General features: G+C 36.5%; 11 protein-coding genes and 1 long non-coding RNA gene across 12 annotated transcripts; 6 read left to right on the top strand and 6 right to left on the bottom strand.

The window, feature by feature from the left end:
- Positions 1 to 8,547: 8,547 nt before the first annotated feature.
- Positions 8,548 to 9,991, bottom strand: LOC128211120 (natterin-4-like). Its single transcript, XM_052915541.1, has 2 exons — positions 9,844 to 9,991; positions 8,548 to 9,701 (listed from the first exon to the last, which is right to left on the bottom strand). The coding sequence occupies exon 2, from the start codon at positions 9,698 to 9,700 to the stop codon at positions 9,266 to 9,268; it is 435 nt and encodes a 144-aa protein (XP_052771501.1). The 5' UTR covers position 9,701; positions 9,844 to 9,991; the 3' UTR covers positions 8,548 to 9,265.
- An 8,145-nt stretch (positions 9,992 to 18,136) lies between these two features.
- LOC128211394 (alpha-(1,3)-fucosyltransferase C-like) lies at positions 18,137 to 19,243 on the top strand. Its single transcript, XM_052916134.1, has 2 exons — positions 18,137 to 18,237; positions 18,549 to 19,243. The coding sequence occupies exons 1-2, from the start codon at positions 18,191 to 18,193 to the stop codon at positions 18,907 to 18,909; spliced, it is 408 nt and encodes a 135-aa protein (XP_052772094.1). The 5' UTR covers positions 18,137 to 18,190; the 3' UTR covers positions 18,910 to 19,243.
- Positions 19,244 to 23,067: 3,824 nt separating this feature from the next.
- LOC128211391 (alpha-(1,3)-fucosyltransferase C-like) lies at positions 23,068 to 25,228 on the top strand. Its single transcript, XM_052916130.1, has one exon. It carries the CDS (start codon positions 23,450 to 23,452, stop codon positions 24,851 to 24,853), a length of 1,404 nt encoding a protein of 467 aa, XP_052772090.1. The 5' UTR covers positions 23,068 to 23,449; the 3' UTR covers positions 24,854 to 25,228.
- Positions 25,229 to 33,748: 8,520 nt separating this feature from the next.
- Positions 33,749 to 37,071, bottom strand: LOC128211393 (natterin-3-like). Its single transcript, XM_052916132.1, has 2 exons — positions 36,971 to 37,071; positions 33,749 to 34,526 (listed from the first exon to the last, which is right to left on the bottom strand). The coding sequence occupies exon 2, from the start codon at positions 34,523 to 34,525 to the stop codon at positions 34,091 to 34,093; it is 435 nt and encodes a 144-aa protein (XP_052772092.1). The 5' UTR covers position 34,526; positions 36,971 to 37,071; the 3' UTR covers positions 33,749 to 34,090.
- Positions 37,072 to 40,654: 3,583 nt separating this feature from the next.
- On the bottom strand, positions 40,655 to 42,049 carry LOC128211392 (uncharacterized). The gene is made up of 2 exons (XM_052916131.1): positions 41,925 to 42,049; positions 40,655 to 41,785 (listed from the first exon to the last, which is right to left on the bottom strand). Exon 2 carries the CDS (start codon positions 41,782 to 41,784, stop codon positions 41,350 to 41,352), a length of 435 nt encoding a protein of 144 aa, XP_052772091.1. The 5' UTR covers position 41,785; positions 41,925 to 42,049; the 3' UTR covers positions 40,655 to 41,349.
- A 1,166-nt stretch (positions 42,050 to 43,215) lies between these two features.
- Positions 43,216 to 50,860, top strand: LOC128211395 (uncharacterized). The gene is made up of 4 exons (XM_052916135.1): positions 43,216 to 43,297; positions 47,409 to 47,475; positions 48,389 to 48,569; positions 50,516 to 50,860. The coding sequence occupies exons 1-4, from the start codon at positions 43,295 to 43,297 to the stop codon at positions 50,619 to 50,621; spliced, it is 357 nt and encodes a 118-aa protein (XP_052772095.1). The 5' UTR covers positions 43,216 to 43,294; the 3' UTR covers positions 50,622 to 50,860.
- A 4,567-nt stretch (positions 50,861 to 55,427) lies between these two features.
- Positions 55,428 to 61,234, top strand: LOC128210452 (uncharacterized). Its single transcript, XM_052914800.1, has 2 exons — positions 55,428 to 60,785; positions 60,941 to 61,234. The coding sequence occupies exons 1-2, from the start codon at positions 55,428 to 55,430 to the stop codon at positions 61,232 to 61,234; spliced, it is 5,652 nt and encodes a 1,883-aa protein (XP_052770760.1).
- Positions 61,235 to 63,633: 2,399 nt separating this feature from the next.
- Positions 63,634 to 64,332, bottom strand: LOC128210451 (glycoprotein 3-alpha-L-fucosyltransferase A-like). The gene has a single exon (XM_052914799.1). The coding sequence runs from the start codon at positions 64,330 to 64,332 to the stop codon at positions 63,634 to 63,636; it is 699 nt and encodes a 232-aa protein (XP_052770759.1).
- Positions 64,333 to 66,633: 2,301 nt separating this feature from the next.
- LOC128212328 (alpha-(1,3)-fucosyltransferase fut-6-like) lies at positions 66,634 to 68,461 on the bottom strand. Its single transcript, XM_052917725.1, has one exon. It carries the CDS (start codon positions 68,062 to 68,064, stop codon positions 66,754 to 66,756), a length of 1,311 nt encoding a protein of 436 aa, XP_052773685.1. The 5' UTR covers positions 68,065 to 68,461; the 3' UTR covers positions 66,634 to 66,753.
- A 3,287-nt stretch (positions 68,462 to 71,748) lies between these two features.
- Positions 71,749 to 72,534, bottom strand: LOC128210449 (alpha-(1,3)-fucosyltransferase C-like). The gene has a single exon (XM_052914798.1). The coding sequence runs from the start codon at positions 72,532 to 72,534 to the stop codon at positions 71,749 to 71,751; it is 786 nt and encodes a 261-aa protein (XP_052770758.1).
- A 33,948-nt stretch (positions 72,535 to 106,482) lies between these two features.
- Positions 106,483 to 109,179, top strand: LOC128212366 (uncharacterized). The gene is made up of 3 exons (XR_008257440.1): positions 106,483 to 106,536; positions 106,747 to 106,827; positions 107,348 to 109,179. It is a non-coding gene; the product is annotated as an uncharacterized LOC128212366 (long non-coding RNA).
- A 232-nt stretch (positions 109,180 to 109,411) lies between these two features.
- On the top strand, positions 109,412 to 121,350 carry LOC128210410 (protein gustavus-like). Its single transcript, XM_052914756.1, has 8 exons — positions 109,412 to 109,647; positions 110,682 to 110,691; positions 111,884 to 112,008; positions 114,813 to 114,971; positions 115,968 to 116,196; positions 116,952 to 117,115; positions 117,390 to 117,485; positions 120,852 to 121,350. The coding sequence occupies exons 1-8, from the start codon at positions 109,602 to 109,604 to the stop codon at positions 120,890 to 120,892; spliced, it is 870 nt and encodes a 289-aa protein (XP_052770716.1). The 5' UTR covers positions 109,412 to 109,601; the 3' UTR covers positions 120,893 to 121,350.
- Positions 121,351 to 121,714: the final 364 nt, after the last annotated feature.

Raw genomic sequence — 121,714 nt, 5'->3', positions numbered from 1 at the left:
AAAGGTCACCCTCCTTTGTTACGCCCCTTCTTACGTCATAGCCTGTAGCCGCCCTTGGAAAACCATTTGCTCTTTTCGGAAAGAGTTCTTTAACAAGCCCTGTGTAACGCACTGACATTTTCGGGTCTTAGCAGTATCGAATACTCAAAGTTTCACATGCCTTACTATATTATGCGATGAACCTGGTTACAGAGCTACTGATTAACAATTTTAACGTATTTCGGTATTACGCGGTCCTGGTTTGTTCCTGGCACCCATCCAATCGGAACTCCTCGACCATTTTCCATCGAAAACAACATCGGATGTATGCCGGTACAGCAGTAGAAGTAGTCCGTAAAATTTGAAATAATAGTATTTATTAATATTAGTGTTTGAACGTGTATTTTGTATTACTAAGTTTAAATTGATTGCCAGTGAAGTGTAAAATAGCCTAAATAATTAAGAATCCCAAGAGTAAATTCAAGAAGTTTTACTGGTAAAGTTAAATTATTACGCGATCTACTTGCAGCGTTGTTAAAGTGTACAGATATCCGACATTGTAAACCGTCCATATACATCCGAGGTTGCTTTTGACGGAAAATGGCCGATGAGTTCCGAATGGGGACCTTCAATACTCTGTCACTGAGCTATCAGGATCAGGTCGTATACCGCTTTAAAGCTAAAATGCCCAAGTAATATATCTACGTGCCCAAAAGACTGCATGGTCTCAGTCATGCATGCGGCCCTTTACGCTCAACTTAGCTTTTACTATGTCAACGTGTGGTATTTATATAACATAAATAGAATTACATGTTTAGTGTTTCAGGTAATACTATTTTGTAACAGGCAAACATGAGAAGCCAAGAAAGAAGTTCATGTTTCGTTTCTGTGATTTTACTCTTTTCATATAACATATCAAACGGGCCATGGTGAAGTTCAAGTCCGTTCCTGAAGTGAAAAAGTCGTTGACTTCAAATTATGATACACATCACATACCAAACTGAAAGAGTCGTGATTATTAGCGATTCTCAGAACTAAAAACGTATCCTCTCAAGGCTATATATATTCTTTATTTCCTCCTATAAGAAGAGCATACATGTACATTATATGTAAATAGTGAGCAATAATTACAATCAAATATATCTAACTATATACAAATATATATACACATACTTAAATCGATTCTAATATACAGGCTATATAAAATAAAGTCTATATTGCAAATAGATTATAAACAGTACTGCAATTAATTAGAGTTACAAATCATGTACTCAATTAAATGTGTTTAGTAAGCATTCATCTTATACAGTGTTCGAAGTATATACTTGAAACAACATAGACGGACGTGATCATCTAAGTCAAAGACAACCAAACCATTGAACAACGAGATGACCTGATCTTCAGGTTCAAATGCACAAAACTGTGTGAATCGACAATTACCTAACACTTTTGCCAAATATAACCATAAACATGTGCGTATTTTTATATGACATTGGCAAAAAAGTATAACATGTAATGCAAATGATGAGTAGACAAGACCGCACCCCAAACATATCCTATCATAGCGTCGCTCGAAGTGTTTGCACATTAAGTTATAGGCTCTTGAGCAACTCCCATTATATGACGGATTTAGCGAGCTGAAATGCCAAAAGTTGCATATGTCGTATGTGTTATGTACTTGACTAAATAGAACCAAGTCTTTGTCTGTTGATAAACGCTTCTTCCATTCGTCCTCTATCGTAGTTTGTATGGCGACTTTAACAGTTCGTTTCCACGCATTCGCATTGGGGAAATGTCCGGATTGGATGTAAGTGTTTATAAGTTGTGTCAGGTTGTATTTGCCCAATATCGACAATATATCGGGTATGAAGCCTGTTGCTTTCATCGGGAACATTTTGCAGGAAAGCAGTCTGTTTACGAATATTTGTTTGACTGTGTATTTTTCATCGAGGCGGCATAATTGGCCAAGCAGTAGTAATTTGCGCTTATCAATGAGATTCATAATGGGGTACACTTTTAATGTGCTGAATACTACATCCGTTCTGGCGTGTTTAGGAGCCGACTGTATCATCTTTATACATTGACGATGAAGTGTCTCTAGGGGAAGTAACTGTGTCACGGTGACTTCTGACCAGAGTTCAGTCCCATAAAGTGCACGGGACAATACGACTGATTCATATATCCGTTTGTTAGTCAAAGGATTCAGTGTGTTTTGGCCTCGACATGCGACGGAGCTGTAAAACGTTTTACGAAGTTTATCGCAGCTGTCTGATATATTAGTATTTAATGATAGATGCTGTTCGCAAGGTATTCCAAGATGCGTATATATCTTATCTTCTTCAATGCAACTATTGCAGAGCTTCCACTGTCTGTTACGTTCATGTGGCTTATCATTGAAAACTACAACTTTACATTTGGAGTTATTGTAGTAATATTGCTCTTCACATGAGTTTATATAACACATTTCAATAAGTTTGTCAAGGCCGGATTTGGTATAAGAGAGGATCACCATGTCGTCTGCTGAAGTTGGACACCCACATTTTATGTTGTAAATACTAAAACAGTTTTCGCTTTTCTCTATTTTGTTCATAAGGTCATTGATGAATAGCAGATACATAATCGGGCTACTGCATTGGCCCTGGCGGGTCCCTTGTTGGATAGGGATCCACTTTGACGCATAGCCATTAGAAAGGACACGGCTGTAACAGTCTGTGTAAAACGATGACACTGCTTTAAAAAGCGTAATATCTATTCCCGTTCTATATAACTTCAAGAGGAGCAGTTCGATCCAGGCATGGTCGAAGGCCTGTTTGGCATCGAGAAAACAGGCATATAGGCGAGATCCTTGTTCTGCTGCAAACGAAATACACTCGCGAAGCATAAGTGACGTCATTACACAGTTAAAATTACGTTGAAAGCCTCCTTGTTCTGGATTTAGTTTTATACTGCCGTCAGTTTTTATCAGATCTAGTATGACCTTCTCGTATAATTTCAATATATTCGAGCACAATGAGATAGCCCTATAACTATTAGGGTCATGTTTCGGCTTATTTCCACCTTTATAAACTGTAATTATTAATCCACGTTTCATGTCTATAGGTGTGTGAGAGAGACGTAGCATGCCGTTAAATAACATCGTTAATACTTTGATGAGTTTGGCTCCGCCGTGCATTATATTTTCATAATATATTTTGTCAAAGCCGCACGCTTTTCGCTTCTTGCATGTTTTTAATGCTGTTTCTACATCCTTATCTTTGACAGTGTACACAATACCGGTCTTTGATTTGACTTTTTGTTCAACCGCGTTATAGTCGGATATAACTTCACGTTCATATGTTTCATCGAAATGTATGTTTTGACTTTTCGAGTATAGTTCCGTGAAATAATTTTCCCAACCATTAAATATGTCTACAGGGTCTGACACTGTTTTATCGCTAAATTTCATCTCAAAGCTTTTGTGTTCCGTGGTAGGTGTATGTCTGCGTTTAATAAGGCGCCAGAATTCGTTATTGTCTAATGCGGCTGCTCTGTCAATATTTGATTCTTGCTGTTTTAAAAACTCATCGACTGCTTCTCTGTGTGTACGTCTGAAATTAGCTTTAGAGATTTTGTAGTTCACATAATGCAGGTCACTTCCAGCGCGAGGTCGGCCCGCATTATCCCATATGTCTCGGTTGTGCCTTATGTCTTCGTGGAGTGATGTCAATTCATCATTCCAATACGGTTTGATAAATGGCTTATATTTCACACGAGGTATACACTGATCAGTTGCTAAATTCAAAATTAAAACAATAGCTTCATAGAGTAAATCTATATCTTGTGTGTCCTTTATGATAAAGTCCATGGCGAGATTTATGATTTCACTGCTCTCTAGGTACGCTGTATACTTTTCTAGATCCGTAGTCTTCACGTTCTGCCAGTTTATAATGACTTTATTTGTTGGGGGCGGCCTGTTATATGCTACGTTAAATTCTAAACAAAATACAATAGGACGGTGAGATGATACATTAACAAACTTTGTATCTTCAATTATTGCACAAGATTTAACATTGTCACAGCAATTAACAATAACATGATCGATAAGTGTTTCTCGACTAGAGTTATATGGTACATTGCTATACAGTTCACCACAGCATGATTTGGAAGTCACAATATTAAACAACGAATATTTTTCAATGCAGCGCATTAATATTTTACCACGTGAATCAAGATTGTGAAGGTAATTCATGCGATGAGAGGGTAACTCTGTATTAAAGTCCCCCATAAGTATTATCTGACCCTTATCAACATACATACATAAAATGTTTTCAATTTCATTTATACAATCTGTGTAGCGTGAGATCGAATGATTTTTACAGGGAATGTATAGTTGAAAGATATATACATAGTTATTTGGGCTTATCATGAACTGTATGCCCACAATATTGTCAGAATCAATGTCTAGGGTATTTATACAATAATTAAGCTCTCGCTTCCATAGGAGAGCAACACCACCCTTGCCGACCTTTCTATTACTCATAATGTTGAGATCAGAGTCCGTAATAATATGCGATAAATAATTTGTATTGACAGAGCTTATAAAATGTGCATTTCTAGGTAGCAGCCAGTGCTCAGATATGCCTACTATATCTATATTGTAGCTTAATAATAAATCATTCATACAGCTAGCACTGCTCATAATACCAGTACAGTTCCATGTACTAATTGTGAGGCCCTCCATTAGGGTTATTCAACATCATCCTCAAGGATTGCATAAGGGTTGTAATCCTCGATATGGGGGGATTCAGATCGCCTTGCATAGTTTGACCTTACATAGCGATCAAGTCGGGGTTCATCGGGATCTGACCGCTCTGAGAAGCGATTCTTATATGCATGGTTGGACAACCAGGGTCTACAGGTTATACCACTGGGCCAAAAGCCGGGATAATCGGTCAGCATGTCGGCACATTCATTGTCCTCGACATTTACTCTAACCGCGGTGGTTCGACGGTATCTAAATATAGATACCTTCGTTACAGAAGGGCCTTGGTCGCTAACAAACTTAGCTATTCTTGGTTCAGTAATAGAGGGTTTAAAGCCACCCACATAGAAGCGTTTTGTGCGCTTCCGTACAAATTGTGAAAAGTCAGTGCCGCTAAGGTCAGCGTCTACTGACATTGACTTGGATTTCGGATACCCATGAGAGCGGGAACTTACACGGCCGTGGGTAGGGGGATTGTTGGCAGAATCTTTGTTCCACTTATGGGTTTTCTGAGATACACTTGTATCTTTGTGCTTGGACGTAGGTGGCTTAGGTTTGGTAATCTTATCAGATTTCGAGCTACAAACAGTCCCACCGCGGGTGATACGTGTCGGAATTGGCATGAAATCACCTTTACCCGAGGATGGTACGGGAGGGTGATTCGGGGCATCAGGTGGGTTAGGGCATGTAACTGCACTATATAGGTTACTGCTCCCAGAGGTGGACGGGGGATCGGGCTTGGAACTTGGAGCCCTTGACGCAACGTTGTCCAACTCTGAGGAGCGAACCTCATTTACAGAAGAGCACGAATCAATTGTAGACTTAATATGTGCTAATTGGAACGAGACTGCAATCAAATTCTCCTGAATACCCAGTATGTGTTCCTGATTTGTTTTGCAGTATGTTCTTAACAACACACCATCTGTCGCTATCTTTTGCTTAACTGTTGATATGTCTCTATTTGTATCATCCATGACACTATGTAGACAAGTGTTTTTTAACACATGGTCATGCTTTATGTCTTGTATGTCTTTTTCAATTGTCCTGATCGACATCTGGTCCTCTTCCTGCGTACGTCTCACGGTGTTAAGCTCATCTTGTCGCTGGACTTCTGAAGCTGCGCTTTGTTGCTTCAAAAGTAGATTGTCAGACTGGAGCGTTGCAACCACTGCTTTAAGCTGAGTGATTTCCGCTTTACATTGGGAATGGTCGCCTAGCGGGGTTGCCGGAAGTGCTCGGATCGACTTCCGACGGCTAGTACGTTTCGGCACAGTCAACAAGTCCTTCAAGGTTGAAAAGTTTTCGCCCTCGAAAACACATACAATGGCGTATATATCATGTGCCAGTTTATTGCAAAGGGTGTCGCCAGTTCGCGTTTTAATGCGTCGTTTAGGCTCCGAATCTCGATCGAAGGGGAAACCGTCTAGTTCACGGGCAACACTTAACAGCATCTGTCGGACACTTTCCAACTTTTCCTCTGAATGGGAGTAGTCAGTTATGATATGATTAACAAACATATCAGAAGGGTAGTCGCGAGATAGCGCTTGCAATCGGTGCAGTTCCGAAATATCCTCAAATGCCCCTGTTGTTGCCAACAGGGAGTCGCAGTTGATTGGACCATTCTGACTAAGGGGAGATAACGGGCACACGTCCTGGCCGGGAGCAATCGACTGGGTCGTGACGTTACAATCCGCACCGTTATAATCCGAAATTCCAATAGGCACTTTGACCTCAGTGTTATCGCTTAAGGCCAAAGGTTTGAATTCCGTATTTTGATCTGACGAATCCATCTTATAATCCGTCATTTACCACCACCACATAACACAATTAAACACAGTGGTGAGCGATTGTCAGCAAAACAGGCTATTCCAGTTCTATTATATATATATTTACACAAAGGAAAAAATAAAAACGTTCAAAATCACAATATCCATATATGATTTTTCCACAAAAACAGGATTTTCTGTAAGGGACAATGTTCCTTATCAAATCCACAACGTTTTAATAAAATCCATATACGTTAAATGTCACAAAAATACATTATAATGATCCTCGATCTGAAACACGTCCGTTCAGTCGGGGCGTCTATGTCTTAAACATACTGGGGGTTAAGGTACAAAAAATCGGATTGGAAACATGTACAGTCGAGTTATAACCATGACGTTTGGAAAATAGGAATATATACATGAACAGTTATAACATGCACAGGTATGCCATATTTGCCGAGAAAATACGAAAAATTGTGGATTAAATCAACACGTTTATTTGTAAACATTGCCTCCTAAGCCACACTCTGTACAACAACTTTTTATCTTTAAAGTTATGATACCAAACTAAGACTTCGATCGAAGAATATGTTTTTCGCCACATACTGGACGCATACATTTTTCAAAATTGAAAGAAAAGGTCCACTTACCAGGCAGAAGTTGGTACCAGAATCGGTACTTTTCATTCTAAATCCCCCATTTTGTTTGCCATGAAACATTTTTCTCACTTAATGTTTGCATGAAACGAAAATTAGCCCCCCCCCCCCCCGGTTAATGCTGCATTGTATAGAGCTACATTACTCAGCCAGCGTAGCTGGTGAACATACCATTCCGATTGGCTGCCAGCAACGCCAGCACCAACAACCACTGTATAAGGCGATGCATTTTTTGCAATAGAGTCATATATTATATAAAGATTTACTCATCCCATAAGGTAGAAATACCGTGTTTTCTGCACCTTTCTTTCAAATTAAAGATGGTATCCTTCGACTTCTATTCATCCTTTTTGGTAAATTATTTAGTAGTAAGAGTGCATCTTTGATTACTTTCTGCGTGGTTTACGCGAATGGCTCTATATTATGGCAATCTGACGGGTTTTTTCCTCAGAGTATTTCTTGTTGAATAAATTAGCATTCTTTACAACTTCGCTCGTTTGGATTCAATCGAATTATTCAACCCAAATTAAAAGGAAATGCAAATCTGATTGATCATTGGCGACATCTAATGCTATCATGCATATCATATGCATAAATGGCATATACTTTAATGCAGAAAAACAAGGATGACGCAAGCCTTCTTCTTTTTCACCAAACTTACATACAGTTAATCATTCTGTTTTCCATCAAGTTAAAACCTGTTTTAGCAAAAAGTCCAGGTATGATTTTAATGTCAGAGGAAGAAAATATAGATTACATTTGACATATCCACAAAATGAAAGGTATTAATTTTGATGCATTATTATGTTTAACTCATTTGATACAAAAAACCCATATGATTTGTGTACAGATAATAGCTTCGTGACCACAACCTTCCCAGTTTGAAACATCGTCCAAATATCGCTGATAAGTTTGTTGTTTTTATTTCAAATCAAATACGTTTTTATCAATAAATTCAAAAGAATAACACATAATAATGCATCTATAGACAATTAATACGTTTCTTCTGTGCATCTATAAAGAGAAAAACTTTATCTGCCCCATAAAATCAAAATGAAATAGAACAAAATTAGAAAATAAAAAATACGAGCGAGCCTCTGCACAATGATATACATAACTTTGGATGTTTTATTAGATGCATATTATTTTGCTAAATAAAATTGTGGAAACAAGTTATGCCATGAATTTTATTGTCTTATCATTGTAGTTGAACACTGTCGAACCTTAATTTGCCGAATTTAAAAATGACGACCGTTGTTGATAACAAGCGAGTAAGAAATAGTATTTCATCAAATCATCGCGAAGGAAGTTGAACGTCTCTATTAAGCATCAAATATAAATCAGGACATGGTCGTTTCAGAATACCAAAGAAAGAATAAGAATCGAAGACGAGACGAAGACGGTACAATTTTGATGACATTTTAATTTCCATGCTTGCTCTAAATTTTGATTCGACAGCCTCGCCTTAATCACATACGTTTGACATTGTAATAATTTATCTGTTTGTGATATGCTAATACATTTGCAAATGTTTAAAGTATCAAAGGCATTCTGTTTATTTTATCATGTTTGCATTATGGTACATTGAAAAGGAATTTACCGTTATTTGGTCGTACATGGGTGTTTCATGAAAACATGAATTTTCTCATGGCCATAACTTTGAAGTTTGAACATCAAATCAGTGCAATCTGAAGTTATCATTCACGAGGTAAATCACATAATCACAAAAGGTCAGCCAATCGCCAGTCGTCCATGATTCAGCCTTTTCCAAGAGATAAAACAGAGTTTTTGTCACCGCCACTGATACATCATGCTGTAGATACCAACTCAAACGCGGTTATTAATGACAAAATATTTAAATAAACATTGATTTTGTTTGGTGAAATAGCTTTAATCAAGACAGAACAATCCATTTCAATGGTAATTGGATAAGCGAACGCTTGTTGTTTTTTTCTTTCACAAGGCAAATATTAATTTGAATATGTTATTATTCATCAAATTACAATTGTCGATAAAATAATGCAAAGAAATTCTTTCGCTAGTCTTTATCACTGTATATATGTCAAGCCCATGATTAAAGTTACAACACATACACACTGAGTTTAATATGATACACAAGAAAACTACTTAACGCGACAGAAAACCTCATAGTCTGGGCAGTTCCGTTCCTCTCCTCCGTAAGGGATGTAGGCGCAGCCGTGAGGCGTGTATACCTTACAGGGTACCAGGCCACCTTCGTGGGCGCACCGGCCAACGTACAATTCTGATTCCGTTGCCAACGCGCCATCAGGCACTTGACCACCGGAACACTTTCTCCATTCGTAATGTCCGACCGAGTCTGGTGGTTGGACGAGAATTTCGTAGTTTTCGACAATCACCTCCTTCCCACCCCAAGGGATGTGGGCGCCTGGAAGATTGGCACCCGTCTTGCCAGGCGTCATTTGTCCGTCTTCCATAACAGCCCGGGCAATAAACAGCGGCTGCCCGTTCTCCTCGAATCCGGCCCGCACGGCGTTCGCGGGTATATTCCCGCCAGACGTAGATTGCCAAACAGCCATTCTGCAAAAACAGACATGGTCGGTTAATTATAAATATTGTCAGTCTTTGGTATTAATTTAAACTTATTCTAAAAAAAGCATTGCTTTGAAAAATAAGTGCAATCGAATAAATAAGAACAAAGAATAGCATGTTAAGCACAAACCTTTCTGAAGGATGAAATTCAACTGCTTAAACACCCGTAAACAAGTAATCGGCTATATTGATGTTACCTCTCCGTTGGAGTTTATATTTATGATAGTCCGTATCATTTGTACCACGTGGTTACATCAAGCTTGCCTAATCAATATTTGAAGTACTAAACATGTTTGTTATGTTTGAACAAACTATTTATGATAAGATATACAAATTGTACATCATGGTTACATTAGGGAATACCTGTAATGGTTGTAATGTTTATATAAGGTGTTTCATTCGTTTGAATAATACATATGAATACGGCCACATGTCTGAAAAAATATCGTTCCTGCGTGGGAATGATAAAGTTAGTTAAATTCACTATAACAACAAAAGTTCATTCAGTCATTATAACTGTGTTGGAGAGAAAACCCGCGTTGAGTATAGCAACAATGGGACGAATGACCTTGAACTCATATAATAAAAAAAAACTTTCGCCTACCAAAACATCTACCACGGTCATCACTTTCCTTTTCGGCTTCGTCTTTCACCTAAATCAGTGAATTGGACCTAAAATCAGTGAATTGGACATCGTGAATTGGTCGAACTTGACAAACGTCATTTAATCAATCAACCAATCTATATATCCGTCAGGAGATAGTGTGCATGGGAGATTTTTAGAAATTATTTTATGTTTAAATTTGTGTAAAGAAGGATAACATGACAATGAAACAACCTACTAAAATGTCAATGCAATTAGTAATAATGCCATTCTCCAAAACAAGAGGATCAATATATCCGGTAAAAAAAAAGGAACCATATCATACTTGCAACTTACACGGTATAAAAGACAAGTGCGAACCCCAACGCAAAACTCGTTCTATACGATACGTTGGATTAACGTCATCACCGCTCAAATGATATCACTATCATGAACGCTATTATTATATTGAATCGTATGCTTCAATCCCATACATGTGAAGAATGAGCTGAAACAGATACAATAAGAAAACCCGTATAAACAAACCATCACTTTTACCTTCAGGTCATGTCGAATTTCCTTCACTATGTAATGCGGCGGGAAGGATAAAAAGGGCTGGAAATATGACATAGATGACCCAATAGACCCAGTAGAATATACACTAAGTGTACTCCCCATCGCTTGTCGGTAGGCTCGTTCTCTACTTCTGGGCCCTCGTTTAATTGATGACAAACCGTAATCAACTAGCACAAACTGTGTCACCATTCAAAACAAACACAACCAATAATTTTCATCGCGTTGCGTTACCTCTAAGATTAAACCGCGTTGGTTCGATACATGTTTGGAAATCATGATCGCGCTCGAGGAGAAAACATCCCTGTTGAAAATCTAACAAGTTGAATTGCATACATACTCCCTTAACATCAAGGAAACGGGCCATCAGAGCAATGATAGAAATCAAATAATGATTAAAATAAAATGCAAATAAATGCGTATATCACTTTTCTTCGTCTGAAAACCTTGTGCAATTTTGCGAATGTCTCATTTCGTTTCACAAAACATGAATTTCTTCAAATAAATGTAGTCATTGTTGAGCATCACACCTCTCACACTAAGTACCACTGTTGTATATTGTTCACTTTCTTCAATGTCTGGGAAAATGTTTATGTTCAAAGCAATAGTACTAACAATTGAATTCCTCAGTGCGCTTGGTTAATCTTACCTTTGTTACAACGATATTACAACATTATTTTAATCACTCTCGCTGGCACGATTTTAAGCGAAAGTGTGGTCTTGTGTTAAGGGGGGAACCTAATTACCCGGAGGAAACCCATTTGAAACCCGGCTTGGAGACCACAATCCAGACTCACTTGCGCCCAGGCCGTTTATCAAAGCTCAGGTGAATTTGGTTGTCCATTGAGCACAGTGGTTAGCGCAATCGATTCTCAGAGGCTAAGGTCTGCACACGTTGTCTTTAAGTAACAAACTATTGTCAAGTCCGGAATTTTCCGCATTAGCCAACACTGCTGATGGATTGATGGAAGTGTAAGACATTACACAAACAATACTGATGACAAGAAACTGTACAGTACTAAAACTAAATTCCAATGCTTCCTGTAGGTTAGCCTTAAAATCACAAAACAGTCATGCACGTGTTAATGAAAAAAGTCAACATAAAAAGAAATAAAAAACAACACCTAGTTTCGTGTTTTCATTTTTTTATCATTTTAAACAGATGTGTGTCAATAAAGGCATTAAGGTATATCATGCAAAGCTTTTGTCTGTTTCAACAACAAACAACTGAAATGTATCGTTTATTTGTAAAACGTTCACGGCTGTCATATGACTAATTTTGATCGATGAAATTTACTGTGCGGTTTATTTATGTAACGTTTTGAATGTCAACGTATTTACTAACTACGCTTCAACAACATCATTTTTCACGTAGATACAAACGTTAACGGAGTAAAGGAGTAAAGAAGTTAAGAAATTCAGCATGGTAAGTTTGTATTTTAAAATTTAAATTATATATTTGTTGAAAACATTTTTAGATTGTTTTTTCATAATTTAAGTCGTTTTCCTTATCCATTATTTAATAACACGTTACATAATTGTTTTTATGTAGTCAGCTTAGGAATGTGTATAACATTTAGTTGTGGCTGTTATTAACACAATTTATGTAACTTGTCGGGTTGCAGGAAAACTGTTTTAAGATGAGCTTTAATCTAGATTTCGACCAATAAATTGTGTATATCAAATGCATGCTCCCAAATAAAACGTTTCGATTGATAAATATTTTAATCGGAGATGCACCAATACTCAAACCAAACAGAAACATAATAAAGAGATTAAATTAAAAAAAAAATGTACCAAAGATTTAAAGGATTTCTTTAAATATTCTAGTTTTCAGTAATTTATAGTAGGAAGATACCCTTTACTCTTTTGCATACCCCTCTAGCAAAAATGGAGGTCCGTTCCGATATAGCATGAACATCGTATTTCACTTTCGGTTATTTCCGCGAAACTAGAATTTGATCATTAATGCCTGCCGGAATTAGCCAAGTTGCTATGATTTCCAAAACATAACTACGTCAGTACTTGAATTCCATTTTAGAAAAAAAAATACGAAATTCGATGCGAGACATCAAAGACGCGGCAATATAGGTGAATATTTATATTTGGTTTATCATAATACAATTTTATATCGGTGTCTCAACTATTCAATGACACCATTACAACATAGTTTACACATCAATCCATAAAGACGCAAAGGCCACGTCTCATAACCCTACCGATATATTCTTCAAGTATGTTTTCACATCGCGCTAAAATGTAGAATTGTTATAACCACATAATTCATAAATTAGTGAAATATTTATGTACAACAGCTTTGAAATAAATTTGAAGCAACCCGATAGTTATATAGTTCGGTATAAGTAAAGTATATATATATATATATATATATATATATATATATATATATATATATATATAGTATCAATCTTTATGCTAAACGTGATGATTTTAATTTTAAATGATTAATTACCCTTCTTTAGATGGAGATGTTCCTAGTTCACCATCACATGATGTTTTATTGCGAAATTGATAAGATAAGCTAAAATATATAAATATGTCAGAAATTAAGACGGAAAAACTTCTAAAACAGAGTTTCAGATATTATTAATTAAGGAAAACTTTCTCAAAATTTCTTAATGGTCATTATTATATTATATTAAAGTACAATTGCATATAGATGACTTAAATGGCTGATTGCTAATAGTATTGCTCATCCCGATTTTTATGGTGAGGTTTTAAAGAAATATTTCTTAAAATAAAAATGTTTCCAGAAGGCAGTTGGGCAGATAGACTCAATGAATTGCTTGGATTTTATTTAAGCCGTGGATATAAAGGCAATATTTTAAAGAGTACTTGCCGTCTAGTTTTTGAAGATGAATTCCTGAATCAAAATATACTTATATGGTTGAATGTAGCATCCTTACATAACTAAGCTTTCAGTCCTTTGATTTTATGAACATTTTGCAGATTCATGTTATCTTTAAAACCCTCTTTTGCTGGCTCGGAATGTTGCAGCATTTGACGTCATTTTCTTCAAATATTTTACATAGATGAAGAAAAGATTAGCTAATATATGTCGCTTTTATTTTTAATAATGTTTTCTTTATTTGTTCCCAGTTTTAGTACAATGATGCTTTTTATTATGAAACTCTTTGCTCACACAGTTTTTAACCTTTTATGTATGATGCTCATAGTTTCAAACAATGACTGCATCGTATATTTGAAAAGTTTTTGCATTATGTACTCTGCATTGTATTCCTTCGTCTGCAGACAGAGTTGGGATCTCTAATCACTGAAGTACATGGGGGTTACCTATTTGTTTATTATTATTATTTGTTTTATTATAAAGTTTCCTCAAGTTGATGCATACTTTGATAAGATTTACGTTTTTTGTTCTTTATTCAGGATTGTTGGGAAAAGAGTGAGGTTTGTGTGTGTAAACTGGTTTAAACCCCCAGTAAATTTGAATTTGACTGACCGTTCCAAGGCAGTATCTTACAATCCTTATAAACATACCTATTTTTTTATATAGTATATGTGCACTGTGCTGTTTGTGGAATTATGTGCTGTTGTTCCATGTTTCTTTATTGTGATTGTTTGTTTTTGTGTGCTATGTCATTGGCGTTTGCCCAATGCCATTAAACCGGGTTTATGGTTAAATTTTTGGCTACTGAGCTTGTTTCTGTAGTTTTTCACATAAGTACATAACTAGATTATTTGGTAACGAATTACGTCCGTATTGGGAAAATTATTAAATCAACATATTATACATAGTTCATTGAAATTTATTTTCAATTGGTCAACAAATACTTTCAATTGTTCAACAAATACACCTAAAAGGTTCACAAAAGCGGAATGGCCGCCTAGCTTTAATTTATCTGATTGCGGAGCCGCCTGAGGATTGTTTGTTTATTTTCTGGTCTACCCTGCGTTCCATTTATTGTCCTTGAAGGATCTGATGCGTACTGAAAATATTCCTGAGATGATCCGCAATAATCTGCGCATTTTGTGCCGGCGTATTCACCCTACCGTGAGACCGCCTGGGCTCGTCGTCAACTGAGCCGGTGACTTGCCAATTCTGCACTTGACTCGTTATATTGGACACATGTCTGCCAAAGAGGCGAACTACCTAAAAATAAAACATCAATTGAAAAGTATATTTTACACAAAATACACACTTTTTTCATACGATTTTAGTGACTGTGTTGAAACTGCATAGTTCGCGATTGAAATATTACAATATAAATAAACCACATTTGCATACGTGTCTGAGTGTATGGCCGGCCTGCAACATGTCAATTGCGCGACCACGATCTTGGAATTTCTCTCGATTCGAAACGTATTGGATTTAAATTTGCATTCTGTATTCACGGTTTGAATTAACTGCACGTAGAATAAAATAATGAAGATGAAATTCAATATTTGTCGCTCACTTACATTTTCTCTTGCAAAATGGGAAAATCGTACCAGTTCCTCGTGCAAAACTGACCAATCGTCACAGTTGAAAAGTTTTGTAATTTGCAAAACAGTTTAAGTTGCCAAACAATAATGTGTATAATTTAAAATAAACCCTTTGAACCATATTCGAGAAAAAGCGAATGATTTGAAGAAGAAGAAAGTTTATTCAAAGAAATATATCACACAATACATATTTGAAATAGGCCAACATGACCCGTGATCAAATCAATGTAATACAATGACTTATATATACATGTATGGCGGAACAGATTGATTGACTCTATTTATATATTCACAGATTTAACAACTATATTCATATAATTTAATATAATTGTCTTTATCGGTTATGAGTTATAACTTAAATACATATCTATCAACCGTATGACTTATGCACAACACTACAATGATACCATGAATTTTGATAAGCAATTCTCGTTACTACTGTACTCATTATCTACAAATAACTTCAATAATGTTTTGCTAGTTTGGACTAAGTTTTTAACAGAAAGATAGGCTATGGAATACAAAAATCAGGCTTGTACGTACAAATATGTATGGTTGTCATCGATACCGGTTAATGTGTGTCAACAAATTTCGAATAATTTATTAATCTGTTGAAGTGTAGCGTCACATACAACTTTTGTTATTCCTCTTTAATGTAATCGTGCATTTTGTGTCATTCAATCACCATTATACGAGAGTTGTTCGGACGGATCGAAGCGTTCCAGCATTTTTTCCGATGACATACTCATCTACGCCGTTTATTTTTGTTTAAAGATTGTTTTTGTCCTTTGCTAATGTGGTTATGCCTTTCATGGCGTTTTTATTAATCAAACATAATGTTAAATCTGAGTAATTATACACGTCTGCTCGTATTTAGTTTTTAAAGATTAAATAACTGGAACACCATGAAAGCCCTGCTAATGTTCTTCTGCCTTCCGTGAGGTTTTCATCAATCAAACATCATGTAAAATTAAATCTGTGTTATTATACACGACTGTTGGTATCAAGCTGTGTTAAAGCTGCAATAATTACACGGCCATTAAAACTGTAGCCCCCCTGATGTTTATTAAAGGCCTAGTTTAATCCTTCTATAAGTGCTCCCCCCCCCCCGAAATAAAAGTGTTTAGTAAACAACCTCTGTGTGTTGATCTTAATCTAATTGCCTAATTGTCTTATTAGATCTCTGATCTGAGTATCCTGCTGTGCAGTTTTAGAGGTTTAATAATAGAAATGGCCCTTGGCCAATAAACGAATACACAGGAAATTGGCTACTACTGTGACACCAGTGCAATAAGCAGGAGATGCACAGCAGGGGATTATCATGCCAAACATTCCTTAAACTAGGCCTTTAAGAACAACATGCTTATGGACCTGATTTGATTCTCGATTGGCCAGTTATTCTTAATACCCTGGTTTGCACCATTGCAACGGACGGGAGCGACGGAGTACAATAATTATGAGCGATTAAAAGTATGACCTGAATCCATAATTATGGTAAGAATTGTAGCATACTGACTACATTTTAATTTGAATAACACGTTCTTTTTCAGACTCACCGAGCCATATTCCTCGCTGTTTTAGCAACATTGACGGTGGTGCAGATTGGCAAAGCCCAGAGTAACTTTTTTCTTAAATAAACACATCGTAAAATATTTCATTTAGTAATCCACAAAAACACAAAACATTTTAACCTCTTTCATTTTCTACATTTTTTAAACAAAACAAAACTGTTGAATTCATCAGAGAAGTTTAAATTGACACGAAAGCAATATTGATGTTTTGATAAAACATTTTTTCCAACTATTTGAAGCATACGCAATGTATATTACAAAACATAACTCATATCAAATTGTAGTTCAACATTACGTTTGTCGGATATGCACCTTATCCATGTTTCTTAAGTCACACTTTCAAATCAATACATACACATGTCTTTAACTACTTACTAAATAATGCATGTATGAAAATATGAATTACTGATAACAAGATTGTCACTATGTATTTAATACCTAAAAACGCAAAACTATTAAATGATTGGTGAATGCTAAAGTTTTACTGTGATCTACTATCATTTCATAAGGTAAAAATACCGTGTTTTATGTTCCTTTCTTTTAAATTAAACTCGGTATTCTTCCTAAGAACAATTGTTTTCAACATGTATTCATATTTTTTTTGAATATTAAAACAATTGTATTAATTGTGGTTAATCTTATTTGGGAGTAAGAGACATCTGTGTAAATCTCCGAATTGGTTGTATTTCCTTTAGATGCAATCATATTTCGCAGACTATAAAACAATTACCGTTAGATGATTTAAAATATACACCTTAACATGATACCTCGCAGTTTCATGAGTTTCATGAAGAGCGGAGGTTTGGTTTTGATATGTGCAACTATACTCTTGGTATGGCTGGTGCCTCGCAAAAACAATTCTTTAATAATAACAGATGACAATAACACTAAAGTTAGCGGTGTTCACATACAAACTAAATCTTATGAAAACAAAAGTATTACAGTAAACATGAGTGGGCCAGTAACGAAGTGTTCGAAAAGGTCCTGCATAAACGATTTGCTTGATGTGAAAATAAGATACAATACGAGTGCACGTAGAGAAGAACGCAACTCGACAAAAAAGAGCATACTTTGGTATAAGGATCGAGCGACAAACATTATACACACCACACAGATGTTCACCAAATGTGAGTACAGTAACTGTGTCGCCACTGATGCGGTTTCTGAGGTGAACCATGTGGATGCAGTTATATTAACAGTCAGCTACTCAAAAATAGGACAAAAACCACCATTCAAACGGGGAAATCCAGACCAGGCATGGATATTCAAACTTGGAGAGAGTCCTTATGGGCGTGACTTTTCTGGGTACAGCTCGCCACACTGGCGAAATCAGGTAAATTGGTCTAGTTCTCTTAATTTGGATACAGATTTGCCTCATGGTGCTGGTTTCATAAAGACAAGGACAACAATTATTGAGAAAGACTATGACGCTATCTTTACTGCCAAAAACAAAACCGCTCTCTGGATTGTAAGCAATTGTAGAACACAAAGCAAACGAGAGCTCTATGTCAAGAAGTTACAAAACAGCGGACTCGATGTAGATATCTATGGCTCATGTGGTAAAGGAAAAATACAGCCTGATGTCCTGGCAAAATTAATTCCAAAATATAAGTTTTATCTTGCTTTTGAAAACTCTTTCTGCAGTGACTACATAACTGAGAAGTTTTTGATGAATTACAACCATGACTGGATATTAGTGGCAAGAGGCGGGGCAGACTACCGAAAAGTAATTCCTACACAAACTTACGTCAACAGTGCGGAGTTTGAATCGCCAGCCAAACTGGTGGGGTATCTAAATGACCTTGCTAATGACAAAGATCGGTATGTGAAGTTATTGAAAGAGAAAGACAAGTATGAAGCGCAGTATGGTGCTGGTTGGCCCTACTTCTTGTGTGAACTCTGTCATAGGTTAAACCATTTATCAGAATACAGACATTCATACCCGGATATAGCTGAACATCTACAAAAGGACAGATGTTTTAAACCAAGAGATAACAAAGACTAACATAATGGTAGTAAACTGCAAAATCCTGCACATTTTAATCTTATGGCATTAACACTATGAATCATTAATACCTCAACATGCATTAATAAAGATACTATTATGATGCATGTGTAATCCGTTCATGTTGTTTTGATCTTCGCTGATTGATCGGCTATTAGGCTTGTCCCTGTATTTGTATTATTACAATCATTTTATCATCCTTACTCCTTTGCTTGAAGACTTCCATTAAACAGTATAACTGTATTGTGTGTTTAGACAAAGAAAAGTTTACAATATAAATTACGTTAATTGTATTCTTAATTCCATTGCCATTGTTATATGAATAAACACACATATTCAATGTTTTTATCTTTATTTTATAATTTTTAAGATATAAAGATCGTGCCTGTAGATTTATTTTTAGTACTCAACGATAAGAAACGCAGCTAGATATCTGCAAATGAATGGTTTCAATCGAAGCAACAGTTTTGACTTCTGAAAGAACGATGCAGCCAATTACGCACATTCACGATACTGTTAATTTGCAAATTCTTTTTTGCAAAATTCAGGTGATGGTACTGGCAAAGTTTAGTTTGATTAGGAATGATAGGTGTTCAGCTTTGACTCATTTTTTTTGCAAACATTTCTTTGGAAAACGGGAATGTGATTCGATGCGTTTTGGCTTTTGGTTAACGTACTAAAGGAAATTCGACACGACATGCTATAGTACAAGGGGTGGTTTAGGCAGACATACTTATTGTATGCATTTCAGCTTTTTCTTTACATGTATGAATCAGACGAATGGAGCAACGTTTTATGTCACTCACGATAGTGAACATTTAATGTCACCGAATAGACTATGGACATCCCAGACGGTTTAATGAGGTGTTTAGCTCTGATGTGCTTTTCATGACTTTTTGGTCGCTCTTGCCTAAATGGTATTGTAATGAAAACTGGACGGTCTGAACATTGTCTATGTTATGTTTACACCAGCGACACATACATGAATATGTCTTGCCGCACCCTACTGAAGAGTATGACGAAATAGTTATGACGCCATCAAAAGGTGATGACCTTGTTATCACGAACTGCAACAGAAAAATGGTGTCGGGATTTGCCATCTTCTTTTATGCTATGTATGTTGCAGGGTATTTTATGGCGCTTTTCTTTTTTATTGGATTGAGTGCAAACCATATTGCAATTCAAATTAAACATTGTGAAATTTTTAACACTTTGTCTGTTGATTTAATACCAGATATTCATATTACCATAGTTTTGTTTCTTTGCTATCATGATTTGTTTACAATTACTTTCTTAAAACGTCCATGTGACACAGTGATGGCCGCATCTTAAGGGTCATCTCTGATTCCATCCACCCAAAAGAGAGGTCCTGCAAAATATCATTCAAATATGATATAAATCATATGCTAACTTGAAAATGCATACAAAAATTCAATATTTACATCATGAAATGCTACTAAAATGGGAAGGAACATTTTAAAGAACTACTTGAAGGGATACAACGACCTAGAAGCATATAATTGTGGTTCGACACCATCCGAGATAAATCCTTGGGTTTGGGAATCATAATTCTGGTAACAAAATAATTTGTTGTTGAATGTAATGTTTTCTTTGCAATATAACTATTTGAAAGTCGGCATGTTTGTCCAAGAAATTATAACTTCATGTGCGCAATTGTTGATTCAATAGAAACAACATTTAAAGCACACAATGCAAAAACAGATAATGTACCGCTTGGAAATGACTGCATGACTTCCACTCAAAATCGGTATGAGCGTTCAAACCGAATGATACCTCTAGAGCTTTGTAAGTTGCACACATAAGGTTCACAAATAACACCCATAACCTTGGAACGACCATTGTTCTGTATAAAGTGCTGGCAGAGAAAGAATTCAAACCACAGGGCATTATCTCACTGTTTACAATGAAGAGGTGTTTCCACTTAGCACATGCGACACCAAGGTGAGTATAGCATTATGTTACGTAAATTATACTATTCTCAAGTGACTTATATAGTGACAACTTCTCTTTTGTAAATGCGAAGAAAACATGCAGGACGGCAAAGAATCATCGTTCGTGCTTAAAGACATTTTTTCCATTAAAAAGGAGCAGGTGAAGGTGAATCAATTTAAATATAACAAATATAATTATTATTTAGAATGATAATCCTGAACAATTAGTACATCCCTCAGCCTCTAAACGCAAGTGCAAGGAAACCGTCCAACGAATTATGCATTGTATATACTAGTTTCGGTCTACCGGTATTAGTCAGGGTCAAAATACTTATCAATGAGCGTTTGTTTCGGACAAAAATATCAGACGTATCAAGTATAAAACAACTATATTAAATGTTATATTTAATAATACAGCGAAATAACAGAAATATATATATAGTTCAATGCAAACTAGCCAAGTAGTCAACTATTAAAGTTAATACCCTGAACGTTTAAAGGCACAATATTTGGGTCCAAAATACACAGAACGAAAGACACTTAACGTACAAACAACAAAAGTAAACACTACTTACATCAAAATGGCTTTATCAATTACTGTTGCCGTTACCATAACCCTTTTAACTATTGTTTTATTGATATAAGTATAGATAAAATGTTGTCACGGCCGTTCAAACACTAAGAGTATTCCACCTTGGGGTGGGCAACAGGATTTCGATTTTTCATCCTCGCACATGATCATATTTATGAATATTATACCTTACATGTATGTGTCCCTTCTTTATGTATATAAAGTTGATCGGTCCGTATATCAATGTATTTTAATATAAAAACCTCTTTTTATGACGGCAGCGATCCATAGCAGGTTTTGGCTGGTCCGAAAGTCGCCAAAAATATAATATGGACCGCTGACGTAATATAATATGGAACGCTGACGTCATAAAATTGGCGAGTGCTGCTTGCAATTCATAACATTTTTAGAGTTGTTCAATAAAACACATCAAAGGCGATTTAAAATTATTAAATGGTAAAAATGTGTTTGGTATAATATAAGAAATATAACACACCACTTCGGGCCATATGGCATAATACGGCCAGTCAGCTCCCGAAGGTGAATGGACCTCGGCTAAAACCTCGGTCCATATAAAACTTTGGGGATTGTCTGGCCGGTCTTTGTAATGTCATATGACCCTCAGTGGTGTGTAATTTTTATTAAATACAGACTATTGGTTATCTATAAGTCGCATCAGAACCAAATCACCCGGAATAGTCTTAAAACAGAACAAAATTATTATACAAGCAATATTCAACGGCAATGGTTGAATGTCAGGATACAAAACGGAAAAACAATATCTATAAGTGTTGTGTGGGGGGGGGCGGGGGGGGGGGGTATTGCGTTGGAACGGTCGACTAAACAGGAGTTCACTGGGAGTTAAACTAAGTTACGTGTACCAAACCCCACACTGGTCTCAACAAACAACATTGTTTCTAAACAAATACATACTATTATATGATGTGTGGATCAAGGATTTGACGTTAAAAGGGGCGTAAACGTGTGACATGAGCCCCTCCCTTAAAAACGAAATATATTTAGTTTAAAGTGTTGGCATGGGGGTTTGGGGTTTCTCCCCGAAGAAAAAATAGCAAATTCTAGAAATGGTGCATTTTGGGCGTTATTTATTACCTTTTTCTCCAAAACTGAAATGAAAAGTAAACTTGGACGATTTAAGATGGAGGGGCGCAGGGAGTTTCTTTGTCGAATTATTATTCATGATATGTAATACAATTCAGTTTATAGTAATATACGCAAAGTTCGGTCCACACGATGTACAGTTTCCTTCTTGGGGGTGCCTCGTTGTGAAAGTCATTTTGTATTATTACAAAGAATAAATCTTGAAATGTCAAATATTTGAAACAACATGTTTCATTTCTCGAGGGAGTTACGGAAATATATAATTCTGTTTGCGACCAATCACTTTATTTTGTTACTGCATCGGATATATTGAATTTATAAAACGGTTTTATCTTCATCCCATCATATACGCATTCTATTTTAATCCGTACAATCAAGGATCTACAGTTCGCAATATTTTTACCGGTGATATTTGAAACTGGATTTGTAACTTGACCCCGTTATTTCTTATTTGAACGAGTGAGTGTAAATATTTGCGCTTTCACCGTAGTCATAAAAATCATTCACAAAAAGGAAGCTTTTGTGTTATGTCGTTCTGATTGGATTGTAAACGGATAATATTGGGTTTGTGTATTGAGACATATCAGCGAATATATTGACAGTGCACATATTGTTAACACAATCGACGTGTTGTGTTCACCAATGGTTAAATAAGATATACACTATGAATACAAGTATACTTTAATGTTCGTGAACATTTTTAAAACGTGGGTATGAACAACCCGAAACACAAACCATCATGTACCTTCTGACGAACTGATTTCAAGAAGGACAGTATAAATTGTTTTTGAGAGAGAGAGAGAGATTCTTATCTTTCCGACGAATGGTCAAAGCAATGATAATTTGCAGATAATAAGACAATTTACGTCATAGTATTTAAAATATACGACGTAACATGATACCTCGCCTTTACATCAGATATATAAAGAGGGGAGGTTGTGTTATGATTTGTGTAAGTGTACTATTGGGATGGTTGGTGACCCACAAAAACAATGATTTGCATGTAGATGACCCTGTTACTACAGTACCAGTTGTCCATATAACAACTAGATTAGTGGTAAACAATAGTGTTACAGTAAATGACAGTGCAATAGTAAACAATAGTGCAGTAGTAAACAGTAATGGAATAGTAAACAGAAATGGAATAGTAAACAATAGTGGAATAGTAAACAGTAGTGGAAACACTACAGCTATTGTAAGGAAATGCTGGAATAGACAATGCTTGAACGATTTGATGGACGTGAAAATAAGATACAAAACTGGTGTAAGTTGGAGAAAGAGCAACTTGACAAAAAAGCGTATACTTTGGTATAAGGATCCAGGGACAAATATAACAGACACAACACAGATGTTCACCAATTGTGAGTACAGTAACTGTGTCGCCACTGATAAAGTTTCTGAGGTGAACCATGTGGATGCAGTTATATTTACAGTGAGCTCCTTACACATGGGACAACAACCACCATTCAAAAGGGAAAATCCAGACCAGGCATGGATATTCAAACTTGGAGAGAGTCCTTATGGGCGTGGCTTTTCTGAGTATAGCTCATCGCACTGGCGAAATCAGGTTAATTGGTCTAGTTCTCTTAATTTGGATACAGATATGCCTCATGGAGCTGGCTTTATAAAGACAAGGACTACAATTATTGAGAAAGACTATGACGCTATCTTTACTGGCAAAAACAAAACCGCTCTCTGGATTGTAAGCAATTGTAGAACGCAAAGCAAACGAGAGCTCTATGTAAGGAAGTTACAAAACAGCGGCCTCGATGTAGATATCTATGGTTCATGTGGTAAAGGAAAAATACAGCCTGATGATGTGCAAAGGTTGATTGGAAAATATAAGTATTATCTTGCTTTTGAAAACTCTTTCTGCAGTGACTATATAACTGAGAAGTTTTTGATGAATTACAACCATGACTGGATATTAGTGGCAAGAGGCGGGGCAGACTACCGGAAGGTAATTCCAACACAAACTTACGTTAACAGTGCGGAGTTTGAATCGCCAGCCAAACTGGCGGAGTATCTCAATAATTTAGCAAGTGACAAAGATCGGTATGTGAAGTTATTGAAAGAGAAAGACAAGTATGAAGCTCAGTATGGTGCCGGTTGGCCGTACTTCTTGTGTGAGCTGTGTCATAGATTAAACCATTTGTCAGAATACAGACATTCATATCCGGATATAGCTGAACATCTACAAAAGGACAGATGTTTCAAGCCAAGAGACAACTCAGGGCTGATGGTAGAAGGGTGCAGAATCATTCATATTTTAATGACGCTTTTTATCTTATGGCATTAACACTTAATAGTTACTTGTACACACAGGAACAAATCTAATCCACTGCATGTGTAGTCTTTCTATCTTGTTTGGGACGTGGTGTATCTCTTTTCTAATGTATGTATGATTTTTATCATGAGCATCTTAACGGGATCTCCTTTTATTGTTTGACTGCTAAGCGTAACCCTGTTGTTTGCATTGAACATGTATTATTAAATCATTTTAGCATCATTTAACATACGCATGAAAATTTTGTGTTGAGAAATGGATAAGTTCACATTGTTGTTATAAAACGTAAAATATATACTTAAGTAAACAACCATAGCTATATAAAGAAACAGACGTGTTTAATGCTGTTAATATCTCCATATTTTAACATTAACAAGAAATAAAGATCTTGCCTCAACATGTTTAGTTATCAAAGATAAGAAACACATTTGTCTACAAATGAATGATTTCGGACTGATCAAGTGTATTGAACCCTCAAATATCGATGCAGCAAAATAAACAGGAATCTATTTGACAAAGCGCATTGTAATAGTACATTTATGATAATGAAAAATACAGAGCTTAGCATTAATCTTCGTCAGAAATATCAATACATTTCATCACAAGTGTTTCCACCAGGATATATTTAAGGGATGTCGGACTGAACGGGGACGGGCAGGGAGTTGTGCCCTCCTCCATTTTATGAATCTTTAAGTATTTTACTGACTGACGGTGCAATTTGACGTACATTTCATAATCCATTAAGGTCAAAAAGTGTAAGTTAATCGAACTTAAAATGAGAAGAATACAAAATGAATACATAGTAAATAAAATTTAATGACTTCTTATAATAGTTTCATAGTTAAAAAATTCGTACATAATTCCGCTGGCTCGTCTTCACCGGCTTCAACGCCGAGAAGCAGCGTTCACAGTCTGCAGCAGAAGCTGGGATCAGAAGTCCGACGATAGCGATGACAGCAAGGGCCTCAAGCATTCTCGCCTTGAACAGACCAACGACCCGTTATAAACATCACAGTCAGCCTCCTCAAGATCTCGTAAAGCGAGAGTTGATTGAATTTACCATCTGAGGTGATGATTTACCAGGGAAAAGATCTGTCGCGAAACTTATTAAATCTACATGCGTTGATTTCAAACATATTGCTTTCTCAGGTTGCAGATATGATACGATATGTTTATTGCATGAAACAGTATACAATGTTCATAGCATGTAAACAAATAATTCAATGAATGAAAAAGTACTCAAACACATTTTTTCTGGAGTTAATGGTTAACAAGTTAAAACATCCTATCATAGTAAGTGTGCGTGTGTTAGTAAATGTATCAAAAAATCTGCATGATAATAGCAATAGTCATGTTTTCCCAGGCAGATATATATAATGCACCAGTCAGTTGTAACCACGCCCCCCCAGGTTCGGGGAATAGCGGGAACTTTGACTCCAGCCAAGCCCGGGCAAAGTCTCCGACCGGCGGAGACGAACTGCTCGTGAACCCCCCGCCAAATGTTCCCGCACCCAAGGGACTCTAGGTTAGGCTCATTCCCCGCAATATTCGGCCGGAAGACAAAACCACCACGTACAACCGGCACTGCGGGGCTACCTGGAAGGTAAAAACACGGCCCATTTCCCCGGCTATCCCCGGTTTACCCTCGGACCTTGGGGATATTAAAGGCAGATTAAAGATCAGTGTTATGGTTTATTGCATACTGTTTAATGTTTATGACATGTCGCTTGCCAGGATTAAGCATGTCGGACCAATAAAGGCATGTCGGGATAACAGCTCTGCCTGTAAGTCGTGTCGGTATGGTAAGGCCTTGGGGGGAATAATTCATGCATAATCTTCTCAATAAAGTTATTATCATAGGTGGCTCTTTTTATGAAACACTTACAGCACAGTGTTTATACAGCTTTTTTATCAGTTATATCGCCCATTTGCATTCATCAAAAAGCCATTTTGACTTATGTGGAATATTGTTGATATTGTTGTTCTAAAGCCAATGAATGTAGAAATACATTTATTAATAGCGTTAAATTATGAATCTGGATGTGAACAATTTGGATGAGGAGACATAAACATTTAGATTTTAAGTAGGCGACATTATAAGGCAAATCAGTACGGTTACGACATTGTGCAAGTATTATGTTTCTTAAACTGTCTTTAATGTATATACGGATCCACTAGATTTTTCAAATAGTGTAACACAATTTGTTAAAAATACCGCAAATGCTGAAACTTCCCTGTATGATTGTGTATTTAAAGCTCTCTAGTCAACTTTCGATTTTTATCATGCATACTTGACCCACTTTTTGAACAAAGGGAGATAGCAAGTTTTTCAAACATTTTGATGTGAAACCGGTTTATTCCCCCTTCTGAATAGCCTATACGTAATTCGGGCGTGGTCACTGATCGACTTAATCCGGAATGACAATGTTTGATTAATTTGAACAATACAGCGTGTTTTGTTCATCGAGGAAATGGAAGGAGTATTACCATGGAAAATTAAAGTGATGAAAGGTGTGTGTTTGTTTGGATTTGTTGCTCAGCACGTACTAGGCTGGCTCCGATTCGCCATCAATTACACAAGCGCTCAGCAGAAGAAACAGGGTCGGCCGCCCAGTGATACTGACTATACTTATGACGTATTCTACTGGATAATCTATGTCATATTTCCAGCCATCGGAGTGTTCTTTATACCCTTCCAACTGTTTTACTTAATAAAGGAAATTCGACAAGACCTGCTATGGTACAAGAGATGGTTCATTCGAGTATACTTATTGTATGTTTTTCAGCTCATTCTTTACATGTATGCGATCCAGGCTTATGAAGCAACGTTTTATCGCATTTATAAAAGTGATCATTTTCAAGTCACCCGATATATTATAGACATCTCAGACGGTTTAATAGGTTGTGTAGCTCTGATGTGTTTTATTATCATGCTTTTTCGGCCAATATTGCCACTATGCTGTTGTTATGAAAACTCGAGCGTAAACGTCGGCTACGTGACGTTTACATCAGCGAAACATAGAGATGTCATGCAACACCCTACTGCAGATGATGACGCAATAGTGACGACATCATCGAACGAAGATGACGTCGCACACACGTGCTGCAATAGGAAAGTGGCATTTGGATTTGCTCTTGTCTTTTATATTCTGTATGTTGCAAGTTATCTTTTTGTTCTTTACTACTTGTTTTACCGGATTGAATGTGAACCAAATTGCTATTATTAATATAAACATCCATAACATCGCTTTTTTGCAAGTATTGCATTTCAGTTTGATCATTAATTTACTTGCTGTCATATAATAAATACAAACCGATGTTAAGTTCAACCATTCTTTATTTCATAAAAATACGTCGTTAAAATTATTTTATAGAACATTGCATAAGGATTGAGGAGACAGTTGAAAACTAACATTAATATATCTCTCCTCTCCTGACATGTTACAAACAATAAATTAACAATACAAAAATATGTTCACCATGTTAATACTAGTTATTATATTACTTGGCATTCAAGAGAAAAGGTTATATTTGATATATATGTATATATCAACTCAATAAATCACTTCTTCATGAAATAAAGACACAATATTTCCTTGCGTCTGTGTTTTTATAGTTGCCCGGAACAGGAATATTAGTGTAAGGATGGCTATGAATGCGATGCAAACACGCACAATGCTCTCATAAGGCCTAAAATAAATCTGTGATTTAATATCTTGTTTTAAACGTTTAAAGCTTTGTTCAGAATATTACTTTAACACCTTTCCAAAAAGATGACAATTACGTCCATATATTAAACCTAATAAAAAAAATGAAAAATATAATCCTTCCGACCCTACCTGTTTTTGAAAAGATTGTTACCCTATTGCACCAGTCAATCAGTCAATTGTAACCACGCCCCCCCCCCCCCCCAGGTCCGGGGAATAGCGGGGACTTTGACTTTCGGTCCAGCCAACCCCGGGTAAATTCCCCGCCCTGCGGGGACGAAGTGATGGTAAAAATCCACGCCAAATGCCCCGTACCCAAGGGACCCTAGTAAGGCCCATTACCCGCTATATTTTGCACGAAGACAATGCCACAGCATTCTCCCGGCACTGCTGGGCCACTTGAAAGGTAAAAACACGGCCCATTTCCACGGACCAGGGAGGGGGGGCGTGGTTACAATTGACTGGTGCACAAACAAACCAGTTTTTGTTAACAGTTGCGTATGTGAAACAAAGATCTAAAGAAAAAGAACTTTAAAACTATTGTTTTAAATCTACATATACATGTTTTCTGTAAACAATAGCGGTACCTCACTGTCTATTCGCAATTGTCGTCTGCGCCGTTTTAAATCTGTGCAGAAAACGGAACATACTCAGTGCAGGATGAAGTCCGATACATGACGTCAAAACGGCAACAGTGACCTCATATGCCTCGTCATTAGATTTTCTTCGTTTCCACTGGAATTCTGTCAAACGTCTGAATTTTTCGTGCGTTCATAAAGAATTAACACTCGGTCGGGATTTTTCAAATCCATGAAGCGCGTCAGCATGAACGCACAAACATACGAACTAATCATGGCATTTACACTTTTTTCTGTTTGCTTTAATGGCTTATTATGTGAGAAATAAACCATTAATTGAACGATTATAAAAAAGAAGGGCGGATAATCCAAACCTCGTTTTCAACTAGTCAAATGACTTCGCGCTTGTCAAATTATAGTGCAGCAATGAAACGCACTACGATTTTATAACGCCGAACGGTTCATGCAACATGAATGACAATAGGGAAAAATAGGGCACATAAATTTTGTATTAAATATAATAAAAAGCATGCACTAGTCCGCTGTATTGTAAAGTGCCACTCTCTGAAAAAAGTCGGTCCGTTTCGTATTCCTATATACTTACTGTTGTTTTCGTCGGAAAAAGTTATTCCAGGTGTTACTATTGAAGAATTAAACATAGCTTCTGCAATTTTAAGGGTGCATTTCTGGAGCGGATCCAGGAATTGACGTGAGAGGGGGCGTAATTTAGGGGCGCAACCTATTGACATGCGTTTCTCAATCATAATCGAAACGTATGTGGCTTAAAATATTGGCAGGGGGTTTGTTGGTACTCCCCAAGAATTTTGTAACAGTTCAAGCGCGCATTTTATTACTTTTTATCTCCGATTTTGACATATTAAAAAGTAAACTTGGACGATTTTTGAGGGGGAGGGAGTGCGACCCCTCCTTGAACCGCTATTGCATTCCCCATTACTTTCCATCATGGCATACGTAAGTCCACGCTTCTTGATGTTTTCCTTATGTGATTGTCTGTTTAACCGATCAGTTGTCCGCAGAAACTATAGAGTAATTATTAGGCGGTTGTGACCCCCTCCCCCCATCCACCTGCACCCCAAATCCACTAGTGCATTCCTCATTACATTCCATCATGGCATACGTAAATCTACGCAACTTGATGTTTTTTCTTGCGATTGCCTGTTTATCCGATCAGCTATCCGCAGAAACTATAGAGTAATTATTAGGCGGCTGTGTTAGATAGATGTCTTTGGATATATTAACCATTTCTTCTATTGAGGTTTTAGTTGTGTGTTCCATCAATGATTTCATGAGTTACAGATGTCACTTCATCTGCTGGACTTAAGGTCGAAACATCTAAAATCTAATAGCATCACAGACAGCATACACTCTTTTTGTTTCTTTCTGCTGTGTGTTCATCTTAAAAACCGGCGTAGGCCACAACAAATTGATCATTTGTTCTACGGATTTTGCCCAAAAAAAGTAGGAGCGAGCGAGCGAAAAAAAAATTAAAATACTTTTTTTAAATTTAAGGCAATTCAGAGGCGAGCGCAAGGCAAAAAATAAAATAAAAATTAAAAACTTTATTTCTAAAATTTATCATGCAATATGTCAAGAAATGCTTTTTAATTGCAAACATAGGTTCTTAGTTTAAATATAAATGAAGTTTAAATATAAATGAAACGGTTTTGATTGTATCACATGAAAATCTGTCCCAATATATAACAAATGGCAATAAGATCCAGTGCTTTACTATTACTTAAGACACTGCCGATTAAATTGCGGGACAACACAATTGAAGCAGTACTAAACAAATCTGCAAATGTGGCACCGGTCATTATATTAGAGCAGGTGGTGGAATAAAGATGTTTCCCTTTCAAGACCTCACTTTTACCACGAACCAATGGTTTATAGGTCTGTGCCTTGAAAAAAAATATCATGACACCCTCCATAGCTTCAATGCCCGTAAGAAACAGGCCACTTTAATAACAGGCCACTTTACTACAAATCGATCAAAGAAAACAAATGGATAAGAACAAAGAATTGAGAAAATTAAAACAGTCATTTTACTTATAAAAGGTTTTATTTTCTGATTTTACTGATGTTATTTTTATACTGTACATGTACATGTATGTGTAATGCACTAGTCAATTGTAACCACGACCCCCATGGTCCGGGGAATAGCGGGGACTTTGACTTCCCGTCCAGCCAACCCCAGGTAAAACCAACGGCACTGCGGGGCCACCTGGAAGGTGAAAACACGGCCCATTTCATCGGCTATCTCCGGTATACCCCCGGTCCTGGGGGGAGGGGGCATGGTTACAATTGAATGGTGCATAAATACAGACTGTTTCTGAAACATTTACAAGTCCTTCTATTTTTATCAATTACGAGTATAAAACTGAGAAATGCATTTTAGAATTTAAAAAATAACTCACGAAAACATGTTCATTCGTTGTAAGTCGAGTGTCCGTGTATTTTAATATAAGTTTTGCACTCAAAATCTGATTTAGTTATTATTTAACACTAAATTTTGAGTACAAAACAATGAATTACTTAAAACACACATAAATAATTATTGCCTTCGACGCTGTGAAACTGTTGTTGTTTACTGAAGACTATAATCCATTGACTATGACACTGATTTTCAATTAAAAATGTGTATTTTACATTAACGAAAACTGAAAGTATCCTGCAAATTAATACCGGAAATAGATAACAACGGTGCGTCCTGCAAAATATTCCCGACAAAAAAGACTGTCAACAAATATCGGCTGTTTTGCGGTTACCCGGACCTGATTTTGTCCTGACACGAGGAAAGTTTGCTCGCGGAGAATGTAAAGCATGGAAATACCTTAAAAAAAATGCGAAGTCGACGTTGCAGGTTCAAATTTTAAGTAAAAAAACTTCAGAAAATAGAGGAAATTCAGAAGTAAAAAAATAAAATAATATGCGCGGCCAAATAGTAAGTGCGGGCGCAAAAAAAAAGTTTGTTTTTTTTCGTTTTTCGAATTTTAGGTGCGGCAAATCCGACGAACAAATGATCAATTTGTTGTGGCCTTAAGTCATTTTGTACTTAACTTTTGACAACGAACAAAAATAGGACACTAAGATAATTTCACTTCGCGACTAAGATCTTTAACAAATTGACACTCGTATTCATAATCAATATAACAAATATGGATTTTTGGTGATAATTTTTTAACGTCTTTCCGAATAATGCATTTATGGAAAATATTAATTATTAATAACACGATTGAAACCGTGTATTTAACAGATGAAAACGCACAAATGTTAAATGACTGGTTTACTTTAAGATTAACTCTGATCTACGATCATCTCATAAGGTATAAATACCGTGTTTTCTTTCAAATTATACACAGTATCCTTCAGTATAACCATTGTTTTCGATATTTATTCATCCTTTTTGGCAAATTAAAACAATCGTATTAATTATGATACATCTTATTTAGGAGTATGCGTGCACCTTTAAAACTGAACGGGAACTGCTGTTGCTTGCATGTGACGCACTGGTGTTAAAGCAGCACTCTCGCAGATTAACCGTTTTGACAGCTTTCTGATATTTTGTCTTGGAATGGGCAATTTTTTGCGAGAATATCTGCAAACCAATGATATCAGACTGCTGATAAAAGATCAGATCGCAGATGTTCATTTTTCCGTTTGAAAATTAATGTCTAGTGGCTAAAAGCGTTACTAACGGTTTAAGAAAAATGCATAAAACATCATTTTTTTTAATTTAAATATGAATATCTGCGATCTGATTTTTTGTCAGCAGTCTTATATGACTGATTTCCATGCATTTTCGCATAAATTGGCTCGTTCCAAAACAAATAAATACAAAAAAATGTTGTCAAAACGTTCACTCTGTGACAGTGCAACTTTAATGTTGAGATGATTTATTTGCAAGGCAAATACACATCTAGCATAGATGATCACGACGCATGACGCTAAACTGTATCTAAAAGTATTCCCATATTCATGGACCATAAACAGAGCTTGAAATGTTTGCTACGATTATTCAATGATTAACAAAAAATGCACAGCGTTTCGATGGTAACATGCAGATAATATATGTTTAGGCCTGATTTGTATGTATGAAAACAGGTTTAAATCTTTCAGGACAACCTTCGATCATTATCCTTTCTGGGATATCATTAATGTGATAACGACATCTACATGAATATTTGTATCAAAGACAGTTCAAAGGTGAATTGACAAGGATTGTTTTCTGATAATGTCGTACGATAATTATTACGTGAAAACATGGTTATCTACTCACGGTCATAATTATCAAAGTGACACTCTTATTCAAAATCAATGCATACACATGTATAAAAAACATATATTTTGAGTGATATACGTTTAAATACTTCCCAAATAATGCATTTATGGAAAAAATTAATTACTGATAACAAGATTGTAACCGTGTATTTTATAGCTGGAAACGCAAAAGTATTAAATGATCGGTGGATGCTGAATGATTTACTGTGATATACTATCGTCTCATTAGGTAGAAATATCGTATTTTCTGCAACTTTCTTTCAAATTAAACTCGGTATCCTTCACTTACTCATCCCTTTTGGTATATTTAAACATTTGTATTGATTGTAGTAAATCTTATTTAGGAGTAAGAGTGCACCTTTAACGCCAGACGCATGCAATATAAACATCCATGACCTTTATGGCTTTAAGCATTTAATCTCAAACATTGTCGTTACTGATACATCATTATGTACGTATTCAAAATCATTTCGTAGTAACATCGCTTTAATAAAAATACATTATCACATTCATTTTCGTCCAAGCTTGTATTTTTTCTAAGGTTTATATTTCAGTTAATTCATAACAAAATAATGTCGATGAAATGTCTAAAATATTTTCAAAAGAATAATCTGTATTCTAATTCACTGTATACACGTTTTTTTCTATTTATTACAACTTGATAATTATTTAATGCGGCAGAGAACCTGGTATTCCGGGAGCTCCTCTTCCTCTCCTCCGTAAGAAATGTAAGCGCAGCCGTGCGATGTGGATACCTTACCGGGAACCAGTCCACCCTCGTAGTGGCAACGGCCAATATAAATTCCGTCGCTTGTCTTAAACGCGTTTTCGGGCACATCGCCCCCGGAACAAGGTAGCCACTCGTAATATCCGACCGAGTTTGGAGAATGGACAAGGATTTCGTAATTTTCGACGACCACCTCCTTGTTGCCCCAGGGAATGTGTGCGCCCGAAAGCTTAGGACCCGCTTTGCCGGGCGTCTTAACGCCGTCTTCCATCTCAGCCCGGGCAATAAACAGCGGCTGGCCATTTTCCTCATATCCAGCCCGCACGGCGTTGTCTGGTATATCCCCGCCACTCGTGGACTGCCACTCCGCCATGCTACAATTGCACAACAGAGCGCTTGAAATGCATGATACTTTCTTTAAAGTGACACTATCATTCAAATCGATACATACACGTGTATAACATACATACATTTTGATTGTTAAACTTTCAACTACTTACTATATAATGCATTTAATGAAAATATTATTAACTGATAACAATATTATAAGCGTGTATTTAATAGCTACAAACGCAACAGTAATACATGATTGGTGAATGCTTAAAGATTTACTGTTGTCTACTCTAATATCATAAGGTAGAAATATCCTGTTTTATGCGCAAATTCAAATTCAACTCGGTATCTTTCATAAGAAACATTGTTTTCGACATTTATTTATCCTTGTTGGAATATTAAAACAATATTATTAATTGTGGTAAATCGTATTTGGGAGTAAGAGTGCATCTTTTATATTTTGTATCTCAGTATTGTAAAACAATGCTAACACATGCATTAATGACTTATGGGTCTTCCACAATGCGAAAGTTGGCGGGGAGGGCCTAAAATAGAAACGTTTCAAAAGTCAATATTTTATTTAGTTTTGAGGAACGATCGTTTTCGGGAGTAAAACATACATTCTTTGTGTCATGTTTTAAGTCTTCATTCGAAGCAAAATATTGCCTTCCGACCTAGCATTTATGACGTTATTCATCACGTGGTATACACACAGTGCTTAATAACCAGCATAATAAATACAAGTCATGGTTAAATGGAAATTAAGGGGTTATTTGAAAAAAAAAGAGTTATTTCAGTACAGACAAAGTCATTCTGGAAATGCTGCTCGAGATAACTATTTAAGTATTTGAGCATTGTTTTACGTTTGTATGATTCTGTATTGATCTGCATATTTAAAAGAAATCGAACTTATAATGGCAGACTTTCTCTTAAATTATCCCATAGACTATCTTTCAACTCCTCATTAAATATGATTGCTAAATATTTAGTTATTTAGGTGTGCGTTATAATGCAAAATTTATTGATACAACTTAAATAAAAACTAACACTATACATTCTGACTTCACGAATAAAAAATGCTTATATAACTATTAGTTTGTAAACCGCACTCTACTTTCAAACATAAACTAAAATGACCGTGTACTTTATCATCCTAAAATGTCCGTGTACTCTATCAATTTGGTTCGAGTTCATTTTTACCTTTGAAATAACTAAAAGTTAAACAATACACGCTGAAAAATTTAAAATACATAAAATTTGCTTAAATTAAGATTTGTGTATGAATTATTTACGGCTAACATGAAGTAAAGCGATAGATTTGTCAAAAGCCGTGTACTTTGCCTTAGATTTCAACTCTGAGAAATTAGTTGGTCAAGATTTTCAGGAAAACTTTAGGATATTAGGGAAAGTTCTTTATTACCGTGGATAGAGCTCTTAAATGCGGGGTTTATGGTCTTTATTTCACAAAAATTCTCCAAATATTAAGAAAGTTATCTTTAAAAACCTTACCTGAATCGAGACTTGTTGACATTTGTTGCCGTGCACTTTACCAAATAAGTCACGTGGGTTCTCCACCGTGACATTGTATGCAGTATGATAACAGCAATTTAATGATGCTATAGCGTAAAGTAGTTAATGGCGTTGATGTTATCCGTTATGCATGATGTCTCTTTCAATTAATTTCATTATTTTTTTTACACATAAACAGAAAGACTTCTATAAACATAACCATTTTCGGATTTAACCAATGCAACACACGAGTACACACGCACCTCGATTAAGTTGACTGTAACGACATGTTTATAGCGTTGTATAATTGTTCTGTGAATTTCAAATTATTTAAAGTGTATTTTAAGTGACACTCTTATTCTAAATCAATACATATATAAAACACATACATTTTGAGTGACACACCTTCAACTTTTAACTAAATAATGCATTTATGGAAAATATTAATTACTGATAACAAGTTTATAACCGTGTATTTAAAAGCAGAAAGCGCGAACAATATTAAATGATTGGTGAATGCTAAAAGATTTACTGTGGTCTACTCTCGTCTCATAAGGTAGAAATATCGTGTTTTATGCTCCTTTATTTGAAATTGGCATCCTTCATAAGAAATATTGTTTTCAACATCTATTCGTCCATTTTAAAACAATATTATTAATTGTGGTAAGTCTTATTTGGGAGTAAGAGTGCATCTTTAAAGATTGTTAAGTTATTGAGCTCGCGATCATACACCGTCCAAAATGTCTCGAGTGTTCCATTTGATACGTAATTGTTGATTATTCGTGTGTGTTTTTATATTCTTATAACCGTTCTAGATACAATAAATATATCTACATGTCGACGAGAAAGTTATAAATGTTATACTTATTATCGAAATAATCTTAGATATATGCATAGTAACATTGATATTGAATTACTTAAAAATAATACAAATACATAATAAGAAACAAAATTAAAACGCTTCAAATGTTCTTACCTTTGTAAAATCCTGAAAACAAGAGACTTGCTGAAATGTTCAAGTTATGTTGTCTCCCTAAGTCTTGCTCGAAGGTTGTGATGAACTCAAGCATTCGAGCTGTTTCTAAAAATCATTACCCATGGCGATATCTATTAAATTATAAAGTGGTGACTTACCCAAGCATAATATAAGTGTATTCAATGAGTAATATTATGTTAAAATATATCAAATTGGGTTTAATGTTTATAATCATGTGGTATACTTGTGTTAATACGAGTTTTACAGTCTTCGACCACGAGATCTACTGCAGAATCTTTACCATTGTTCAGAATTTCATCAAGATTGCGAAACGCTTCAGAATATCTGAAGTGTCCCCATCTCCCTTTGTTGTGTACCCAGCTTTCCTTTCTCCCTCCTGTATCTCCTGTTTATCTCCCTTGACAACCTTTTATATCTTTTCAAAAAATGATCGACCAATCTCTCAGTCTGAATATGATACCTAGCATTAAAATATTTTCATCAATAAATATTGTTAACATATTACTTGCTCATACATAAATCATCTTCCAATGTGTTCATTGTACTGCTTATTAGTGTCAGTAAATATATCCGGAGAGAAACATAATAAGCTCTGCTTTCGTTTTAATCCGATTCAATATATAATGTATTTAATGACATACACTGTTGCAGTATATGATATTTATGTTGAAAAACATATGTTTAAACTATTAGAGTTTTATGATGGATTGCCCATACCCGTTGGCTGCATTATGGCTTTAATCTGCCGTTATGACATGATAAAGAAGTAGGTGAAATTTTCAGGGCGCAAGCCAAAAGGTCACCCTCCTTTGTTACGCCCCTTCTTACGTCATAGCCTGTAGCCGCCCTTGGAAAACCATTTGCTCTTTTCGAAAAGAGTTCTTTAACAAGCCCTGTGTAACGCACTGACATTTTCGGGTCTTAGCGGTATCGAATACTCAAAGTTTCACATGCCTTACTATATTATGCGATGAACCTGGTTACAGAGCTACTGATTAACAATTTTAACGTATTTCGGTATTACGCGGTCCTGGTTTGTTCCTGGCACCCATCCAATCGGAACTCCTCGACCATTTTCCATCGAAAACAACATCGGATGTATGCCGGTACAGCAGTAGAAGTAGTCCGTAAAATTTTAAATAATAGTATTTATTAATATTAGTGTTTGAACGTGTATTTTGTATTACTAAGTTTAAATTGATTGCCAGTGAAGTGTAAAATAGCCTAAATAATTAAGAATCCCAAGAGTAAATTCAAGAAGTTTTACTGGTAAAGTTAAATTATTACGCGATCTACTTGCAGCGTTGTTAAAGTGTACAGATATCCGACATTGTAAACCGTCCATATACATCCGAGGTTGCTTTTGACGGAAAATGGCCGAGGAGTTCCGAATGGGGACCTTCAATACTCTGTCACTGAGCTATCAGGATCAGGTCGTATACCGCTTTAAAGGTAAAATGCCCAAGTAATATATCTACGTGCCCAAAAGACTGCATGGTCTCAGTCATGCATGCGGCCCTTTACGCTCAACTTAGCTTTTACTATGTCAACGTGTGGTATTTATATAACATAAATAGAATTACATGTTAAGTGTTTCAGGTAATACTATTTTGTAACAGGCAAACATGAGAAGCCAAGAAAGAAGTTCATGTTTCGTTTCTGTGATTTTACTCTTTTCATATAACATATCAAACGGGCCATGGTGAAGTTCAAGTCCGTTCCTGAAATGAAAAAGTCGTTGACTTCAAATTATGATACACATCACATACCAAACCGAAAGACTCGTGATTATTAGCGATTCCCAGAACTAAAAATGTATCCTCTCAAGGCTAAACAATTGTGCAGAACTTTGTTTGCGTTTCAACAAATAGTGGATAATGTGCTTGCAATAAACATACTGGGGGGTTAAGGTACAAAAAATCGGATTGGAAACATGTACAGTCGAGTTATAACCATGACGTTTGGAAAATAGGAATATATACATGAACAGTTAAAACATGCACAGGTATGCCATATTTGCCGAGAAAATACGAAAAATTGTGGATTAAATCAACACGTTTATTTGTAAACATTGCCTCCTAAGCCACAATGTGTACAACAACTTTTTTATCTTTAAAGTTATGATACCAAACTAAGAATTCGATCGAAGAATATGTTTTTCGCCACATACTGGACGCATACATTTTTCAAAATTGAAAGAAAAGGTCCACTTACCAGGCAAAAGTTGGTACCAGAATCGGTACTTTTCATTCTAAATCCCCCATTTTGTTTGCCATGAAACATTTTTCTCACTTGATGTTTGCATGAAACGAAAATTACGCCCCCCCCCCCCCCCCGGTTAATGCTGCTTTGTATAGAGCTACATTACTCAGCCAGCGTAGCTGGTGAATATACCAATCCTGATTGACTGCCAGCAACGCCAGCACCAACAACCACTATATAAGGCGATGCATTTTTTGCAAAAGAGTCATATATTATATAAAGATTTACTCATCTCATAAGGTAGAAATACCGTGTTTTCTGCACCTTTCTTTCAAATTAAAGATGGTATCCTTCGACTTCTATTCATCCTTTTTGGTAAATTAAAATAATTGTGTTATTTGTGGTATTTGTGGTAAATTATTTAGTAGTAAGAGTGCATCTTTGATTACTTTCTGCGTGGTTTACGCGAATGGCTCTATATTATGGCAATCTGACGGGTTTTTTCGTCAGAGTATTTCTTGTTGAATAAATTAGCATTCTTTACAACTTCGCTCGTTTGGATTCAATCGAATTATTCAACCCATATTAAAAGGAAATGCAAATCTGATTGATCATTGGCGACATCTAATACTATCATGCATATCATATGTATAAATGGCATATACTTTAATGCAGAAAAAGGATGACGCAAGCCTTCTTCTTTTTCATCAAACTTACATACAATTAATCATTCTGTTTTCCATCAAGTTAAAACCTGTTTTAGCAAAAAGTCCAGGTATGATTTTAATGTCAGAGGAAAAAATATAGATTACATTTGACATATCCACAAAATGAAAGGTATTAATTTTGATGCATTATTATGTTTAACTCATTTGATACAAAAAACCCATATGATTTGTGTACAGATAATAGCTACGTGACCACAACCTTTCCAGTTTGAAACGTCGTCCAAGTATCGCTGATAATTTTTTTTTAAATTTCAAATCAAATACGTTTTTATCATTAAATTCAAAAGATTAACACATAATAATGCATCTATAGACAATTAATACGTTTCTTCTGTGCATCTATAAAGAGAAAAACTTCATCTGCCCCATAAAATCAAAATGAAATAGAACAAAATTAGAAAATAAAAAATACGAGCGAGCCTCTGCACAATGATATACATAACTTTGGAGGTTTTATTAGATGCATATTATTTTGCTAAATAAAATTGTGGAAACAAGTTTTGCCATGAATTTTATTGTCTTATCATTGTAGTTGAACACTTTGTCGAACCTTAATTTGCCGAATTTAAAAAATGACGACCTTTGTTGATAACAAGCGAGTAAGAAATAGTATTTCATCAAATCATCGCGAAGGAAGTTGAACGTCTCTATTAAGCATCAAATATAAATCAGGACATGGTCATTTCAGAATACCAAAGAAAGAATAAGAATCGAAGACGAGACGAAGACGGTACAGTTTTGATGACATTTTAATTTCCATGCTTGCTCTAAATTTTGATTCGACAGCCTCGCCTTAATCACATACGTTTGACATTGTAATAACAATTTATCTGTTTGTGATATGCTAATACATTTGCAAATGTTTAAAGTATCAAAGGCATTCTGTTTATTTTAACATGTTTGCATTATGGTACATTGAAAAGGAATTTACGGTTATTTGGTCGTACCTAAGTGTAATATGAAAACATGAATTTTCTCATGGCCATAACTTTGAAGTTTAAACATCTAAGTGCAATCTAAAGTTATCATTCACGAGATAAATCACATAATCACAAAAGGTCAGCCAATCGCCAGTCGTCCAAGAGATAAAACACAGTTTTTGTCATCGCCACTGATACATCATAATGTAGATACTAACTCAAGCGCGGTTATTAATGACAAAATATTTAAATAAACATTGATTTTGTTTTAAAATAGCTTTAATCAAGACAGAACAATCCATTTCAATGGTGATTGGATAAGCGAACGCTTGTTTTTTCTTTCACAAGGCAGATATTATTTTGAATATGTTATTATTCATCAAATTACAACTGTCGATAAAATAATGCAAAGAAATTCTTTCGCTATTCTTTAGCACTGTATATATGTCAAGCCCATGATTAAAGTTACAACACATACACACTGAGTTTAATATGATACACAAAGAAACTACTTTACGCGACAGAAAACCTCATAGTCTGGGCAGTTCCGTTCCTCTCCGCCGTAAGGAATGTAGGCGCAGCCGTGAGGCGTGTAAACCTTACAGGGTACCAGGCCACCTTCGTGGGCGCACCGGCCAACGTACAATCCTGCTTCCGTTGCAAACGCGCCATCGGGCACTTCACCACCGGAACACTTTCTCCATTCGTAATGTCCGATCGAGTCTGGTGGTTGGACGAGAATTTCGTAGTTTTCGACAATCACCTCCTTCCCGCCCCATGGGATGTGGGCGCCTGGAAGATTGGCACCCGTCTTGCCGGGCGTCTTTTGTCCGTCTTCCATAACAGCCAGGGCAATAAACAGCGGTTGCCCGTTCTCCTCGAATCCGGCCCGCACGGCGTTCGCGGGTATATTCCCGCCAGACGTAGATTGCCAAACAGCCATTCTGCAAAAACAGACATGGTCGGTTAATTATAAATATTGTCAGTCTTTGGTATTAATATAAACTTATTCTAAAAAAAGCATTGCTTTGAAAAATAAGTGCAATCGAATAAAGAACAAAGAATAGCATGTTAATCACAAACCTTTCTGAAGGATGAAATTCAACTGCTTAAACACCCGTAAACAAGTAATCGGCTATATTGATGTTACCTCTCCGTTTGAGTTTATATTTATGATGGTCCGTATCATTTGTACCACGTGGTTACATCAAGCTTGCCTAATCAATATTTGAAGTACTAAACATGTATGTTATGTTTGAACAAACTATTTATGATAAGATACACAAATTTTACATCATAATAACATTGGTGATTGCCTGTATTAGTGGTAATGATTATATAAGGAGTTTCATTTGTTTGAATAATACATATGAATACGGCCATATATCTGAAAAATATCGTTCCTAGTATGATTTCCTCCGTGGGAATGATAAAGTTAGTTAAGTTCACTATAACAACAAATGTTCCATTCATTCATTATAACTGTGTTGGAGAGGAAACCCGCGTCAAGTATATCAAGAGTCAGAGTTAAGCATCATCTCCGCAACTAAGTACCATTGTTGTATATTGTTCACCTCCTTCAATGTCTGCTGATAATTGCATTCCCCAGTAGCTATTGGTTAAACTTAACCGTTTTACAACGATATTAAAATATTATTTTAATCACTCTCGTTGGCACGATTTTAAGCGAGAGTGTGGTCTTTTTGGTGGGGGAAACATAATTACCCGGAGGAAACCAGGTTTGGATACCGCAATCCAAACTCACTTGCACCAATGCCGGTAATCGAAACTGCGGCGCTTTTTAGGTGAATTTGGTTTTCCGTAAAGCACAGTGGTTAGCGCAATCGCTTCTCAGAGGCTAAGGTCTGCACACGTTGTCTATAAGTAACAAAATATTGTCAAGTCCGGAATTTTCCGCATTAGCCAACACTGCTGATGGATGGATGGCAGTGTAAGACATTACACAAACAATACTGATGACAAGAAACTGTACAGTACTGAAACTAAATTCCAATGCTTCATGAAAATAGCAAAACTATTGAAATGAATGAAAACTGTAGGTTAGCCTTAATATCACAAAACAGTCATGCACGTGTTCATTAAAAAAAAGTCAACATAAAAAGAAATAAAAAACAGCACCTAGTTTAGACGACTATTTCATGTTTTCATTTTTTTTATCGTTTTCAAATTTAAATAGATGTGTTTCAATAAAGGCATTATGGTATATCATGCAAAGCTTTTGTCTGTTCAACAACAAACAACTAAAATGTTTCGTTTATTTGCAAAACGTTCACGGCTGTCATATGACTAATTTTGATCGATGAAATTCCCAATGCGGTTTGGTTTATATAACGTTTTGAATGTCAACGTATTTACTAATTACGCTTCAACAACAACATCATTTTTCACGTAGATACAAACGTTAACGGAGTAAAGGAGTAAAGAATCTCAGCATGGTAAGGTTGTATTTTAAAATTTAAATTACATATTTGTTGAAAACATTTTTAAATTGTTCTTTCATTATTTTACTCGTTTTCTTTATCCATTATTTAATAACACGTTACATAACTGTTGTTATGTAGTCAGTTTAGGAATGTGTATAACATTTAAAGTTGTGGTTGTTATTAACACAATTTATGTAACTTGTCGGGTCTCGGGAAAACTGTTTTAAGATGAGTTTTAATTTAGATTTCGACAAATTAAATGTGTATATCAAATGCATGCTCAGGTATACTCCCAAATACAACGTTTCGATTGATAGATATCTTAATCGGAGCTGTATGATTAATCAAACCAAACAGAAACATAATAAAGAGATTAAATTTGAACTTTTGTACCAGAGATTGCAAAGGATTTCTTTAAATATCGTAGTTTTCAGTAATTCATGGTAGAAAGATACCCTTTACCCTTTTGCATACCCCTCTAGCAAAAATGGAGGTCCGTTTCGATATAGCATGAACATCGTATTTCACTATCGGTTATATCCGCGAAACTAGAATCTGATATTTAAAGCCTGCCGGAAATAGAATAGCCGAGTTGCAATGAATTCCAAAACATAACTAGGTCAGTACTTTAATTCCATTTTAGAAAAAAATATGAATTTCGATGCAAGACATCAAAGACGCGGCAATATAGGTGCATATTTATATTTGGTTTATCATAATACAATTTTATATCACCTATTCAAGGACACCAAAACGGTTCGCTTACAACATAGTTTACACATCAATCCATAAAGACGCAAAGGCCACGTCTCATAACCCTACCGATGTATTCTACAAGTATGTTTTCACATCGCGCTAAAATGTAAAATTATTATAACCACAGAATTCTTAAATAAGTGAAATATTTATGTACAACAGCTTTGAAATAAATTTAAAGCCACCCGATAGTTATATAGTTCGGTATAAGTAAAGGAAGATATATATATATATATATTGAGTATCAATCTTTATGCTAAACGTGATGATTTTAATTTTAAATGATTAATTACCCTTCTTTAGATGGAGATGTTCCTAGTTCACCATCACATGATGTTTTATTGCGAAATTGATAAGATAAGCTAAAATATATAAATATGTCAGAAATTAAGACGGAAAAACTTCTAAAACAGAGTTTCAGATATTATAAATTAAGGAAAACTTTCTCAAAATTTCTTAATGGTCATTATTATATTATATTAAAGTACAATTGCATATAGATGACTTAAATGGCTGATTGCTAATAGTATTGCTCATCCCGATTTTTATGGTGAGGTTTTAAAGAAATATTTCTTAAAATAAAAATGTTTCCAGAAGGCAGTTGGGCAGATAGACTCAATGAATTGCTTGGATTTTATTTAAACCGTGGATATAAAGGCAATATTTTAAAGAGTACTTGCCGTCTAGTTTTTGAAGATGAATTCCTGAATCAAAATATACTTATATGGTTGAATGTAGCATCCTTACATAACTAAGCTTTCAGTCCTTTGATTTTATGAACATTTTGCAGATTCATGTTATCTTTAAAACCCTCTTTTGCTGGCTCGGAATGTTGCAGCATTTGACGTCATTTTCTTCAAATATTTTACATAGATGAAGAAAAGATTAGCTAATATATGTCGCTTTTATTTTTAATAATGTTTTCTTTATTTGTTCCCAGTTTTAGTACAATGATGCTTTTTATTATGAAACTCTTTGATCACACAGTTTTTAACCTTTTATGTATGATGCTCATAGTTTCAAACAATGACTGCATCGTATATTTGAAAAGTTTTTGTATTATGTTCTCTGCATTGTATTCCTTCGTCTGCAGACAGAGTTGGGATCTCTAATCATTGAAGTACATGGGGGTTACCTATTTGTTTATTATTACTATTTGTTTAATTATAAAGTTTCCTCAAGTTAATGCATACTTTGATAAGGTTTACGTTTTTTGTTCTTTATTCAGGATTGTTGGGAAAAGAGTGAGGTTTATGTGTGTAAACTGGTTTAAACCCCCAGTAAATTTGAATTTGACTGACCGTTCCAAGGCAGTATCTTACAATCCTTATAAACATACCTAGTTTTTTATATAGTATTTGTGCAGTGTGCTGTTTGTGGAGTTATGTGCTGTTGTTCCATGTTTCTTTATTGTGATTGTTTGTTTTTGTGTTCTATGTCATTGGCGTTTGCCCAATGCCATTAAACCGGGTTTATGGTTAAATATTTGGCTACTGAGCTTGTTTCTGTAGTTTTTCACAGAAGTACATAACTAGATTATTTGGTAGCGAATAACGTCCGTATTGGGAAAATTATTAAAGCAACATATTATACATAGTTCATAGAAATTTATTTTCAATTGGTCAACAAATACTTTCAATTGTTCAACAAATACATCTAAAAGATTCACAAAAGCGGAATGGCCGCCTAGCTTTAATTTATCTGATTGCGGAGCCGCCTGAGGATTGTTTGTTTATTTCTGGTCTACCCTGCGTTCCATTTATTGTCCTTGAAGGATCTGATGCGTACTGAAAATATTCCTGAGATGATCCGCAATAATCTGCGCATTTTGTGCCGGCGTATTCACCCTACCGTGAGACCGCCTGGGCTCGTCGTCAACTGAGCCGGTGACTTGCCAATTCTGCACTTGACTCGTTATATTGGACACATGTCTGCCAAAGAGGCGAACTACCTAAAAAATAAAACATCAATTGAAAAGTATATTTTACACAAAATACACACTTTTTTCATACGATTTTAGTGACTGTGTTGAAACTGCATAGTTCGCGATTGAAACATTACAATATAAATAAACCACATTTGCATACGTGTCTGAGTGTATGGCCGGCCTGCAACATGTCAATTGCGCGACCACGATCTTGGAATTTCACTCGATTCGAAACGTATTGGATTTAAATTTGCATTCTGTATTCACGGTTTGAATTAACTGCACGTAGAATAAAATAATGAAGATGAAATTCAATATTTGTCGCTCACTTACATTTCCTCTTGCAAAATGGGAAAATCGTACCAGTTCCTCGTGCAAAACTGACCAATCGTCACAGTTGAAAAGTTTTGTAATTTGCAAAACAGTTTAAGTTGCCAAACAATAATGTGTATAATTTAAAATAAACCCTTTGAACCATATTCGAGAAAAAGCGAATGATTTGAAGTGTAGCGTCACATACAACTTTTGTTATTCCTCTTTAATGTAATCGTGCATTTTGTGTCATTCAATCACCATTATACGAGAGTTGTTCGGACGGATCGAAGCGTTCCAGCATTTTTTCCGATGACATACTCATCTACGCCGTTTATTTTTGTTGAAAGATTGTTTTTGTCCTTTCCTAATGTGGTTATGCCTTTCATGGCGTTTTTATTAATCAAACATAATGTTAAATCTGAGTAATTATACACGTCTGCTCGTATTTAGTTTTTAAAGATTCAATAACTGGAACACCATGAAAGCCCTGCTAATGTTCTTCTGCCTTCCGTGAGGTTTTCATCAATCAAACATCATGTAAAATTAAATCTGAGTTATTATACACGACTGTTGGTATCAAGCTGTGTTAAAGCTGCAATAATTACACGGCCATTACAACTGTAGCCCCCCTGATGTTTATTAAAGGCCTAGTTTAATCCTTCTATAAGTGCCCCCCCCCCCCCCCGAAATAAAAGTGTTTAGTAAACAACCTCTGTGTGTTGATCTTAATCTAATTGCCTAATTGTCTTAGTAGATCTCTGATCTGAGTATCCTGCTGTGCAGTTTTAGAGGTTTAATAATAGAAATGGCCCTTGGCCAATAAACGAATACACAGGAAATTGGCTACTACTGTGACACCAGTGCAATAAGCAGGAGATGCACAGCAGGGGATTATCATGCCAAACATTCCTTAAACTAGGCCTTTAAGAACAACATGCTTATGGACCTGATTTGATTCTCGATTGGCCAGTTATTCTTAATACCCTGGTTTGCACCATTGCAACGGACGGGAGCGACGGAGTACAATAATTATGAGCGATTAAAAGTATGACCTGAATCCATAATTATGGTAAGAATTGTAGCATACTGACTACATTTTAAATTGAATAACACTTTCTTTTTCAGACTCACCGAGCCATATTCCTCGCTGTTTTAGCAACATTGACGGTGGTGCAGATTGGCAAAGCCCAGAGTAACTTTTTTCTTAAATAAACACATCGTAAAATATTTCATTTAGTAATCCACAAAAACACAAAACATTTTAACCTCTTTCATTTTCTACATTTTTTAAACAAAACAAAACTGTTGAATTCACCAGAGAAGTTTAAATTGACACGAAAGCAATATTGATGTTTTGATAAAACATATTCCAACTATTTGAAGCATACGCAATGTACATTACAAAACATAACTCATATCAACTTGTAGTTCAACATTACGTTTGTCGGATATGCACCTTATCCATGTTTCTTAAGTCACACTTTCAAAATCAATACATACACATGTCTTTGACTACTTACTAAATAATGCATGTATGAAAATATGAATTACTGATAACAAGATTGTCACTATGTATTTAATACCTAAAAACGCAAAACTATTAAATGATTGGTGAATGCTAAAGTTTTACTGTGATCTACTATCATTTTATAAGGTAAAAATACCGTGTTTTATGTTCCTTTCTTTTAAATTAAACTCGGTATTCTTCCTAAGAACAATTGTTTTTAACATGTATTCATCTTTTTTTGGAATATTAAAACAATTGTATTAATTGTGGTTAATCTTATTTGGGAGTAAGAGACATCTGTGTAAATCTCCGAAGCAGTGATCTTCCCTTGCAATCAGAAGAAATATCTGCCACCATGATCGAATATAGGTGGAATTCAGCTATATAATATTTTTATAACACAAAATGGGTTCTCTTTTTTGGATAGTTTTTATAACAGTTGAAATATTCAAGGAAAATGGAGGATGAAATACCAAAATAAAATTCAAAAATAAAGATAATTTACAATATGTATCTGTACTGTAAGGGTTGAGACACTGCGTGGAGTTTGGTTACTTATTTTCGATACATTGACTTTCTATAATTTTATTCAACACAGTACCATTTATGGGTCCTTTTGGACCAGACATGATGGGAATACAGGCAAATATTGCCAACATGGCGGCCTCTTTCCAGTACCAAAATGCGGAAATGGCGCGCCGTTCACAGTGGTCACGCAGGTTCGGACCCGGAGAACGAGAATTTCGAACGTCAGACGGTGGAAGGGGATATGTGTACAAGTAAGGAGTCCATAACGAGTGATTTGATGATGAGCGAAAGAGTTGTATTCAGAAACAAAATATAATGTCAACTTTTAAAATGACTTGATTTTATAAAACCTTTTTCGTTGTCAGCCAGAGAAAACGTTATGTACATGTGTTTGTTGGTTATGAACTGAAAGCCCCTAAGTTGTATGAACAGCAATATTAGACTAACGATGTTTGGCTTAATTTTGGGTCATATGGCCCCAATTTCTCGAAACTTCTTAAGCTTAACAGGTTTAAGTCGCTTATTTCAATAAGACAAAATACATACTGAAAATGGATTTTGATAAATGAAAAATGGTTTATTCTGATAATCATACAGATTATTACTACATAATTTCTAAAAATTCTTGAAGAAGTAAATATAACACATTTTAGAGAATAACAAAAAAGGTGAGATTAGCTTAATCCTGTTATAAGGGACTTAAGAAGTTTCGAGAAATTGGGGCATGGTGATGAAATGGTGTTCTTCTTATTGCAAAGATTACAGTTTCCAAATAGAAAATAATTTAGCTTTCCTTCAACAACTGTATTGCACACATACCAGTAAAATATTGTACGTAGTGATCCGACCAGTATGTGTACACCACGTGATATATTACGTCATATATGCTACGTCGGAATGCAACTTTTTGCTTAAAATAAAGACTTAAATCAAATATAACTTTTCTTATACTGCACCAAATGGCAGTCTATGCCGTTTTATTACCGAAGTTGCATAAGATGATTAGTTTTATCAAACACTTCGACAAACCTGTTTCCGAAATAATGTTTTGAGAGTACTCAGTCAGACGGCCGTATTGTGCAAAGGTTTTTCGAAGTGTTTTAAAAAACCAAACTCACAATCAAACTCTGGTAAAAGACCGAATGCTGGTCTCCGTAAGCGGCGTAGATTGCGCTTTGTTTCATTTAAAATGGTGAGTAAATAGTGAAGTTATCACGTGGTATACACACACTGCCGACTAACGAGCAGAGAAAATGAAAAGTTTATATTAGTGACTTTAAACCCACAATAAAGGAACAGTCTCTCTGCCACCACTACGAGTACAGCCAGATGTATTTTCCTTATTTAGGAAATATTTGATCAAAGTTTCAAAGCGCCATTTAATAACGCTTTTTTCAAAAGCTTTTAATGGAAAATTATTTCAAATGAAAGAAATATTGAACTTCTTGAATGACGTCAAGTAATTTGTATAATTAACATCACATGGTATGCGTAATTGCAGAGATTACTATATTATAAGGGAGTACCGCTTTCAGTGTGTGTATACCACATGATAAATTACGTCATAAATGCTACGTCGGCAAGCAATATTTTTCTTTAAATAAAGACTTTAAACAAAGTAAACTGTACTATTTATTCATCATATTAAATCAAACATAGCGCAGTTTTTGCCGCTTACATAGTCCTGCATTCGGGTTTTTTACTAGAGCTTGATTAAGAGTTTAGTTTATTAAAACACTTCGACAAACCTTTTCACAAAAACACTACCTGATGTAGTAATGTCAAAACGTTATTTTGGGAAAGGTTTGTCGAAGTGTTTGAGGAAACTAATCACCTAATCAAACTCCGTTAATAAAACGAAGGAGGGGTTCTTTCAGCGGCATAGACTGCCCTTGGTTACATTTAAAATGGTGAAGAAAAAGAAAAGTTATCTTTGTTTTAAGTCATCTTTCGAAGCAAAATGTTGCCTTCCGACGTAGCATTTGTGACGTAATTCATCACATGGTATACACACACTGGCTATGTGGAGTTTGATAAATGCTTTGTACTACCGAGCAAAATCATTTTTGTAAAATACCAACATTTTATACAAGATATATTTTACAATGCAAACTATTATACCAAAGTCTCCATATATTTAAGACAACACTTTTGAAAAATACTAATTCGCAACGATTTTTATATTTTCATCTTGCAGTAGCCCCGGCGGCACTTTCAGTAGCTACTCCTACTCGTCGGGAGCTCCCTCTAGCGGCTACATGTACACTTATGGACCCGACGGTGCGTATGAGAGACACTGGTAGCCATGGAAAACAGGACATTTTATTTCTTACTTCGTTAAATGCCCGTCAAATAGTAAGGGCATTCTCAAAACGTTTATTCATTCATATGGTTAGCAGTTTGTATTAATAAAATATCGAATCTGAGAATACTTCTTTCGTTAGCTCTATGTGGTAATCAAAGGATATTTATATTGTCTTATCAAAAGCGTTGTTTTTTTCATAAAATGTTGTTAATATAAATAATAAAACAATTAACGATGGTTACAATGGTAATGATAAAAATGTTTTTTTTTATCCAAACGTTGGCTTGTTACAGCTGTCCTTTTGCATATGTTCAGCTTTATCCGGATATGTCTGTATTCTGACTAATTTTAAGTTGACAAGCAGTAATGCCAACCAGAACCATGCTGAGGCTCACATTGGTTACCCCTTTTATAACTCGACATACCGATGTTTGTAACCGGTGGAATCTATCCGGTACTCCGTCAGGTTCGGCTGCTGTTTGACACTCCGCGGTTGTGTCGGAATTACCTTTTGATTGTCTGCCCACCCTAGTTTTACTTGTACGCAGTCAAAGTTGATATTCGTTTATCGCGCGTAGATATATAATTAGTTCATCAATAATAACGCAACTTGAAATATTTTCAAAAAAATAAAAAAGTACACTGCATAAGGATTAAATATCTTTTAAATTAACAGAATTGTCGTTTTTTCAGATTGTTTCTTCTTTTTCATTCAATCGTTTTGGTATTTTCATTCTCCTTAACCGGAGTTATGATGCTATGCGTAATGAGATTTATCATACGGCCTAATAAAATACATTTGGTTCGGGTTACCTACGAAATAGGTGCCGACTCTACCGTTTTTAGTCAGTTAAAAAAAAAGAAGAAAAATTAAAAAAAAGTTTGTTTTTTTTTGTTTGCTTTTCAATATAAAGTTTAAAAACTTGAATGCTTTATACAGAAGATTACTTTAAACCCATTCTCAGATGATGAAATTGACATTGTTATATAAAGCCCAATAAAAAAATAAATAAAAAAATAAAAAAAAAACTACTTACCCTACCTATTTTTGAAAAAGATGTAACCCTTACCAAACCATTTTTTAGGCATTATCAAACCTGTGTTGATTGAGAATGGGTATTATATGTCGTCTGGTCAACTATATATAACTCGTCCTCTAAGTGACAATCGGGACGAAAGGCATTTAATAAATGAAGCGTATAAGACTTCGTACGGTGCATCCAATTCCCGGACACAGATGGAAAACTGGAACACCAATGAGACAAATAATGAAATAAGGAATAGCATTGCAAATGGAGAAACTCTCACTCGGTTTAATGCAAGTTGTATACCAGTCAATTGTTACCACGGCCCCTCCAGGTTCGGGGATAGCCGGGGAAATGGGCCGTCTTTTTACCTTCCTGGTGGCCCCACAATGCCGGGTGAATGCAGTGGTTTTGTCTTCGCATCAAAAATAGCAGGGAATGGGCCTTACCTAGAGTCCCTGGGGTGCGTGGGTATTATACCAGCAGTTCGTCCTCGCAGGGCGGGGATTTAACCCGGGCTTGGCTGAACCGAAAGTCAAAGTCCCCACTATTCCCCGGACCTCCGGGGGCGGTGGTGTTAAAAATTGACTACTGCATTGATACTTATGATGCATGTTCACGAGTTCAATAGAACAGAGCTCAACAGAAAATATAATTTTAATTATGCATTAACATTAAGATGTTCCAGTGTAATTTTATAGTTATGACATAGCTTCCGCCACAGGAGTGATATAACCCAATGCAATATTTTTTCTTATATAACTAGTGTAATACCTATGCAAATAAGGTGATCTCATCACAGAAATATGAATTCACACGCGCTGCAACGCAAACAAACATCTGAAACGATGTCTCAATAGAAAACCTGTCAATAAGCTCTGCTGCTTGATTTGACAAATGGCGAAGACGTCTGCACATAATCCAAACAAATGACTCGCTGATCACAGCCCCAGAAAAACATTGCATCTATAAAAAAGCTTTAGCCACAATAATTCAAATCAACACAAGGAAATATCCAACATCCTGTACTCCAGTTAAAATACCCCGTCTACTTCGATGGAAAAGGCTGAAGCTATGCAGTTCTCCAGCAATCCTGATGTTCACACAGTCACTGATTCAACATCAAATGCTATTTCTTTCTGGTGTATTTTACAACAGTTGTGGTGCTCCAATTATATCAATACGCCCATTTATAAAAAAAAATATCCGTGCTGTAATCCACGAGCTTGGATGCGAATTCGCCCCGTTGGAAGCGACTGTGACACTGACTGATGGTAGTATATTCGAACTTCAACTGCCAACTTACATGTACACACTCGCGTGATTACTATTGAAGTCACGCAGTTATAATATCGCTTTTATCATTGGTATGTTTGATTTAAATGGATTGAAGTATGTATATTTGTTTTTAATTGAGACCTTTGAAAGTCGGTGGATAATCGAGGCATTATTTATGACTTTTATACCGTCGTAGGACATATACTACACGATAAAGACGAAAACACACACGTACGCGTCTTGTCATGCATTAAAAAGACCAAGATGGCTGTAACTGACGTTGGTACACTGTATGTTTGGTTTTATAATGTTGGGTGCAAATATTATGTTAAACGTTGCATTGATAGTATCATTGTAATATTCATGTTCATGCAATAAAACATTATCAAATCAATACGACAAAATCTCAAAAAGGCCTCATCACAGTCGGCATTAATAAGAAGATAATTAGGTATAAAAAACAGCTCTAATATGAACCCGTAAGTTTCAACGATAAGATTAAGACATGTTCTTAAATAATTCGATCAGTGTGATACTTTAAAACCTTTTAAATAATTATTAGACACGATGGGAAGGATTTTATCGTATTCTATTTTAATTCTAGTTGACAGCCAAATCAATACCAAGTACTCTCCATAATTATGACTAATTATGATTTATGTAAACTTGATTAAGTGTTGCATTGTATTCCTTCCTCGACGGTCACAGCAGTTTATTGGAACAATAGTTATATGAAACAGGTATGTATATTCAAGTTAAGTACCATCTTTTTCTGATTGGTGACATATGTTTTATTCATTGTGGGAGAACGATCCTACGGAAACACAAACTTTTGTTTATTATACTTTCAGTTCTATTGAACGTGTGCATTGTCATCAATAAACCCTGCAACACTGTCAACGCTACCTGGCGTCAGCTTAGGCGCCCTTCTGTTTTAATACATGTTCAATGATATCGAATAGGGGCACAATATAGGTTACACGTGCTGGTTGACAGATCTTTATGATTACAATTGGGTGGAACGAGCCCTTGTCATGAACCCAACGTAAAGGAGTGGGTTATTTTGATTTTAGACCGAACTGAAATTGCATGACATTTCCACAGCAAACATTAAACGTGTTTAAACATACAAAATGGCCATATAGTACCAATGCAAAGTGCACAAGCCCTCGTAAAAATAGATGCAAAAACTCGATAATGATTTAACTAAAAAGGTCCAAGAACGGTATTTTTTGCCTTAAAACACAGTAGAGTGACTAGTGTCAAGTTATGCACCAGTCAATTGTAACCAAGCCCCCCCCCCCCAGGTCCGGGGGTAAACCGGGGATAGCGGGGGAAATGGGCCGTGTTTTACCTTTCAGGTGGCCCCGCCGTGCCGGGTAAATGCGGTGGTTTTGTCTTCGCGCCAAAAATAGCGGGGAATGGTCCTTACCTAGGGTCCCTGGGGTGCAGGGGCATCTGGCGGGGATTTTACCAGCAGTTCGTCCCCGAAGGACGGGGAATTTACCAGGGCTTGGCTGAACGGATAGTCAAAGTCCCCGCTATTCCCCGGACCTGGGGGGGGGGCGTGGTTACAATTGACTGATGCATTATATCCTAGAAGCAAAGCGCCTTTCCTTCGATCCATCGACGCGCCAATATCATTGTTAAATAGCGATAAACTGTATATCCAGGGACGCGTCAACATCCTTAGACCTGCGAAAATTGTATATAGTTACATAGCGCCTGTTGAACAAACGAGTCGTGAGTGTTTATGTAACTTGTGAAGATTATGTTAAAACAAAATTACGACAAAAGTCGATAAATTGAGCCGCTGGGGAAGCAGACCGATACGTTCAAATGGGAAAAAAGTAGATATAATAATTGTTCTGTAACAGATAGTTACAGTTCCAAGTTTGTGCTGCAGTTTAATAAGGGGAACAACTCTGTATTGACTGTCGCTTCGTTCGTGCCATGATTTACTCTGCTTGTTCTGTATTTTGGGAGCTCTTTCTTGAGGAGGTAAATTCGTCGTCCATATTTACCGCGTGAAGAAAACATGCAAACAAAATTGTTTTGAGCTTTGGCTTTTTACTTGGTCATTTGTGGCCCATAGGGTAGGTTTTGTCCATCACATAATACCTTTTGATATATATATATTAAGCACCTTTTACGGTTTTGCGATAATACCATGCATTTCTTTGTATTTTGCGAGTCGAACCACTTTGTAAGTAGTTTTCGTGAAACCTGTTTGCAAGCTACTTTTGCAGTTTTGGCACGTACCTTCTTGATGTATAGCTTAAGTAAGCTCTGTTACTCACTCTTGTCTCATATTTTGATTATTGTTTGTTATTTGTTTAGGAAATTGCTTATGTGAAATGTTGTGTTAACTGAATCTTGAACATTGGTTTGGTTTTATTTTCAGTTATTCACGATCGAACGAATGAGTAGAAAAAAAGATAGCTGCCGCACTCTAGTTGTTTCTCGTGCCACAGTACAGTGAATAACCTACGAACAGCAAGATGGCCAGTAAAGACACAGAGGACCCTGGGGTCGACCTTGAAGAAAGACGCCTGATACGGCTCACGGAGAAAGCATTAGATAATTTCACAGAGAAAGTGGAACGATATAAAAGCCAGCTGTCAGCAGAACAGCATACAGTTGACAATATCATTGCAAAGGTAGATACAAGTTGTGAAAATAGAGACCTATTGAAGGACATACATTCCACATTATGTTTGAGCTACGCTCAGTACAAACTGATGGTTAGAGACTATGTGACATTTCTGGAACAATCACGTTCGTACGAAGGTCAGAGACTTATTAGTGAATATAACGAGATAGACAGTCAGTATAATAGACATGTCGAGAAAGTGCTAAAGGACATTGAACATGCAAAGACAATGTTAGAAGCCGAGGTCAAGTCAGTGAGATCAAATAGATCAAATACCTCAAACGCATCAAAGGCAATGATAAAGGCAGAAGGAGCGAAGAGACGTGTTGCTTATGCAGAGAAAGAGTTACTGTTAAGAAAGAAGGAAGCAGCACTTAGAGAGCAGGAGGCCATGGCCGCAGCTAAGATAGAGAGGGAGATGTCGGAGATTCAGGCAGAATTGAATACATTGAAGGAACAAAGGGCCTGTGAAGAAGAAGAGACTGAAACAAATCCGGGGTCTATAAGTGTCCATGAAATCGCTGAGGTTCGACCCGAGGAAAGAACGAGAATCTATGTCGAAAGTGTTGCTGGGTCAGTGTCTCACCGTGAGTCCGATGAACAAATCCCGTCGCTTGCAACCGAACTGTCAAAATTTCTGATAAAGAAAGACCTACTGTTTAATAGACTGTATACCTTTAATGATGCTGCAGACAAATACTTGATGTGGAAAGAGGGCTTCAGCAATGTAGTGAGTGAGTTGAATGTCACATGTGTAGAGGAACTAGATTTATTAGTGAAGTGGCTTGGCCCTCAATCAAAGAAACATGCTATCAGCATCAAAACGGCCTATATAAGCGACTCTCAGCAAGCCCTTGTTAAGGTCTGGAAGAGACTTGACGAGCGATATGGTGCTCCGGAAGTTATTGAAATGACCCTTAAACGTAAACTGTCAGAGTTCCCGAGAATCACAACTAAAGATCAGCACAAATTATATGATCTCAGTGACCTTTTGGCGGAGATACAGGCTACCAAGCAGAGCCCCACGTATAGTTCTGTGTTGGCGTACTTCGACTCATCTACAGGCGTTAACCCCATTCTCCAGAAGCTGCCATACCACATTCAGTCAAAATGGACACATAGAGCAATCAAGTACATGAAGAGAAATGACGTTGTGTATCCACCATTCTCAGAGTTTGCAATGTTTGTTTGTGACATGAGTTCAATGTTGAACAATCCAAGCTTTGTTTACGAGCAAAACACACAAAACGACAGTATTGGGAAAAAGGTCAAGAACTCTAGAGATAGTGTCAACGAAGGACAAAGAATCCGAAGTTATAAAACAGAAGTGGCAGTGGCACCTACTGACATGAATACTTGCAGTTACCACAATGTGGTTGGCCACAACCTAAATGGATGTAGGTCTATCATTAACAAGCCCTTTGGAGTCAGAAAAAAGTACTTTAGAGACAATAAATTATGTTTCAAATGTGGGTTGTCAACCAATCACAGGGCAAATTCATGCCAGGAACGAGTGATATGCACTGTGTGTAACTTAAACAGCCATCCAACAGCCCTACATGCGCATGGCGGGGAGGCTCGTTCAGCCGACAGTGGGAGTGGCGACATTCGCTCTGCATGCACAAAGATCTGTGGTCGCAACATCTCCATGGGAAAATCATGTGCTAAGGTAGTTCTAGTGACAGTACATAGCATAAACAATCCAGTCAAAAAGAAAAAGATGTATGCCCTCATAGACGACCAAAGCAATAGGTCGCTAGCTCGGCCCGAGTTCTTCAACTTATTTGAAGAAGGATACACTGAAGTGCCATACAGGTTGTCATCGTGTGCTGGCGTCACAAACACGACAGGTCGTAGGGCTGACTCTGATATGTTTGTCATCAGTAGTTTTGATGGTTCATCCTCACTGAATCTGCCATCCCTGACTGAATGCAATCAGATCCCAGATATGAGAGATGAGATCCCAACGCCAGACAGCGCACTTTACCATTCACATCTAGAAGACATTTCGGCTCATATACCCGAAGTCGATCCATCAGCAGAGATTTTGCTTCTATTGGGGAGGGACTTGCCAGAGGCCCACCACGTACTTGAACAGAGGACTGGTCCGAGAGGTTCACCGTATGCACAGAAGTTAAGTCTAGGCTGGGTTGTGATTGGCGAGACATGTTTAGGCAAGGTTCACCAGCCGACCATCACTGTGAAGAAGACATTCGTACACATAGACGGGAGAAGTTCTGTGTTTCCAGAGTGCCAAAATAAGCTGATAGTCAAAGACGTTGGTAGACATTTGAATGACAACTTGGACAGCGATGAGGAATCACAAGTATTCCTAGTGACTGATAGAGATGAGAAAATAGGCACGTCTATTGAAGATAAGGAATTTCTAGGAATCATGGACAGTGGGTTCAAGAAAAACAGTAAAGGCAGTTGGACTGCACCTTTGTCATTCAAATCTTCTAGAACAAGGTTGCCAAACAATAGGAACATGGTGCTGAACAGAATGAACCGCTTGGTTGACAATTTGAGAAAGAATGAAACAAAGCAACGTCATTTTATGCAGTTTATGCAGGGAATGATAGACAATGGCCATGCTCAAGTAGCAGCTCCAGTAATGACGGACACTGAATGCTGGTATCTACCTATATTTGGTATATACCACCCTAAGAAAGTTGATCAGATTCGAGTGGTCTTTGACTCTTCAGCCACATATATGGGTCAATCACTGAACAGAGTGCTAATGACTGGACCAGACTTACATAATAGCTTGCTTGGTGTCCTTATGAGATTTAGAAGAGAGCCCGTTGCAGTTTCTGCCGACATCCAACAGATGTTCTACCAATTCCAGGTTGAAGAGAAGGACCGTAACTACCTGAGGTTTTTTTGGTTCAAGGACAACAACCCTGAGTTGCCACTAGTAGAATACAGAATGTGTGTGCACGTGTTCGGGAACAGCCCGTCTCCTGCAATAGCTACTTACGGGCTTCACAAGAGTGTACTGATGGTGGAAGACACATACGGGTCAGATGTGGCTAATTTTGTACTACAAGATTTCTACGTTGATGACGGTCTTGTTTCACTGCAGACTCCACAAGAGGCGATAGACTTGATGAAACGGACTCAACAGGCACTGGATACTGGTGGAAAGTTGAAGCTACACAAGATATCATCAAACAGCAGAGAGGTCATGAAGGCTTTCCCGAAAGAAGATCTGGCGAAAGATCTAAAAGATCTAGACTTGGGACATGAGAATCTCCCTGTACAGAGAAGTCTTGGAATGAACTGGAACCTAGATTCTGATTATTTCACGTTCACAATTTCTGAAGAAATCAAGCCATGCACAAGACGCGGTATTTTGTCTACACTGAACAGTCTTTTTGACCCTCTGGGATTTATCTCCCCTGTCGTAGTCCATGGACGGATCATCATGAGGGACCTGATGTCGAAATCTCCAGACTGGGATGAGCCATTGCCAGTCGACACTAGGGATCAATGGGTAAAATGGTGCGAATCATTAAAACATCTTGAGGACTTGAAAGTCCCACGAACTTACCTTGAAGGGTCACTTAGTGCTACAGTTGACCAACAGATTCACATATTTTCGGATGCATCCGAGAAAGCAATAGCTGCTGTCGCCTACCTTAAGACAATAGATGCAAATGGAGACACGAGTGTTGTCTTCATCATAGGAAAATCTAAGGTTTCACCCAAACACGGACATACAATTCCAAGGTTAGAGTTGTGTGCAGCGGTATTAGCTGTAGAATTAGCGGACATCATTTGTGAACACTTACACATGCCAGTTGGACAAATGAGATTTTACACAGACAGTAGAGTGGTACTCGGATACCTCCATAACCGTGTGAGACGGTTCTATGTGTACGTAGAAAACCGTGTCAGTAGAATTCTAAAACTCTCGAGACCTGATCAGTGGTGTTTTGTGCCTACTAAAGAAAACCCGGCGGACCTGGGTACGAGACCCACACCGGCAGAAACTCTTCAAGACAGCATTTGGCTTTGCGGACCAAGTTTTCTTCTCACCGAGACACGCGACACAGAAGACATGTACCAGCTTCACTCTCAAGCAGACGACCCAGAGATACGTCCAGTCATACAGTGCATAAAAACAAATATTGTGTCTAAGACATATCTAAACACAAGAGGCTTTGAAACTTTCTCTCAGTGGAGTAGATTGGTGAATGCACTGGTGGTCTTGAAAAGATTTGTGCGACGTGTTTATAGGAAGCTACATGGCGCCAGTGACTCCATTGACAATGAGCACGTTGAAAATCATGAGCTGAAAACATTTGCCGAAAAAATTGTGATTCAATCAGTCCAGAGAGAGGTGTATTTCAAAGAAATTGACTCTATACAGAATAACAGTCGAATACCAAAAGACAGTTCAATTGTAAGCTTAAATCCAGTTATAGACGAAGAAGGGACGTTGAGGGTCGGAGGGCGTCTTCGAAATTCAGACTTGGGAGTTGTCGAAAAGTATCCCATTATCCTTCCGGGTAAAGACCATACTTCTAGATTGGTAGTACAACATTACCATGAGAGGGTCAAACACCAGGGTCGACACTTTACAGAAGGTGCCATTAGAGAAGCAGGGTTCTGGATAACAGGAGCCAAGCGGCTTGTTATGTCTGTCATCCATCATTGTGTGAAATGCCAACGACTTCGTGGAGGATTGGGATGTCAGAAGATGGCTGATCTGCCAACAGATCGTTTGAGGCCAGGTCCTCCTTTCACGTCAGTTGGGCTTGACTGTTTCGGTCCATGGCAAGTCGTGAGCAGACGTACGAGGGGCGGTCAAGCTGCAAACAAACGTTGGGCTGTTCTGTTTACCTGCCTTACATCAAGAGCAGTCCATATCGAGGTAATTGAGGAATTGAGCAGTTCTTCTTTCATCAATGCTTTACGTAGATTCACCAGTACCCGTGGCAAGGTCAAGGTATATCGTTCAGACAACGGGACCAACTTCATGGGAGCGTTAGACGTTTTAGGCGTCAACTTCAATGACAGTGTTAGAAGATATATGGACCAGGAAGGTGCAGTGTGGATTTTGAATCCTCCTCATTCATCACACCGTGGAGGCGTATGGGAACGAATAATCGGCGTCACGCGAAGAATTCTTGATTCGATGTTGTTGGATCTACCTGGAAACAGCCTTACACATGAGGTTTTAACTACGTTCTTGGCGGAAGTGAGTGCCATTATTAATTCAAGACCATTAGTGCCAGTGTGTGCAGATTCTTCTTGCCCTACTCCATTAAATCCAGCAATGATCCTTACACAAAAAGTGAGTGTATTGTGGACGTAGTTATAACAACTGATATTAAAGACATGTATCGGGCACAGTGGAAGCGGGTTCAAATCCTGGCAGAACAGTTCTGGAAGCGGTGGAGGTCTGAGTTCCTTCAAACATTGCAAGTGCGCAGAAAATGGACAGCAGAGCAGAGAGATCTTCAGTGTGGTGATGTAGTGTTGTTGAGAGACAAGCAAGAACACAGAAATTATTGGCCTATGGGTCTAGTGGTGCGGGCAGAACCCAGTAACGTCAGGACTGCGGAAGTGCGGACTGTTGGCAAAAATGGGAAACCGACTACATATGTACGCCCAGTTAATGAGATGGTGCTGCTTGTTCCATCTTAGAGACTAAGAGACTGGTGATCCATGGCTACACCTACAACAAATACTTGTATAGTGTTGTGTTCATTTAGAAATGACAAACCTTACCATCATGATATTATCATTTACTAGTCTATTTGATCATTTACATGCATTATGCAGCATATGGTGTCATATTACCTTTAATATTACATAAAGGAACATGGTTAAGCCTTTTTAACAAAGATTGTGTGGAACTAAGTAATGTGTTGATTACATTATTTGTATTGTTGCATTTGTTTTAGATACATACATTTTGCATACTGAAGTATGTATTGTTACAATCAAGCAAGGTTGTTGAACTTGATGGTTAATTTGTGTAATAACATATTTGTGAATTGTTTTTGGAATACTTAAATTTTGGGTAAAACAATTAAGAGTAGTAAATTGTTTATCTTTGATAGCAGTCGTGACCGACTTAATTAAGAAATTTATTGTTGAGTAAGAGCTGAGTAATTCGTAATCAGTTTTATTTCGCGTGTAATCATTTTTGTTGTTCGCATTGAAATATTCATTTATTTGGTTTAATTAAAACCAGGCGGGGAGTGTTCTGTAACAGATAGTTACAGTTCCAAGTTTGTGCTGCAGTTTAATAAGGGGAACAACTCTGTATTGACTGTCGCTTCGTTCGTGCCATGATTTACTCTGCTTGTTCTGTATTTTGGGAGCTCTTTCTTGAGGAGGTAAATTCGTCGTCCATATTTACCGCGTGAAGAAAACATGCAAACAAAATTGTTTTGAGCTTTGGCTTTTTACTTGGTCATTTGTGGCCCATAGGGTAGGTTTTGTCCATCACATAATACCTTTTGATATATATATTAAGCACCTTTTACGGTTTTGTGATAATACCATGCATTTCTTTGTATTTTGCGAGTCGAACCACTTTGTAAGTAGTTTTCGTGGAACCTGTTTGCAAGCTACTTTTGCAGTTTTGGCACGTACCTTCTTGATGTATAGCTTAAGTAAGCTCTGTTACTCACTCTTGTCTCATATTTTGATTATTGTTTGTTATTTGTTTAGGAAATTGCTTATGTGAAATGTTGTGTTAACTGAATCTTGAACATTGGTTTGGTTTTATTTTCAGTTATTCACGATCGAACGAATGAGTAGAATAAAAGATAGCTGCCGCACTCTAGTTGTTTCTCGTGCCACAGTACAATAATATCAAGCAGGTGACTTTATAACATCGTAAAATCCCGTATTCAGTTCTAAATTCTACGAAAACGAAAATGCGTTATGTGCCGAAGTAACGCTCAGTTTCGAAATAGTAAGTCATCATGACACTTTCCGTAGGAAGACGTCAGAAATCATTATGACAATGACAATATTATTCAGCGCACGTCTGGCACCAAATGTTTATATATGCCATGTGAAAGAAAAGTTCACATTTTACTGGTAACCAGAGAGCGTTGAATAAAATAGAGAATGAATGGGTCCACCGGGCGACGCAATGACGCAGTGTAAACAGTTCAAAACAGTTGTGGAAGTCATTTCTGTGTTATTTTTCGCGAACACGATGAAAACATATATTCGCATACTTACGAATATGAATGTAGGTTAATATGTGTTGTGCCATCGTGAAGATAAATTATTTCCTGATTAGTAGATTCCGGTATGATGTTTGAATACGAGATTTTTTGTGCAGAATTAAGTGTTCAAACACTATGCTCTGTACGGGTCTTGGAATAACCTTTTCTTCACTTGTCACTGTTATATCTACCAGTATCTTTATATTGCATAATTTAATTTTGTAAATGTAATGATGACGAATGGCTTAGGAAATGGTCACAACACATTTATTGTGCAATTGTTGACTACAAAACATGTTTGATATACTGTATTCCATGATGCATAAAATTAGCAGAAACAGTTAGCTCCAAGATGATTCATATGATGAAATCTGTGTTTGGTAGTGCTAAGGCTTGTTTTAAAGATGTCAGTAATATGTATTTAGATGTGTTCAATATATTACTTGGTGTTAAACAATACGAGCCATTATTTCCCTTTCATTAAATATTGTTTTATGCAATTAACATATTGAAGCGTAATAACATAGTAAATATAAATAGGCGAAAAACTGTTTATTAACATGACACTTTCGTTAAGAAAAAAATACACATCATCATCGTCATCAACATCATCATCATCAGTAGTTGTAGAAGCAGCACCAGCAGCATCAGCAGCAGCAGCATAACAATTCGAAAGCAAATCTAACACTAACAACTAGGTAGGCAGTGGAAAAACAAGAATACATGTATGCCCAAATCAAGAACACTGTATATTCAATACATTCTTGGTCTAAATGTCTGTCGAATTGAGACATCTGTCCTTTTGCAAATGGTCAGCTATATTCGGATATGAAATTCTGTATTCGGATACATGGTTTAACCTATGACACAGTTCACACAAGAAATAGAGCCAAGCAGCTCCATACTTAGCTCCGTATTTGTCCTTTTTTTCAATAAATTGTCATACCTATCTCCATCTTTGGCTAAATCTTTCAGATAATCCGCTAGCTGTGCGGGTGAATCAAAGTCCGCACTGTTGATATATGTTTGTGTCGGAATCACCTTTCGATAGTCTGCACCGCCTCTTGTCACCAGTATCCAGTCATTGTTGTAGTTCATAAAAAACTTCTCAGTTAAGTAGTCGCTACAAAACGAGTTTTCGAAAGCCAAGTAAAATTTATATTGTGGAATTATCTTTTCCATTTCAGCTTCCATCACTCGTCCTTTGCCACATGCGCCATATATATCAACATCAACGCCATCATCTTTTAGCTTCTTGACATACATGTCCAGCTTGCTTTGTGCTCTACAGTTGCTTACAAGCCAGAGAGCGGTCTCGTTTTTTGTGTCAAAAATGGCGTCATAATCTTTTACAATCGGTTGTGTCCGCGTTTTTATAATGCCAGCTCCATGAGGCATATCTGAATCTAAATTCAGTGAACTAGACCAGTTAACCTGATTTCGCCACTGTGGTGAGCTGTACTCAGAATAATCACGCCCATATGGACTCTCACCTACTTTGAAAATCCATGCCTGGTCTGGTTTTCTACGTTTAAAAGGAGGTTGACGTCCCATTTGCTTATAACTCACTGTGAATATAACTGCATCAGCATTGTTAACTTCAGAAAAAATATCAGTTGCTATACAATTCCTCCAAGTACATTTATCGAACAATTGAGTGGTTTTTGTCATGCTTGTCCAGGAATCCTTATTATACCAGAGTATGCGCTTCTTTGATCCGAGATTCCCACTTGCGTTGGCGCCAGTGTTGTATTTTATTGGCACATCGAGCAAGTCCTCGAGACCAGCCCTCCTTTCCGATTTGTTGTTATAGAACTTTTGAATATTATGTTTTTGTAGTGCACCATCGCTGACATTTTTCACCTCATGTATTAGAAAACTCTTATGAGGCACTTTAGCAGTTATAGCGAAAGCATTGTCGCTACCCTTGAATGGTAATATATTACTGCGCGGTATCATAGCAGGAATACTGAGAAACAGGCCAGAAGTAAGCATACTTTGCGTGCATGTTTTGAATAAAAACGTTACCATGAAATCATATTCAGTGGAGTTTCTGTCACAGTTTTATGATTATCGTTCAAAATTATTTGAGAGTCTCACTTAATTCCGTATTTGCTTAACCTGTCAAAGTAAAATACTTGATTTGTTTTAAATGTGACTTGTTATTTCATGCAATAAAATCCCTTTTTTATACAGCGCAAGATACCTTTTATTTGACGCAGGATATCTTGCAATTATTGATACATTTTTGGGACAAGTGTAAGTTTGAGAACTTGTTAAAGTCCATTTGTAAACTCCTGTTTTACTTAACTGTCCAAGGCTGAAACCAAAACATTTATCAATACATATAGTATGATGCATGTGTCATCAGTCTGTGTTATGTTGTATATTGTATGTATCTCGTTGTCGGTTGTGCCTTAGCCTTGCAACATCCATTTGGTTTCGTATTTTTTTTTGACAAGACTAGGTTTTTCCCTTTAGTTTTCAGTACATTATCAACCATAACACACTAAACTGAACATTCACTTGAGCATACAATCTTTTAATATGCGTGACGAGATGACATTATTGATAAGAAACATATGAACACAAAAAACGATGGTAGTATTTGTTTCTAAATACCGTCTATATCACAACCTCCTATTTTTGTTCATAAGTTTCAAGGATGGTGGATCAAAACAGACGTCCATGTTTATTTCGTCATCTTAGTGCAATAATTCAATCATTGCATATAGAAATAGAAGCAGATATCCAGTTCTTGCACGATGGTGACGATTTCATCTAATCATAGTATATAATGACAATGATTAAACGACTGCATCGATTTGTTTCATATCCACCTCAACTCAAGTTTTTGGCCGCATTGCGATAAGATTAAAGTCTAATGCTCTATAAATAACGAATTGCTCCATAAACATGTTATGAGCCGGATAGAACAAACATCATACGGCAACTCTTTATGAAATAGACGTGCTCTGTTTAAATCAAGCTTTAAATAATATTTTTGAGATCTTCAATATTTTGATAATTTAATTATACACACCCTCAAAAATGCATACACTTAAAAGAAATACGTTTAAATTGCCCATAGCAAGCGACGTAACAAAAATAAAGTAGAAATTAAGAGGTATATTTTCATGGGAGAAAGGAACCTTTATCGGCCAAAAAAGAACTGAGTACGATCAGAGTACCAAAACCTAGCACAGTGATCTACTTTTATTAAACATAGATAAAAGATTCAATAATCTTTATCAGTAATAGACTTATGAGCTTTACAAGGCAAAAAGAAACCTACGGATTATATATTCCTTTCGAGTGCCAGGGCCATGACCAATGAACAGGCATTGGGTTGATACCACTATTCGAGCGCAAAGGGCCAGTACAAGTGAAAACAGGTTGGTTTAACACAAAATTTCAAGCGCCAACAGCCGCCATGACCAGACAGACCCCGTAAGGTTTTCACCATTCATTCAAAGCGAGAACGACAATGACCAGTGAAAACACATTGGGCTTACACAATTTTTGAGTAACACCGGTCATTACCAGTGAAATCCCTGTGGCTTACACTATTTCTTGAGCGCCGACGGCCACGACCAGTTAACTAACATTTGTCTAACATTAGTTTTCGAGCACAGACCAGAATGGCCACTGAACTAATATTGGGCTTACATCATGTTTCTAGCGAAAACGACCATTAGCAGTGAAAACGCATTGGATTTCGAGGGCCACCGGACATTAGTAAAAACAATCCTTTCCGTCGTTTTTCTTGAACCATCTTCATCAAGAGCAGCAGCAGCAGCAGCAGCAGCAGCAGCAGCAACAACAACAATAATTATAATAACAACGATGTTTAGGAAAGTGACACATGAAGGTATGTTACAAAATTGATTTTCAATATGACCAACAACATTAACATTAACAACAACAGCAAGAAACAGAAAAATAGCAACAATTATTCAAATCAATCATTTCTATCTAAATGTCAGTTGGATTAAAACATCTGTCCTTTTGCAAATGGTCAGCTATATTTGGATATGAATGTCTGTATTCATACACATAGTTTAATCTATGACAGAGTTCACACAAGAAATAGAGCCAACCAGCTCCATACTGAGCTTCATATTTGTCCTTTTCTTTCAATAAGTTGACATACCGATCTCTATCATTCGCTAAATCTTTCAGATAATCCGCTAGCTTTTGTGGTGAATCAAAGTCCGCACTGTTGATATATGTTTGGGTCGGAATCACCTTGCGATAGTCTGCACCGCCTCTTGTCACCAGTATCCAGTCATTGTTGTAGTTCATAAAAAACTTCTCAGTTATGTAGTCGCTACAAAACGAGTTTTCGAAGGCCAAGTAAAATTTATATTTCGGAATTATCTTTTCCATTTCAGCTTCCTTTACTCGCCCATTGCCACATGCGCCATATATATCAACATCAAGGCCACTAGCTTGTAGCTTCTTGACATACATGTCCCGCTTGCTTTGCGCTCTACAGTTGCTTACAAGCCAGAGAGCGGTCTCGTTTTTGGTGTCAAAAATGGCGTCATAGTCTTTAACAATCGGTTGTGTGCGTGTTTTTATAAAGCCAGCTCCATGAGGGATATCTGAATCTAAATTCAGAGAACTAGACCAGTTTACCTGATTTTGCCATTGTGGTGAGCTGTACTCAGAAAAATCACGTCCATAAGGACTCTCACCAAGTTTGAATATCCAGATTTGGTCTGGTTTTCCACGTTTGAAGGGAGGTTGTCGTCCCATATGCTTATAACTTACTGTGAATAAAACTGCATCAACATTATTCACATCAGAAACATTATCAGTGGCTGCACAGTTTCTACACGTACATTTATCAAACAGTTCTGTGGTTTCTGTTATGTTCGTCCAGGGATCTTTATTGTACCAGAGTATACGTTTCTTTGACGAGAGGTTCCCCGTTGATATGAAGCCGTTATTGAATCTTGTTTGCACTTCGAATAAGTTTTCAAGACCAGACTTTCTTTTCAGTTTGTGTGTAGACGCCTTTAAAAAAGTATGAGTTCGTACTGGAGCATCGCTCATATTTTTTTCATCATGTCTAAGAAAACTCATATGGGTCACTTGAACATCTGTAAAATCCGCGTTGTCCCTTCCTATTAACGGTAATGTATTACTATGCGTTATCATCCATAAGAGAAAGACTGAGACACCGCTAAAAACTAAGAACAATATCTGTACGTGTTTTGAATAATAGCGTGACATTGGAATCATAATTATGGTGACAGTTGTGTTCTGGCACAAGTTCATATATATTCACTTGTTTTCATTGGAGAACCTCTTTTAATTGTGTATGCGTTTACCCTGTGTAAGAAAACGTTCTTACATGAGCAACTTAAAAACTATAAGTTATATAACTATAACCTTGTTATATGATTTATTGTCAGATTAAAATAGACAAAAAAGCATATATCTTGCCAACTAAAATACACGTATGACACACTTCAAATGGACTACTATTCAATGTGTTTCTATATTAAATGAATTGTACATGCATAGTTTGTCAGCACTATTTTGTTAAAGTCACTTGTCTTTCCGTGCCGAATCAGACAATTGTCAACAGAAAACGAAAAACGCATTTTCTTTGAAATGCGCTTTAATTCCTCTTGTTTAATTCACTCTCACATGTTTTCTATAATCCACAATCACTGCGTTAAATGTACGAAGGCGTCCGTATATGTCAAGGCAAAGGTGATAAATGCATGTTAAACTCACCGTGTGAGGCAATCACAACAGTCCGAGATAAGATGCCTAATAAAAAATGCATGAAACGCATGTTACAAAAAATAACAAATGACTCCGATTAGCTTTACTTTAATAAGGGCTTCGGTCGTTATCTTCTGTAATCTGTTTAGCTTTCAGTGCACAGTATTCCTGTAGTTAAGATAACATGTTTTGCTTTTTTGTACAATTTTCCTTAACCTGTACGTTCCGGCCATACAAAGGTGCATTCTAGTGTTCTTGTTAATCATGATCAGTCTTACCTTGTATTCCAAAATCACCATATACTGTTTCTTACATTTATTAAAACCTACATAAAATTATACAATATTTCTGCAAGAATTAAAATAGATGTGCTTTAAAGCCCTATTTCCAACTACATATCATGTAACAAACCATTATATATGTTTTGTCTAACACCGGTCTGCCATGATATGCAATGCATGTTAAAGTATTGATTCGCTCTGTTATGATTACTGTATTCAATCTGGTTTATCATTTATTCAGTTATTGGATTCATGCACACGCACGCACGCACACACACGCGCGCACACACACACGCACACACACGCACACACACACACACACAAATATTGATTAATCTTGGGGTAAATGTGAGTTTGAGTATTTATCAACTATTTTAAACCGCCAGTAGTTTCCTGTCTCGCTAACCGTTTAAATGCGGTATTTACCCAAACATGTATCAATAAATATAATTCATGTATGATCTGCCTGTTATGTTATATTTTGTATGTTTCTAGTTTAGTTTCGCTTATGCCTTAGCCTTTATTTCATTGGTCTTGACAATTAGCTTTTCCCTGTAGTTTTTAGTGCATTTGCGAATATAAACCTAAACGGACACTTTAGCATGCAATCATTCAAAATACGCATTTTGAGCATTCATTATTGTTTAGAGATATTTTGACACACAAAAAAACGAAGCTTTCGAGTCATATTTGTTATGAAAAAACTTTAACCTTCTGTTTTAATGACGGCCTTCGAATCACCTTTCCTACGTTTAAGTATTCATAAATTCATAAAGTTTCCAGTTTAGAGGTTCAATACATGCTTCAGATTCATTATATTGAAAGTATAAAGAGACAACATCAATAAATGTGATGGAGCACATGCTTCTTAATAAATTTATTAAGATATAAATCAATTGTACTTTTTGTCAATTGAGATATTTTAGCTAACACAAGTATTTTCACATTGTGATAGAAAGCTTGACAAACAATGTATAACTCTATAAACAGTCTATGAATCTTGATTGAACAAATATTATAGGACGCGAGCCTTTATAAAGTTAACTTGGCCTGTTTTCAAAATTCATTTTCCCGGACCTTCATTATTTCAAAACTATTGGATATGTTTCGCGAAAAAAATCAATGTACTTGTTCAAATATGAACAATGCCATCTGTTGTAGAGCTCAGCAGTTTGAACAATTTCCATTTGTAATTATTCATACACTTTCTAACAAAATATGTTAGAATAGCCCTAGGTTCGCAAATAACACAAATAAGGTAGAGGTTCAGAATCATTTTTTTTTTCATGAGAGAAAGGAATCTCTATCAGCGACATGGAATAGATGTAGGTGATAAAGTACAACAACTTATCACAGTCATGTAGGTGTATGGCATGTAAATTTAATAGTCCCTAATCGACAACAGAAAAGGACAAACAAAATTCAGAAATTTACCAGAGAGTGAGGGAAAACGCCGGTGGCTCACAACATTTTTCGAGCGCCATCGCCCCAAAAAGTGAAAATGTGTTTGTTGAAAGTAACACCTGCTGGTTTCATGGCTTAAATGAGTGCCGTTGATATTTTGTTCGTATATTTAAAGACCAAGAGGAAACCTTTGTTCATTTATACAATACATGTATAAATATGTGTATTTAAAAGTTAAACACCAAGATGAGCTAGGTCCAGTGTTTAAAAGTCATTTGGATGTCCATAAAGGCGAATTTCTTTCGCCGTTATTATTTTCTTTGTATATTAACAATCTAGGGACATTAATTTATCTCAAGGTGGCGAAAGGGGTCGACACGGGATTGCTGAAGTTCTTGCTACCATATACGCAGACGACATTGTTATATTTTCTGATTCAGCAGTAGAATTGCAAGCGAATATTCATATATTAGAGGAATATTGTAATAAATGGAAACTTAAGGTTAATAAAGGGAAAATTTAGATTCTGGTTTTTAGGAAGTAGATTACCTTTGAAACTTAAATATCTCCATCAGGCATCACCATTGGAGGTTCTCAATATTTTTTCATATTTATGTATAATCTTTAGCTCAAGTGGATCACTTGTGCATGTTACCGAAATGTTGTCTTTTTAAGCACATAAATCAATGTTTAAACGTAGAACATACTTGAATATGTTTACTCATGGAACACCTGAACATTAGAAACTTTTCAAAATTTGAAAAGCAAATTTTCAGAGTCTTCAAGAGCGTTATTTTATTGAAACTAATCTAATTTTGAATTCAAACCCTCCAAAAAGTGTGTTAATGTACAGATAATCATAATTACTTCAGGCCATTGGGATTATGGTCGAATCAGCTATTTATAGAAGTTGGTAGGTGGAATAATACAGTTTTGGAACAAGGAATTTAACCACATTGTAATGTCTTAGAAGGCGATTTTCATTCTTGACTGAATGTAGCCCTTACACAAGTACTAGATCTAATTATATTCCGAGATCTTATTGTACTCCTATTATGTATTAAACAACATAATTGTTAATACAGAACATAATTTATTTGTTTGTTCAAGAATCTTTCTAAGGTCGTGAAAAACATCTGCCCAGAGAAAGAACTTAATTCACTTTACTATCATAATGTATGACATGATTAATTATAAAACTGATCGTTGGCTAACATAGTCTACATCATTAATATTATACATATGATGTTATGTTTGGATATAACCTTGAGTTTTTTCAATAAATGTAAGTTGCATAATTTATTAACAATATGGCCATGATTTAAAAAACACTCGACGGTCACAGATAGTTCATATGAGCAATTATAATGGACAGCAATTACCGAATAGTGTTGAACTCCTGATTAACAACAACATGAACAAGAACAACAGTAACACAGCAGATATAACTCAATCATATACAAGGCAGCCGTTGGAAAACAATTTATAAATAATGCACACACGATTATACAAACTGTACAATCAATTGCAATAAATTGATTACCTATATGTCAGTTGGATTAAAACATCTGTCCTTTTGCAAATGGTCAACTATATTCGGATATGAATGTCTGTATTCGGATACATGGTTTAACCTATGACACAGTTCACACAAGAAGTAAGGCCAACCAGCACCATACTGAGCTTCATATTTGTCCTTTTCCTTCAACAAGTTGACATACCGATCTCTATCATTCGCTAAATCTTTCAGATAATCCGCTAGCTGTGCGGGTGAATCAAAGTCCGCACTGTTGATATATGTTTGTGTCGGAATCACCTTTCGATAGTCTGCACCGCCTCTTGTCACCAATATCCAGTCATTGATGTAGTTCTTAAAAAACTTTTCAGTTATATAGTCGCTACAAAACGAGTTTTCGAAGGCCAGGTAAAATTTATATTGTGGAATTATCTTGTTTATTTCAGCTTCCTTCACTCGTCCTTTGCCACATGCGCCGTATATATCAACATCAACGCCACCATCTTGTAGCTTCTTGACATACAAGTCCCGCTTGCTTTGCGCTCTACAGTTGCTTACAAGCCAGAGAGCGGTTTTATTTTTGGTGTCAAAAATGGCGTCATAATCTTTTACAATCGGTTGGGTACGCGTTTTTATAAAGCCAGCACCATGAGGCATATCTGAATCTAAATTCAGTGAACTAGACCAGTTTACCTGATTTCGCCACTCTGGTGAGCTGTACTCAGAAAAATCACGCCCATATGGACTCTCACCTAGTTTGAAAATCCATGCCTGGTCTGGTTTTCCACGTTTAAAGGGAGGTTGACGTCCCATATGCTTATAACTCACTGTGAATATAACTGCATCAGCATTGTTAACTTCAGAAAAATTATCAGTTGCTATACAATTCCTCCAAGTACATTTATCGAACAATTGAGTGGTTTTTGTCATGCTTGTCCAGGAATCCTTATTATACCAGAGTATGCGCTTCTTTGATCCGAGATTCCCACTTGCGTTGGCGCCAGTGTTGTATTTTATTGGCACATCGAGCAAGTCCTCGAGACCAGTCCTCCTTTCCGATTTGTTGGTATAGAACTTTTGAATATTATGTTTTTGTAGTGCACCATCGCTGACATTTTTCACCTCATGTATTAGAAAACTCTTATGAGGCACTTTAGCAGTTATAGCGAAAGCATTGTCGCTACCCTTGAATGGTAATATATTACTGCGCGGTATCATCCATAGCAGGAATACTGAGACACAGGCCAGAAGTAAGCATATTTTGCGTGCATGTTTTGAATAAAAACGTAACCATGAAATCATATTCAGTGGAGTTTCTGTCACAGTTTTATGATTATCGTTCAAAATTATTTGAGAGTCTCACTTAATTCCGTATTTGCTTAACCTGGCAATGTAAAAAACCAGATTTGTTTGAAAAGCGACTTGTTATTCCATGCAATAAAATCCCGTTTTTAAACAGCGCAAGATACCTTTTATTTGAGTTTTTTCACAAAAGTATTGTTTAAAATTAACGATTTTATTTAATCCCCACACCTGTTCTGTAACCACATTCAACTGCGTTCAATATGCGGATATTTCTTTATATGGTCAGTCAATATTCATTGATTTCTGTCATGAGCAGCACTGACAACAGAGTGAGTATTGATACCTGATAAAAATGCGAAAAACGTTTGATCACAAAACTATCCAGTGGTGGCATCGATTAGGCTGTTTTGCATCCGATGACAAAAAGGTTGAGGCTCGAGCGCATTTCGGCATGGCCAGTTTAAACACATTGGATTTAGGTTTTCTTGAGCGCCACATGCTATAATCAGGCTTGTCTATTTAAGTATATTTATATTTAGTTCAAGCTCTTGATTATACCAAATTATGTGCCTTGCCTGAATCTTAATTAGCTAAATTAAACGATGAACAAGGTTAATTCTCTTAACAAACAATCATACACAGCTATTAGCATTTGTTGCGGTACCGGTCAGAAATGTTTAAAATAAATGATATTATTTAACTACGGGATAAGAAGATGACCCGATATAGGATATGGCAAAGTAAACCATAACAGGTTTCCTACAACCCCGTAGCGTATTTATCCTGTTAACATATTTGTGACCAACACAATGAAACATATGGGGTCACCGGGTGACCAGTCCTGGACCAATGGCCTTGCGTCATTAATGTTTGATGCGTGACATGAGTATATACCAATGCTATTATATATATATATATTGCCCCCCCCCCCCCCCCCTCCTCATACGCCAATATTGCCACATATGATCTTTATCTGTAATGTGAGCAACATTTCAAATTTTAAAAACCATGAAAACTATTTCCATCGTATGAACTATATCGAATACCTAATATTAACTTCTTAAAGGAATAATAAGGCTAAATACACTGCTTATATAGATAGATATAAACTTAATCTAAAAGTGATGCTAATAGTCAGGATGCCTTTTTATAACATCAGTAACCTTTACAACAATTATATTAGTTAACAAAGTTCGTTGTTATTATTTACACTCAGAAAACAACAACAGGATTTCACCGAGATATCGACTGGTAATGAGAAATTACCTCCAAGGTAATCACATTAAATAAAGTATTGTAGTCTAATGATATCCACTTTGTCTGTATAACTTAACATATCACCATCACCATCATCAACATAAATATCATCATCACTACTACTATCATCATGACCACTGATACCACCACCACCATAAGCACCATCAATAATAATAATAATAATAATAGTAAAACTAATAATAACAACAATAATATAAAAAAACCTTCTCAGATATGTAGTCGCGAAATATCGAAGGCCAGATGAAATTTGTATTATCGAAATATCTTTTCTTGTACAGCTTCCTTTAATTTTCCATTACCACATGAGGCATATATATCAACACCAATGCTAATGATAAAGATATCGTAGCGTAATATTAAATAAAAAATAAATAGGCGAAAAATGGTAAATCATCATGAGACGTTCGTAACGAAGAACACACAAATCATCATCATCATTATCATCATCATCAGCAGCAGCAGCATCGTCATCATCATCATCATTATCAGATTTAGGTCTAGGATCTAGGTAGGCAGTGGAAAAACAATTACCAGAATATGCACAAATCAAACACACCGTATTCATTTTGTATCTGTATGTCAGTTAGATTGAAATATAACTCAATCATATACAAGAGAGCCGTTGGAATACATTTATAAATAATACACACACGATAATATACACTGAAAAATCAATTGCAATAAATTGATTACCTATATGTCAGTTGGATTGAAACATCTATCCTTTTGCGGTCAGCTATTTTTGGGTATGATAGTCTGTATTCGGATAAATGGTTAAATCTATGACAATGTTCACACAAGAAGTAAGGCCAAGCAGCACCATACTGAACTTCATATTTGTCCTTTTCTTTCAATAAATTGACATACCGATCTCTAACATTAGCTAAACCTTTCAGATAATCCATTAGCTGTTCGGGTGTATCAAAGTCCGCACTGTTTATATACGTTTGTGCTGGAATTACCTTTCTTTAGCCTGCACCGCCTCTTGTCACCAGTATCCAGTCATTGTTGTAGTTCTTAAAAAACTGTTAGTCGCATCAAAACGAGTTTTCGAAGGCCAGGTAAAATTTATATTTTGGAATGATCATTTCAGCTTCCTTTACTCATCCATTGCACCATGCGCCGTATGAGCCAGCTCCATGAGGCATATCTGAATCTAGTCAGAGAACTTGACCAGTTCACCTGATTGTGCCACTGTGGTGAGCTGTACTAAGACAAATCCAGCCCATATGAATGTTCACCTAGGTTGAACATCCATGCCAGGTCTGGTTAACCACGACCAAACGGAGGTTGTCCCATATGCCTATAACTCACTGTGAACATAACTGCATCAGCATTGTTAACTTCAGAAACATTATCAGTGGCTAAACAGCTGCTGCATGTACATTTATCGAACAGTTGAGTGGTTTTAGTCATACTAGTCCAGGGATTATATCAGAGTATGCGCTTCTTTGATCCGAGATTCCCCGCTGCTTTGATCCGAGATTCCCCGCTGCTTTGATCCGAGATTCTCCGCTGCTTTGATCCGAGATTTCCCGCTTCTTTGATCCGAGATTCCCCGCTTCTTTGATCCGAGATTCCCCGCTGCTTTGGCGCCATTATTGAAACTGATCTTTACATCGAGAAAATCTCGAGACTAGACTTCCTTTCCGGTTTGTTAGAATAGCTCTTTTGAAAAGTATGAGTTTTACTGGATCTTCGATTACACTTTTCACATCATGTCTAAGAAATCTTCTTTTGGTCACTTGAAACGATCTAACACCAGCGTTCTCGGTACCATTTAATGGTAATATATTACTTTGTGGTACCATCCATAACAGAAATATTGTGACACAGGCAAGAAGTAAGCGTATTATCCGTGCGTGTTTTAAATAAAAGCTCGCCAATGGAATAATATTCGGTGGAGTTTCTGTCATAATTATATGTTTTCATTCATATATTTTGGAGATTCTCTCTTTCTTCTGTATATGTTAACCGAATCCCTGCTCAACGCCTGACTATTTTAAAGTGCCTTGTAATTCCATGCAGTGAAAATAACAATTATTATACAGCGCAAGATGCATTTGTTTAAGGTGATCTTAAAGTCTCAGTTTTTATTTAATTCTCACAAGTTTTTTATAAACCACAGACACTGTGTTGAATATGAGTATATTTCTTTATATGTTCAGGCAATATTCATTTATTTCTGTCATGAGTGGCATTCATCGCAGCCTGAATGTTGATACCTCATAAAAAAGCGTAAAACGTATTATAAAAAGACCCAGTTGCTCCAATTAGGCTGTTTTTTTATCACTTGCAATAAATGATAAATGTGCTTGAAAAACTTGTTTTATACAATCTAAATGTTGTTTGTTGTTTGTGAATGTGCGTGTTTTTGTTCTGTGTTACCAGTGTGTGTTTGAGTACTTATGAAGTAGTTTAAAGATAAACTCTTCCTCCCAAATAAGATGTATCACAATTAATGCAATTGTTTTTACTTACCAAAAAGGATGAATAAAAAATATCGAAAACAATGGTTCTTGTGAAAGATACCGTGAAATAAAAGAAAGGTGCAGAAAACGCGGTATTTCTACCTAATCAGACCATAGTTGTGCACTGTAATTTTTTTACGACCCACCAGTCATTTTATATTTGTGCTATTAAAAAACGGTTACAATCTTATCAGTACTTTTTATTTGGCCTTCGTAAATGGTTTGACAGCTTGGATTGACCCTGTACGTTTGAGTGTGTTATCAATCCAAAAAACAATACTTTCACATGCAAATACTATCAATCAAAATATTTATTTTGCGAATACATTATTAAAATGCTGAAACACGACTCATTTGGGTAATAATTTTAACGAATTGATATTTACCTCTTATTTCAATGGCAACTTCAGTATCATATTTCTAACGTTTATTTATTCATACTCTTTCCAAGATAGAGGGTCATTACAGACTTCCAGGTACATTTCCATGAAAGAGGGTCAATACAGGCTTCCAGGTATATTTCCAAGAAAGGGGATCAATACAGACTTCCAGGTACATTTCCATGAAAGAGGGTCAATACAGGCTTCCAGGTATATTTCCAAGAAAGGGGATCAATACAGACTTCTAGGTATATTTTCAAGAAAGGTGGCCAATACAGACTTCTAGGTATATTTCCAACAAAGAGGGTCAATAAATACTGCCAGGTACCTATCCAAGAAAGAGAGTCAATGCAGACTTCCAGGTATATTTCCAATAATGGCGGTCAATACAGACTTCTTGGAATATGTCCCAGAAAGGGTGTCAATACAGACTTCCAGGTACATTTCCATACAGACTTCTTGGAATATTTCCCAGAAAGGGTGTCAATACAGACTTCCAGGTACATTTCCAAGAAATAGGGTCAGCATCGACTTCCAGACTTCCAGGTATATTTCCATGAAAGAGGGTTAATACAGACTTCCAGGTACATTTCCATGAAAGAGGGTTAATACAAACTTCCAGGTACATTTCCATGAAAGGGGATCAAAACGGACTTCCAGCTAAATTTCCATGAATGAGGGTCAATAGAGACTTTCAGGTACATTTCCAAGAAAAGGGTCAATACATACTTCTAGGTACATTTCCTAGAAAGAGGGTCAATACAGAATTTAAGGTACATTTCCAAAAAAGGGTTAATACATACTTCCATGTATATTTCCAGGAAAGAGGGTCAATACAGATTTCCAGGTATATTTCCACGAAAGACAGTTAATTCAGACTTCCACGTATATTTCCAAGAAAGGGGGTCAATACATACTTCAAGGTATATTTCCAAAAAGGGGATCAATACATATTTCTAGGTACATTTCCAACAAAGAGGGTCAATAAATACTGCCAGGTATATATCCAAGAAAGAGTGTCAATACAGACTTCCAGGTATATATCCAATAAAGGAGGTCAATACAGACTTCGAGGTATATTTCAAAGAAATGGTGTCAATACAGACTTCCAGGTACATTTCCATGAAAGAGGGTCCATGCATACTTCTAGGTACAATTCCAAGATAGAAGGTCAATACATATTTCCAGGTGCATTTTCAAGAAAGAAGGTCATTACATACTTCCAGGTACATTTCCAAGAAAGGGGGTCAATCCAGTCTTCCATGTACATTTCATCTTATTTAATTATAAATTAACGACCTCAATACCATAACATGATCGTATGAGCCTTAGTAAATGTATCTAGTTTTAAGCTTTTATCATGCAATTCCTAAATGGAATATTTGGTCTGTACAAAAGTATTTAAACTCTGCACTGATATTAAACGTAAAACGCTAAAATTACATGTAAAGATTGTGGTTGTGACCCCATTTGTCTGTAAATCAGTATGACTATAATTACAGACAGCCCACAACAAGGAGAGCAATGTTCGCAATAAAATGATTCACATATTTGAGTTTTTTAAAAATTAAGTTACCATTGACCATGATTTTTTTTGCCAAACAGAACATGGTATGAGAAGTGTGATATGGCACCTTGTTTCGAGTTAAATTTATATCTAAAATTTCAATATTTGTCAAAAGGGATCTTTTTTTCCAATTTCGAATTGCATTCACGTATAACACATGTCCCTTTTTGCATTTAATTACAAATTAAGTCATTAGTGGCAGATCTGTCGGCTAGTGGTAAGGGAAATGACTGTCTACGCAGGGGCATAGATTCAATTCCTAACATTAATACTAAAAGAACTAAACGCTTTCCAGAACAGACGCATCACCAAAAAAAAAAACGTTTTATTGGCGCCGCACTGAAGTGCTCGCCTATTATGGAATGGGAATTTATTTTAATTATTGGTAGGAGCGGTTTTTAAGTTGATTGACAGTTGGGTTTTACTGTTATTTTATAATGAATTAAAAATGCAAATGGGTGGCGATTGCATGGGTGTTAAAAATGTTTTTTATGGTTGAACAGATAATATTCAATTTATCTTCAAAACATTATTTCGGAAGAACGACAAATAAGTTTAATAACTTTTCCCGATTCGTTTACGTTTTCCGATTGGTTACCTGAAATATCTGAAATATCATATACCGGAAATGTAAAATGTGTGGACCGGTAATTATGTGATTGGGAATAATTATGTTTTATGTTGTTTTGTTATGTTTACTGCATTGATAAACCATAAGGTAATCTTTTTTTTAATCTAATCGATATTGGACTTAAATGTTCACCTAACTTTATTTGTTAATGTGTTGAAGGTGACATTAGTAAAATTTTATTACGATTGTCCCCGAGTTGTAACACATACCGGATGTTGCTATTTTTAGAACCAGAAGGTATTTCCCCGCTATTCATAGGTCAATAATGGAATTTCTACATCGTTGTAGTTGGAAACTCGGGTGATGATTTTATCATGAATATACGTTTAAAATAAGTAAACACTAAAAGTGCACACTGACAGTTGATTACGATTTGAGTCATTACAGTAAAACATAGATTATAAGTGAATTATACGCGTAAGAGAAGATTTTCTGTCGAAAAAACGAATGTCAACAATCGGCATGGAACTGGGATATTCGTATCAAAGGGCTATGTATGTAAGTACCTTTGAGTAGTTTTGTACGTTGATGTGTTAAAAAATGTTTGTTTTTTAATTTATCTTTGGAATTCTTAAATCTTTTTTATTTGCTAAATGTTAAGACAGCGTGTTAATAATTTTACATACATGTACTATAATTATGTATTATTATAAATATACATGTTACATCTACTTATGCACCAGTCAATTGTTACCACGCCCCCCCCCCCCCCGGTCGGGGGTATACCGGGGATAGCGGGGGAAAAGGACCGTGTTTTTACCTTCGAGGTTTCCCCGCAGTGCCAGGTGGATGCGGTGGTGGGGCGTGGTTAATTGTGCATTATGCACCAGTCAATTGTAACCACGCCCCCCCCCCAGGTCAGGGGAAGAGCCGGGACTTTGACTTTCGGTCCAGCCAACCCTAGGTAAAATCCTCTGACGAACTGATGGTCAAATCCCTGACATATGCCAGGGAGTTTAGGTAAGGCATATTCCCCGCTATATTTTGCTCGAAGACAAAACCATCGCATTCACCCGGCACTGCAGGGCCACCTGAAAGGTAAAAACACAGCCCGTTTCCCCGGCTATCCCCGGCATAACCCCGGACCTGGGGGGGGGGGGGCATGGTAACAATTGACCGGTGCATTATGTACATGTTTCATATTTTTAAATGTTATTATGCACATTATTTATGTATATGATATGAGTTTGTTATCTTTTATTTGATTGTTTTAGAAAAATATTAGACTTAAAATTTTGTTTAAAAATGATGTGTTTTGGTATGTGACCTATTTTTAACATACCATTATACATGAACATACCCATTATTTGTTTACAAACTGCATATTATCAAAATAAACCTGTAAGAAAAGACGTACATGGTTTCGGGCTGGAAGCCACGACAGCTTTGACACTAGCGACATTCATTTGCTTGGTGTAGGTCTCGTTAAAACCCCGTACTGTTGTTAATCATTATCAACCATATGCACAACAACTACACATTTGTGCTTACCAACTTACTCTTGGCTAAAACGGATATTAGTGCAGAATGTATAATTGATACATGTGCATTTGTCTTTCACAGTTGAAGTTTCTGCCGGTTGATAATCAGAAGTCTAATTTCTTTCAGGTAGGAAAATGACTGAATATTACAACAAATTGGGGTTATGAAGAATTCCAGCCTGCATTAAATACTATGTTGGATCATTGAGACAGATTTGACATCCATGTCATCCACAAGGCAGTCACATCTGATAGAGATGATGTGAGTATTTCATATAAAACATATTTGAGTCGGTGTTTGTTGTTTTATAAACTCACTAATCAAGTGGTGGTGGTGGTGGTGGTGGTGGTGATGATGATGATGATGATGATGATGATGATGATGAATTTTATTGATAAATTTAGTAATTTTCTTTATATATCATCTACATGTATGTATCAGTTTGTTTTTTTTTTTTTAAATAATGTCGAGAAATATTAAACTGTTCATATTTTATTTTGTATATGTATGGCAGTATTATTATCTATACTAATAAGTAAGAAAGGCTTTTAAAGTACATTTTTTCTTTTACAGCACTAAACATTCTAGATGGGTAAAGAACCTGAAGGGGCATAAAAACCAAATCAGCATTGACTCAGCATTGAGTAATTATCATCTGTGCACACACACTACAAGTACAAACGCATGGGAACAGACCAAACTTAAAATGTTGAAGAGTGAAGTCTTATTGTGAAAAATTCTAAATGTAAGAATACCATTGACAAAATAAAACAAATAGACATCGATTACCTACAGAGACTGTTTACATGTTATAATATTAAAAAGACAAATTAGTTTAGAACTTTCACTCTGACATTTTTGGAGGGGCATAACCGCCTACATGTACATAGTGTTCTTGTTTCTTTACATATTTTAATTTGAAAGTACATTCATTGTTTTTAAATCTGAATTCTGAGTTATTATCATACTTAAAATTTATTTATTTGAATGATTACAGTTTATGAATAAGTCCAATTAAGCTTTATCAAATTTTACAAGAAAAGGGTTGATTTTTAAGCTTTTTATTAGCTATAAAAATGTATGGTTACATGACATTATGTATATTTTCTTCAAAATTGAACAGTAAACTATCATAAATTGTCTTTTAAATTGTTCATTAGACATCATAGAAAATATTTAAAATGATTTCAGAAGGTTGTCTTATTATTAATTATTTTTTATGAATTTATAAAACTGCTTTATATTTTTAAACATCGAAAAACTGCTTTGTTCCAAAGACTCACAAGATCAATCAAAATGATTTTTGTTGCATGTGTATCAATAATGCTGTTCGGTTGAACTTATGTTTTCTGTTTACTGAAGTTTATTTCACCAAAAACTGTTGTGTTTATTTCATAAGCTCTGATAATGTGAAACAAAAATCAAATATAGACAAAATATTTACTTGTCGCTCTTTGTAGCCCTTGGAGTTTGGAGTTGGGTGTAATGAAACTTAAATAACTTTTTTTATTCACGGTAAAATATCTTCAAAATTTGGATAAAAGTCCCATAGTGTACCTGGATAATAACTTTGTTGTCGGTGAAAGCTTTAATTAAAGTGTGTATTACCTAAATACCTTAATTCAGTTTAAATAATTATGGCATTTAATGATTTTTGTTTTCATATTGATTTCCTGTTATATTGAGCTTTGTCAATTTTTGTTTTGTTTTGTATTATGTACAATTACTACTTCTATTTCCTAACTTAATTTTTTTGTCTCATTTGTCAAATTGAATTGGTACATATTTCATATAAAGTGAAAAAAACACACACTATTATTAAAGATGCACTCTTACTCCCAAACAAGACTTATCACAATTAATATTATTGTTTTGATTTTTCAAAATGGGTTGATAGCTGTCAACAACAATGTTTCTAATGAAGGATTGTGAGTTCAATTTGCTAATAAGAATGAACATAAAACATGGTATTTCTTCCTTGTGATACTATAGTAGACAACAGTAAATCTTTTAGCAATCACCAATCATTTAATATTTGTCATGCTTTCTGCTATTATAAACAGGGTCACAAGCTTGTTATTAATCAGTAAACAATATTTCAGTAAATGCATTATTTAGTAAGTAGTTATTGTTTTATCAGTCAATTTGATGTGTGTTATAAATACAATTATACGCAGGACTAGAAGTATATTACTCCTTAGAAATGGATTAAAACTTTCAAAATTGATTTCTAGGAAGTACAAAAACTTCCATAATTTTGACGAAAACCACCAAAGTAGAAAGCATGGAAGTTCTAAATATTCAAACCTTGTGTCAATATACCTTTTATGGTCACAATTTCAATCAGTCTTTATAAGATAAAATGATTTATTATAATATAAGTCTTTGAATTTGGCAAGTTAAAGTTACAAATTGCTTGATTTTTAACATTCTAATTGAAAAATAGTGGAAAAAGATACTAGTATTGTATTTTGGAGATTTTAACTTCCACATTTCAGTGTAAAACTTCCAAAATTGATGGACAGGAAGTTGATACTTCCAGTTTCAAATTCTTAATGGAAGCCCTGTTATATGTATTGATTTCAAATCAGAGTTTCACTTTAAAGATGCTCATTTAAAGATAATGAACAGACACACAAAAACTAGACACATTTGATACTAATTGTATGAATGATTATTGTTTAGGTGACCTCTGATTTGTTTTGGAGATATTCATAAATGGGTGTTATTCTTTGTTGTCTTCAGTTTCTTATACATATATTTTTATAAATGCTTTTCTGGTATAAATTAATTTAATGCAAATGAAAACACACTTTAAAGTAGACACATTTAATACTAATTATATAAATTATATAAATGATAATTGTTTACATGTACTCTGATTTGTTATGAAGATATTCATAAAGGGGTGTTCTTCATGTTATTATACATTTTGGACTTGATTTAGTATTGCTTTTCTGGTATATATTCATTTAATGCACAAAGAAATTATTTTAAGTGTTCAGTATCACTTTCACACATTGTTTACTATTATTTTGTGCATATTTGGCCTATTTATGCTTATATGTGCATTGTTGTATTTCAAAACCTTTGTGAAAAAAAGAAACAGTATTATTTCTTTCATGCATAGTCTGATAGATATTCAGTTTGTACACATTATTTTTATCATATTTGAAAAATTTGCCATTGTCCTATAAGACACATGCTATTTTTGTGTTAATATCACTATCAACTAAAACATCCATTTTCAACTCTTCTTTAACATGATTATAACTCCATTGACTAGTTTTTTATGCAATTTGTCCAATTTCATACATTTTAGTATTATTAAACAGCTAAAAACAAGGCATGTTATGTTATATGCATTTCATCTCGTAAACAATGTTCTCTTTTTATATAACAGTTCAATAATTATGTTCTATTTATGTTTGTAACTTTCATACGAAATGATAATGTTTATTAAAGTACTACAAAAATTGTTATTTCATGTCACTTCTTCATGATGAATTCCCCATATAATCAGGAAACATATTCTTCCCTTCAAGTTGTAATTCCAGCATGGTGACTTTGCCCCCTCCCCCCTAAATGATTAGAACTGCAGTGTACAAGAACAATAACTCTATTTCAGCGAATTGCAAGAGTTATTCCCTTTGTTCCTTTTCCTGTACGTAGCATAACAAGAAAACTCCTTTTTGGAATTTCATTAAACATCATTCAATGGTAAAGCACAACAAGAGGAAGTGCAGTGCACAATGACTATAGCTGTATTTCAGCTAATTACAGAATTATTGCCCTTTGCCTCTTTTTCTTGACCAGAGCATTTCTTTCAAAATACTCATGGTATTGAAATAAAACTTGGTATATGGATAGGTGACATTTCAGTGTAAAACTTCCAAAATTGATGGACAGGAAGTTGATACTTCCAGTTTCAAATTCTTAATGGAAGCCCTGTTATATGTATTGATTTCAAATAAGAGTTTCACTTTAAAGATGCTCATTTAAAGATAATGAACAGACACACAAAAACTAGACACATTTGATACTAATTGTATGAATGATTATTGTTTAGGTGACCTCTGATTTGTTTTGCCCTTTGCCCCTTTTTCTTGACCAGAGCATTACTTTCAAAATACTCATGGTATTTAAATAAAACTTGGTATATGGATAGGTGACAATGACAAAAAGTACAGTGCACAAGCACCCTAATTCTGTCGTGTTCATTAATGTACCACACCCCTAATGAAATGTTCAACTTGAAACTCTTCAATTTCAATGCTTTAGCCTATGTTGTTAAGCAGAATACTACAAATATTTTGAGAATTTCATGGATGCGGTTCGATGCATTGTAATATGCTTGTTGGCCTTGACATTCCTTGTTTTTCAACATATAACAAATGCATATACTATTAAACGGCGCCCGTTGATGCTTTGCATCAATGGTCTTTCTTGTATTAACTTTTGAATGCGTGTTACGGACAAATGATACCCCGAATAGTGTATCAGTTTCTATCGTATTTCTCAGCAAAGGGACAATACCATTCATCAATTGTGAAATTAATTATGCATGTAACCACCAATGTCCCAGGAACCAATATCCGTGCTTCATAATCCCAATGAAAAGTGTGATGCAAGTGCATTGTCATTATTTCCTACCACTAATAACAAAAGTAAAAAGCATAAATAATGTTTTACAGTAATTAAGTCTCATACAGACTGAAATGCTGTCAGGGATGTTACTTAAAAAGCGAAAACCTGTGCTGTTACACAAGATATTTCTGATTCTGGTTTAATGATTAACGAATAATTAGGAAACGAAAAATGCTTTGAAACACGAATTTCAAAATTAATCTTAAAAGCAACGCTAATTGACATAATGGCTTTATACAATTCCATTAAACTTCACAAAGATTGATTCTTTTGTACAATTTGTAGTTATATTAATTATGCACAGAAAGACGAGATTTAACGGAGATACAGAGTGGCCATGATTTCCATAAAATAATTATTTCTTGATCAAACAAGACTATTGTCTCATATCATTTCGTGTCAGCTTGAGGAACGGAGCGCTTTTTATTGTTGTAATAATAGTGTTCAAAAAGCCTTTTTTGCAATGACTCGACTTGGGTTAGACCTAAGTTAAGTAATAGCAATGACACGTCTTAAGATAAGCGTTTTCTATCTGTGCTGGATTGTAATAAGCGTGCTTGTAAAGAAAGATATTGCTAAGGCATTGCCAAATGATTTTAAGGAGCGTCTGTTTACCGACTTTGTCGGCAAATGTCCTCGAACGGAAACATGCACGGCACCTGTCAATGATGTCACATACTATGACGACTCTAACGATGACGTCAATACAAACGAAACTGAATCGCCGGTTCTTGCAGGTTTTAACTGCTGCGATGAATGTTCTTGCAACTCGGACTGTGGCTATTCCTGTTGTCCAGACGCAGACACAGGACATTTACACCTAGACCTAGCGACACTCAGACTTAGACAATGTGTTCAAGCCGCCTTCAACACCTGGGATAATACCACAAACCGGTATGAAATGTTTTCTGAGTGTCCGGACAGTTACAAGAACACCGTCGTGGCTGAACGTTGTTCAAGAAATTACAAAGATTTCGATTTTAGTGAATCTCGAGACTATTTCATTCCGGTTACTGAAGCCAGTACCAATATTATTTTCAAAAATCTCTATTGTGCGGAGTGTTACAGATCAGAAAACAAAACACAAGCCCTTTCAAATTGGAACATGAAGGTTTCCTGTTACGAAATGCCAGTGTGGTTTGCGGATTTCAAAAGCATCCCAGGTATGTTGGTATTTGTTTCCACCATGATAACAATTGAATTATAAACTATGTAAAAATTATATGTGTGTGGATTGTCTGCGAAATCGAGTTATTTGGACGCATTCAATTTTTATTTCATATCAATGGGTTAAAGAGTGGGAATTAATTGTGAATGATAATTAGATCATAAGATACAGTGATTTATTGAAAATATTTGGTGAATTAGCAGTTCAAACAGATCTAAAGGTCATTTGAAGGACCAAAACTAAAATGTACGGAAAATTCCTTTTGAGGTTTAATATAATTTTATATAAACATCCGTTGCAACATGTTGAGGTGTAATTAGGAGTTGGGGAAAATAAACGAAAAGAGAAATCATTATTAGCCGAAAACATGTTGCAAAACATGTATATTTTACTCCTGAAAAACATTGTTCCGCAAAACTAAATAAAACGTAAAATATAAGTATTGCCACCTTACCTTATTATTGTAGCTTATTTGACTATCGCATTCATGAATTCCTGTTTATCTCTTGGACTTCTAGTCTAAATAAGGCAGTAAAAATGTACTGACTTATGAAGATAGCTAAATGCAAAATTACATTTAGGGAAGCCTAACTTTTTGTATTTATTTTAGTAATCCGTTGAGTTTGCATTTTGATTGGAGACGAATAATTATATATTTCAATTGCAGCTTCAGGGCATGTTGTTCACTAAACTGTAGATTTAAACGTGAATAATATAGCTGTTTTTGTTATATTCCTGAACACTAGCTGAGAGACTTTAATTATTTAGCCCAAGGTAGTAAGCATACATCTCGTTTGTAAACGAGTAAAGGGACCAATTTTAATAAAAGGAAAGTAACTTTTAGCACTTATCTTTATTCAAAATGTGGTTTATTAACAGAAAATTAAATGAAATTATGTACAATTTAAAAAGTGGGAGGATTTTTAGAAACTGGATCTACTGCCTGTACGTTTGGGGAGAAATTCAATGTAGTGGTTACTTCCCTTTGCGAAGAGTCTCCCCACATAAAAAAGAGTGTCTCAAGCGGTGAAATAGATAAAGAAAAAACGAGAAATGCATGAAATAGAAAGAAATTTGTTGTACAATTCAAGTACAGATTTGTTTTTGTTTTAGTTCAAGATCGTATTTAATTTAACTCGTTGCCATAGTGAAACTATTTTCACTTGTGACTGTAAACAAAAATAACCTTTTCAATATGTGATACAAAAAACGATTTTAAACAAGCGATTGGAAAATAGAATCAAACTTTTAAAAATGTGTAAAATTCGAATAAGCGATAATGTTAAAGAATGATAATACTGATTGTCTGCATAATATTTTGCCGAAATAAACATGCATTTTTTACCTCTGCCGAACTCACATCCGCAGATGATATCACAATTATTACTTATAGCCCTTCTTTATAATTTCATTTCAGAAGTACTGATAGAGCGCCCCGATTGTGAATTAACGTTTATCCCTCCTGGTAATATAGAAGACCGTCATCTGTACTTATGCTCCAATCTGATAACGAAATGCAACGAAACTGGACGCTGGCAACAGTACGATGACTTCCTGGAACAGGCGTGTCTGTCGTACACGTCCGTATACGACAGATCCTTCAAAAATGTGCACTGCTATTTGTGCAATCAAGAGACACTTAATGAAACAAACTATATGTGTTCTTCAAAGATAGAAGAAGGAAGAAAATACCAGTCCTCTTTTATTTTTTTACTAGACTTTAACGAACTGGAAAAGAATTATGTAAGACGCGGAGGTAGCAGGTGCCAACAAGGCGAGGTATTTGATGGAACCATGGTAGATGATGCAAAATATATTCAATTAGCGCAATTTAAAATCATGATGTTGTATTAAACTGCACACTTGGATATCAGCTGCATTCTCACAGATTGACCATTTTGACAACTTTTTATGGGTTGTCTTGGATCCAATCTTTTCGTCAATATCTGGAAACCAGTGATATACGACTGGTGACAAAATACCAGATCGCAGTTGTAAATATTAACATAACGTAAATATGAAGGCTGCGATCTGATCTTTTGTCTGCAGACCTACAACACTGATTCTCAGTCTAAATAGCAAAACTGGCTCATTCTTAGACAAAACAAAATTGTCAAAATACTTCATCCGTGAGAGCGCAGCTTTAAAATCATATAAACCATATACACTTTAACCCATACATAACTAAGATATAGTGTACATATGTTCACGTCCGCTATTGTTTTCACTTCATCATACGAACATCACTTAAAATATTAAGATTTCATCTAATCAGAGGTGTTTGTTTGATTTCAGAACACGTGTGTAGAATTGGTATGCGCTAAGGGATGGATACTGCAACTTGGAACTTCCGAAATTGACCATCAATGCATACCATTTCTTGGTTATTTGGGAGGTGCAAAAGGTTTACGCATTATAGTGCAAATTTCTTTTAATATTTTGAAACATCTCGATGCACCAGGCGTACAGACAAATGAAATAATGGATCTAATCGAAAGGTTTGTCTTGGAGAAAACGAAATTAATGGCATACATACCATATATAGACGCACTTGATGTTTATATTGTATCAGACTTTGAATACCTTGAACTCCCACCAAGTTCCATTGCAAACGAGGATTGGGCGTACATTGATCATGTCCATGTATCTGCCAAATTGAATTTCGACCTGCCGTTTAACGAAGCAACACTGTATCTTAAACTGTTGTCTTTGTTATTTACAGCTGAAACAGATATACTGGGTGACTTTCAGATAGTTTACACCGACACAAACTTATTTAAAGATATCAAGACACGACTTCACAGTGTTCAAATGGATAAAATGAACCAACACCAAACACATGCCTTCACCTCGGGTAGTAGATCTTTCTTTCCTACAATATACTCCTCTCATGATAACAAAACGGTAATAATTCACTTAAAACGTTCGGAATATATGCAACTGCCCTTTACAAGTGTTCCAATGACTTTCTGGCCCAACCCATCGTGTCCGAGAGTGAAAGTGGACAAACATGAGGTGATCACTGATGCTGGTAACCTAGTTGATGACATTGATGATGAAGTTGTTGTATCACCTATGAATGGAGTAAGATTTAACGATGCTGCGAAAGTACTGATTTGCGTTAGATATTATCGATCCCTGCATGATCCAACGACAAGAACTGAGAATATCCGACAGCTTACACAAATATTATTTTCTAATCTTACGTATGTTTGTCTTTCGGTTTCGATCGTATGTTTGATGTGTACATTGGTGATTTACTTTTTATGTTCACAACTTCATAACTTACCGGGATTTAACAATATTGCTCTGATAAGCTCTCTGATAATGTTCTACATCGTAGCGTTGATAAGCCTCATAAAATCACCAAGCAACAAGGTAGCATGCGAAATTATTGGTGGCTCCCTTCATTTCTTTCAAATGTTGTCCATGTTCTGGATGTTGATTTCCTGTATCAACGTTGTGCGGTCATTTGCGTTTCTTCAAAGCTTTAACTCTAATATGAATATAAAGAGGCGTTTTGCCGTCTACAATGTTTGCGCAATTGTTATGGCACTGACGGTCAATGGCATTGTTGTTGTTTATTCGTTGGTCGTCACCTCCGGGACCGATGTTGGTTACGGTGGAGTCCCTTGCTTTATTAAAGAAGCTAATCTTGTCCTGTTCACAGTTGCAGTCCCTATTGGTGTAGTTGTACTTTTGAACGTGTCAATGTTGCTATACGTCGGAATAGTGTTGTGTAGAGCACCCTCTGTTCCATCCAACAGACAAAATGACATCAATAGAATTAAAGTTATGGTTAAACTATCTACATTATCGGGTTCATCTTGGCTCTTTGGTCATCTATATCAGCTAACTGATCAGGATATTTTTGGATATTTGTTCATTGTACTTACAGCTGGCCAAGGTGTGTTTCTGTTTGTCTCGTTTGCTTGTAACCACAGGGTTAGAAGTATGGTAATGGAACGTTTCGGAACAAAACGTTTTTCGCAGACACAGATGTCCAATCAAACCAAACTCCAGGTTAGGTAATCTGCTCATACTTTTAAAGTCGGTCAACTATATTTGGCTTGCGAGTATATGATCAAGTGGTTTTTTTTTATTCTCACGGTGGATGTTTCCAACAGTGTCGGTACATATTTACGCACGATAGAAATTATTGTATTTTCTATATATATGAAAATATTTGTTGTTCATGCACGTTCCGTGTGTTTGCTTTGATCAGTATTACAAATGCTATTGCACCATCATCATCATGCTATTGCTAAATGGGTCTGTTACATTTCGAAAAATAATGTCAGATTCCGTCCATCTGTGTTTGTTTGTTGTTGTTTTTCGGTGTGTGTGGGGGGGGGGGGGGGGGTTAGGGGTGGGGGTCGGGGGAGTGGGATGCTAACAAAAAGGTATGTGTGCGCCTTGGTTATTACATTTCCCTCCTTCTCGTCATCACGTCACCATCCTCATGATCCTCATGATCATCATCATCACCATCCTCCTCCTCCCCCTCCTCCTCCTCCTCCTCCTCCTCCTCATCATCATCATCATCATCATCATCACCATCATCATCGTCATCATCACCACGCTATGGCTAAATGGGTATGTCACATTTCGTTAAATAATGTCAAGTACCGTCCATGTATGCTGTTTCGTGTGTGTGTATGTGTGTGTGTGTGTGTGCGTGTGCGTGTGCGCGTGCGCGTGTGCGTTTTGTTTTTATCATCATCATCAGCAGCAGCAGCAACAACAACGGCAGCAGGAGCATCATCATCATCATCATCATCATAATCATCGCCTAGTGGCCGTCTTTCGTCGTTTTTGTCACTTTTTCGAGATTTGCTTGCCTTATTTCATGAATTGATCTTAGGACGGTCCTTAATGAAAAGGATAACATTCAAAAACCCTGATTTCCATGACAACAATATTAAACATGTGCCTAGTGGTCTTTTACCAGGAATACTAGACCAACAGCATTTGTTATGGAGGCGAATCTCGATACAACTTAAGAAATCAAAGTTGTGAAAGTCTTAAAGATATCATTACGTTGCATTGTAAAATACGATACCGACGTCTGGACATGATGTATTCAAATGCAAAAGATTGTTTATCAATAGCACCAGAGTGTTGTCAAGCTGTTAACAATTGATAATTGGGATTCAAGTATAAGCATGTTTTAAAAATACAAACCAACAGCATTATTTACATCAATTATTAATTAATTAATTTTGTACTGTGTATATTGCAATATATCTAATAACATTTTTTAATTTGATAATATGGATCGTTTATTTGTAATGCAAAGAACATAAATGAAAATCTTCTAAAAAGTGATTTAAGGCATTTTTTTATATTTGAAACGAAACTGTTGACTGTATGTATGTACGTAATTGATTTGGGCCGTATAAAACATCAACCATTGAAATGTTTCAACGACCTATTTCGCTTATTAGCTCTACTCAAATCACACTGTCTGTCTGTATGTCTGTCTGTCCGCACACTGGAATTGGGATATAGTGGGTACTAATTCTTTCATTACGAATAGGACATACATTGTGTTTGATTTAACTAAGTGTTAAAACAAGATTAGCATTGGTTACGAGTTTCTTACTTTTGTAAATATATATGGTATCCAGTATGTGTGCAATACTTTGCGTTGTAAATATGTCGATTAAAGATGTATAGTATTATTTTTGTGCGCGCTATAGTCTCTAAAAATGCATACATTGAGTGGCAATGCATTGTTTAAGGAATATTTATTATGTGATGTTTATATATTGTATTCATGAGACTTGAATCGTACTATCGAATATATACATTTGTTAGGTATCGCTTGTTGGTAAGGGTAAGTAGGAATTAGTGGATATATTTTTATTATGGTAAAAATGGGAAAATACATAACAAAGGTTGATTTGTGTGAACGTCCGTCAGGCTGTCTGTCCTCCCGTCCGTCCACATTGTTTATGGTTTTGTTAAATACTTATCAACCTTTCAAGATACTTTCTCAACATCCGCAGAGTAACAATACGCTATCTGTGACAAGTGGTGTTGGTGGTGTTAGTAGTTTATACTCCGGGTCCCGGCGAGAGCACATTGAAGGGTCCCAGAGTGACAGTTCAACCACCGCACACCTATCCTGGGCAGACTATCAGGCAGTTAACCAGTACTAGGTGTCTTCACCTACACGAGGTACTGACACCTTCTCTACGGAACCTGGCAAATAGCCCCCAAGTCAAATAGCCCCATTTTGGTCAAATAGCCCCCACACTTTTGGTCAAATAGCTCCACTTGGAAAAAATGCCCCCAATTTGGTCAAAACGCCCCCCAATTTGGTCAAAACGCCCCCAATAGCCCCCACTCCTTTTTTATTTGAATTCATATTTGAAGGTCAGTTGTAATAATTTTAAGATATTTGTATTTATATTTGAAGGTAAGTTGTAATATTTTTAAGATATTTGAATCACAACAGAAGTGACCTAGTCCGCTAGGAATCGAACCCGTGTTGTCCGTTTCTTGTCCATAATATCTGTGACAAGTTATATAACTAAATGCTTAAATACTGTCAGGTTTATAGCCCATTGGATACTTTAAAATTATAACATTTTTATGGTTTTGTTGATAACTTAAAAACCGTCGAATATATTAAATTTAAATCTTCCATTATTGCTTAGAGTAATAATATATTGCCATCTATAGTTGTGAATATAGATACATAAATGTCTGATATGTTGTAATATGTAATATGTAAAAATAAACGTGATGTGAGTTAAGTTGAATTGAGTTTCAAAACAAAGTGGATATAAAGCATGCTTATTTGTCCGTGACCACGTGTATCTCAATTGGAAAACAACATGAGGGTGAATAATGTTGTATTATATTTTAGCGACTAATATAATTATATGTGTCAATATCTATGTACCAATGGTTGAGAAATGTTAACATTAAGGTGACTTGTAGGCCCGATGGGCCGGGTGTTACCATCATTTATATTTGTTTTGTGAATATCATTTGTGTTATGCACATGTGACTATAATAAACTACTTACTTACTCACTCACCACTCACTCACTGACTGACTGACTGACTGACTGACTGACTGACTGACTCGCTGACTCGCTGACTCGCTGACTCGCTCGCTCGCTCACTCACTCACTCACTCACTCACTCACTCACTCACTCACTCACTCACTCACTCACTCACTCACTCACTCACTCACTCACTCACTCACTCACTCACTCACTCACTCACTCACTCACTCACTCACTCACTCACTCACTCACTTAAAATGTCGCATTTGTTAATGCATTCGTAACAACTCGGCCATCTTCGGCAAGCTTGGAGATAGAATGTTAGATATTGACCGAGGTGTTCCGATTGTTATTAATGAGATTAAAGCAAGGGAGACAATAGAATGTTTGAGTTATCTTTCCTTCACCGATTAATTCAACAAGGCATGTGCGCCAATCATATCGCTTAGTTGAACCCTGATTTTGTTAATTGATTGGATAACTAATAATGGTCCGATTTTAACATTTCTTTCGCCGAAATACTTTCGAGTATTTCAAAGTTCAAGTAAAGACACAGCTGTATGTGTATTTCCCGAAATATATCATTATGATGTGGGGTTTTTTTAATAATGGTTTTATTCACAGGCGGCAGTTGCGTTGACATGTTTGTTTTATTTGACGAAACGAGCGAAATATTGTTGAAAACACAGATTCCGATGGTGATTATGAATTGCTTACCTAGGGGTTTTTGGAGTTTAAGTTTCCATTTTGTTGATTGAAGGGTTAGGGATTGATTCAGGGTTTTGTGATAGATGATAATGTTTCAATTAATTTTGGTCTTGAAAAAAAATGACTGATTTTATTTAGGAGGGCGGCGGTGTGGCCATAGGACGGGTCATGTCAACACAACTGCCGCCTGTGGCTTTATTATCTATAACTGATGTAAATGCTTGTGGGTATGTTCGATTTGATGATTTTGTTAATTTTCTACTTCCACATATTAAGGTAATATTGATGTCACACGTTCAGGTAATAGTTAAAACAAATAATATGCAAATCTTATTAATAAAGCAAGACGATATGCGAAGAGAGCGAGCCCATTCTTGCTCGATTTTGTACACCCATTTCGTAAGTATGCACGCTTGTGCGCGTTCATGTTTACAGTATTTTATTTTGTTTGATTTAACTAAGTTTTAAAACAAGATTAGCATTGATTTCTAGTTTCTTACTTTTGTATATATCGATTTTAGATGTTAAATAAGTAATATGTAGTTTTATGTTTTTTGTGTGTGTGTGCTATAGTCTCTTATAACTCATATACTGAGTGGCAATGCATATTTTAATGTATATTTAATAGGTGATGTATATATGTTGTATTGATGAGACTTTAATAAACTATCAAATATACTAATATTTTGGCATAATAGTGTCTAACTGACTTTGATTATAGCGTGTTTCATCAGGTGTGGAACAAAGTTATGTCGGCATGTCTGTTAAGTTGTAAAATTGCAATTCTTAACGATAAAGCGTGGTTCTTATTGAAGACCGATAAGCGATATGGAAATGTAAATTATGTAAAAGTTAGATGACATGAAGTAAATATTTCACTACGCTCACTGCGCCCATTCTTATTCATTAAGAAATTACTTCAGGTTATGTAACTGCCTTAGAATACAACCTTATTGACTGATATAGCTACAACGCAAATTCTGATGCAGGGAGTGTGTATCGGATGATTCGCAGTAGGCGGACCTTTATACACGCGCGAAAGGTGAAATTCTTAATGATTAAAGCTAATATATACTTTGTTTGCATATCTGCAATTGATTGGCTTAAAATGTAGCTTGTATTTTAAATGCGATTTCATAGGCTGGAAATGTAGGTTATACTATGTAAATACATTTTACTTCCACCAGAATATTTTTTCTCACTACTGTGTGTTCATCATTGTGTTTTTATATATTATGTTATGCTTAACGAAGACAAAGCACATTGTACAAGTATAAATAAATCTTCTGCAGTTTTCTGTTCTGTTCTTAATCCTTAATCCAATTCGTGAAAATGAATACAATCAAAATCCAATTTATTTTATGTTTATTATCCCATTTCACCTTAAACAATTGACACTGTGAAATACATCTTTTGTTATATATCCTTATACAGCAACTCCACGTATCGAAGATTTAATGTGGTGTACTTTTAATATGCTTTTGAATGGTATTAAGCTATTGGTCATACAGGTCAGAAAGTAGTCCAGTATGGTCAATATTAGTGTGGTCGTTCGGACAACACGGTAAATAATTAAACAAATACACCGTTGAACGGAAATTTTCCGCCATTTTACCATCATTATAAAGGGACAGTTACCAGTTGCATTTAATATGTATTCCTGGACTTTATGTGTGTTACTGTTCGTAGGAGTTTCGGGTGAGTGTTATTTATTAATCTTTTAAATCTTTGTATCATAGTTATTTACAATTTAAAGTTCTGTGCTAGTGACAAAGTTCTGAAAATTTACGTTAATTCCATTAAATATGTATTATATTCCATTGTTGTTTGTAGCATGTTAGCATAAGAAAGATAATTAGTGCTATAAATTGTGATCGAGTTCTTTTTCATTGTTTGTGTATTGATGAATTACTGATACGTGTATATGATGATAAGATGTATATGCTTAAATCAAAATAAAATTTATGTTATGTTATGTTATGTTATGTATAAAACTTAGATTTTTGTTAAAATAAGTTAAGTTATTTCTATTTCGCTGTTATAGGTTATATAATTAATTGGCATTATTATTTTTTTGCTGTTGTTTATTCAACATGAATCATGCCATGTTTTTCTGTATAGGAATCAGCTTGAAAATCTGAAGTCAAACTATTTGTTTTCTGTTCTGAACAAACAATGCAAAATAAAAATTATACTTGCAGATTTATTGATATCAAAAGTAGAAATTTAAAACGTTAAATTCTGATATGGTCATATTATGTAGAACATTTTTAGCATTATAAGATTACACCAAATTCTGATATGGTCATATTATGTAGAACATTTTTAGCATTATAAGATTACACCATGTATATAAAAACCTTTAATATTAAGCTCGTTGACTTAACATACTATTTTTAACTCTCTGTGTGTTTATTCTTACAGGCGTATCTGGGTAAGTTTCAATTATTTTCCTTATCTCAGTGGTATAGGTAGCATAACTTAATACCTTTTTTCATTAACATATAACTGTTGCATTTTTCCGAATTAATCCTGTAAGGAAGCTATGGGTGTCCATATTGTTTATGGACAGGTTATTTATTTGGTTGTTGAACTTGCATCACTTTTAATTTTGCATTCGACGCCATGTTCTATCGCCACAATTTGTACAGTGGAGTCTTGATAGAGCCATCATGCGTATGATATAAAGGGTCGATGGCTTATCGGATGTTTGCTGCTCTGTTAGTTTTAGCTCGTCACGGACGGAGGATGCTCTGGACGGCTCAATGGGCCGCTACGAGGCGGTGGCCGCACTCGGTCTTCTGGTCGCCATGGTAGCGCTCCTCGCGCTGTGCGCGGACGGTGGAGGCGGCGGAGGCGGCGGTGGACGTGCAGCAGGTAAGTCAGTTTTTTCATCGTCGGCAACTACGGTACATTTTCCGTTACACTTCATAATGTGTACGGTATCATAATGTATACATTAGTGTTACGGAAATATCCGTGGTTGCCGACGATTATGAAGTAATTTATAATGGTATTCTAACTAAAGATAATAAACCACTAAATAACTTTACTGTTTATTCTATAGTGAATGGACCGATTTGCGCACAAAATAAAACTCATTTCTAGAGTTTCGCTGCCACAAAATTCATAATTGTATATGTATGAAAGTTCTGAGCTTTAAACAATATTAGAAATAAGTATCGTTTCTAAAAGAGAAAACACTTGATTATACATAACCACTATGTATTCGACGATTTTTCGCAATCCCTTATAGGAAGACAAACAATGCGGTGAATGTATTACGATCAGCAAGTTTGTTTTAAACCATAATCCATTCACTTTTAAAACCTACAAAAATAGTAAATGGCCAATGGTCTGATATGGTAAAGCTATATTTTGGTACACTTTCATGAGTAAATACGAAGTAAAAACGCATATGATATTGATAACTTCCTTATAAATGGATGGTTTTAAAGTTATAACAATAAACTAAGTGTCAAAGGAATCTTTATCCATAGTTCCTTTTGATTAAAGTTATCATTCTGTATGTACCTTGTGAAATACGATTTTAGTTTGCCGTTTTCAGTTAGTTAACAGAGAGGTTGCTTAGCACGACAACGTGAACTTTCTTGTGTTGTAGCAATTGAGTTTAAGGAATGGTTAAAGGTCGTTCGTATGTACATACAAAATAAATGGTTTGATGCGACACAGTCGCATAGCCATTTAGTTTGTGTAAGAACATTCTTACAATCTGTATGGGTTGTTAGTGGTCTACATTGTACTGTGTAAACTACCCGCAAACCGGACCAGCCGCTGTTTATATCAACCGCTTCATCTGATTAAAATCAATTACCCGCTGACTGCTGATAAACTCAAATAAATGTATTGAAAAACTTGAGATATACTGCCTTCTTATTGGACAAAACACAAAATTCGTTTGCGATATTTCTTTTTATAAAGTGGTATTTGCTGACTCGCTGTTAGGCATTAATCGCTCGTGTTATTGTACATGTTATTTTGTACAATGTAAACCTACCCGGATGACGTAGTAATAGTTTCAGATATCTTTGTAAATATTTGAATGAATAATCATAAGCCTAAATGAGAAAGATTTGCATTATTTATTTGCCAATCTCTGTTCAGAATATTATGCCGATTTCAAATAACGGATTTTGATTCTCTTTTGAGCAACTTCCTGTTGATTTGAAATACATATAATTTCAAGTAATGAGTCGATAGAACTTCTTCCAATTCGCTGAAGATACATTACTATTATTATTAGAAAAGGAGTAGGAAACAATCGTTATATGGTTGTATTTGCTGCTGTCAATGCAAGCAAATATTTTTTTATGTTTCTTTTATAAACAAAATGACATTTCTGCATATGAGAGTTGTTTATTTTTCACACATATAAACCAGAAACCAGAATTTATAGTTCAGGAATAAGTGGTGGGTAAGGTGGGGGTCGATTCAAACGTACGGGAAATAGTGGTGGTCGAGGAAGGGGTCGATTCAAAAGTACGGGAATTAGTGGTGGTTGGGTAGGGGTCGATTCAAAACACATTTTACTTGGTATCCATCTTGTTTTGACACTTTAGATTAAAGTAAAGATATTAGGTATATATGAGAAAAATCAATATAAGATTACTAATAAGTGTTTATTTATTCTGACAGCTCCTAGGCAAACACAGAACAAGGTTACTCCGGCCGGTGGCAGCTACCCAGGACCACCGCCGGGCTCTAATGGTATGGTATAAAAGTCCACTGTTTATCAGGGTTTAGCATTTATAGTCGGTAAAGTGAACTTCAGCAACAACTGTGAACAGTTTGTATATATATTGTTGATCTATGAATGTTTATATAATAGAAAATGCGACTTGCGTGTACTCAAAATATCAAAAGAAGAGAAGAAATTATGTGTATTTTTATATTTTATTGTAAATATCTCGAGTATGGTTAAATAGAAATCAAATCAAGTATGATTTCTACTTGCAGTTGTAAGCATCATTCTTTAATATTCCAGGCACTCCGCTTCCCCAGTGGGTGTACTCAATTAGTCCCGACCCGGCCCTGGACACGGGCATACTCGGCTGCTCAGATGGATTCAACATCGTGGATTCGAACAATGTCGTCCGACACCGGAAGGGGAGTCACGAAACCGACGGAGCTAGATGGGGAGCACGTAAGTGTTTTTAACCAGTTTACTCACTGTACTGTATCGTCATCAAATATGTATATATGCTTTAAATTATTGTTCATTTTAACAATATACGTGTTGAAACCAACATATGTATACATGTATTATAGAGAGAAAATAAAGACATTCATAAGCAGATTTTATGTTGGGATCTTTATTTTTTGTACTTTTATGAACAAAACCCAAACGCCATCTGGCAGATATGCATTTGGACAGAATTTGGTAAATCTAAGCCCAGAATAATTCAGTTTTGAATAGCGTTATAAACGCTTTCAGAAAAATAGTGCATCTTCTGTCACAGTTTTCAATACTTTTAAAAAAAATCAATAGAATTGATTTTCTTTTATTTTTAATCCTTATTACAAGCATTCTTTTTTACATTTTACACGAAATGAAAAGTCGAAGATGTCAGACCCTATAAAAACTAAACAAGTCTCTTTAAGACGTTTAAAGTAGCAGTACATTTGTACATGGGGTATGAATATATAACAATGCTGGTATTCTTTTGGAGAAGGCGTTAAAACCCTTGTGTGAATCGAACTTACAACCGCTTGGCTAAGAGGCATAGAACAATACCGCTAGACCATCTTCTATACACTTTATTCTAGACTTAGGAGAAAAAAAAGCTATGTGAACGAATGTCAGATGTAAAGAACATATTGTTTATATATCTGCCATTGTCTAAGAAGGCTCGACATTTATTTCATTCAGCCCTCATGACTTTTATAATTTTTTAAACTCCTTCAGCATTGTCTAAGGGCAAACACGTGTTTGAGATCTTCTGGCAGCAAGTCCATCGTGGTACTCACGCTACCGTCGGGGTCGGATCGGACGACGCTCCCCTCTACGTTAAACCCAAAGAGTCACTTGTAGGGGCTAACAAATTATCGTGGGGCTTCGACTTGTCCAGGAAGATGATCGTCCACAAGGGAGAAAAGGTTCAGAATATGGCCAACGCTGGCATGATGCCGGACAAGTAAGAACTATTTTCTGCTGCTTTGGGTGTAAACATCAAGTTACACAAAGAAAAATATCAATGTAGTAATACTGTCATCTTATCTTTATTTTGTGTATAAAATTGATTATTTGTGTACAAACATAAAAATAATAGCTTTTATATATGTTTTTTTTTCCTTTCAGTTAATAGCTACGTGGCCACTAACTCCCCAGTTCAAAAAGCGCCAAAATATCGCTAATATTTATTTTTTTACCACCTGTAGAAAGTAAAGGTACAACTCAAAACCATTGGGTCCACTTGAAGGCAAATTTAGTTGTGGATATTTAAGATTTCTTTCTTCCTTCTAAGGTTTTACATGTACGTGGATTGTGACAGCTGTACTGCTGGGTTTGGCACGGACGGTGCCTACCAGGGCACGCCCATCCGGTTCTCTCCCAGCGATCTTCCGGTTTACGCGATGGTCGGATGCGCACAACCTAATGCAAAGATTAGCATGCGTTACTGGGGATCTGGTATGTGTTGCATGGAAATCTTGACTTTAACCATTGTTAAATTTCGGTTTTGTCGAAATATTTAATTACTCATGTTATTATCATTATCTACGTTGACATATCAAAAAAGGAGTACAAAAAAGGAATACGACTGTATTGACACCCATAACACATCCCTTATCTCGATCTTTATTTTTAAAGCAACTGTGCACCAGATGATCAATTTGCAAGAAAAAAAGAAAATTGTCGAAAAGTGGCATAAACATGGTATTTATGTGTACAATGCATTGAAACTTACTAACTGAAGTACCACATTGTTTACAATTTATTTAAGTTTAGCAATTATTTCGTACTTTTCCATTTAAAAATGTTTCTGAGTATGTCTACCTAGTAGAATTCATTCCTTATGCGTGATTGGCTAATCGGTGTTATCACGTGATATTACCAAGATTAAGATTGAGTTTAAGCCTTCGTCGCACTGTGGATACAATAACGGACTGCAATTTTGATGACACGAGTTTGAACCCGGTCTTCAACACATTTTTTTACATTGGTTTCTTTTTTTAAAATTATGATATCAAAGCGTAACACATTCTATTAAAGAATTGTCCAAAGATTCGTTACAGAAAAAAACTTTTTTTGGTGCCAATCTGGTGTACAGTCCCTTTAAGATCAGATGAAAAGTGCGCGGTGTTTAATGTTTACTGTCTCGTACACCAGAGCTATGATGTTATTCATACATAGATATATTAGTCAAATCTCTTATGAATGAGAATTTCACACTCCCTACAAGTACTCTTTGAAGTAAACTTTTGAAAAGAAATACAAAAGTGAAGACGGTTCGTCGACTTCAAATAATGCAATAAACGTAGCCACTTAGGGGATATTTATAGTTGGGGGGGGGGAGGTCACTTCATAGCTCTGACATCATTTGGATTTTAAGTTTATTTATGAAACCCGTACTAAGTTTTTTTTTGGCTCGCTCACTTAATTTTAATATGCATAATTATGGTTTTTTTCTACTGGTTTGTTGTTTTACTGGCTTAGTATGACTATTACCATAAATACTCGCTATACAAAACAAATACACCATTTTTATTCCAATAGCCAATCAATATTTCAATAATCTGGTCTTAACATTGCAATAAAAGTATTAATAACTTAAAGGTGATACCATTGTCAAGAAGGAAGAGTAACTTTTCTTATTTTAACAACAAATACGTATTTTGAATTATCTCCTTTGGACTCTTTTATAATCTCAGCTTAACAAAATTCCAAAACTCAAATTCAAATTCAAATTTTATTTGTAAAGAAAGGCCTCCGGCCCATAATACAACACATACAATACAAAGCATAAGATCTTAAGAGTTGTGATTCCTTAAAGACATTCATTTTTCATTATCTTTTTGTTTCATTATTACATTTACAAAGAATGCTATATTTTTTATTCGGTCATCGTTTAGACTTAGCATAAGATTTATGAAGTTTTGGAAGTCTTGCCTACCCATGTACCATTTATAGATATAAAATCGCCTTTCTTTCCTGAATTTGTTACATTGAAAGAATACATGAAATTCATCTTCTACACATCTGATATCAAAATTAATTAAGCTATATCTACACAGTCTATTTTCCCTTTCGATACCAAAATGTCGACCAGTCTCAATAAACAATTGATGGCTAGAACATAGTATGAGAAATACATTGTAGTATGGCTGACAAAAAGAACAAACGGTTCGGATAATTATAATTGATTCATGGTTAGATTTTAGTGAATGTAAAAAAATGCTTGAAATATAAAATGAAAAATGTAAGGAATGTTGAAAAAAAACACATACAAAAAGGAAGTATCCAACATTGCAGCCAGTTAGCCATATTGAAGCCAATCGGAAAAATAATCAGTACTTCTGGTACATGCGATCCCCACCAATACGCTTTGTCGTGTGCCCTCTTTTGCTGGATATTCAGTATTCGTTTTATCTCCAATTCTTAATTCTGTTTAATGTTGTAATATCTATATAATCGTAGCCCATTCCGATCAAATTAGACAAGGTCTTCACATTTCCTTCAACACCATCATTCAGATCGTCATAGAAACATATAGAAACAGTTGTTCGTATCTTAGCCTGTCACTAAATGAGAAAAAGAAATATTAAGTACGTTCCAATGAAATTGTAGCCACACTGAAACCATCTTTTCAATACCATAACATGAATTTTGTCTTCTTCTTCTTCTTCTTCTTCTTCTTCTTCTTCTTCTTCTTCTTCTTCTTCTTCTTCTTCTTCTTATTATTATTATTATAAGCATAAATTATTATTACAGAAAATCGAGGCGGCACAGGAAGCAAGGGGGCGACAGGCAATAGCGGCGACGTCATAACGGTTGCAGTAGTAAACCAGAACCCTCCCCCTCCCCCACCTAGCAACCCCGCGAACAGAGACGGTAAATTGTATTGTGTTTTGATAAGTATCGATGAGTTCGCTCCATTGCGTCGTTTAATGACAATCCCCACATTTCTGCTGCATACATACGTTTATACATATACGAATCTTCATTTATTGTTTAAATCTTAATCTTGACGTGAATAAAAGATAAATAGTCATTCATGGCGACAGTTAAACCTTTCATAGCTAATATGTTCTTGCATCACTGTTGCAAATCTGACAGAACACGTGTTTTCAATGAAATTAGTTGGCTATGGTATGAAACATGAAATAACAAAACTCATTAATTTCAGCCACTCCAATGCCACAGTGGGCATACACTATCAGTCCTGACCCGACCCTGGACACTGGAATCATGGGCTGTTCGGACGGACTTAACATCGTGGACCCGAACAACGTTCTCAGACATCGAAAGGGGAGTCACGAGACCGACGGAGCTAGATGGGGCGCACGTAGATGTTTTGTTTTCTTTTTTTATGATTAAGAGATTAAGCAAATCATATCGTATGTCCTGGATCCGTTTATCTCTCACTGGTGCATTGTTTCTAATACTTAACGTATATGAACACTTTCTTGTCGTTTATTCCCCCATATCCGCTTATTGTTTTAAACACAACCACTAAAATTGATATAACATGTACCAGGCGGCTCTTTTAATGCGTATTTCGGCAATCGGGTCGCTTTCAAGTCATTCTTGTGCATAATTTCAGCGTTGGCGAAGGGGAAACACGTGTTTGAGATTTTCTGGCAACAGGTCCACCGGGGTACTCACGCGACGGTCGGTGTGGGGTCGGATGATGCCCCTCTGTACTTAAAGCCCAAGGACTCGCTAGTAGGGGCTAACAGGTTTTCGTGGGGTTACGATCTGGCCAGGAAAATGTGCGTCCACAATGGAGAAAAAACTGAAAATATGGCCAACAAAGGCATGGCCCCAGACAAGTATGTACCTGCATTTAACGCAAATACAGTGGAACCCCGTTGGCTCGATCTCCCAGGGACCGGCGAAAATACATCGAGGCTCGGAATATTCGAGCCAAGCGGAAATGATTACAATCAGTATAAAGAAATCGGCCATTTACATCATCCAATTCGAGCCATCGAGGAATTTGAGCCAAGCGATTTCGAGCCAACGGGATTTGACTGTATATTAAAGATATATAATAAATCATTTTCCTTTGTTAATAGTAAGATTAAGTTTGTATTTTTTTTCGCTCGATTGTGACGAAAGCTGAAAGGTAATATAATCACTCTTAGAGTCTGCTTGCTGGTAAGAAACCAGTACTCGTGTCCATTTAGAGAGACTATGAGAAAGTATCCCATGTGTAAATCGAACCCAAAACCTCATTTGCGAGAGTTGGAATCCAAAACCATTATTCACACCATTATGGGAGTGAAACAATACTTAAGCAGTATTTCTGGCTATGTCATCACAAGCAGCCAAGTTCAGGTTGCTGCATTTTTGTATCAAAATCATTATTTTTATTAAGGAGCCTGTGGAATAAACATAATTGTTAGATTCGTAAATTCGGACAAAGTTAAAGTATTCGGTCAAATAAAAGAGCCATGGTACCGATGTTTGAATCGTTAATAGGCAGATTACGATCAAACATTGATAAAAAAAATGCCAAAGTAAGAAATTTAAACACTCAGGATCGTATACGTTGATTGTCAAAAATATCAAATCAAGTTAAATTGTTATTGACACTGTTTTGTTAATATACAGTATAAGCAGAATTTTTTTTTATTCAACTAAATAAATATTTGGAAAGTTAATAAAGTGTATTAAATTTTGTATAACGCCAGGTTCTACATGTACGTGGACTGTGATAGCTGTACGGTGGGGTACGGGACGGACGGCGTCTTCTACGGATCCCCCATCCGTTTCGAGAGGACTGCACTTCCGGTGTTCGCAATGATCGGCATCGCACAACCCAGCGGCCAGGTGTCCATGAGATATTTAGGATCAGGTAAACTCATAGTTGTATTAATGTTTGCCCTACATTGTCAGCCAACCAGGGGCGCTAGAGTTTTCAAACATTTATTTTGATATTTGTGAAGAATCGTTACTTATTGCTGAAGACGATCATTATACAGTCGCGTAGCTGCCTATATGCGAGTACGCGGCTGAATCCACATGATTCTGACAAAAAAACACCAAAGTTGCAGTATGCGTACTTAACTCCCTGATCCCAAAACTGTCCATTTTCCGGTAATAAATAATGCACCTTAGAACGCCGAGATTGCTCCATGGTTTTCAAAATTGTCCAAGGGGGCATGTCCCCAAACCCCCGTAGCACAATTATGAATCCACATGAATAGAGGGCTATATACGCCTATGACTTATGATTAAATAAATTGCTTTAACTGCTCCGCTTTTTAAGGTTACTTATTCACGAAGAAATCACTCAATACACTCAAACCCTATACATTTAAACACATACCCCGTGAAGGTTTTTGAGCATATACGTTATTGTATCTCTTGTTTAAAATGGTTGAAATTAGTCTCTAATAGGTCTCTTAAAGTACGAGTTCATGTTTCTTTATGAATTGATTGCCAATAGATATCTTAATCGCGAAACACAAAGTATATGTACTCTAGAAAGTAATTTCTTGAACATTCTGAAGTCCCTTTTAACAAGATCAAACTAAGCACACTAATTCTGTTTAGGCATAATTTATGTTATTTTCTCACGTTTAGGCAATATGAGACGCTTTGAGAAAGTTATGTGCACCATTATCACGTTTAACTTGTTTTTATTTTGCAAAACCAACCACATTAATTGTTAAATTGGCTAAACAAAAAAGATACTTTAAGATTTACCACAATTAATAGTCCAAGAAATGTTTTAATATATCAAAAAGGATTAAAACATATCGAAAACAAAAGTTTTTATGAAGGATACAGAGTTTATTTTGATAGAAAGATGCAAAAAACACGGTATTTCTACCTTTTGAAACGATAGTTGACTACAGTAAATCTTTTAGCTATCACTAATCATTTAATATTGTTGCGTTTTCAGCTATTAAAAACACGGCTACAATCTTGTTATAAGTAACTAATATTTTCCATAAATGCATTATTCAGTAAGTAGTTAAAGGTTTATCAGTCAACATGTATGTTTGTTATACATGTGTATGTATTGATTGTGAATAAGAGTGTCACTTTAGTAAATTATGATTAAGATTTGTCAGGGAAGTGGAGCCAGGTACATGTATTTGTTAAAATGGAAATTCCTGTCAGATTGAAGGTGATATTTATGAACATATTACATGATGGTTGTTGTCGTTTTCCAGAAAATCGCGCCGCCATGTCAGGTGTTGTACAGACGAGAATTCCTGCAAATGAGCTTCCACCTCCGTACGAGCAGACCGAACGTGAGTACACATGTGACGTCACCTTTTAATAGATAACATTGACTTAACGTTATTCATTGTAGCAACAAACATCAGAAATACAAAAGTGTTATAAAAATAGAATGTCTAATTTGAACCAAACCATCAATACCGCAATTATTAATGATTTTAATTAGGTTACAACCGAAAGTCATTTAAAACGTATTAAGCCAATTGTTCAGAACTTTGGTTAAGTTAACAACGTTGTCGACGTCATAGTTCAAATCGTTAAATAGATAACCTTTAATTTGCTGTAATTCTAACAAAACTTGAGTCAAATGTTTCAGCTGTAATTGTTAATATTGAAGTAGTTCAGGTTTAAAAGTTAACAGCGATGGCGTTAATGCCGTTGTTAACTCTAACACAATTATGAGCAATCGGCTTATTGTATATAAACCTTATGACATAAGTAAATATTTTCTACCTATGACATTTACTTTAACATGTATATTCATTGAATTACTATCACTGTAAAGGGAAAATGTATATATTTTTATTCCAGCAATGAAAGTACCAGAAAAGGCAGAGTATTAATCATGATGAGCGGAAGTGACGTAATCAAATTGAATCCAGGTCAAGCGGAAGTGATGTCATAAAATTGAACCAAGATCCAGCAAGAATTACAATATAACTAAATGACTATTCAAGAGTTTTGAAGATTTAACAAGTAACAAAATTCAGAAATTTATCTTAACTAATTGAAACTGCACGCTCACAGATTGAATGTTTTGACAACCTTTTTATGCTTTGTCTTGGAACGAGCAATTATGCGAAAATGCATGGAAACCGGTGATATTAGACTGCTGACAAAAATCAGATCGCAGATTTTCATATTTACGTTCAAAAATTGATGTTTTATGCATTTTTCTTAAATCGTTAGTAACGCGTTTAGACATAAAACATAAATTTTCGAATGGAAATATGGAAATCTGTGATCTGATCTTTTATCAGCAGTCTTATATCACTGGTTTGCTGATACATACGCAAAAAATGGCTCATTCCAAGACAAAATAATAAAAACAAATAGTCAAAACGGCGAATCCGTGAGAATGAAGCTTGTACAGCGAACGTGATGATTATTTACAACTTTATGCGAATTATGTGGTTTCATCTTCCTATGAGTTGTATCACATTCATTAATGAATCTTATGATATCCATTTAAAACTAATATATAATTTAGGGCTCAACTCAACTCAACTCAACTCATCTCAACTCAACTCAACTTACCATTATTTCCAAATCACGTGGTGATATTCATAGTATATACATACATCGTATTATGATTGATAATAGATATTACAAAACTGTACGAAATGAGCAGATTAGCGTTTCACTTTTATTTATTCTACAATGCAATGCATAGCATTATGTCGGGAACATGTTTTAAATCATAGCTTTATGTGTTAGACATCCAGACACTTATGATGAAATCGGTTATGGAGAATTTATTTAATTATTTATTTCACACACCTATGTTATGCTCTTATGTGGTTTAGCAATACAGTAAACTATCATTAATAAATTAATAATGCATTATCCTTAGTAAAACAGTTGAGTGGGTTCTCTTCTTAGCAGCTACTTTGCTCTGCGATTCCTTTCTGTCTTATACTATTTTAATCGTTTTTATGTATTTATACTGTATACTTACAAAATGTTCTTAAGAGATTATTGTGCTTGTGTTATGTTTTATTTTCTATTTTAGAAAGGCTCTTGTCCTTAAAAAAATATAATAAATTGTATAATATATCGCCTCTATTATTTTCCCATTTTATACGCTCTACAAGTTTTTCTTCTTTTTTTCTTTAAAGAAATATCATTTTTGACACATTTCCTTACATCGATGGAATTAAATAATAAAGCATACAATAATAACGAATGTGTCCGTTTCCTGGGAAGAAAGATACAGTAGGGAGTTCATTTTGAAAGGTCACTAAATAGGGCATCGAATAGCTGACCCTTTTGTGGATAGTCGAGCACCTACACACGGGATCGAGTAGTGTCAGTTTATGCAAATATTGTAATGTGATGTGTTAGTATTGTATGATAGTTTTTAAATGCCATACACACAGGTATCCGTCACCATATTTTAGTGATCAAGCTATGTGACGGACACCTGTGGTCATACATCTTACTGCGTTAATACTTCATGTTTATTAGTTCAGCTTTAAACTAACAATTTGTTTGATAATGTTAAATAAAACGATATTACCACGGTTTTTAAACACCCTGTTTCTCAAATCGCCTTAAAAGCTCACTGAATGACCCGATATGCATGTTTGATATATACTTATATGGTGTCCAAGCTACTTAGCTAAATTGGAAAATAAATTGAAGATGATGAACTACATTAGAAAGCAATAACAGCTTAACGAGTTTTATTTTCTGTTTTGTACTGAAAAAAGATAAATAAACTGTATGATATATAGCCTGTATTAGTTGATACTTTTGCACCGTTTGCTAGTTGTCTAATACGTACAGTGTCATGCGTCTTACTGCGTGAATACTTCATTCTTATTAGATCAATCAGCATTCTGTTATACCCGATTGACAAACTACACTATACTTCCCGCTTCATCAGAAAACTAGTGTATGGCCGCCATACACGCTTCAATTATAGATCAATATTCCGCCTGCTTTTATGAGAGACGTGGTTACGGATGTAAACAAACCACGGTACTCATGAAGAATTGATAAATCTTGTGATCATTTTTTTTTAAAAACGATAACCATTTTTAATTAACGGATTTCAAACAAGATGGTTACGTGGGTTGGATTGCTAGTTTTCCTCTCGTATATTTGTGGTAAGTAGGTGATTCACATTAAACAATGTTTGAACATATAATTGAATATAAAGTAGATTTGATTAGTTACTTTCGTTTTGAAAGGAATGGTTACCACGCCTGCCTTAAGAACAATCATTAAAGTGATGTTCAAAACATAGGATTAAGAATTGTAAGCATGTTTTAGCAGGTTATCATCATCATCATCATCATCATCATCATCATCATCATCATCATCATCATCATCATCATCATCATCATCATCATTCATTCATTAGTCACCAATCATCAATCATCACCATCATCATCATCATCATCAATCATCATCACCATCATCATCATCATCATCATCATCTCATCATCATCATCAGCATCAGCATCACCATCATCATCATCACCATCATCATCATCATCATCATCATCATCATCATCATCATCATCATCAGGTGGGAGGGGCACCACGTATGCTATGTCTGTCGGGTTACTAAGTAAGATTCTAGTGTCGTTTTGCATGGGATTTTAAATTCTATGAGCATGTAAACTTATTTCGAATAACGAATAAATTCACTAAAAATAGGACCTATCATCGACTAATCATTTTTCCCGTTGGAAGGGACAAAGATTGCAATTAACAGTATTTGTTGTCTAACTTTACAAGATATTTATTGAATTGAAATTGAATTGAATTGCAATAGCTCGATTTTTTCTCTCTTTTATTCTTTAAATTGAAGTATTGTTTGATAATGATAAATATAATGATATTAACACGGATCTTAAACACCCTGTTTCCCAAATCGCCCTAAAAGCTCACTTAATGACCCGAAATACATGTATAATATACGACCGCTGATCATGTTGAAAATTCAAAAAAAAAAATAATAACGGACATGGTAATATTGCAATGTAAAATTTGATTAAATAGAATACTTAAGAATACCTTTTTTCAAACCATTCTGTTGTGGTGATAAGCCACCGTTTGAAAACAATATTATCAGCGCATTAGATACGCAACCAACATCAACTGTCTAACAATGTGTTCTTTGTATTTTTTGTAGGCGCTGAATGGTATGTGATTTTTGCTCCTTTTATCATTTATATCATTAACATTGGTATAATTTAAGAAATAACCAGTCTATACGTTTTGAGGGATAAGTATAGTCATTTGGCAACTTAAGAGCTGTATTTTGTAAGCTTGAAGTAGATTGTGAAGGTCAAAAGTCTGAGTAGTTACACTTTAGTTCTTATATTGTCACGTAGCCACAGGTTAGAACAGACCTGTTTATTTTGAATTACTCCTCGTATGCTCCACACTTTACATATTTAATAAAGATACGAATCGAAAATGAACCTTCTAGCTTTTTTAGTGTATAACGATTGTAAAACAAGTTTGCACCAGTCAATTGTAACCACGCCCCCCCCCCAGGTCCGGGGGTCCGGGGGTATACCGGGGATAGCCGGGGAAATGGGCCGTGTTTTTACTTTTCAGGCGGCCCCGCAGTGCCGGGTGACTGCGTTGGTTTTGTCTTCACGCCAAATTTAGCGGGAAATTGGCCTTATCTAGGGTCCCTTGGGTGCGGGGGCATTTGTCGGGGGTTTTACCAGCAGATTGTCCCCGCAGGGCGGAGACTTTGCCCGGGCTTGGCTGGACCGAAAGTCAAAGTCCCCGCTATTCCCCGGACCTGGGGGCCGTGGTTACAAATGACTAGTGCATTATTACAACATTATATTAATCAATCTCGTTGGCATGATTTTACTCGAGAGTGTGGTCTTGTGTTGTGGGGGGAATTCACTTGTCCGGCTTGGTGACCACAAACCAAACTCACATGCGCCCAGGCCGGGAATTGAACCCGAGTCGAGGTGAGGAGCATGTGCGCTAACCACTGCGATAAGCAGACAACCTTACTGCCAATACCATTCAAACCTCTCTGACGTACGCTTTTGTTTAAATTTTACAACGATTCTAAAGCATTTAATTACAACATTATGTTTATCACTCTCGTTGGCACCATGTAACGCGAGAGTGTGGTCTTGTGTTCTGGGGGAAACCGGAGTACCCGGAGGAAACCCACTGATCCGGTGTAGTGACCATCAAACACAAACTCACATGCGCCCAGGCGGGGCATCGAACTCGGCACTCCTTGGATAGGAGTGAGTGCGCTAACCACTGCGATTACCGGACAACCGGTACAAACCGGATCAACTAGTATAATGTATCACGCATTTCTTAGCTAGTATCTCAAAATTATGACTTATGCAGCCTCTCGCGGTCCGATGATGCGCTGGATTCCGCCGTGACTGGATACGAGGCTCTGGGCGCCGTTGTTCTCCTCATTGCCATGGTAACCATGCTCGCGTTGTGCGCGGGTGGATCGGTCAATCCAGGTATGTATAGAAATTGAATCAAGAGTCCATTCACGCCCAATGGCATTCAAAAGCTGCACTCTCACAGATTGAAATCAGTGATATGAGACTGCTAACAAAAGATCAAATCGAAAATTGATCTTTTATGGCTAAAAGCGTTACTAATGAGTTTTTCGGCAGTTTTCTAAATATTGAGTTCTGTTCTTTAATGAGTTGTCTTAGATGACTGAGTTGAAGGCATTGGTGCCAAAATCAGCTGATTCGAAGACAAACATTAAACAAAAAGTCAAAACGGTCAATCTGTGAGAGTGCAGCTTTAAGGTATCCGAAGTACACATAAGATTGTTGCTTCATCGAGCCAGTGGTAATAGTATTGTATAACCTTTATTTGCAATAGTTTGTTCGTTTTGTTTCGGTATAATGTGTTAATAGTATCTCTACTCGTAAAACCATTTCAAATCGTATTAAAATATTATGAGTATGCTAGGCATTCACAATAAACATCATACACCTTAAATACAGGTTACAGTCATGCTTGGACGCATGCCTGCCTTGCGTTCAGTAGGGCGAGCGTTTTCCGCGAACATCAGTGCGTTCAGTAAGGCGAGCGTTTACAAAACGCTCGCAAACGTTCTGTTTTGTATCCCTGTTGCAACGCAGCGCATAAAAGTTAAGCGGGAAACCAAACAGCAAACGTTCGCCGCAAACATCTTTACTGAACGCAGGGCTGGTTTAGCGCTTAAGCAAACCTTTGGCGCGGCCAGACTCACATAAAAGTTTTTAACATACGTTTGGATTTTTGGCCATGTTCCCTTACCGCAAATATGTTGAACTGATTTATTGTAAAGTGTTATTTGACTACAGTATATCGTCATAACACTTGAAAATGTGTTCACTATTAGAAGTTCGTGATTATCCATTCATTGATGAATACTGGGCATGCACGTAAAAGTAATTATTTATTTAAAGGTCTAAATGGAAATTAATCTGTCAAGTCTGACGCAATCAGACGAACGATTCATTTTCATATAGACCTCCAAATAAATCATAGCGCACATAATGGTTCAAATTTTTTTTTGTTACTTACAAAGCCCCGCCTTATTAACCTGTAGCCGTTTTTTATGTTTCACTTCTACCACTGAAACTGTAAATGAAGCAATATGAATGGAGCGGTTTGTAAAGAATGCTTGATTTTTTTTTTGACATGGTCTTTAACATGAGTATTTATTTATCCCTCAACGAAAATATTCATCCTATATAAGTCTACATGAATCTTGTGAGCCCGGGGGCGTGGTCAGGTGCATAATTTGAACAAACTTTGTAAAGGGCCATCATATGATACTACATACCAATTATCAACGGTCTGACTCTTGTGGCTTGAAACAAGATGGGTTTTCTCTTGTTCTTCCTATAGCAATAGTTTTAATGCAAATTTCCTTTAAAGTGTTTGGTCAAAGTATACTTATTACTCACATGACACGATTCGACAAAGTATAAAGTTACACCGACCTGTTCACGGTTTAACCTATAAGTCCAGAAAATCAAACGTTGGACAATATAAAAATTAAACGTCGAATATTTTGAAAAATAGTATAATTTTATTATGCAGTCGAACCCCGTTGGCTCGATTTCGCTTGACTCAGATTTCTTGTTGGCTCGAACTAGATGTATCGGTCCGTTTCCTTATACTGAAGGTAAACAATCCCGCTTGGGTCGAATTTTCCGAGGCTCGATGTATAATCGCCGGTCCTTGGGAGTTCGAGCCAAATGGTTTCGATTGTACTGTGATCCCAGTTGCTCAAAAAGAGTTCAACCATTGTCTCACTAAATAACGTTGTGTCAATAAAGCTCATCTTGGTATGAATGTATTTTTATAAATGAGGAATAATGTTAAATCGATATCTTGAGGAATTTTCTGTTGACAGTAGGTAATTTGCGGTATTGAAGGTAATATTTCAAATGGATATTTAAACTGAAAGTAAAGTCAATATATCCATATAAAGTGTTAGATACTCCAAGTAAAAGGTGACTTAGATGAAAAAAGAAAAAAGAAAAAAAGAAAAGTTGAAGCGGGCGGGCGAACAAACAAATGTATACCATGAATTAAAAAAAGTGTAAGCATTGGAGGCGTAGACTCAAATAAAACAAACTCCGACACCCACATTTCTTTTAGAAACGCATATATATTTGGCAAACGTTTTGGAACTTATTAAGCCACATATTAACAAATTAATACTATGGTTTTGATACACCAAAAATGGTTCTTATGAAGGACACTGAATTTAATTTGTTATAGGTAATTAATATTTTCCATAAATGCATATTCAGTATGTAGTTTAAGATGTATCACTCTAAATTTATGTTTGTTATACGTGTTTACGTATTGATTTTGAATAAGAGTGTCACTTTAAGTTCATTAACGCGTGTGAAAACCATGTTCTAAACGTGGACGAATAAGTTATATCGCATTTTGTTTCCATCCCAACTGGTAAGCCGCCGTCCAAGTGGATGTTGTAGCGTACTTTTCATTAAATATGAATAAGTGACCATACATGATCGTCCCAAATAAATAGTTGATCGTCTATCCAGTTTGATGTACAGATGATACCCTGCAGAATGCATATATTTAAGGACGTTCAAATAATAGCGTGGTATATTTTAAATAAGTTATACTTAGTCCTGCCATGCTTTCCAAGCCCCACCGAGTTGGCAGCTCCCTTCGTGGGTGGACAGTGTGAGTCCGGACAAGTCCGTTGGTACGGGGATAACGGGCTGCTCATGTTACAATACGTATACATAAATATATTTTTGCCCCAACCCCACAGGTGAGCCTCTACCCCAGTGGGTGTACACTGTAAGCCCGGACCCCGCCCTGGACACGGGGATCACAGGCTGCTCTGACGGCCTGAACATTATCAACCCGAACTGTGTCTTCCGCCATCGGAAAGGCGCCTTCGAGACGGACGGCGCCAAGTGGGGTGCAGGTGAGATATGTTTTATATAAAAGTTCATTATGTTTGCCGTTGTCTGCTTTTCTTTCAAAGTAAACTGTTTGTTAAGTCATTAATATCGTGAAATTGTATGTAAATTTAAAACGGTGTCGCTGTTACGGTTTCGTCTGACTCTTTATCTATACGAAAAAATACCGACACAGATGCGTTAAAGATGCACTCTTACTCCCAAATAAGATTTACCACAATTGTTACAATTGTTATTATATACCAAAAAGGATGACAAAATATCGAAACAAATGGTATTAATAAGGGATACCGAGTTTAACTTGAAAGAAAGGTGCAGAAAACACGGTATTTCTACATTATGAAACGATAGAATCTTTTAGCATACACCAATCATTTACTATTTTTGCGCTTGCTGCTATTAAATACATGGTTACAATTATGCTATCAGTTATTAATATTTGCATAATTGCATTATTTAGGAGGTAGTTATTAAAAGGTTTATCACTGAATTTTTTGTTTGATATACATGTGTATGTATTGATTTTGAAAAAGAGTGTCACTTTAAAGCTGCACTCTCACAGATTGAACATTTTGACAACTTTTTTATTTTTTGTCTTGGAAAGGGCAAAATTTTGCGTAAATATCGGCAAACCAATGATTAAAGATTACTGACAAAAGATCAGCTTGCAGATTTTCATATTTCCATTCGGAAATTACCGTTTTATGGCTTAAACCGTTACTAACGGATTAAGGAAAATGCACAAAGCATCATTTTTTGAACTTTTTTGAATTTAAAAATCTGCGATCTAATTTTTTGTCAGCAGTCTTATATAACTGGTTTCCATGCATGTTCGCAAAAATTCGCTCGTCCCAAGAAAAAAAATAAAAAAAGTTGTCAAATTGTTCAATCTGTGAGAGTGCAGCTTTAAGTTAAAGTTGTCACTGAAATGAAACTACATGCTTGCAAAGTGTATACCAACAATGTGCTTAATGTAATTTTTAATAATGATTTATCCCTAGCCCTGTCACGTGGTAAGCACGTGTTCGAGCTGTACTGGCCTTCTGGGGCGCGGGGCACCACCGCCAGTGTGGGCGTGGGCTCGGCCGATGCCCCTCTGTTTGTGAAGCCCAAGGACAGTCTTGTGGGGAGCAACAGTTACTCCTGGGGTCTGGACATCGTCCGCCGCCGACTGATTCACAAGAAGCAGTTACTTGGCACCCTACCCAGGACCGGAATGGTTCCTGACAAGTAGGTGACCCGAGCTAAAATATTTTTTGAAGAATTCCGTTAAAGTCTTTAGTTTGGGGCATTAAAATTCCATCCTTCGGGCGGCTTATTTTCTTGCATGGTTGACTGAAAATGCCTATCCGGCGGTCTGTACAACTAATAATATAGAAATAAAAAAGAGGACTATATTTTGCTCTGATGGTGTCATGGTACGCCCAAACTTCAACCCGCCTTAACTCGTCATTTATTTAATGTATAACTCATATTATCGCTTGTTTCAAGTATTGATATGTGATACATGAAGTGGGTCTTGCTATGGCTTGGTTATATCTATGACTTCATACACCATCAGGGAATATGATACCTGTTTGTCTTAGTAATTCGTTAAATATATAAATTTCCCTAAAACCCTACCAAGATGGGGCTTTATATGGTGTACGTCTTGCTATGTGTAAGTTTTTTTTATAAGTTACGGGGCTAGTAGGCGACCCAATATGGTTTAAACGGGGCGCAGGAAACCATATTCGGGTTCGAACGAATATATATGTTACGGGGTCAGAAAGTGACCCGATGTCGGATATACAGGGCGCAGGAAAACCATATTTGGGCTCGAGTGAATATATAGGTTACAGTGTTAGCAGGTGAATCAAGTGGGAAGGGGTGTTTTGCGGCTTTTAATTGATACTGTGGAGACAAATTTCGTAAAATTCATAACCTCTTGGAGCCCTGTCATAATTGTTTTATAACATCCGAGCAACCAATATCCATCTCTCCAGGTTCTACATGTATGTTGACTGCGACAGCTGCTCGGTTGGCTATGGCACTGAAGCCTCGTACTACGGGGCGCCGCTCAGGTTCCCCCGGGAGAAACTTCCGGTCCACGCGATGATCGGCATCGCGCAACCAAACGCTCAAGTGACCATGCTTTATAGAGGCTCAGGTGCGAACATGCGTTTGAACTACACAGTTTAACTTTAATATCTGCAATTGCAAACTTGTGTTGTTTAGTTACTAATTCAATGCTGTTAATTCATTAACGACAATAATTATTATTTCGTCTTCTGAATGCATGTGTATGAACCGAACATTGAGTTATATTGTACGGCATATTCAAGCTATTCAATAGTTTGCATTGAATAAAACCTTTTAAATATGAAAATACTAACACAGCATGAACCAAAACAATTAATGATTTGCGGTTATTTCCGTTACAGAGAATCGGGCGGCTGCAGCGGGCCAGATGAATACCGTTATGGTTCCATCGCAGGGGCCGGGTGGCACCGTCCACGTGACCGTCGTCAACCCGGGCAGTGAGTAGTGTTGACTGGGCTAGGTGTAGATTGTCATAACGGGAGCTCATGTTCAGGGAGGTTGTTTTTGAAAGGAGACTAATATGATTTTGAAAACCCGAAGCATCTACCAAATGAGTGTAAAGTCAGAAAAACTTTTCTCAGCGCCAGGTGACGTCTTCCAACTCACAACCTCCCCAACCCTCACAGTAGTCGTATGCATGTTTCCAATCTCTGCACAGAGTCACCCTCTCCAACCCTCCCGGTAGTCGTGAGAAAGTTTTATGTCTCAGCCCAGCGTCACCCTCTCCAACCGCCCGGTAGCTCTGTATATGTTTCCAATCTCAGCAACGCGTCACCCCCTTCGACACCCCGGCAATCGTGTGAAGGTTCTAATCTCAGCCCAGCGTCACCCCTTCCTCCCCCGGAAGTCGTGTGAAGGTTCTTATTTCAGCCCAGCGTCACCCCCTCCCTTCCCCGGAAGTCGTGTGAAGGTTCTTACCTCAGCCCATCGTCACCCCTCCCTTCCCCGGCAGTCGTGTGAAGGTTCTAATCTCAGCCCAGCGTCACCCCTCCCTTCCCCGGAAGTCGTGTAAAGGTTCTTATCTCAGCCCAGCGTCACCTCCTCCATCCCCGGAAGTCGTGTGAAGGTTCTTATCTCAGCCTAGCGTCAACCCCTCCCTCCCCCGGAAGTCGTGTGAAGGTTCTTATCTCAGCCCAGCGTCACCTCCTCCATCCCCCGGAAGTCGTGTGAAGGTTCTTATCTCAGCCCAGCGTCACCTCCTCCATCCCCCGGAAGTCGTGTGAAGGTTCTTATCTCAGCCCAGCGTCACCTCCTCCATCCCCCGGAAGTCGTGTGAAGGTTCTTATCTCAGCCCAGCGTCACCTCCTCCATCCCCCGGAAGTCGTGTGAAGGTTCTTATCTCAGCCCAGCGTCACCCCCTCCCTCCCCCGGTAGTTGTATGTATACTTCAATCTCAGCCCAGCGTCTAATCCTAACACCACTTGGTAGTCGTATGAACGTCTCTAAACTCAACGTAGTGTCACCCTTTCAAACCGCCCGGTAGTCGTGTGAAAGTTTCTAATAGCAGCCCAGCGTCATCCCCTCCCAACGCCCGGTAGTTGGATATATGTTTCCAATCTCAGCACAGCATTACTCCTCCAACCACCCAGTAGTTTTCATATATGTTTCTAATCTCAGCAAAGCGTCACCCCCTCCATCCGCCCGGTACTCGTATGTATGTTTCTAATCTCAGCACAGCGTCTCCCACTCCGTCCGCCCGGTAATCTTATGTATGTTTCCAATCTCAACACAGCATCACCCCTCCAACCGCCCGGAAGTTGTGTATATTTTCAATCTAAGCACAGCGTCACCACTACAAACGCCCAGTTGTCGTGTGAAAGTTTTTCCAATCTCAGTCCAGCGTCACCCCCTCCAACCGCCCAGTTGTCGTGTGAAGATTTCCAATCTCAGTCCAGCGTCACCCCCTCCAACTGCCCGGTAGTCATGTGACGGTTTCCAATCTCAGTCCAGCGTCACGCCCTCCAATCGCCCAGTAGTCGTGTAAAGGTTTCCAATCTCAGCCCAGCCTCAGCCTCCAACTGCCAGGTAGTCGTGTAAAGGTTTCCTATCTCAGTCCAGCGTCACTCCCTCCAGCCGTCCGGTTGTCGAGTGAAGGTTTCCAATCTCAGCCCAGCGTCACCCCATCCAACCGCCCTGTAGTAATGTGAAGGTTTCCAATCTCAGCTCAGCGTCATCCCTCCTGCAGCCCGGAAGTCGTGTAAAGGTTTCCTATCTCAGTCCAGCGTCACCCCCTCCAGCCGTCCGGTTGTCAAGTGAAGGTTTCCAATCTCAGTCCAGCGCCCCCCCCCCCCCTCAAAACGCCCGGTAGTCGTGTAAAGGTTTCCAGTCTTAGCCCAGTGTCACCCCCTCCAACCGCCCGGTAGTCGTGTGAAGGTTTCCAATCTCAGCCCAGCGTCACCCCTCCTGCAGCCCTGAAGTCGTGTAAAGGTTTCCTATCTCAGTCCAGCGTCACCCTTTCCAGCCGTCCGGTTGTCGAGTGAAGGTTTCCAATCTCAGTCCAGCGTCCCCCCCCCTCGAAACGCCCGGTAGTCGTGTAAAGGTTTCAAATCTCAGCCCAGCGTCACCCCTCCTGCAGCCCTGAAGTCGTGTAAAGGTTTCCTATCTCAGTCCAGCGTCACCCCCTCCAGCCGTCCGGTTGTCGAGTGAATGTTTCCAATCTCAGTCCAGCGTCACCCCTCCAAACGCTCGGTAGTCGTGTAAAGGTTTCAAATCTCAGCCCATCGTCACGCCCTCCAACCGCCCGGTAGTCATGTGAAGGTTTCCAATCTCAGCCTAGTGTCACCACATCCAACCGCCCGGAAGTCGTGTGAAGGTTTCCAATCTTAGCCCAGCGTCACCCCATCCAACCGTCCGGTAGTCATGAGAAGGTGTCCAATCTCAGCCCAGCGTTACTCTCTCCAACCTCCCGGTAGTCGTGTGAAGGTTTCCAATCTCAGCCAAGCGTCACCCCTCTCACCGCCTGGTAGTCGTGTGAAGGTTTTCAATCTTAGCCCAGCGTCCCCTCCTCCCAACGCCTGGTAGTCGTGTGAAGGTTTCCAATCTCAGCCCATCGTCACCTCCTCCAACCGCCCGGTAGACGTGTAAAGGTTTCCAATCTCAGTCCAGCGTCACCCCCTCCTACAGCCCGGAAGTCGTGTGAAGGTTTCCAATCTCAGCCCATCGTCACCTCCAACCGCCCGGTAGACGTGTGAAGGTTTCCAATCCCAGCCCAGCGTCACCCCCTCAAACCGCCCGGTAGTCATGTGAAGGTTTCCAATCTCAGCCCAGCGTTACTCCCTCCAACCGACCGGTAGTCGTGTGAAGGTTTCCAATCTCAGCCCATCGTCACCTCCAACCGCCCGGTAGACGTGTGAAGGTTTTCAATCTTAGCCCAGCGTCACCCCCTCAAATCTCCCGGTAGTCGTGTGAAGGTTTCCAATCTCAGCCCATCGTCACTCCCTCCAACCGACCGGTAGTCGTGTGAAGGTTTCCAATCTCAGCCCATCGTCACCCCCTCCAACCGACCGGTAGTCGTGTGAAGGTTTCCAATCTCAGCCCATCGTCACCCCCCTCCAACCGCCCTGTAGTCATGTTAAGGTTTCTAATCTCAGCCCAGCGTATACACGTATGTCTCTTTTATAACAAGAGTAAGAGGCAACACTGAGTATTTTTCCTTGTCGTGTCTTTTGAACGATTAAATGTGTTATAAAATTATCATACAGTAATGATGATATCAATAATTTGGATGGTGATGGATTGTCTTGATTCACAATACCAACAGCTGGTTAATCATTTTTATTGTATGTTATTTTTCATGATTTCAGCTATTGCTGTGAGTAACGACCCTCCGCCACCAAAGTACTGAGGTCCGGGGACCAAGTTGGGCACCAGAATACAATCACAATGTTTAAATGCAATGCGTCATAACGTCTTCATGTTTTGAAGTTTTTGCATTAGAGACAGAAACAAAATTAAAAAAAAACAAAAAAAAAACAACAACAGCGATGTATTAGTATTATTTATTGTTTTCAATCCGTCCATGTTTATAAATTAATGATGCTTCAGGGACAAATAAGCGAGCGAGATGGCGATACGTATTTCTGTTGATTGAGTACTGCTGCTGATTGTGATATTTAATTAGCTGGGAAGAGAATACTTGTTAGATTTATAAATGCATTTATCATACTGTTTTCTTTTTTTTTTCTATAAAAACATGTTTATTTTCAAAGCTTAACACTGCGACTAAAAACCGCGCACGCGGTATGTTCTCCTTGATTGTTTAAACTTTACTTGAAAACTATTAAAATCTTCAGAATGCCTCAACGGTTTTGTTGTTGTTTTTTTGGTTTATAACTTTAGAGTCTTCAAATAGAGGCTTTAATCAATATCTCGGTGTTTTAATCTTTTTGCTCGAGACGGCAACTCCTAAAACTCTCATATCACTCTCCTTACATTTGTATCAAACTTTTATCCCATTCCTAGCACTCTCCTATCTCATTCTTAACACTCTCCTCACATACTACTATCACACTATGGAAAACTCAAAAATCACACTACTATCACACCCCAAACAATTCATATTACACCCCTTACACATTTCTATCACTCTCATAACACGTACTCTTAAAGTCTTAGGAATGTATAGAATGCGTAAGGACTGTGCAAGCAGTGCGTTAAGTGTGTTAGT

This window comes from Mya arenaria, chromosome 12 (assembly GCF_026914265.1).
Source record: "Mya arenaria isolate MELC-2E11 chromosome 12, ASM2691426v1".
In the NCBI taxonomy this organism is placed as follows: domain Eukaryota; kingdom Metazoa; phylum Mollusca; class Bivalvia; order Myida; family Myidae; genus Mya; species Mya arenaria.
Note: the sequence above shows the minus strand (reverse complement) of the source record. Positions and strands in the feature narration are given on the sequence as shown.

What these genes read in the sequence shown, in the direction of transcription:
- LOC128210410 (XM_052914756.1), top strand. Translation starts at nt 109,602, where the DNA reads ATGGTTACGTGGGTTGGATTGCTAGTTTTCCTCTCGTATATTTGTG. An exon ending in GGGTGGATCGGTCAATCCAG is followed by an intron (nt 112,009 to 114,812) that starts GTATGTATAGAA and finishes CCAACCCCACAG; the next exon opens with GTGAGCCTCTACCCCAGTGG. An exon ending in CGGCGCCAAGTGGGGTGCAG is followed by an intron (nt 114,972 to 115,967) that starts GTGAGATATGTT and finishes ATTTATCCCTAG; the next exon opens with CCCTGTCACGTGGTAAGCAC.
- LOC128210452 (XM_052914800.1), top strand. Translation starts at nt 55,428, where the DNA reads ATGGCCAGTAAAGACACAGAGGACCCTGGGGTCGACCTTGAAGAAAGA. An exon ending in TAACTACGTTCTTGGCGGAA is followed by an intron (nt 60,786 to 60,940) that starts GTGAGTGCCATT and finishes TATCGGGCACAG; the next exon opens with TGGAAGCGGGTTCAAATCCT.
- LOC128210449 (XM_052914798.1), bottom strand. Translation starts at nt 72,534, where the DNA reads ATGGGACGTCAACCTCCCTTTAAACGTGGAAAACCAGACCAGGCATGG.
- LOC128210451 (XM_052914799.1), bottom strand. Translation starts at nt 64,332, where the DNA reads ATGGGACGTCAACCTCCTTTTAAACGTAGAAAACCAGACCAGGCATGG.
- LOC128211392 (XM_052916131.1), bottom strand. Translation starts at nt 41,784, where the DNA reads ATGGCTGTTTGGCAATCTACGTCTGGCGGGAATATACCCGCGAACGCC.
- LOC128211395 (XM_052916135.1), top strand. An exon ending in GCAGATTGGCAAAGCCCAGA is followed by an intron (nt 47,476 to 48,388) that starts GTAACTTTTTTC and finishes TATTCAACACAG; the next exon opens with TACCATTTATGGGTCCTTTT. An exon ending in GGAAGGGGATATGTGTACAA is followed by an intron (nt 48,570 to 50,515) that starts GTAAGGAGTCCA and finishes TTCATCTTGCAG; the next exon opens with TAGCCCCGGCGGCACTTTCA.
- LOC128211394 (XM_052916134.1), top strand. Translation starts at nt 18,191, where the DNA reads ATGGGCGTGACTTTTCTGGGTACAGCTCGCCACACTGGCGAAATCAG. An exon ending in CGCCACACTGGCGAAATCAG is followed by an intron (nt 18,238 to 18,548) that starts GTAAATTGGTCT and finishes CTCTTTCTGCAG; the next exon opens with TGACTACATAACTGAGAAGT.
- LOC128211120 (XM_052915541.1), bottom strand. Translation starts at nt 9,700, where the DNA reads ATGGCTGTTTGGCAATCTACGTCTGGCGGGAATATACCCGCGAACGCC.
- LOC128211393 (XM_052916132.1), bottom strand. Translation starts at nt 34,525, where the DNA reads ATGGCGGAGTGGCAGTCCACGAGTGGCGGGGATATACCAGACAACGCC.
- LOC128212328 (XM_052917725.1), bottom strand. Translation starts at nt 68,064, where the DNA reads ATGAACTTGTGCCAGAACACAACTGTCACCATAATTATGATTCCAATG.
- LOC128211391 (XM_052916130.1), top strand. Translation starts at nt 23,450, where the DNA reads ATGATACCTCGCCTTTACATCAGATATATAAAGAGGGGAGGTTGTGTT.